General features: G+C 40.6%; 4 protein-coding genes across 5 annotated transcripts; 1 reads left to right on the top strand and 3 right to left on the bottom strand.

The window, feature by feature from the left end:
- Positions 1-22,764: 22,764 nt before the first annotated feature.
- Positions 22,765-26,712, bottom strand: PPP1R3C (protein phosphatase 1 regulatory subunit 3C). Its single transcript, XM_039554303.1, has 2 exons — positions 26,676-26,712; positions 22,765-25,294 (listed from the first exon to the last, which is right to left on the bottom strand). Exon 2 carries the CDS (start codon positions 25,291-25,293, stop codon positions 24,349-24,351), a length of 945 nt encoding a protein of 314 aa, XP_039410237.1. The 5' UTR covers position 25,294; positions 26,676-26,712; the 3' UTR covers positions 22,765-24,348.
- A 21,841-nt stretch (positions 26,713-48,553) lies between these two features.
- On the top strand, positions 48,554-77,906 carry TNKS2 (tankyrase 2). Its single transcript, XM_039553616.1, is given in 28 exon segments — positions 48,554-48,647; positions 48,650-48,757; positions 53,896-54,120; positions 55,087-55,182; positions 55,835-55,871; positions 56,178-56,253; positions 57,531-57,625; positions 58,158-58,224; positions 59,879-60,065; positions 60,972-61,093; positions 61,589-61,680; positions 61,765-61,843; positions 62,805-62,976; positions 63,629-63,708; positions 64,702-64,847; positions 65,287-65,452; positions 65,740-65,959; positions 66,357-66,466; positions 67,162-67,350; positions 68,115-68,367; positions 68,987-69,063; positions 69,641-69,761; positions 70,812-70,909; positions 71,553-71,627; positions 72,642-72,747; positions 73,307-73,493; positions 74,850-75,006; positions 75,674-77,906. Coding segments are annotated over 28 exon segments (3,498 nt in total). The 3' UTR covers positions 75,737-77,906.
- Positions 77,907-91,916: 14,010 nt separating this feature from the next.
- On the bottom strand, positions 91,917-93,058 carry FGFBP3 (fibroblast growth factor binding protein 3). 2 transcript variants are annotated; one of them, XM_039554111.1, is made up of 2 exons: positions 92,985-93,058; positions 91,917-92,650 (listed from the first exon to the last, which is right to left on the bottom strand). In XM_039554111.1, the coding sequence occupies exon 2, from the start codon at positions 92,581-92,583 to the stop codon at positions 92,074-92,076; it is 510 nt and encodes a 169-aa protein (XP_039410045.1). In that variant the 5' UTR covers positions 92,584-92,650; positions 92,985-93,058; the 3' UTR covers positions 91,917-92,073. The 2 variants fall into 2 exon arrangements, with proteins under 2 accessions (XP_039410045.1, XP_039410044.1); XM_039554110.1 differs by having other exon boundaries at positions 92,951-93,037.
- An 11,438-nt stretch (positions 93,059-104,496) lies between these two features.
- LOC104697921 (D(1) dopamine receptor-like) lies at positions 104,497-108,397 on the bottom strand. The gene is given in 2 exon segments (XM_010412984.4): positions 104,497-108,163; positions 108,165-108,397. Coding segments are annotated over 2 exon segments (1,524 nt in total). The 5' UTR covers positions 108,360-108,397; the 3' UTR covers positions 104,497-106,834.
- Between the last annotated feature and the right edge of the window lie 3,806 nt (positions 108,398-112,203).

Below are 112,203 nucleotides of genomic sequence, written 5' to 3'. Positions count from 1 at the left end.
GAAAGAGAGAGAGACATTGTGAACCAGAAGCAATGTGAACGTAGGTTGGCTCAGCCTCAAATCAGAGGGAGCTGCTGAAAATGAGGGTATTTTGATACCAAAGGTATGGCATAGGTACTCCTAGCTGGCTTTTCTTTGCCTGAAATGGCCGAACATTTGGTGCTTTCCTTTCTTTCAGCAATATATATTTACTTCACAATAAATATACAAAACAGTTTCTTTAGAGAACATAAACCTTATCAACGTTTTATCTTTTCGACACATTCAATTAATCCCAGTCAGAGCTACATTAATCCACTACTGGAACATTACTGTAATTTCTAGCCATACTGATTACGCAGAATGAGGATTTTGGCCACTGAAACAAAAACACTTCATACAACTTTCCTATTCCTAACACTTCAGGAAGAATTGAGTGAGGTGCCTGCTTTCAGATGGCAAACACTTAACCAGGAGCACTAACAGCTCCAATCTAATTCAGAGTCAACAGGGAGATTCTGACTGGAGCCCTTCAAACTTCAGGGCTGCATGGAAGGTCTGCACTTGGAAGAGCAGTATCACTCTTAGTGTCTGTGTTTTGTGTTTGTGATGCTGTGGACCCTCTCTGTGTCTGAGTGTGTATCACAGCTGTGTAGCTCTGGGATAGAAATGTTCATTGCTGAAACTTAATTGAAAATTTATTGTTTATTGTAACTACCCAGAGTTGGCTTTGGTTCCAGTGTCAGTGGACGAAACCTGTGTGGTTGGATCACATGAATGGGGCTGTCTGCAACACCAGGCATCACTTTGGCTTTTTGAAGGAGAGTTTGTGTTTTCTTATCCAGAAAGTGAACCTATTGGTCCACATACCAGCTTTCTGGAAAATTCTAGCACCTTACCTCATGGCTCATTGCAAAATAATTCTAATAGATCAGCTGGGAGGATTGTATCTTTTCCTACACTTGCTATGAATGTTTTAAGCAACATAAAAATATTTTTCCTAAACAAAATCTGTTCACTTTTTTTTTTTACTGTTGTTAGATTGAAAAAAAACTTAAAATATTCTTAGGGGGCTGAAATGACAATCGGACTGCCTGTCAGATAACGACTCCCAAGGTATTTCCATATTTAATAGTTAGTAGATATGAAGATAGAATGAAAGCTACTGTGATTCAATTTTTCAGCAATATTGCTTTTAAAGAAGTTTAAAAACTTGCTTAAAGGCCAGTTGAAAAGCTTGCTTGGGGAGGCAGGAGAAAAAGGGAAGGCCTCTAGTTCATGACATGGTTTTAGTTCATTAAACTGCGGAGTATTTACATTTTTGTTTGCTAAATGCAGAAATAACACATCTCTTTTAGCTGAGAGCCGAATCCAGGAAAGTGTGTTGAAATACAAAAAGCACAGAGCCAAGAAATGGCTTATTGTGCTGCAGCAGAGTTTTCCTGTGTGTTTATGGAAGATATTAGTGGGAGAACGTGTTCCAAAATAGATTAAGAAAAAGAAGGTTCTCACATTTGAGAGCCATTTCATGTAGTTCATATATGGCACAGGATTTTGTCAGGAGTTGCATTTCTCCTATAACCAGACAAGTTATCTCTGCTTTCTGCTGCAGAGGTCACAACAAAAGCTTACAGCTTCATTACCACCTCCTTACATGCCTACATTAGTTCTTTAAGTGTCATATCCTAAAATCCAAGTTTACACATGCTTCTGAACCAGGCAGATGGAATTGAAGCACTGTGTGTGTGCTAACACAGCTTGGTGGTGGCTGTTAGTTTTACTGAAAGCAGAGGTTCTTCATTCTGCTGGAAGTTTGCTCCATGGCATATCCAACACAGAGTCTGAAATTTGCTGCAGGGCTTCAGAGATCCCTGTAACATTTTGGTGATGCCTAGGGACCCTGTGCCTGAGCTAGATGAGTTCATCCTCTCAGTCCTAGGAATAAAGTCAGCACCTAATTATAAAAAATAAACAAACATAAAGTTGAACCAGTGGCACTTATCTCCAGCCTCTAAAACCTTGGAAGAGCTTTCACTGCTGACTTTCTTTTGAATTAGTGATAATTGGATTTAAATGTGATAATACTTTGCTAATAGGATAGCAGGAGTGATCCAGGTCATACATGAAGTTTATAGATGGGGTGAATACTGACATTCAAAGTCGCAACGAGTAACCTCTTAAAATACTGGCATTAAAGAGAAATTGTCAGGGGGGTTATTTTTTGAAAGGACAATCTGAGGTGGTGTTTTTGTAAAAACAAAGCCAAGGCAATGGTGACATGCCTCAGGGTCATCTAAAGTGGGTCAGAATGGGGGTGGGGAGGAACCACGCAGGGCACACAGGAAAACTGCCAAGTGCCAGGACCTTGTTCCCTTTCCTGAAGCAGGAGGATCAGGCTTCAGAAGTTTAGGAAATCCTGCTACAAATGAAGATAAATGGTTATACTGAGCTTCCAGACAAAACCTTCTCAAATCTGCATACTGGAAGAAACTACACTGAGAAAAATGGACCAAAAACTGTACCTAGTGTTTCCCTTCACCTTCCCAGATGCAAAGAAAGGTATGTACAGTGCACATTCAGGCTCCCATTTGTCGAAGTACTACCTAAACAAGACTTTTGAAGCTCAGTGTGGACTAAAATTCTCTATTGCACAGTTGTAGCTGTCCACATCTGGGCTCTGTGGTACTCTCAGCATAAGCTGCGTACTAAAAAATGGTACTACTATATTGGGGAAAGGAAGGCAAAGAGGGAATGAGAATACCAGTGCCTTTACATGCCAGCTCCAGCAAGCAAATCTAACTTTTTGCAAACAACCTTCATTGCTTTAAATTCATCTTAGGAGAGCTGAGGCAGAGATCTGATTTTGGCAGCACAAGCAAACTGAGAAAAGACTCCGCTGTTGATTGTTCAGTCCCATTATGAAATGTCCAAATCAGCCCATCAGATATTTATTAATTAGCTTCACTATAGAGTAAATATCTTTAGTAAAACATAAAAAGTGCTTGGGCAATCCCATTTTAGGTCTAATCTAGACTTATCACTAGAGTAAACTTCCACTGAAATTTCGTGGGGGTTTTGTTTGTGGTTTTTGTGGTTTTTTTTTTTTTAACTTGAAAGGTGCTCAGAGAGGACAGAATTGTTTAGTGAATTGGATCCAAGAGCCATTTCATCATGCTCAAGGCAGATGTTATCAGGAAGGATCATTTGTATTGGCAGTCCTTCAAAGGTTGCCCTCTAACCATGCTCAAATCAGGTGAGTCCCACAGAGAACTCCTACTTGATTCTGGCCATGGCTTCGGAGTCTGCAGCCACACAAGCTGGAAGATAACTGTTAAATTTTAACAGACATTACATTTTCTGTCTGATCTATTAAACTTGGGTAACCTCTGATTGGTAAATACATATTTTTAGACATCTGCACGTTACTGAACACTAACTGAGACTGATTAAAAAATTTCATCTCCCCTGGGGCTTAAATGCAACTTTTTTAGTAAAAAATTTGAATGGTTTAGTTTTTAATGGATTGTAAGATGCTGGAGCATTTTAAAATATCAGCAAATATTATAAGTTAGCAATTCTTTTTCTTTTTCATCTCCTCTCTGCTCTTCTCCTTGAAGGAAGGAAAATTTTTAAAAGAATACCAACAACAATTATTTTGTACAAGTTGTGAGGTACTCTTTTAACTCCGTGCTGGGCAGGTGACCCACTGTTCAGCAGCCCAGGAAACTGGTACAGACTCTGCCAGTCATCAGATTCAGATTAAAAAAGAAATGGCAGTGCTTATTTGCACTTCTTTTACAAAATGAACTCTGTGGGTGAATCACATAAACAAAGCACCAGTCCCAGAAAATAATGTTGCTATTTATTTTACTCACAGTGGGTATTTAGAAATTTGCTCATGTGAGAGAGCGAGTTGTGCCCTTCCTGCACTCTTGCACCAGGGCTGCTGCAGCCTCTCCAGTTACTTTTGCTTGGGGGCTGGGGAGTCTGGGGGTGCGGAGAAGGGGATCTGGGACTCAATGCAGTTGTAACCGCAGGAAATGTTCTTTACATTTCTCTTTGTGTGTATGTGGTATCTTTGTTTGGTTTTCTGTTAAGGAAAGTTGAGTTGAAAGTAGAGGGAAAGGCTGGTGAGATGCCTTGGGCATTTTTGAGCCCTGATTCTCATGGACTCAAAGCACTCCAGAGTGCTCCAAGGCATTGGCAATGCATAGCTTTGCTTCTGCGGGGGGTGGATCTGCTATGCAGTCCCATCTCATGGGCAGGTCTGTGGCCACGTTGATTGGGGTGAAATGCTGGAATCATGCAGATTACAAACAGCATCTTCCCCATCTCTAGAAAGGAATAACATACCAGAGGGAGCAAGATCTTTTTTATTCTTTTCTCATGAGGGAAGCCTCAGTTCAACTCTAAGATTCTGCTTATAGGAAAGAAAGGTCAAACATACTTGGTGGTTTTAGCCAACTTTTACTTCTTTTCTTTTTGAAAAGATTTAGCACATACTTAACGTGGCTCTGTAAAGCTGAGAATCTTCTTTCCCTGATGTCTCCAATCTTCCTTCCTGAGCATCAATTTTCTGAAACACATCACTTTGTCTATCTTGTCACTGACTGAACATTAGTTATTCTGAAAATGCCCTCTTTGTGTCTGAAAGGATTTGGTCTGGCTGCCCGACAGAAGGCTGTGAAAAACAGCCCCCAGCTCTCTCTTGGTCTGTCTCATGCCAGTATGGAGCCTGGGCTGTCACTACACAGCCATCCCACAGAAGATGCTGACAAGCTGTATCACCTTCACTTCTGAAAATTGACAGAGTCAGAGGGAGGGATGGGAAGGATATTCTGCTTTTCATAGAAGCTGGACATGCAACAAAGTGGGTGCTGTAACCTGAACCTTTGCACCACACTATAGCTGGACAAAGAGGCTGCACAGACCCAATCAGTGTGGTATCTGCAAGATAAATATTTGGACCGAAGCAGGCTCTTAAGGCACTCTGTTCATGTGCCACAGACTGCAGGCGCTGGCAGCTGTGCCAGTGACACACTGAGCTGGAAGTTGTGCTGCTCAGGTGCACGTGCTGCCCTGTTCTGAGCTAGCATGAAATACAAAAGATCTTTGTGAGCTCCAGTTCTGTGCCCATGACACCTGATCATCCTCTGTACTCAGAAGGAAGTAGGCACATTTTCCACAAATTTACAAGTATTACTGAAGTTGGGCATCATGGTTACAGTTGTGCTTTAGGAGATTCCTTCTTAAAAACTTTTTAAAACCACAGCCTAAGAGATGCACCAATGCTTTCTCCCTGTGAAGACCAATCCTAAAGGGCAACCCAGGGAGAAATATTGCTTGTACAGGCTCTCTTGTGCTGTATTTTCTCTTTCAAATGTATTTTTATTTATTTAAAAATACATTTGTCATGTTCAAAAAGCATGTCCACTGGTCTTCTCACTGTAGGATTTTCCTACATGGTGACAATGCTATGCAAAAAAATGTATTTTGCATTCTTTCCATTTTCTGAGGCCAAAAGAATGTAATGAAAATCATGAGCTGAAAGATGCACCAAGATACTTAAATTCACTGGAACATAGATCCCATTCAGGAATGTATTTTTATGAAGTATAAGAATATCCTTTATATAGAATAGACCATTAACTAAAAGACCCTCTTTCAGTTTAAAGTCATTGCCCCTTGTCCCATCACTATATTTAGAATAAAGTCTAATTTTATTTTAAAGTTGATATTGATGGAATGTCCACAATAGCAAATTGCTACAGCAAATCAATGGTCAAATCTTTGCAGATTACTGAAAGCATTTATTATCAGCTCCTAGTTCTTCAATCTTGTCCCATGGATAAGTTTCTGGTCCTTCTATTATCATATTTCTGATCTTCATGTAGGCACTGAAGAATCACAAGAGGTGGATGTTGGCAGGGACCTCTGGAAGTTGTCAAGTCCAAGTCCTCTGCTCAGAGCAGCTGCAGCCAGGGCTGGTGTCCAGGGCTCTGCCTGGTCCAGCTTTGAATATCTTTGAGGGTGGACACTTCAAAATCTCTCTGGGTAACCTGTCCCAGTGTTTCACTACCCCCCAGTGAAAAAGTGTTTTCTTATGTTTAAGGGGAATTTCCTGTATTTCAGGTTTTGCCCATTGCCTCTGGTCCTGTCACAGTCCTGTCACTGTAGAGAAGAGTCTGGCTCATTCTTCTTTACTTCTCACCACAACTATCAGATATTTATCAGCAATAGTACAATGCTCAGTTAATTATTCCCTGTGATCTCAAATTCTGTTTAGAATCCATTTCTTTCCCTTTCAGTGACCACTGCCTAGCTTCTTCCATTTTGGACAAGTTCATCCCCATTTGTAAAAGTACATTAATCATTCATCTTGTCAGCTCATGCAGACTGAATTGTAGCAGTGGGTTTTCCTCTTTACAGTTTGCCAGTTTTCCATCTTCCTGGTAAATTGTCATAAATGAATTAAAATTTTTTATGTGTTTGAGATTTGCTGAAGTGGTTCAAGTGGAGGACCACAGCAAACTTGCTTAACTCTTGCTCTGAAATCCATGTTCCTAGCTGTGTAACAAGGGAGAAGAGTGGGAATGGAAAAAGGCAGAGGAAGAAGGGACACTGTTTGGATGATTGAATTTGGTGAGGGACTTGGAAGTTCATAACAATTTTCAGTCATTTATTGTTCTTATTTGGTGATTTTATACTAGGAGCAGAATTTACTTGCAAGATCTGGCAATAAGATGGTTACAATTTATTAATACAGCTTTGTTATTTGAAAGAGAGATTAAGATAGAAATGAGTTGACAGTCTACCCACAGTTGCACTTTACAATTCATAATGCCGTACACGAATAGGAGCAGTCTATTCTGTAAACTTGCTCAGGTTCCACAGATCTATAGATCTATAATAGACAGGCCAGTGACTCAAGGAAATCCTGCTAAAAGATGCTGTAGTCATGGCTCAGAAAAACCCACTGAAGTCACGACCAATGAGTATGAGTCACGTCAGTGTGAGCACCATGCCCCTCATCATGCACCAGGCTTTTATCTGGTTGCTTTCCTCTTAGTGGGAACTTGCAAAATGCCTCACCTCCCAGGAAGACTGGTAACTGCTAATATGCAACCTTAGATTGTTGAACTCAGCCTGAACCCAGTTTATTTTTATATCTGCAGAGAGGACATGAATTATCTTTCTGACACCAGATCTGAGTAAGCAGATGCACTCCGTGTGATCACACGTGTTTTATTGCAGGAGGCAGCAGCTCCAGCACTTCCTCCCAGCACTCTGCTCCTATATATATTCCTGCGTGGCATGGATAGGTTTGCATGGGCACGTGGGAAAAGGATTGCGTGCCCTGGGGAAAAGTGTGTAGGAGGGAATCCTTCTCACACAGCAGAGTCCACAGCTCACAGCTGAGAACGACCCTCCATTGATTAGCCACCACTGCAGTACTATTTACATGGGGTTTTCTGTTGCCTCTGTTTCTCTCATAAGAAACAAAACTGCATATGTACCATAGAAACTGTCGGGAGCAATATTAAACAAAAGCACACTTTAGAAAAAACACTAATTTTAGAATGATCATAAATATTTCTACCAGACCGACCATAAACAGCACCTTAAGAGACCATGTTCTGTTTATATAAATCCCTTCTAATTTAGAAAATGTTGAATTGATAGACTGAGACAGCCATAGACAACAAATGCATATTTGAGAAAACTGCTCTACAGTCTCCTGTGACCAAAATTTCCTCATTCGTACAGTGTTCAGTTTTTGTTTCTGATTAAAACTACTTACATGAGTTGCATGCCGTATTTTTTATAACACTCTATTCATTGTGAGTTTTCACATTAGAAACTTTGCTCAGGCCCAGAGGTTACAGCTGGCAGCAAACAGGCTGCTCCTTCAGCCCTGCTCCCAATTGTGCAGAGGGATTCTGCCCAAGGCTGGGAGTCCCTCGGTGGGCGCAGAGCTCCAGGCTGCAAGCTCTGGGCACCAGGGACCACGCAGGGCTGGAGGGTGAGCGCACTGCAGCTCCCAGCAGTGAGCTGCTGCTGCTGCAGCACAAACCAGCTTATTCATTTACAGCAGTCAAGAAAGTACTGGGATTGCACATGGTTCAAAAGCACTGCTGTAACCAAACCCGTTGGTCTGCTGAAAACTGAACCCAGCTGAGAAAGAGCCTGGTTTGCTGCTCTGTTTTGCAGTGTCCTGCTCTTGTCACTGTCTGGTCCCACAGCTCCAGCAGAAGGCAGGAAACATAAAGGAGATGGAGGATGGCAGGGCAAAGGCACCTTACAGCTGGACTGATTTAGACTTGTTGAGAAATCATCATGCTAGAAATTATTTCTCTAAGTGTTGCTAAACTTTAATCTTGGTCTCAGGCCATGTAAATCTCATTATCTGCCCAGAACAGATGATTATCTCTGGAAATATGTTCTGCCATCCACAGGTTATAATTGCAGTTGGAGGCTGCTTTCAGATCTTCTTAGCACAAAAAGATATAATTTAATGTTAGTTCTGTACAGAGGCTGTGTATACAAGAAAACCATGCTCCTCATAATCTGTCCATTTGATTTTCAGGTTGCAATGGATTGTGCAGCAGGGTTGTCTGCTTAAAAATCATCTTTTATTATCACAGAATAAAGCCTGTGACTGTCTTTTTCTGATCAAAAGGAGAGGTTACCCATCTGTGAGCAGGTTCAAAGCTCTCAGATATGGGAAATAAGGGAGTTGCTGAGTTTCAGAATCTTCACCCAAGCCACTACTTGGAATGGCGCTGGATTCCCCAGTGATAATGAAACCACATTCCGCAATACAAAAGTGTTACTATATAAATTCTACAAAAGTATTATTAATCTAATATTTCCTATCCTGTTGCAGGAAACAAGAACCCAGTTGAGCCAAAACCTTGTTAATGAGAAGTTATTTGCCAGATTTACATGTCCCACTAAGATGGCTCAGTATTTTATACACTTGCATTATTGTACTTTTCTCCCTGAGTTTGAGCCCAGTTTCCTGAAATAAAAGAAATTTCATACAAAATGTGAAGGCATGATGTGAGGAACAGTAGCTGAGGGCTCTGAGGACACAAATACCACTGCTGCATCTCATTTTAGTGACATGGATTGTGGGAAAGGGCAGCTCTTCTAGAAGGATTTATAAGTTTGTGTGATGGGGGCAAAGTGCAACAGAGCTACAGTATGTTCTGCATTTTCTCTCTGATATCCTCATACTCTGATATCCAGATTATGTTCAACTGTCCTTGGCCGTGCTCTGTGCCTTAATATTATAATAGCATAACAACATTCTTAGCAAATTTACCTAGTTAACCCAAATAAAGCCAAACTCCCAAGAATCTGCTGGGTTTGGTGGTTTGCTGAATCTCTGTTTCTATCAGAATGTTTATTTTGGTGTTTTGCCCATCTGCTGGACCTCTCTTACTGCTTTTTAACTTTATTACTCATTGTTGTTGCTGTGCACATAATTCAGTGATGGTATCATATGGTCTTGACTGCAACTTTTCTAAATATAACTGCTTAATATGGAATACATTGAACTCACTGGGTGGAATAATGAATCCTTCAGAGAACTATCCAGAAAGATGTTTGTCAAGAAGTGACGAGGTGAGCACAGGGTTGTAAAAAGCACTTCTTGAATGCTACTGTCTCACTGGTCCTTTCCTGATTTTCTGTAGAGAGAATGAATGTTTCTTATAGCATAGAATGTTGCCTTCACATGAAGTCTCTCCCTTATTAAAAGATACACTGTTTTTGGAATTCTTTCTTTTTTTGGTTATCTGGCATCCAAAGGAGTGAAGGAAGAGTTTGGATTTGTGTGCGCTGAGCTGAGGTACATGCAGGGGAATTTTTTAGAAGGGGAGGGGAGCATAAGGAGCAATCAGGGCTCACTGTCTACAGTGGATTTCAAGAGTAATCATAGAATCATTTAGGTTGGAAACGACCATTAAGGTCATTGAGTCCAACCATAAACCTGACACTGCCTAGTCCAGAACTAAACCATGCCCCTTAGCAACACATCTACACATGTTTTTAATACTTCTGGGGACAGTGACAACCACCCCTCTCTGGAAGCTGATCTAGTATTTCACCACTCTCATAAAAATTTCTTCCTTTTATCTAGTCTAAATCTACCCTGTTTTAGTTTAAAACTGTCTGTGGTTTGGAGGTTGAAATAAAGTTGTTGTGTGGAGCATAAGAGTACCTTCTGACAGTAGGAATGTGAGCTTGGGGCCAAGCTCTGGCATGGGCATGTGGAATACTTCTCATGGAAATCAAGTCCAGGACAAAGTGTTTTTAATGCAGCTCCAGCAAAGAAAACCTCCCACTGAGCAGAGCTGGTGGGCTGGGGATAGGAAAGGATGCCTAGCACTGACACTTCTGGCATTTCTCCTCACCTCTTAAACTGCTCTTCTATTCTTTTTTTAAAGGTTCGTTTAGTTCCAGTTTAGTATCTGAGAGATATGATATGACTACTAGATCCCAAAAGCACACAGAGTCCAGAGGGCAGACTATAAGGCCTCATACACTTCATTTCTCAAAGATTAAAGGCTAGAAACACACCTGTTTTCTGACTCTGCAATAAGTTAAAATTATGGGTCTTTCTCATGTTCTTCATATCTATGCTTTTAAACCCACAACCTGACCCTGCATATTTTGGGGGTTTAGTAGTCTTTGTGCTATAGGCTGGCCTGGCAGAAGACACAGACCCCCTTTTCCCCCTCTGTTTGTGAAGACTTAGGTGGCTGTGGTGCCCAAGAGTCTGCCAGTCCCTAGGAAGCTACTGGGGGTACAATCTTTTCCTGAGACATTTCTTTTTCATTACCCAGTTCTGGGTAATACTCACTGCCCAATTATTCAGAAAAAGGGTGAGGTGGGATAGCCTAGATAAAGAATTGTGATATAAAATATGTAAATGAAGCTATGAAAACATTCTGAGTGTGTTCACCTTTGCTGTCAGCTCTCTAAAAAGAAGAGTTTTAACCAAAAGTAGGCGAAGCTCTGCTTGAGGTGGGCATAAAACAGTTTCTGTTATGAACTCCATAATAGAGGCATCAGCTGGAGGCAGGGGCTCATTAATCCACAGCTTGAGTAAGTGTATGTACATTTCAGATGATGTCTTATTTTTAAATTAAAAGGAAAATCCTGTTCATTGAAAATGAAGCTGAAATGTTGTTTAAATGTGATCTCTTGTGGGATCTCCTTGGAAATGTGGTAGTCATGTCCTTACGGTACTCTCTGATAAAGTGAATTTATGAATATGTATTTTGCTACATCAGCATCACTGCAATTAGAACAGATGACTGTGTTTTATTTCCTATTAGGGAAAACATTTTGTGGCATCTCAACTACATTTAAACAAGGTATTTATCAAGAGCTTAGACACATGCTTCAGTGTTGGCTGTTTCTAGCCATTGTTAAATACTCAATAAATCTATACATGCTTGGAAAAAATGTAACTTTTCACAGCTAAGAACTGTATAGAAACTCTGCAAAACCATATAAAGAAATTTGCTCTGGTTTTTTTTCTGGAAAAGGCAAATTGTGTATGCATTTGAGAGAGAGATTCTTCCATTTTTCTCCTGTTGCAGGTAAGTGGAGGAATACATTCCCCCTGGAAAGCTTCAGGAATTGCTTGTGTATTTTATCCAATGGCAATTTAAAAATACTTAAGTGTTCATAGGGCAGGGCAAGGCAAGCTAATACTTTAAACAGTAGACTGTTATGATATATTCCTTTTTTTTATTATTATATGCAAGGCAGGTTTTTGTCTATAATGCATGGTGAAATACCCTGAAAATGTTGTTTCCAAGCATTTTCACTTAACTCCAAAGGGAACATTAGCTCGTGGGTAGGAGGTGCTCCTGGAAAATATTTATTTATTTTCTTGGGTTTGAAAAGGAATCAAACTGGATGTCCTCTACTGGAGTTGAGGTAGTTAGGGACAATCTAACAATGAGGGTGTAAGACACCAGTGGCTGCAGGAGCTCCCTCAGTCTGTGCTCCACAAGGCAAATTTTCCGTCTGAATTATCCTCCATTCCGTGTGGTCTCAGTGAAGAGCCAGCACCAAGCTGGTGATGATGGCATTGACGGGCTCCATGCCTATGAATGCTCCTTACAGCATTGGATGCCTGCAGTGCTGTCAGAGTCCTGGAGGAAGGAAAAGTGCTGAGCAGAAACTCAGTAACTGTGCTTCCAGAAGGACCCATTCGTGGTTAAGTCCCTGAGAGGCAAAGAGGGAGGAAATGAGCCAAGCTACCAAAATCCCACTTCCATTTAATCTAAGTCTCTCTCTGGTATCTTTATATCCCTCTTTCTGTTTCTTTTATTTGAGAGAAATGGGAATCTTGAAAGGAGATGTGTAGGTTTTAATTCAGGCTTTTAGGAAAAAGACTGAAAACCAAAAGCATCAAAGCATTCAGCAGCAGTGACTTAAGAGAAAATTTTGAAGTACAATTTAGTAAAATGCAAAATAGGTTATTGAGAGGAGCAAGACTTGACACACTTTCATATCGGCTAACTTGAATGGTTTCCATAACCATGTAGCTTTTACAGAATTATTCCTGAAATGCCTTGTTTCCCCTTAGGAAGAGCACAGGTAGTCTCAGTTCTGAATTTAGGGAAAAGTTGTTGCATGTTTAAGATCCAGTAATAGCCTTAGCAACTTTCATATCTGCTCTCGAATGTGACCCAACCACCCCCCGCCCCTCCCCGCATGGCCACAGCACTCTCATTCCACTCACATCTTTCCCTACTTGGCCTTCAGACAGTCTCTTCTGTTTACATTGAAACCCCAGCACTTCAGTTCTGATGTGTTCAAAATAATATCAGTCTTAAAGAGAATATTTGGAGAGTATCTTTATACTAAATAAATAATGAAATGTGATTTTGTAAAATTAGAACATCCATAAAATATACTGTCTTTATTAACATCTGCAAACTCTGTTCAGGGTATTACACATATTTAGGAGATAAGGAAAGATTATCTTGCCTTGACCTTATAATGCACTGCGAGGACAGCATGTCATTGCTTCAAAATAGGTGAAATACGTTGTGTTGCATTCCTTAAGCCACAAACTAGGAGTTTCTTGTTCTTGTGTTGACCCTTTACTGATTCATCTTTTACAAAGAATCATGTAATTCCTAGGAAATTGTTTGGAAGGGGACACCAGAAGGGAAGATGCCACACCCCAGCTCCATGCAGACTAACATGTCTCACAGAACAGCCTATCTGTGCAGCCCAGTCTAGTGAGGGTTCACCCTCAGCCTCATAAAGAGCTATTTCCAGCCATACAGTGCTAAAAAGAAATTAGAAATAGCTACATTTTGGAAGAAATTACTTTGACTTTGGTTTACACTGCTAATTACTGTAATTTATAACAAGCACTAACTAAGCCAATCACACAGTTAACTGCTGGTTCCTTTTATGATACTGGTATGCAGTGCTGTTTTGCTCTTGTTTTAATGAATGTGGCACCATAACCCCATGGTGGATTCATTTTATAAATCAAATCATTTTTGATCAGACAGTAGATTTTAACTCTGCGGTTAGACTGACATCAGTATGGCACATCTGTGATACCTGATCAGCTGTCTGCTTCCAGTTCCTTCAAAGCAACCAATAAGCCAGAAACGCATGAGAACTGGCAGTGATTAAAAAGGCAGAACAACTGGAGAATAAGGTTTAATTGCTAGTGCCTCAGTTGTGCCAGAATAATACTATGTGCACTGACTCATCAGATTCAAATGATTTCTAACTACAGTGCTGTGTTTTGTGAGAACCAAGAGAACGTTTGACACGGAGAATAAATGTGAAATTTCTCACAGCACTTAGGTGCTATCCCTGCCCTGCCACAGTGATTCCATTTGTGGTCTAAGTATGATGGGATAGCAAATTTCAGACTGCTGCAGAAAGCCTTTATGATGGCTGTCTTTTACACAGTGGTCTGTGATTGTGAAGCCCTCAACCTGAGGACCCAGGTGTGGTGATTTCCAGAGTGACGTTTCCAATAAAGTGTTCTGCTGAATCACCTCCAACCCCTTCACCACTGTCTTTCCTACAGATGAAGTGTAATTACTGCTGACTCACACTAGCACATACAGCCTGTGAATTTCAGGCAGTGCAGGAGGTGAGAATAGCTCCACTGCAAGTTTGGGAATTGAGGGTGTATGACAGGAAAATTGCAGGAAGCCCAAGAACAGGGGCAAGCACAATAGCAGAATTATTGTGTCCCCTGGCCAACAGAACTGAGAGCTATCCAAGAAAAATCTTAACTGTTTACTGAATGTTCAGAATAGAGTTGGAAATTCAGCTGGAAATTGAAAAATAGCTCCTTCTGCTTCAGAAGCAGTCTTTGCACCAAGAATATGTTTGCTAATTGTCTTTGAAATATTCAGGCATGCAGAAACGTGAAAACAGGTGACATGGTTTCAATCAGCCACACCTCTATCTTCTACTCCACTTCTTGCTAAACAAAATCTAAGTTTGATTTGTAGCCCTGGCCTTGCTGAATGAAGGAGTAGAATGCCTGTGAAAGAAGTGAGGGATAAAAATGTATGTATTTCTCAGTTATATTTCCAAATCAGTGAAATTAGCTGGAGGCTCTCAGTACTCATCTCCCCATCACTGGTCCATCTGTCAAATGTAGGAGTAAAATAGATGTCTAAGAGGAAGCAGATGCTGGCAGTACAACTATTTCAGCATCTCCTTAGAGCAGAGGAATATTTCCTCTGGAAGCACTGAGCTGCAACCCAGCCCTCAGCTACTCAGCCTTCCCCTTATCCCTGTGTCTGGAGCTGACTGGGCTCTGCTTGGCAGCCGGCGTGGGAAGAGAGGAGCTGTGGCAAGCATCAAGGGCCGGATGGTGGAAAATATCCAGGGACTTCAGTCCACGATCTGTCCTTTTTCACTTTTGTGCTCCTTGCCGGTTTGAGAGGCAGTCACACATACCCCAATTTTATTGAAGGCCAGAGACACTTAATTTGCACCATTATGCAAAGGGAAATCCAAAGTGTCCAAGAAATCATGTGGGCTCATGGTGTTGAAAAGGAATGCCCTTTGGAGAACAAAAGATGCTTGAACATAAGGAGTGGAAGTCACTTTCAGCAGGACTGGTATGAGCTTAAGAGGAACTGCCCTACTGACACTTCTCCCTCACCAGTGTAGTCACAAACCCAGCAAATTCATCGTAACACCATAGGTTATTAGTGGGAGGCCAGAGCTTCAACTGGGAAAGAATGGATCCCAAACCTCTGCAGATTTGTCTCTAGAAAGGTGCACAAATAAACCCTTACATAAATTTCTTCAGGAGCTACTTTCTGTTCTCACAAACTTGTGACTCAGAGCAGGAAAGGCAAGAAATTGCTCTGACAAAAATTGAAACCATAGATGAAAAAAACCCACCACTGTCCCAAGATTATTTTAAACCTGTGGCAAATAAGCCTCTGGCACCTAAGCCTCAGGTTATGTACCTGTGAATGACACTGCTCTATTTACCAAAAGAACAGTATAAAATAAAGCTAAAATACTAGGAATTTATTCTGGTTTCTAGTCACACAAGAGTGGTGTGGTAACCCTGTTGTCTGAGAAAATCCTTAAAAAATGTCATGAGATACGTTTTTTGTAAGTACTGCTCTAATAGTTATGCCTTGAGGGTTTAAAAAATGCTCAGTAAACAAGACAAATTGGAAAATAGGTAGAAGAGTGTCTGGAAAATATCTGTAGGCCACTGCAAAAAGCAAGCACTAGAGCTGTTAATCATGTTCCAGTAAGAGTGGAAAAAATGCTCTTCTTATTCTCTTTATTGTTTTAATTAAAGATTTTTAGCTTTGTACATCAGAGACATCAAGTGAAAATCATGAGTTTTTTACTCTTTCCTCAAACCACTGCATCACTAACAACTGCAGATATCAGTAAAGCTGTGACCCAATCCTTTCCCTGGCCTATAGACAGAACCACTCTTTTCTTGTCTCCTGAAATAACACTTCAACAGGTCACCATGCCAGCAATGAGCATTTGACAAGGCTTTTATCCACAGCTTCCCTCTCCTCCAGTTGGTCCTGTAACTCCAGAGGGACTTAGGCCTCCACCCCTCTGGGCTGCCCTGCAATGGGCTTTCTTCTCCTCACTCTGCTCACACTGCAGCTGTGTCCCTTCGGCCCTTCTGGCTTTATGTGCAGGTCAAGGACTATTTTCTCTATTGCTAATCTAAAACCAGAAGGTAGTAAATACGCTTTACATTTTTAATTCTGCATGTCAGCAATGCCAGCATTAAATCTCAGAGCTGAGAAGTCTTTGAAAAGGCTCCCAAGAGGGATAAGCGAACACCAGAGGGGCTAAAATAATCTATATGGAAAGGGGGGGGGGGGGCAATATTTTGCATTTGGAACTCACTCTGCTCTTGCTGCCCTAACATGATAATTAACTATAAATGTATATCTCTGTCTAATTATTCCTTGTAAAGGCATTGCAATATGTTCACCAGTGGCTGAGGAAGTCTTACCTCTGAACCACAGGTCCTAAATGGTAAAATTTTCCTTCTCTAAGGAGCTTTTAGTCCAGGAAAGGTGACTGATTATATAAAATGACTACATGTGACTTCTCTTTGTGATTCTGTGATTCAGATCACCTCTCTTTGATTCTGTGATTCTTCATCACTGCCATGCTGACAGAAAGTAATTCCTTCCCATACTACCACAAGAGACAAGAAAGACAAGGGTGCACGACTTCATGGCCACCATGACCCTGCCCTGGGCATTATCCTGGAGCTGGCAGGAGTAAGATGGGAGTTCTAATAACCAGCTAGCAAGATGGCATCACAGAAACACTTTTCATCCCTCTTTTTTTCCCTCTTCTGAGTAATGACTGAAGCATGAGGGGGAGAAATCCAGCACAACCTTCTCTGTCAGTCAGCTGCTTGAGGCTGTAACTACATGACACCTTAACTTGCACATGCCCAGAATGTACACTTGTAGCATTTGTATGACATTTTATATTTGAGGTAGCGTATTTTTCACTGTATAGAATAAAATGCAATGTTATTTATGTAACTGGCCTTGAGAATAATAATACGATAATTGACATTTGCAGTTCACCAAAAATAAAAATACTGTTTTTTTCTAATTACTAGCTAAAATGAGCATCAGAGTTGAGTTCTTTAGTATTCAGCTGCTCACAGATTTTGCAATAGAGGAGCAGACTCTTTTGATGGAGAGTATTGCCTGATTGCTCTCTTCCAGATGATAGGGATGCTCTGTACCATAGCTGTTACTCCAGCAGGGTCTGCACTGCATTCAGCACAGCCCCAGCTTCTTCTCCATTGGTGATTGACTTCATGTTTTCACCATGGTCCAATGCACAAAGTTGGGCAACTGGTCCCAGTACACCTAGGATGCCTGTGAAACATGCCTTTTGTTTTTCTTCAGCATGATAAAGGTTTGATTTGGAGGAGAAGGAATGTAATTCTGTTATTTAGCAAATAACCACCATGTGTGCCATACAAGCAGCACCTGCTATGCCCATTTTTCTCAGGTGCTGCCAGTGCAGCACTTACCCACCACCCCAGGATGATACCAGGCTTGCAGGAGATTTGCTTCAGCAATAACACCTATCATGAAAGCATCATTTCCATCTCCTGCTACAGGAAGTGGCTTTTAGCTCTTGCCCTTTGGAGCTGTGACTGATCCTAACTCAAACTGTTTTGGTTTCTGGGGTCATCTCCACACCAGCAGATGGTTCCTTTGTGCTGGGATTGTACCCTGCCTGGTGTCCTTCCTGAAGGAAGATGGTGACAGACCTCTGAAAGTGATATTGTCTGGAAATTCAGACACCCATGGTCTTTCAGAACATTATGGCAGGTAAGAAAAAGAGGATTTTACAGCCTGATAGGAAAAAAAGGAAAAGAAACTCAAGGGCTGGGGAGGGTGGTTGGGAAGTTAACTTTTCCTGATTCCCAACGCAGAGCAAATTAAATGCTTTTGGTGGTGCAGCTGCTGAGGTGATAGTTACAGACACAAAGACCACGAGCTGGTTTGGACTATGGAAGAGTGTGACTCTTCCAAGAAAACAATAAAGCTGAGCAGAAAATATTAGGAGGTCTTCCATTACTTGCCTTTGCTAGATGGAGAGTTTGAAGGGTATCAATATTTGACATATGACTGTGTCACCTGAACACAAAAATCAGCTTTGACTCTCCCACTCCAACTCTGCAGCTCCTGTGTGTTTCTGTGCTGTATCAGTGTGTGGCCTGAGTTTCTGATGGGTAGAGGGGTGGCTGGTGATGGCTGTGGCTGAACTCTGAATTTATGGACAGATCTGTTTTCCTAGGGTCAGTAGATTTGCTATGGTGCTCAGAGCCAAGTCAAAGATGTCTGTGCTGTACCATAACATTCTTTACACCTCACCTGATAGACCTGCAGTGTGTAATTAGCTTTAAATTGAGAACAAGGACTGGGGGTTTTGCTTGTTTGGTTTTTTGCTTTGCTGGTATATTTTGGGTTTGTGTTTGAGACCTCGTGAGATTTCTTTGTATATCTCTATAAATTCTATTCACTTTTGGGCTAAAGTAAGCCAGCTGCATGCTTTGAGAATTTGTCTCCTGATTCAATATTGATTTAGCTCCAGGCAAGGAAAACTGGAGGGAGTTTGTGAGTGAGAAGGCAGGAGAAAAAGACAAAGCTTTGTGAAGAAAAGCACTTAAAAAACCACAGACAAACAAAATCAAAAGAACCCACACAAAAAAAAGCACCTCACCCTGACCTGCCCCTGATTTCAGTTAATGATACTTGCTGCATACTCTGAATTCCTCTGTTAAAATGTTGTTTTCTCAAAGAGATATCAGTAAGAGACATTTTTTGAAAAAAAGAATTGAAATACTTGCTTTTGGTATAACAATTTCACAGATGTGACTTTATGTTTAACTACAGTCACGTGTGTGATTCAGGGATGAGTGGACTATTTAGAGCGGGAGTTTTGCTGTGTGAAGGTTTTTGTTTTGTTTTCCCATTTCTGCAAGCGAGGGGAATTTGCCCTGACACTCTCACTGCCAGCAAGTCTGTAGCAACAGCTGCTTTTATGTTGTTCCTTAGAGTAAGGTTTGAGATGCTGCAAGTCCAAAAGCATATAAAATATTACAGTGACCTGAAATATGAAGAGATAGCAGAGGTTTTTCCCCAATAACACCTTTGAGGCAAATACTTTTTATTTTATTCTTCCTCATTTATTTCTTTTACAGTACAGTAAACTGTAGACCAATTTCTTTGTATTGCACCCTTACATAGTTTCTGCTATGCTATGTTTGATTGCTTTTTCAATAGTCCTTCCTTTCCCCTGAATCTGGTTGTTAGCTTATTGTAACCATAATCTTGCTGACAGTCCCTGCTGTCACAGAGCCAAGTCTTTAGCTGTTGAGCAGCCTTGTTTTTCCCCTGTGCTCAAAGAACGCCGGGGCTATAACACAGGTACACGACTGCTGTGTGTTCAGGCTGCAGTACCTAAGGGTATCTTGCAGTTACCAGGGACTGAGCAGCCCCACCTGCCATGTTCAGGCTTTGCCTTACCAGAATTAACCCTGGTGTTTTCTACCCCACTGTTTGAAAGGTGCACTTACCGAGATCAACACTAGGCCACCTGCAGTGAGCACTGCAAAAACAAATGTCAGTCGGCCTTCTCTGCACCAGTCCTACCAAGCTCACATGAATTTTGTCACTGGAGCAGAGAATGCTGCACTTCAGGGTAGAAGAAATGAAAGCTCACCAACTTAATGACTATTCCAGAAAAGAGGTAAAACAAAGGCTGGAGTGTTAGAAGCAGTTTGCAATATAGGGAGGAAGAACAGGAAAAAGACAAGTGTTTTTAATGGAGGAAATGCCATCGTTAGAGTAAATGGTTGGTGAAGTGCATCAGTGATTCAATCTGCCCAGCTGTCATAAGCTTCACAGACAGGCTCTTGAGCACTGAAATGAGCTGTACATTCCCCGGGCCTTTCTGGATGAGATGGATGAAGTCAGCTGAGCAACAAAAAATGAGTACTGAGCTGTGCTAAGTTTTTCAGTGGTGATATTGAGGACCACACAATGAGGCTTTTGCCAGAGCTAGTCAAGAGTGATATTTCTGCATTAAGGAAAATCCAAAGCTCTAACAGGTTATTTCCAAACAAGGATGGAAAGACAAAGTACTCATCTTAATGAAATGAAGTGTTACATAGCCTAGAGAAGGCATGTGGGGAGAGGAGAGAAACCTGTTCTTTACTCTTAAGCCATTACAGGCTATGGCAAAAAGAAATAGATGTTTCTTCTTTTGCCTATGCAGAATAAAACAAGAAGCTAGGAGCTTAATTTTAATCAGGCCAAGACCTGAGGAGACTCTTAAAATGAGGAAAGAATAACTGGAAGCCACCATCACTGAAGGGTTGTAAGAATAGGTTACATGAATGCCAGCCAGGAAAGGCTGAAGTACAGGTGGTTCTTGAAACAGGAGCAGAGACCTCTCAAGAGGATTTAGCACATTCTTGCTTTCTTTTATTTTGGCCTCACTGAAATATTTTATTCTTGATTACATTTCATTTTAAATCTCAGAAGTGTCTGAGAGAGATGGGAGTTGTTGCTTTATGCATATTTAATACTGTGACATCTACCACATTACCATTAATATACCAGATTTACCATATAAATTGTGGTAATTTGCTCAGCTATATTTAACTACAGAAAAAGACATTCACTAATTGCCCATGAAAATTCTAATTATGTTCTCAGGAAATGTTCAGACACTGATCTTCCAGGGTGATAGATCTCTGTTAATAAAAAACACCAGCAAATTTTAATTTAATTTTACATGGCAAAATTAGATCTAGCTTCTCAAAAGTGAGCACAGCTATTAGGAACCCAACTTGAAACACTCATGTTTGAAGAATAAAGTCTGTAAGTGCTGTGCCACCCATAGGCTATAACTGAAAGTCAGACACTGCAGAGGTGTAAGAGTGAATCCAGTTATTCACTGCTGTCACATTAGTGGTGGAATTACAGACCGACAGTGCAGCTGAAAAAGTGACTTCCTAAGAGAATGAGATGATGTCACAGGTTGAAAGCTTTTTTTCCAGGGACCACATCTGTTTCAGGTTTTGGGACAGATATGTCTGAAAGGTCAGCATCTAAGATGCCAAGACAATTTTCCAATGATGATGTTTTTCTCAGTGTTTGATAAAAGATTTGTAAGACTAGTCTTTTTCTCAATATACCTTAAGTGTTGCTAATACCTTTCTCCAGGAGCCTGTTACCTTTTTGATGGATGTGAACTTTAGCATTAAACAACATGAGCTGTTTTAAAAGAGCGAGGAGTGAAACTGTGTTGCTTTAGTAGGGAAAGGAGAAATCCTTTGCCCTTTCAGCTGAGGGAGGGCTTTGAAGCTGCTGAGCAACACTGCAGTGCCACATTGACTCTCTGCTGGGCAAGTAGGACCTTGCAAGGCATCTTTGCAAAGCAGCTGGCTTAAAGACAAGGCTTGCTCAAAGGAATCTGTCTTCTGTTATTTTTAAGTGATTTATGTCTCAGTCAAGAGCAGGGCAATTGGGCTGGCTGGTCACAAAGCCTGGCTGGAGGATAAGAAATGCTGCTTTTCCTCATGCTAGAAGGCTTCTGCTTTACCCAGTAGCCTTGCATCTGGTTTGTTGAAGCCAAATTTCACGAGGCAGAGCAGCCTTCAAGCCATTTGAGTTACAAATCTCTCTTTAGTTCACTTCTTTGTTCCAGAGCAGGGACCTGGTGGTGCAGTACATAAGAGTTCCTGCCCACTAGGACCCAGTGTACTTAGTAATTGAGTCTGAGATTGGTAGATGGGCTCTGTGTCCAGCCATGTGGAAGCACTAAATTAATTCCTCAGGTCGGCAACTTGCTGTCAGCTTCATGTCTTCTGCCTTTTGGGAATTGCTTTTTCACAATTAAAGCCAGATTTCTTGCTGGAAACCCTTGACTTTGTGTGCAGCAGACTGAATTAAACTGCATCTGGTCAGTAAGATAATGTCCTGAGAAATGCCCCTCTGTGCAGCTCTCCATGGCTGTGGAGGAGAAGCAGGGGTGCACCAAAGCCCTCTGCCCACTCCCCAGGGGACGGAGGGCCCTTGGAAACCACCCCCACCCTTATCTCCATTCTCAGTGCCTGTGAGGTTGGGGCCATGGTGCTGCATCAGAGGTGCATGGCTGGCTCAGAGCAGATGCTTTATTTTGCCAGGAATCCTCTGGTACTGATGGCAGTTCGTGGATTCCTGGGTACAACCTCCCACTGCCCTGAACAGCAGCATAGCTGCAGGAGGCACAATCACAATCAGCCAAGTTAAGGTGAAACCAAGCCAGAAAACATTTAGAGCTGCTGTCTAGATTCACCCATCCAGTCATCACATATGCTTTAGCTCAGCAGGTAAGTCTGGCCTTCAGATTAAGACGGACTCCTGCCAGACTTGCCCACAGCAGAGGAAGATCCTTGGCAGAATCTGTCAAACCAAAATATTCCAGGTAAATTTAGTGAGATAAAGTGTTTTTTAAAATTATACAACTTGCAAGGTGAATAGTTTTGAGGATCTCTCATTTAGTGAAGAGCTTGGATTTCATCTTCAGGGTAACGCTAGCTTCTGACCTGAGATGCCATACCACAGCCAGCTTTAGCAGATCCCATGGCACAGAACAAACTGCTTGTACCTTGTATCACAACTAAGTTTGTTTTACAGAAGTTGAGAAAATAGATAGATTGTGAAAACAGTGAGAACCAGATGTATCAAAATAAAATTTATTCTTAAAATGGCTAGTTTACACATAACAGCAAAGGTTACACAAGGAAAAGTGCAATTAGTGGAGAAGGCTTATTTCACCTTAGTACTTAACATCTCGCTGCACCGCAGGTAGCTTCACACTCAGGCTATTATACTGCTCAGCCATGGACAAAAATGTAATTTATATTTTGATGTTAACACCATTTCTGTATAGTTAAAAGGTGTGCCAGTATTCACACCTGCTGAGCATGTACTGGACAATTTCTCACATAAGTCTTGCATGAAACCCAGACAACATTTAGAGTTTGACAGTTCAGAAAGCTAAATTATAGGCATACAGATACAAAACATATATTAGTTTACTAAAGTCTAAAAAAAAATAAACTTCAAAAACTGAGGTAAAATAAACCACAACAGTTTTCTATGTGCAAGCCTATATTCAGTCTAGAAAAAACTAGTAACAACCCCGCTCTTTTAAAGAAATTAGCTCTCACAAAGTGCAGCTAATTCACTGTCTTCAATATGAAGGACCTTGCCTCTGCTACTTGTGAAAAGTCATGGCTAACATTGCAATTAGGAGCAAGATACTCAACCATCAGATGCTTAAGATTAGATCAGATGACGAGTGGAATCACCTAATGCTACTACAGACTAGGAAATTAACAGATTGCTTTGTTTTGTTGCCTAACCCTATTTTTGACATATTAGGGTGGCTTTAAAAAAATTTTAAAGGCACATTTTTATTTTAACATTGAAAGGCAACCATCTGCCTGCAAAGTAAGTAGGATGGTGAAGTCAAGGTTACATTTGTTATCAAATGCAAGGCTTCACAAAGACAGTAAAGACAGAGATGCCTTCTTAAAGCAGTGGTCACTTCTACTACTCACTTTCCATCATTTTCTTTAGCCTCCTTTTTATCCCATAGGTCTTTCTCTGAGATTTAGAAAAACAGCTTTGGAAAGAAGTAATTAGAACATTGCACATCTTCAAGTTATGTAGCACACTCTACCTCTTCCCCTTTTCCCACTTTTCCATTATCCTCTCCAAGTTTCTTAACATGTATTGAAGCTGCAAATCTTTGCCATGCATCCCTACCTGCCTTTGCTACAAGCATGTAGAGGGTCACAGCAAGCCTCCTGACAGCATCTACTGCACTCCTGATAGGTACAAAATGAGTTGTGACATTCTGTTACCATCCCTGTGCACACACACATACTCTCACACACAGTTACTACGGCTTGCTGAGATACCATTGCCTTCCATACTACTTTGCAAGTCTCTCTCCTAGTGACCCAGGAGAGCTGACAGTAGGAAGAAAGCAGCATATATTTGAGATACAGGCAAGCTATTCCTATAGTAGGTGGCATACACGAGTTGCACCTTGGTCTTCTTTCCTTCCAAGGATAAGGTTTGGCTAAGAACTTCAGGAGCATAATATGGTTTAACAAGTCCCACAGACTAACGAACTTGGGTTTGTTCAGACAGCAAACAAAACCTGCCAGGTGGTTTCACCATGCAGTGTGTGAACCAGAAAACTAGCACTGTTCTGTTGCCAAAGGGAAGGATGCTTCCTCGGTAGTGTGGATCACCAATATGGTGATGAATTTTCAATCTGACCCAAGCTGTGCCACTGGGGAAAGAGGCCACTGGACAGCCTTGGACTGCCTAGCAGATCAGGTTCTCTCTCTTGTGCTCTCCTTGTAGTCTGAAGATCTACACAGTCTTCTGTGGCAGATGGTATCTGAACACCATCAGGCTTCCACTCTGCGTGTACAATCTTGTAATTCTGGCCCTGGTTATTGTCCCAGAAGGTATGTTCTCCACTTTGGTAAGAAATGCAAAACTCTATCTTCTCTTCTGAGGGAATGGCAGGAGGAAAATCAATAGTAAATGAGAAGGTATCATTTTCAAAATCACTGTAAACATTGTTCATGTACACACACTCAACATCTTTGTAGGTCTTCCATGTATCGAAAGTAATACGAACCTGAACCTTTTTTTCGAAGCTGACATTTTTTACTTTCACAGTGCCTGACAGCACCTTCTCTTGCAGGGTGCAGCTCTCCAGGCAAACCAGGTTCTTCTGCAGAAGGTTCCTGAAGTCCAGGTAGTCAGCTGAGGGCTGAGTGAAACCCAGAATCAAGTTTTTCTCCTCATGCAGTTTTAAGTCGGATGTTATGTCCTCAATGCCTAAGAGGTCAAACTGCAGATCCCACTCAGGGTGCTCTTGGAACTCAGAGAAGGTGTGGATCACTGTCAGGGACAGCCCCTTGGAGTCTGCAAACACAACGTGCTTCTTGGCTCGGGCTGGCGAGTGGTTCCAGTCGCTCTTCTGAGCTTCAGAGTCACGTTTCACATGAAGGCACGGCCGGAGAGGTTTGAGTCTGTTCACAAAGTTGTTTCTTTGGCAGTCCTCGAGGGGGCTGAGAAAGCTCTTCAGCGGTGGAGAATGGGCTATGCAAATTCGCACGGCCATATCCGCAGGCATGATGGAGCTGGGTAAGGGTCTCGGGTCCAAGATCTGTATCATTCTGAACCAAGAAGAAACACAGGATGTTACCATTTATTACATCAGATAAGAAGCTTCTCAAGAATGCATATTTGCTTCATCCATTGTCTTAATTATTCATGGCCTCACCTCTGCACAGCTTTAAACAATACAGCCTAAATCAAAATTGACAGTTCTACCTAAGGAACCAGGGTGAGACTAGTCAGTCATTTCTTGCGAATCCTAAACTACTTCAAATCTACTCTTCTGTCTTTATCCAAACCTCTGAGAAAGAGATTTTAGTGACAGCTAATTGAACATATTTTCTTGAAAATACAAAAAAGAACATTCTAGTACCAAGTAAAACAGATCCAGTTAAAGTGGAAGTGCTCATCCACTTGAACTTCCCTCTTAGAGGCCCTGAGTCAGGTCTTAAAATTCCAACAAGCTGTATCAGCTGCTTCATCTCTCAGCACAGACAGCACTATATTAAGCAAGTTGCCTACCCCGTCAGAGCATCAAATGGGATTCTATGTATCTCAATGCAGAACCATCATTCTGTGGCTCTGAACAACCATTAGATGATCTTTTTAGGTGCTTGTTTGGTTGAATAAAAATACCAAAGCACCTTTAGAAGTATTTTTTACGAGCTATGAACCCAGATCTAAGTAATAGGGCTCTTTGTACTGTTAATGTTAACTGCTAAGTGAAGCAGGGGAAAAAAGTTGGAGGAGAGGGATATACTATCTTTTCACCTCATTAGGCTTCAAGAATTGGCTTAAAAACAACCTTTTATAATCCCCAAAGACCAGGCTGAAAGTCTACTGCAAGTATTCAGTAAGAATGCTACAGCTTTATTTGTGAAGTTACTCATAACCCTCCCTCTCAGATGATGGGTATCACAAATACTATGCAAGGACATAGCCCACTCAAGGCCAGATAGCTTGAATATTTGTAAAAAGGGGCTTCAACTGTAGCACATCCCTGCTGACACGGACGCAGTCCTTGCTGGAAATGCAGAGTTTTGTTGAGTCACTGAAAGGCATTTGCTTTGTCACTTAAATAAATGGCTTTCTGCTTCCCAGGGTTCTCACTGGTATTCCAGAGCCCTGCCAAAAATAAAGCAGAAGCTGTGCTGGCCTCATCTTGCTTTTTTTTATTGTGGAGATATTTACCATAATAAGCAGTAGGAGGGGAATACTCGAATCAAATTAATCAACTTTTCCTTTGCTTTATTAGGAAAAGAACTAAGGTCTCTCTGCAACTTTGGTGACCCGAGCTTTTGCAGTGAAAGAAAAAAAAAAAAAATAAAATAAAATAAACCCACCCAACACCGAAATGGCAAAGAACAGCCAAACATGCAAACCCCACGCCAGAGCCGGAGCAGCCGCGGGCAGGGCGCGGCGGGGCCGGCCGGCGCTTACCTGGTGCGGTGCGGTGCGGTGCAGGGGCCGCCGCCGCTCCCGGGCCGCGCCCGCCGCGCCGCCGCCTTTATGGGGCCGGGCCGCGGCCAAGGGGCGGCCCCGGCCGGGCGCTCGGGGGGCTGCGGCCGCCGACCGGGCGGACACGCCCCCGGGCGCCCTTTCCTTGCCCGGGCCCGGAGGTGTCCCTGCTCTCTCGTCCTTCGGGAAGGGCAGCAGCAGCTGGGGGCACGCACGGGTACGAGGGGGGCTCGCTGTAGCACGCGCCTCTTCCAGCAGCCAGGGAGCAAACGGGGATTCGCTCCACGGGCTTTCCGTGTGCGGTAGATGTTTCACATGCCGAAGTGGGGCTGCTTCAGGGCGCTGCTAAATGACCTTGCCCAGTGGAAAGAAAGTATGGAACAAAAGTGGAACAAAACCCATGTTAAATTATAGGCTTCTCAGCTTCGATGGAAAAGAGCTGGGACCCTAGGTTGTAAGGTAATGCTGCCAGGGCCAGAATTCCTGGAATATAACTGCCTTTGTCCTCAGTGAAAAAGTATTTTTGAACTTTTAATGTGAATAGCTTTTCACCTCCCACACCTGGTGATCTGTGCACTGTCTGAGGATGACAGGCCCTGCTATAGGTCCTACATTTTACCTACTGCCTTTTACTAGAAGAAAGGGACAAAAACTGGTGGAAGGCAGCCCCCGCAGCATCAGCCGCAGCAACACTGTGGCACTGCTGGTGTCCCACCTCCCAGAGGCCCTGTGCTAGACGAGCCCTTGCAGAGGCTGGGGACAGCCCACAGGTGCCAGTGTGCTGTCTTCTGCGGGCTGTGAGTAATCCTACTAGAGAAGGTCCATCCCTGAGTTACTGCTCTTCAAAGATCATGTCCTGGTTGCTAACTGACTCTCTGGGTCTTCTGTGGATCAACAGTTCCACTGTCACCTTCTTGATGCCTGGCTGCTCTTTCCCAAGAGCGGTAGATGACTTGCAGTCAGCCTGCAAGATGTGATAGGGGGTCTGTGAACTGTGATTTTCTGAGTTCACAGCTTTTACCAGTAGAAGCGACCACATACAAATGAACAGCAGGAAGTCCTGTGCTCTACATGTATCAACAGTGATGAACAGACAGTATAGGATTTTTCTGTTCCTGATTTGTGAGCAAAAGAAATTACAAGCTCTGCTGCTTATGTGTGAGAAGATAGGGTGTGAGCATAGCAGATGATGACAAGAACACTTCCATCTTGGATTCAAGCTACATACAAGCAGAGGGAACAAACAGTCATGAAAGGCTAGAGGCCCCTGCTGACAGATGCATGGCATAATGCATAATGAGAGTATTCACAGGACAGTAACACTTCAATTTCTTAGTTCTGCCCCTTGGTGACTGAAGTTCCTGCCTTTTGTGACAGTACATGACATTAAGTGTCACCCAGATGAAGCCTGAAGCAGTAACTGGCAATGCAGACAATGCTTTGGAAGGTCCTGCTCTGTTCCCTGGAGCCAGTTACTCAGGATGACCTTCCCTGGTCCTCCACTTCTCAAGTTGCACCCCTGCTGCTCACATTGCTCCTTTCCCTTCTCTTATCTTTTAGTGACTGCTGGCTCCCTCTCAAAGGTAGATGATATTTTCTCATTGTTTGTCTAAGGAAAATGATAGAAAACAGCATCTGTGTGCTGGAAGCTTTGCTACTAGCCTTACTAGTTGCAAGGGGTTTCTTTTTCTTTTGGAGAAGCTACAAATACTTTCAGCCCCAGCCATCTACCTGCAGTAAGCCAGGCCAAACATCCCCCATGGGTATAATGGAGGACTGGTCACATGGCTGGCACTTACCAAATGTCTTCTACTTACCCATCATAAAAAAATGAGTGAATAACTCTGCAGTTTTATGACCCTGTGCTACTTGAATCTTTGTCCACGCAGCTTCCCACACATACTGCTGTGTTATCAGGGGTCATGTGCAGCAGCTGGGGCTGCTCTATCACACTATCTGCAGGCACTAAATAAGAGCTGCTTGAAACCTGTAAAAAAGGAGTCATCTCAAGGCTTTGCTACACATATTTCTATGTTGCTATGTAGTAGCTCACTGCACTGTTGGTGCTATAAAATATTTTGCTCCTGCTGTGTAAAATACCTGTTTTGCCCAGCTTGGGAAACATCATGAAAGATTGTTTAAAGTGATACCTTTGGCAAAAAAACCAGTAGTGAGATCCAGAGAGGTCACAGGCAGATCATTGCCCAAGTCAGTAAATATAGACTGGATACAGTAACTTTGTGCCTAATTGGTAATCTGGAGCACATTCGTGGCCATGGACTGGTGTCCCAGTTCCTAGTTGCCAATACAAGCAGAGAGCATTGTGCAGAGCCAGAGTAACTCTTTCCTTATCCAAGGAGGCATCCCTGCATTGAGGCAAACTGACAGGGTTATCTGAGTTAGCACAGCAGTTTGTCCTGTCAGTGATGGTTCCCTAGCTGTGCTTTTTATAGAGGACTCAGGTTTCCAGATACTTTGGTTTGGCAGCTTAAAATGTAGATCTGTCAGTCTGTCTTACCTTTCAAATGGGGCTGCTAAAATGGGAACACCAGAGGAAAAAAATTACTGTCTTACTGTGCATTTGACAGCACTTGGTGGCATATCAGCTTTTCTGACACTTGCAGGTGCACAATGGCAGAAATATATTACTGGAAGAAGCACAGCTGATTATAAAATCAAGCCCCATCATAGGGGGCCGTACCTCCAACTGCTTCTGTAACAAGGAAACCCAAATCAATCACCCAGACTAGATCTTTGTCTTTTCCTGAAAAAGTGGCAAATTAAAGGTAGTAAGTTAATTGCAACAAATTATCTATAGAAAACACAGTTTTATTATATCTACCATAGTTTCACTAAACCTTAAATGTATGTTTTTAAACACAGTTTGCAGCCTAGATGGTCCAGATGTAATGTAAGGCACAAGCTCGCTTTGCAAGGTATTTACTGAGGTTGCTCGGTGACAAACAGGCAATTGGGTTCACACTGTTCCATTCAAAGACAAATATATAGTATTAGCTCCACAGTGAATGCTTTTATATGCAGATGGTCCTCTGGGTCTTGACATTCTTCATCTCACCTGAACTAACCAAGGCCTTTCAATCAGCAGTTCTGAGAACAGATAATGAGTGATTGTGCCTTCCTGTCACCTATCACACCGAAATGGGCTGCTCTGGTCATCTGTTTGCTGACCCTTGTCATTTTATGAGAATGAAAGAACTGCTTTTTTTCAGCCTCTGTTCTGAAACTGAGTAATTAAGCAAGGGTTTTGTGGTTTATTCTGACTTTATTACTTTCAGGTTGCTCTGCTTCTTTGCTATCCTCCCCCACAGCTTCAGAAGGGAAGAAAGGGGATATATTGCGTTGGAGGATATAGAAAGAGGAGCCTTTACCATTTAATTAAAACCTTTTGAAGCAAAGATAAGCAAATATTTCCTCAGAGCAAAGTTAAGTCATGACCACATTTATAGGTTAAAAAGCCCAGAGAGAAAAAAAAATATCTCAATTTCACTAGCATAGTAGTGCATCTCTTGAGAAATTCTTGCTGTTTGCTGGGTGGGAGAGCAATGCTAGCTCAATGCAGTAACAGTATGCAATTGAGCAAGGAAGCTTTTGATTTGGTTTTGGGCTTGAAACTAAAATGAATTACTAGATCAGAGGCACTACACTGGGGTTATTAGAAAACAGAAAATGTCCACCTTATTTTGGCTGGTACATATTTTGTTCCTGCAGCATCACACAACACCTGTGAATGAGACAGATCTTTAAATAATTAAATTTAAAGAACAACTGTGTAATAGATAGGGACAATTCTGTCACACAAGGTTTACAGCAGCCTTTTTTTTCCTTGCATCAAGCTGTTCTGTTCAGTATTTGCTCTCTGCTACTAAGACTAATCTTTGTAAATGTGAATTATCTATGAAGTTGGGTTGCTTTCTTGTGACCATGAGGCAAATAGTAATTTTTCAGGTACATAGAAAGTCAGTTGAGCCTGTAAGCCTTTGAAAATTAAAAATTACTTTTAATGATTTACCTGATGAAATACACTGAGCAGAAGTCTTACTAAGTCTTACTAGAAGGTTATATTCCTTACTTGCTTCTCAAAACCATTTGGTGAACTTTGAAAATTACTAATGGTTGGGAATATATACCAAGGAAACTAGTCCTGGGAAACTCTGTTATTGTTTTAGGGATTTCTTCAGCACCGGCACAGTCCATACAGGAAGAAATAAATTTTTGATATTTTTAGAATTTTTATTAGCCCATTTCTCATGACTGGGGGGGTGCTCAACCAGATCTAACATGCTACAGCCTTTGGGAACCCTTCACTGAGATACCTGTAAATTGTGGTCACTTGTTAATAGGCAAATCAGAGAAAGTCTGGGAAAAAATATTGCACTGCCCCCACTGCAATACTGCCACAACCATCCCCTAGAGAGGGGCAAGCAACATGCAGCCAAATGCACACACAAAGATGGATGGGGTTTATGTTTTCTTACAGCAACAGGACATGGGTCTAACTCTTTGGGCATTGGTAGAGGGTCTAGGTCTCACTCTATTTCAGTCAGTAGTTCAAGTTCCTGCCACTCTTGAAACTTTGTAAGGTTAAATTCAAAGACATTTAAATTTAAGGCATTTCAATTCCTTGAAACTGAAACCTTTGGACTGAATTAGAAGCTAGAAATTGATTTAAAATGTCTAATCTTGTTAAGGCTGATTAATGATAAATTAGTCAATTGTAGATGAGTCATCACTTTGAAAATGTATAGTGGAAGAGTAGTGCATTGCTTTCTGAAACAAGGGACATAGAAAAAGAAAGAAAATGTATCTCAGGCTGCTCAAATGTTTAATGTAATGTGATTATATTAGATTCAGGATATTTTGAGCAAAATTCCTTATACTGATTTTATGCAAAATGCAGCCTTTTAGAAGTATAATTGCTTAGCTAGTATGTAGTAAGATGAAATAAAGACAGTGCCACATTATTTATAAATTGCTGCAACACAGAGTAAAAAGGGAAAGAAAACTGAAAGAAGGAAGAGCATAAATGTAGGTATTCATTCTTGGAATAACCTGAACTTTCCATTGAGTTTTTTACAAGAGTGCAGAAAACAAAATACATACATATATTTTATACATGAGTGTAAATTTGGCTTATAAATACAGACCAGTTTCACTTTTGAGAATGCAAAGGCTCTCCTAGATGTCTGAAATAAATGCAGTATTTCAATATTACAACATTCTTTTTCTCCATTTTTTGTGAACTTTATTTTTAACCACACACCCAAGATCGTTGAACCTTGATAATCTGTGGCCAAACATTTTATAAATATAAATCATGTTGCTGTGTGTAGATTATCAGTGTTTATTCTCTTTTTTTTTTCCTTGGCCCAGGTGAAGGAATTACCTCTACTGAATAGTCTTTTCCAAAGAAAACAGTAAGTGAAATGCTGCTTTGTGCAATTTGCTTAATGCTGTGTGAACAGGCAAATGTTGGTTGAGCAGACACTTCCATCAGCTATGTGGGAAGTATTCTCGTTCTTTGCAATCTCTCAAGGAAAAGTGGGATTTTTTTATCCACATGTGCACAGTTCCCTACAGACATGCAGGAGCCACATGATTATTCAATATGATTTCCATTCCCATAACATTTATGTTGAATAAAACCTTCATTCTGAATAGGCATTGCTATATCTGACAGTGGCCCAACTAACAGCTGCAAGATGTTCACACAGTGTTTAGAAGCCCTCGAAGGGTCTGAGTAACACTGTTTTTCTTGTTCTGCCACCCAAGAGACATGATCCATTTCTTTATTTTAAGTTCTCTGACAAGGTCCTTTTTGTATTGTGTATCACAAGGGAAGAATGGGGCTTGGAAATCAGTAGACTGAAATTCTGTGCCAAGTTTTTCTTGGATTTTCTATGTGGGGAAATAGCTCCCCTATGTCATAGGTCTAAGAGATGAATGAATGAATCTTTTCTATTTCAGATTTAGTTTGATTTCTAACCACTTCAGACAAAAAATCTGAGTTTCCCAGGATCTGACCTAGTTATCCCTTTTTGGGTGCAGCATACATATGTATATGAATGTATATTTCCCCCCTTTCACAGAGGTCAGATTTCATGCAGACATTCACTTCATTTTTAGATTTGCTGGAAAGAATGAAGCTCTTCAATCCAAGTGCTGTAACATCATCAGTTGTCTTTCATCCTGCAGTGGAAGGGGGAATAGTTATGGTGCTGAGTGTAGAAAGATTTGTGGCCTAAATAACATATTTGCAATAAATTGGTTTCTTTGTGTTATTCTTAGATGCTGCTTCCCAGAACACAGATGGTTTACTGTCAAAATGTGCTTGCTCCATATATGCAATAATGCTTACAGTAAGTTTTGCAAGCTTTAAAATGGTTTTAATTGGTGAGAATAAGCTTGCATGCTTCTCTGGAGAATTGCAGTCACAGAATAATGGAGGTTGCAATGGGCCTTTTGAGGTCACATAATCCAGTCTCCTCCTCAAAGCAGGACTAGCTTCAAACTTAGATCTGGCTGCTCAGGTTGCTTGTCCAGCTGAGCTTTTAATACCTTCAAGGACAGAGAGACCACAGCTTCTCTAGAGAACCTGTGGCAGTGCTAACCACTCTTGTAATTTTTTTCTGTTTATCTGTCTAGAATTCCTTTTCTGCAACATGTGACCACTGCCTCTTTTCCTTTTGCTGTACATCTCAAGGAAAAGTCTGGCTCCATCTTCTTTCTGTTCCCTCTTAGGTAGTGGGAGGCTGCACTCTGACCCACTCTAACTTTTTTTCTTCAAGTTCAGCAAAGTCATCTCCCTCAGTCTCACTTTCTGCAGCACATTCCAGGCCACTAACCATCTTGGTGACCTTCCCCTGCACTTAAGGTGCTCAAATGCAAACCTAACCCCTACACATCCTTCCTGGCTAGTTCTTTTTAACCAAATTGTGTTAACTAGGCAACTGAATGGACTTTGTTCATTGAGAAAAACACAGCTCATGCACTAACTTCATCTACTCTTCACTCTGCTGCAAAGGCAGGGATCTCACCTTGGTGACAGACCTGCATTTCCTAGTCATAATGTACACTTTAAGGGTATGAGGAGTTGACGGCTTTCATCTGAAGAGAAATCACTGAATGTGTTGGGGAGGAAAAGGAAGTCTCTTTTTATTCCAACTAGGAGAAAGGAAAAAGCTTCTCTTAACCCAGAGGTAGTTAGAAATTTTTCTTTTTAACAAAGTTCTAATGTTTAAAGGAACAAATGTTCAACAGAATGTTTCTTGGAAACATAACATTTAAAAAACATGTTAAAAACAAAGCCAACCTTTCTCTTTGCCTTCATCAAGTAGTTCTATCAAGGATCCCTTTGCAGAGAGTGAGATGGGACACAAAATAACACATGGCATCAGTGGCATGGCATTCATGTCCTTCTCCAAGGTTAGGGAAAACCCATCCTGAAGTTCCTGATCTTTTTTTACACACCCTTATATTTCTCTGCAGTATATTTATGTATGCAAAGATGCATAGCTCTAACAGGAGAGGCTCAGAGAGACAGAGTCTAGTCAAGGCACTTTTCAGGCTATTCATAGGACAGGAGCTGGCTGTCACCAACCCACGGCCTGGCCATATCAAATGGCTATGATGGGAGAGGAAGTTGTGGTTCTGTCCTTTGGGAGCATGTGAGGGAATGGAGGGAAGTAAAATACACAATAAATCTTTTTCCATCCCATTTAAATTACTAACTTTTAAAATCTCTCTGTACCCCAAGGGAAAGAAAAGTTGCTCCATTGGTAGCTTTTTTTCTCAGGGCAGTGATCATGAAAGAAAATAAACTCTAGTTCTGTATAAAACAGGTAGCACAGAAATGATGCATTCATTTTATTACTGCCATCATATAGTACACATTTGGCTTCTCCAGATAATAGCCATATTCATAATTTATACAGTCTGCATTTGAATATCCCATGAAGAAGGTATTTAAGGAGAAACTTCTCTGCTACTCATAGCACAACAATGTTGAAAGCAGGATGGGGTGTTGGTCAATGGAATGTCTCTCTTTTAGAAATTACATCCTATTATCAGGGTTGCTAGCTTCAAAATCAGGTTATGCATGCCCTGCAGGTGTAATACCAGAAAATAAAATAGTATACCTGGCCCTTTTATGTAACACAGTGTAAGTGCAGATAGAGGAAGAGAAGTGATGATTCATTATCTGTTCATCCAAATACCAAGAATGCTGATTCACATACTACCTCCTAAAGCTTCACAAGTCTAAACATATTCTACAGTATTGTCAAATCATCTGTCTAGATGCTGTGCACAAGAGCTTGGCTATGCTTTCTGTAATTGATCTTGTTCTAAATCAAAAGATCTGGATCACCTTTAGAGTCATTATCATTTAATGTCTCTTCCAGTGTGTCCTACTTCTACCATCCCTTGTTATAAGTCTTGCAAGTGATATAGTATTTGTTTTGTCCTCTGTGTTTTCAAACAGCACATGTAACTTTAAAAATATGTGATGTAGTCGATAGCATACTACAGCTTTTTATTCCAGGCTTATGCTTGTGCCCTGGTTTTTATGATAGCCATATACAAAAATGAAGGCAAATTAATCCTTCTGTCAGGAAAAAGTCATTCTGTCCAAGACAGGAAGCTTCCCAGCCTCAGACATTTATGGTTTTTATTTTTACATCAGTTTACTGAAGTTAGCAAAATGTTCTTTCTACCATTTTCAGCAAAATAAGACATTAATCTCTATTTTGTTTAAACTGTATAAACCTATTAGAGTTGGATGAAAAGTTGATAAAAAACCAGCTGTTCCTAATGAAACTGCATGAGACCTACTCCAGTGTAAGCACATCAGACTGGTGTGAAGCATGAATAACATCTACCATGTAAATATAAAAAGTCCCTGCCATGATTCTCTGGCTGACATTTCTAGTGATACGTTCCCAGCTAAGTCAGTAGAGATATATTCTCTTGCTTTCGTGGTTCTTTGAGGTCCTCTGTTCTTAGGATCATTTCCTTTCTTTATCCATATGAATTTGAAAGAGTAATTATGCTTCTGAAGATCTTTCCCTGAACAATGTTACCACACTCAGTGAGTAACCCTTACAATGCTAACTAATAACAAAGGTGGGAACTCCCACTTGAAACTCCTACCAGTCTTTTCGTGATGGGGCAAGATGATGCTTAGAAACACATTCAGTGGGATGTGTTCCAAGTTTAGGGACAATTATACTTTCACTGTGCATCATCCCCAGAGCCACAATAGTTTGCAGAAATTTAACAGAGCATGGGGTTCCTTTGAATCTGTGGGTTTCTGTACTTCAGTACCAGCATAATTTAATCAGATCCAGTGGCAAAAACCAACTCAAATCTGTTGTAATGCTGAAAAGAAATGCCACAAAAAACTTACCGTTTCATGAAGTGTTGCCTAACATTTACTTCATCTGTCTGTATTGTTTATGGAAGAAGGAGTGGCTCAGCAGACCAGCTGAGCAAACCTACTTTCCCTGCAGATTCGTATCGGTGTAATTTTAACAGTGGAATGATGATATTTCCATGCCTTACCAAAAGAGTTAGGTGGTCAAAGATCTGAATTAGAGCAAGACTTTACAGCAGGAAGGAAACATGACTTACAGATAAACCAGACTCTATACACACCAACAACTTGGAGCCAAACTACCGTAGAACTCTTTGAGGTGCTGCTATGTCACACAGTATTTTAATTACTACCAAAATGTATTGTGTCTCCATTGTTGATATACAGTATCAAATCTAAACCCAGTTTTCTTCCTAATTCTTCTGAGTAGATAAATTCAATAACTCACTGAGACTTCACTCTTGCAGATAATTGCCTACTCAACCACCTTAAATTTGCCTTTGCTAGCCTGGCTCAGAGGGCCGATGATAGGATGGCTGATGAAAAAAGCATGTGCATGGATTTAGACAGGGTGAGAGAGATACAACCATACATCCTGAGAAAATGCTTAGTTTGCTTGCTCTTTTTTAATCTGAAAAACAGGGCACTGATATCCTGCCAGGCAACACTTTTGAATAGGAATGTCTGGAATTACCTACTAAATTTGGTTTAACTTGGAGTAGGAGGCAGAGAGCGGGAGGAAATCATGATGGAAAAAAATGGATGTCAAGCTAGGAAAAAGTTGGGCTAGAGGCTCTGTATCTCAGAAGCTTTCTTCTGTCTCTGGGCAGAGTCCTGGAATGGCTATGACAGAGCCTTATTTTTATGGGGTCATACACTTTCTTCAAAGGGGACCCAGAAAGCAGCACTGCCAGTCCATATTGGTCCTTTTCTCCCATCATATATGTCATAGTTTAAATGTAACATGTGCCAAGAAAGAACCAAGAAAAAATAATTTAGATACATTGTCTAAATATGAAGGGAAATTTTAAGTCTTCATAAATTCTGTATTTTCACTGCAGGCAAGTATTTTGTAGGCACATTTGAGTTTATCTAAACATCATTACTCTGATAGAAATTCAATCTTGGGTGTTATTAGAAAAAAAACCAAAAACTTTTAGTGTCCTTGAGAGTGCTAAGCACAAGGTCTCTAATTCAAAGGTGATGTTGGCCACTGCCCTTCCTTTACTGTTTCCTTCAACTTGTGCCTCAAGTGATGCAGCACAAAATTTAGGTAAAGGTGACAGCTAAAATGACACATGACATTTTAAGAGGCACATTTTCCTGACATCCTGTTCCTCCTTCCACCTCTTTTTTTTTGTCCCTGCAGTTAGAGGAGCTGTGCTAATCACGAGTGTCTAACAGCTCCGTGTGCTAGTCTTGGGGCTGGGCTCACATATCTACACAACAAACTCTCCACACTGGAAAACTCATCCCTGGACTGAGGCAAGGCAGGTCACTTGAGGGAATATAACAGGGGATTCAATGTGCCATCCTTGCCCAGAGGACACAAGGGGAAGAGATCAGATTCATCCTTGCCTCCTCTCACTTGTAGCTAACAGAGGACAGGCAAGAATTGATTCAGTAAGTCTTTGTAAGTAATTTAGGGTCATGTTAGGGGTTTGCTGAAGACAGAGCAGGACTTAAGATGAACTCCTTTGTCCTGCAAAATGACTAAGAGCACTCTTGTTCTCAGTTGCAGCTGAGAGGCAGCTTACAAGGTGAGCAGCCTGTGAGCTCCAAAGAGGTGCCTCACACAATCAGTGATTTAGTCTTACCATATGCTAACACACCAGGTGCAAAAACAAGGTTCCTATGTCACTTGGTCTGCTGCAAACACGTGCCAATTTGGCAGCACAAATGCACAACTATTAACATGCAATTTAAAGGAAAGTGTCTACACCATATTCAGAAGCAACTTAAAAATAGGAGTCTGTTAGTTTCATATAGATAAACTTGGAAGACTGACATAAGATCATAAAAAGCACATAGCAAATGAAAAGAACATTCAAATAAATCCCTGCAGGTCGCTGTGGCCCTGAATTCCTTCTGAATTTAGCCTGGAATGTCCATGCCCCCGTCAAGTTGTCGTTGGTACACAACACAACCAGTTCAAGCTAAGCTTCAAACAGAAAAACAAATTCCATTATGTCTTCCATATTTTTCCTTGTTAATCACTTGATAACTTAAAACCTTCCAATAGCTGACAGAAAATTTGCTAGTTAAGAAGTTGTTTAGAGATCCTTGAATTGAAAGATAGAATGTGAAATGAACACTAGTCAAGGTACCAAGAAATTATGGGAGGTCTTTCTCTGTGACCAGTCCCTGGAAAGGTTATTATTGTTTGGGGCTTTTTTTTTTTTGCAAACATACTTTTTCCTAAAAGAGAAGGAATATAATTTTTCTTATTAAGTAGCCACAAGGTGCAGATAATTGTCAGACACTGGTGAAAATATTTCCACATCACCTCCCAAAATTCAAAAAATTCTTAGACTTTTTTTATATGGAGTTTTTTATTGTTTGGGATTCTTGGTTAACATTTATGTAAATAGTTTCATTTAGTAATTTTAAGTGCTGTGGTGTTTTGCAAAAGAAAAGGGTACAAAAATAGCCTGTGTGCAGAATTATAATTTAATTTGCTAGCCATATTTCTATTGCAGTTTTTAGCATTAAAAAAGCACCATATTGGCCTGAAAAATCAAGGTCTTTCACTGATTTTAAATTTCTGGTTTTAAACTTCTTGACACATAATTCACATATGTTTATGGTGGTTTCTCTTCATTGAACTTCTTTTTCCCTAAACAACGGACAGAAGGCAGGGTTTCCAAATGGTACCATGTTCTAAGATTTATCAGGGTGCTTGGCATCAGAATTAAAAAGAACAGCAGACTTTGCCATTACTCGCAATAACCACATATCCAGCTGCTTTACACAATTCCTCCCAATATAGACACAGAGGGGCTCTATCAAGCTTTGTGACATTTTGAATTTGGAATGCCTGTCCAAAGAGTATAAAGTCACCTAAGCTTTCCCATTTGTGCTGGGAACAGCTAGAGCAGAAGCAGGGGTTTAAAAGCGGACACTGGCAGTTTGCCTGATAAAAAAAAAAAAACACAAAAAACCCCCTGCCAATAAATCTGTCTAAAGTATTTGGACAAAGTGTAACTTAGAAATTAAAAAGAATCAGTAACCAGGCAATTTCAAAATACAAACACACAATCTTGGATTCCTTGTTTCTTTGTCAAGATAAAGTATATTTCCAAAGTAAGTCAGTAACTAAAGGTTAAATCTGGTTCTTCAGGCTGCTGTCCTAAAGGAGGAGCTTCAGTGCTGTGCCAAGCTGACTTCTGTCCATACATACGGATCTCTATCTTGAGTAACAGTGTGAGCTTGGCCTGTGTGGGAACATAGCTTAGAGTTCACACATTTCTGATCAGACTAATATTAATAGCAAGGCTAGGACTACTCCATTCTGCCAATAGAACTATTCGTGGTTCTAATATCACTTTGCAGAACATCTGCTTCGACTTCACTCCTCTTTCATCCTTGAATCAGCTCTTACCACACCTACAGTGAACTCTTCTACCATCCCAACTGGGTAATTACCTCGATAAAAAAGACAAGATAGCTGTTTTGCAAGAGTCCACACAGCAGTGTCATACTCCCTGCCCATCTTCCATCCATCCTGCTGCCTCACAAGTTCCTTACAGCCTGCAGCATTAGTGGCCCTGTGCACTGTGAGACACCAGCTCACACCATGTCTTAACCCAAGCTTCCAAGTCAGCATGTGCTGGACAAGGATGTTGCTTTAGAGAGCGGTCTCAGGGTGGCCATTAATGCATAATTTAGATTTAACCAGTATGGTTTCCCATAGCTTTTTTGAGCAATGTAAGTTGCATGAATCATTTCTTACTATTCTGAAGCATAATGTCTTCTGATTTCTGGTTCTTCTCTTCAGGGACTTATTAAATATTCCTTTAAAGAATTTTATGAGCTCAGCATCAAAGTACATTATAAATCTGTCCAGAAATAAATAATACAGTGCCAAGGAATGTTAGATAAGGGAATCTATAGTAGATTTATTTCTTTCTCTCCCTCTCTTCTGCCAGCGCAGAAGCAAAGCCTCCATTTCTTCTCCTATCCTAAAGGGACTGGCAGCTGACTGGCTTAATTAGCAAAGCATTTAGGTATGTTACTGAACTTCCCATAAGCAGGTCTCTCTATGTAAGTCAACATGGCTACTCCAAATATTCCAATACATTGCTAGGCAGAACTAGGCCACATGGGGAAAAAATGACTACTTCAGCTCTTAGCCAAGGTGGGCTACATCTATAGGACTCTATGACATCTCTGCTAAAAGCAGACCAATTCTCCCCTAGAAGATGATGTTACTGTGCTGTTAGATGCAAGGGACAGTTTCTACTTCACACTCTTGATAAGGTAAATCCAACCTTCCACAGCTGCCCTCTCTGCATAACCTGAGTAGATGCCCAGTGAGAATTGCTTAGAAAAAGTACAATTTTATTTTATTCCAAGTTTGTTTTGCTAAAAGCTCTTTTGGCTAAATTGGAGGATTCCTAATACCTCCTGATTTTTTCTCACTTGTAATTGCTCTGTCTTGGATAAAATGAAGACAGGCATGTATCAGTTGTTCTGGTAAATTTGCACTGTGGCCTCTCAGATCTTTGCTGCAGCACAGACTGTTTTTGGATCACTCAATGTAGCTATAAAAATGGAAACTGATATTCCTAATAGCATTATTAACTATAAAGTTATAAAGTGCCTGAGCAGAGAAGAAAACCCCTGAGCCATTTGTGCATGTGCTGTCATCAGTTCTACAGTGCTCTGCACCCTTCTGAATGCATGGCTGACTTTGCTGGTTGTGTCAAACTGACTCAAATGATAATATGTTTGCCTACAATTTAAGATCCCTAGTAACTAGCATGCATTCCATATTTTTTTTTCCAAGGAATACCATTTATCTTGGATCAAATACAAATTAGGCCAAGTTGTGTCATGTTTATCTGTTGCAGAGGACTTTTGTTTACAAGCTAAGAGGGCCACAAGAACATCTGGGTCTTATGTCATCCAAATTGCAAGGGCTGTTCTGGTCCACACTGAATAGTTTCCATGCAAGGACAGTATTGAGGAAGACAGCAGTAGCTCTGCCCCATGAGCTGTCCAGACAGCAGAAAAAGGACCATCAGTGAAATTATTTCTGAAGAAAACCGGTTAGTAACCTAATGTGAGAAAGCCATTTCACTGTTAGATGCCTATGGGACCTTCATTTGTGTGCACACATATTGTGTGCAGTGATAGCATTTCAAATGTCTTCAGGGTTTTAAGATCTTAATCATGCCTGCTTCTCCACACCAGTCTAATCTTCCATTCATCTGTTCTGTTTCCAGTCTTGAAGTTGTTCAAGTCATGAGGTAGATCTGGAAGTAAAATAGGCTCCCACTGGGCATTTTCTGGAGAAGTGAGGTAGGAGACTCAGTTAAATATTTCTCATCTTGAAGACCAAAGGGCCTGGCCAGATGAGGCAAAGAATTGAAAAGGAAAGAGAGAAGGATGACCACTCACGCTCGTGGAACAATTCCAGAGAGACAGAAGCTGAGATATATTTAGTTCTAACCCCAAGTAACCTTGCTGTTGAAATGACATCTTGCATAACTTCACCTTAGCAGTAATAGCATTTATATAATTATGTAAAGTAAAAAGGACCTACTTTTTAATTATAAAGAAATGTATTCAGTAACCTCTAAAATACAAAAAGGAAAACTTTTAAATATATTTCCCAGATAGCTCCTAAAATCCTTATGACACAGAATTACCCTATACACTTTAAAAAGTTGCCATTTAATGAGGAATTTATCAGGTATTAGGCATTGGCTGTACTGGCCAAGTACACAGTGCCATGCTAAATAATCACAGTCCCAAGTGAAATACAAGCACCATTTATTATTTTTAGGCAGTCAGATTACATCACTGTGTACCCATGATCTTGAGAGTGACCATAAGACAACATTTCAACAATCAAGGCATCTTTGATACAAGAATAAAATCAGTAATTTTCTGGAATGAATGGGGAAAATTATCTTCCATGGACAAATAAAGATATAAATTATTGCTATAAGGCTTCCTATAAACTATATAGAAGAAACATCTCAGTTGCTTATAATAATTCCAGAAAAAAAAGTGGATCACAGAAATAATCCCAGAATAAACTACCTGAATAAAGTGCTTAAAATTTTCTTTCTCTTGCTAAAAAACACAAAATCCAGAGAAAGGCTGTGTATATACATAAATGAATGGTATGTTCCCATGCATTTATGTCACTCAGCTACGATGGAAACCAACAATACTTAATTCGCTAATATTTTCCCATCCTTTAAATGTATAATATTGACAATAAACAAAGCCAACCAATTTACTATTCTATTTAAAAATTGCTTTACTCATGGGTTCTGTGTGTGTGTGGCAATGATGCCCAAGACATTTTACTTTTAACATGTTTGAATAAACTCCAGTGTAAAATTCAATAAGCCTTTTGTAAAGCACCAGTGAAACTGGTGCAAGATTCTTCTTCTTGCACATATTTAGTCAGGTAATATATACAAAAATAGAGATCTATGTCACAGAGTCTCAAAATGTTGCCAGATTAAGGGCTTTTAATTTACTTTTGTAATTTAGTTTGCTTTCAAGACTGTTCAAGTGTACAATTGTTTCAGAACTTTCTGACTACTCGGTGTTTTTAAACTTTTTTTAGACCCAATTCTTCATTAAATTTAAGGTATAACCAGCAGCTCTGTTGCTTTTTTTTTTATCTCAGGTCTGATAAAGAGATTCTGTATTCAATTGACTCATGGAACAAATTAATGAAATAGATGTCCCTCAAGTGAGGATTAGCCACTTATATGCAGTGTGGCTGTCTACTCTGGATTCAGGTAGGAAGGCAAATATCTTTACCTGGTAAATATTTGAGTATTATGGGATTTTTCTGTTAGAAATATCTTTGGATGGAGATTTTAAACCTTGCTTGCAGGAACATAAGAATTGTCCTAATGGAGCACTTTTTTCATAAAAGAATATCCCTCACAAAATGTACTCTACTCTTTTTGAGACATTACTGGTTATAATGAATTTTAAGGTGTGGGAAAAATTCTCCCTAAGGAGAAATTTCTAGCTTTAATGTTGGTTTAGCTCCTGATAACTTATGCTTAGTAGGACATATACATAACTGTGTTCACTTCTCGTAATCCTCTTTTTTTTTTTTTATTTATTTTTATAGGTTTTTACTGAAAATTTGTGACCATTAGAGTCTGACTCCAACAACCATTTGAACATGTTTCCTACTTTCTGTAACTCAGTTAAAGATCTGCATAAATATATTCTTCTCAGGAAGTCTTAGGATTTTAATGGTTTTAGATCTGATTTTAATACCACTGTAATGACATTCCTTCTTCTCATCACAATTCCTCTTCTGAATCACTGCCATGGACTACTTTTCAGCAGGAGCCCTCCATCAGACATACTGAATATTAACTGGATTTGACAATTATTACTTCATGGTGAAACCATAAGAACTTCTTAAATGAAGTAACTGTTTTTCTTAGGCTTAAGTCAAGAATAGCCTGTTCATTTCCCTATTTTTTGCCTGGACTGTGGAACTAGCTGTTCCAAGAAGCCATCATTTGAATTGTTGAGAAATTGCCTCTCAAAGATCTGTCCTGAAATAACAACTTGACAATCTATGTGCAACTATTTGGAGTAGCACACTAATGCTTTCTTAAAAAAAATATTACATTTAGTTTCTTCTTTGCTTTCCTTCACACTGCCTGCTCTGTATGGTATTTACATACTACAGGCAACCAATTTAGGTATCCAAATTAAAAGTAGAGACTTCTTATGCTATCAGTGGAAAGAGGTACAGTGCTTCAAAGGGCAATTAGGAGTACAACACTGAGAAACCTGCCTGCTTTGTCAATTACTTGGAAGACCTGGACACTTCTGTTAAATGCCCAGGATAGATTGTGAAGATGTCTGAACCTCCACAAAACCTTTCTATTTTTTTGCTTTTAATTGGGACAGAAAAAAAAAGTGAAATTTGATAATAAAATGTCACTTGAACAGCAATTTAAATACACAGAGAGTCTCTTGCTAGTTGTTGGTTGCTCCTCTGAAATATTCTCCCTTAAGATGATTTTTCAAGAGAATTGCTCTTTCCTTATTACTATCTCAGTCAGTTCTACACAGATTATAACCTAATTAGCCCACGATTTTTTTTTTCTTTTGATTGGCTTCAGAAAAAATTAATTTCATGATTGGACAAATACTCTAGTTTGCCTTTAATTGCTTTTAGCGTTTTCATATTATTATACCTATTTGAGACACAGAGTAATCTGTTGTGCTGGCATCCCCAGTCAATCCTGATCTTTGGCCCTACTGCTCCTCTGCTGCTTGTGTTTTCCTCCTAATAAAAAATAGCAACTTCCCAGGCCTCTGCCACGTTCCCATGCTGGCACCCCATGTAATTCTGCTTTGCATGCAAAGAGTCCATGCTTTTAAAAAAGCTCTCTGTCATCCCAGAATGTTCCAGGCACTAGAGAAAAACAAACAAGAGCTCCCTTTAAGCCCTCTAGACATGTTTCTGCCTAGCAGTTTTTGACAGAAAACTGGAATAACTTTAAACAAACCACAGGCATCCTGGACCAAAGGCTTTTTTTTCTGCGTAATCTAGTTTCCATGAACTCTCATACACTTATCTGTGCTGCTGGTGTCTGGATCACAAGCTTCTCCCTATCGCTAAAAAGAATCTTCTCTAACTGCTGTTGCCACAGCTGGTCATGAAGCTGCTGAACAATTATCTTGGTTGCTGCATATGCAGATACAGTATTTTGATAACTAAATGGCCTACCATAACAGCTTGCTTACAACTCACACTGTATCCCCATCTCCTAGAGGGGGGCCGCTTGGCTTTGTGTTTGCTGTTCTCTGAAAAGCTCAGTCTCTCAACATTTCACCCTCTCCATGTCTCCTTTCCTTTTTTTGGTTTTTTAAAATCCCTTTCTTATTCCAGAATAACATTTTATAATTATTCCACTTTACCTCCATCTGCTGGTAAAACAAAGGTGGCACATATAAAACACCACTAACTACAAATGAGTGACAGGCAGAGAAAAAGAACTAGTTCCTGCTCGTTTAAGACACATAGCTAAAGTACTTGATGGATGAAATAAGAAGAGGAAGGGAGAAAGTTTTTTAAAGACCCAGTATTACAAATATTCGCTGATGTACAGCCTGTACTGCTTTGATTTTGCAGTGAGCTTGTATTTCTTAAATTGATCGGCCTCTCTTTTCAATTAGAAAAAGTAGCTTGCACTGAGAAAGTTTCTATTTATAGTTATAAAAATTTAGTAATAAACAACAGATAGCTTCTGTTTCTCTCCAAAACATACTCTTTTTTAAATAGGAATGTTTTATTGTTTCCTGATGTACACATTAATTATCCCTGGTTCGGGCTTTTTTTCCAAGTCTCATCTGGAAACACTTCAAGTGGAATAAATTTAAAATCATTCTCCTTTTGGAACAAGCTAAATTTCTGAACTCTTGATATGTTCTATTTATTCTAGCATTTTACTTTGCTTCCAAGAGCAAGGCAAAGCACTGCAGGGACCAATTAGAAAGAACTGGAAAATCCTCATAACATGAAGGGCTGACAGCCAAAAATCCTAAATCTGTTGGACTGCCTTGTAGAGTGGCATGAACGTCTCTCCCCATAAGTAAACCTTAATGTCCCAAGGAAAAGGATTTATTTTTAAGGCTGCCTTAGTGTTTCCATACCCAACAGTTCCTCTTTTACTTTCTTTTTCTATTTATTTTTATTTTTCTTCTTTTTACTTTTTTCCCCTCATTTTTTTCTTTTTTTTCTTTCCTTCTTATTTCCTTTCCTTTCCTGCCCTCTAGTGACCAATCAAGCATGTTTCTAAACAAACTGAGCACACTTCCAAAAATACTTCATGTTTCTGTTTTGCCAGGTTATGCCACCAGCATAAATGCACCGCAAAGGTAGAGGCCACTGGTAGACCATAAATTACTCTAAAAGGAATAACAGTGAAACGTTTCTGAGCTGTTAATGGATGAGCCTCTCAGGCTGGGTTAATAACAGGTGGGTTACAAACCCCCTGCTGCCTCTAGAAAAGTCCCTATAATTGGGTGGGATTTGGCATATATTTCAGCTATGGTTTTCTAACCATGCTATTGTACAGAAGACAGAAGAAAAATATGGGATTTAACAGATTATTTTCTCATAAAATAAATATATAAACAAGATAAAAAGTGGGAGGGGTTTCTGTGTGGTGAATCTCAAAATTCACTGTGAAAGCTATTAATACACCAGTCCTAAAATATGCTGAGACTCCTTTAATTCAAGGCTAATTGAATCCTGCTCTTACAGTATATTTTTTTAATTGTTCCATTCATAAAGACCTGCCATAGTTTCACACTCAATCTATCACGAAGACATGCTGGAAAAGGAAATCAGGCTATAGCTAATTTAGAATAATAGTATCTTTTGGGTATAGTGATGTGGAGAGAATTTAGAGTTTATTTCTCTAATGCTCTTTATAATTGTGCTCCAGCATGAGCAGTGAAATATTGTTCTGGATTTAAAACTACTTAGAAGCCCTGAGGAGCAGGATGTGTTTGTATTTACATTTCCACAGACTTCTAGATACACAGTCCCTTCTTCAATTTTGAAATGAGAGCAGTCAAGTTCATGCATTTGCTACTTCTGCTGTAGGCCTGGAGAAAGGTTTATGAACTCAAAAGCTTGTATAGTTTTTCCAGCTATGCTAGTGGTGATAATAAGAGATACAAATGGCAGCATTGCAAGTCTTTTTTTCAGTCTGTGGAGCCCGCAGGTAGGGAGGGAAGTTCTCATCATGCATACTTTGGAGAAGTCGGGAAGGTCTGAGAGAGCTGCAGGCCCATGAGCCACGTTTGGTGACAGCTTATGTGGGAACATTACAGCTCCATGCAAAGCAGTGGATGAATTATGTATGGGTGGGACTCTGGCCATAGCCTGGCTATTCCCTGCTGCTGAGCACAGCTTGAAATTTAAATGGAGACACAGAGAAAACAGTGGGATTACAGAAAACACACATGACCGAGGCATCACATGTTTGTCAAAGCATGTGGTTTCTGCCCCGGTGATGGCTGCATTCTTCTGTCACACTGCTGCTGTGGCCATGTGTAAATTACTAAACTGAACAGGACGCAGACACGAGCATCAGACATTGATCTGTCACTACTGCATGGTGACGGCTTGGCACAGCTTATATCTCCCACCAAAAAATCCTGGGCACAGTTTAGGCATTAGCATGGACCACGGAGAGAAAATTTGGATGTAACTGCCGTGTTTCAGGGACAGGGATGTTTGGCGGAATGGAAGTGACTAGTCTGTACAAATATGCTAGATCTCTTTCCTTGTACTTAAGTCATTTAATTTCCTAATGTAACAGTAGTCTGCAAATTCAATTGAATTTGGAGGTACTCATTTCTGCCTCTGCAACAGGAAGCTACTGACCCTATTCAATTACCTTTTCCAAAGTAAGTGTTTCAATATGGTGTGAGTGGAAAACAACACATTTCAGAATTATCAGCTGAATCCTCTTCTAGTCGGTCCTGTCTGGGCTCAGGCTTCCCCATCAAAGCCAATTAGGCTTACTAGAGGGAGGGGGACACTTTCCGTTCTCTTCCAAAACCCTGAATTGGCAAAGTCAACTAACAGCATTTTTTGATCTCTATTTTTCGAGATTAATAAAGACTATGTCATTTATGTTGTATAATTTCCATTCCATAGTTATTATGCAAGCACTCAGCTTCCTTGGAGTCACGTTATTTTGCTGTGTAAGTAACTGTTTAAGGATCATGAATCCATTTAACACCAAAATGCAGTCTTACACGTTTTGCAGGGGGAAAAAAAATCCCTGAACAGTCTTCACCTCCTAATCTACATTTAATTACTGAAAGCAGCAAAGGCACATTTGTTCTTCTGGGAGGAATCGCTAGTGCTGTATTTTTTGTGCTCCTCATCATCCCTTACAACGGAGCAGAGGGCAGATAAAGACAGGCTGTGTGATGTGAGCTATGTCGCTTCCCCCGCAACTCCGCAGGCGTCCATGCTGAGGGGCTGCTGGGAGCTAGCAGTGCCGGCCCCGGGCCGGGATGGCTCGGGATGGCTCCGGGATGGCTCCGGGATGGCGGCGCGCACCGAGGCCCGGCGCTGGGAGGCTCCCGCCGCGCGCGCCTGCGCACGAGGCCGGCGGTGCCCGGATCCCTCCGCCGGGCGCAGCGCCCGCCCGGCAGCGCGTGCGGAGCCCCGCGGGCCGTGAGGAGCGGCGGGGCTGCGCGGGGGCCCGGCCCGGGCATGGCGGGGCGAAGGTGCGCGGGCGGCGCGGCCGCTCTGGCTGAAGCGCCGGGCTGCGGCGCGGCGGCTGCCGAGCCGGCCCGGGAGCTGTTCGAGCCTGCAGGAACGGGGACGTGGAGCGGGTCAAGCGGCTGGTGCGGCCCGAGAACGTGAACAGCCGGGACACGGCGGGCAGGAAGTCCAGCCCGCTGCACTTCGCCGCAGGTACCGGGGCTGGGGGAGCCGGGGGGCAGCGCCGCCTCCCCGGCGCGCCGGGCCGGGCTGCGGGGAGTGCCGGGCCGCTCGGGCCTCGCCGCTCGGGTCGGGCGCAGCGCGGGGTCCGAGCGCTCCGCCGGCCCCTGAGCATCGCCCCCGCCCCGCGGCCCTGCCCGGCCCCGGGGCCGAGTCGGTGTCGCTCACGCGGTGGGGGTCGCCGAGCGGTACAGCTGCGTCTGCTCTCCTATTCCCTTTTTTTTTTTTTTTTTTTTTTTCCTTTTTTAAAAAAACAAATCTCAGCTGGCTTTGAGGACACATCTGGAGTGGGGTTTATACTGTTCGTGTTGTGACACGTGAGCTCTGACAGGGGCACGTGTCCCAGGTACAGTTCTCATGCATTTCAGCAGGCCTGTGCAATTTTAGAATTGAATTCATGAAGGTGCTTGTCAGATAACGCCGTTTCTAAGCTTTTTGCATTCTTACTTTTAACAAATGGACTTTGTTAATTCAGGACGTAAGTAAGCAAACAACTGACGTCACAGGACAACTGCTTTCATTGGCAAGAGGCCAGAAGATTGTATCCACCTTTTCAGACAAAGACCTGACTGTGACTGTTGTTTTCATGTTGGTTGTTTTGGTTTGGTTACAGCCTTAGATGCAGGACCCCAAGGCTGACAGGCTGCAGAAGGCAGAAGCTTCTTTTCAGCTAAACAATATGGACAGTAACAAAGATGTTTTTTTCTTTATTAGTCTTGGAAAAGGTTTCTGCTTAAGGTGTCCTTTCCTCATGTTAAGAGATCTTGACTCAGACTTAAGAGGTCTAAGTTCTTAAAGCTTCCTCAGGACAGCAGTATTTCATAAATTCAAGAAGCTTGACCGACAAGAGAGCCCAGGAGACAACTTAAAGTATCCTGTCAGAGGAAAAAATTTCTGTACCTGTTTTTTTATATGCAGTAATCCTGCCTGTCCACTAAAAAACTCTGAACTTCTAAACAACTGTATATGTTTTAGAGCATTTTGGAGAAGTGAGGGGCTGTTTTTATTTATTTGCTTTTTTGTTAGTTTGGGGGGTTTTTTTGCCTAAGATGTTTCTCATTCAATACAGTGAGCTAGTTTATCTCTCTGGAGTGATCTGTCTTGACTTTAAAGAACTCCTGATCTGTAGAAAGATTTTTCTTTTAAAAATGTATAGCCATAAATAAGATCATGTAGCTATGAGATTTCTAATGTTAAGCAGGTTGGTGTGTAAGTGGGAGACACTGTTGCCATGCCCGAGTCTTCTTGGGATACAGAGTAATTAATTGCTCCTCTCACCGGCTTGTAGGAGTTGCTGGGTTTCTGGTTAACATGTGATAGAAAACACTTGTGTGATTTCTCTTTACCACCTCAGGTCGAACTCTGCTGTTGTCAGACCACCTGCAGTAGACTCTGTGTGAAAGGTGGACATAAGGAGTCCTTGGACTTGGGGCTTACTGGTTTTGTTTGATTTTGCCTTTCCCCTATTATTCACAGTTGGACTAATACTAACTTCTTTTGTCTTCTGACTCTAAAGGAGTCCCATTCCAGGAAGTAAAACAAAAAATCTGTTGTATTCCTGCATTGTTTATCCTAGTTGTCTGGGTGGTGTTAGAAAATACATTACAAAACTTCTCTGACTAGTTTCATTCAGTTTTGAGACTTCTTTTATGGAGGACTTGGAGCTGAAATACATATGTTTTGTATTGTCCTTTTTTTCCTTTTTTAGTGGCATTCTGGGTCTGAACTTGGGTTCTATTTTTTTGAGTCTTTTCCCAGATCTTACCTAACAATTTTTTAGAAAACATAAACCAAATTCCTCTTTTTCCATGTATCTGTTTGTAAAGGTAGATTTTGAAGTAAAAGATACTAAAATTAAACTTCAAGCTCTCCCCTAGGAATGTGTCATTATCAGAAGTAATACATATTGGAGTTTTGCTGGAGGTTGCTCTTTGGATTTGCTAGTACACAACAACTGTGTGTGTGATAGTTAAGGTATCCTGAAGCTTCAGTCAAGAGCCCACCGCCCTTCACAATAAAAGAGACTCCATCCTCTCCCATCATAAGCTGCATATACTTCCTCAAATCAGTCTTTTCCATCACAGCGTGTGTCAAACTTCAAAGTATCACAAGGTTTTAAGGACTTGGCAGGTACCAAAATGCCCTTCCTGCAATTCCAAATTAATCAAAAATATGAACACCCAGGGTAGGGGAGAAGAACTTGAGCTCAATTTTTTCTGTTAGCTTTTTATCCCATCAAAAGTAGCTGAATAGCAATTGTGACACACAGTGACTGTAAATAAATACTTTTTTAAAATTATACACAGTTGCACATTTCTACTATAATTAATAATTGGGAAATGTCAGCTACAGATTGTAACTTTTCAGGGAACAAGTGCAGTGAGCTGCTCAGCTGTCCACAGATGGTAGAAGAGTATCAGCTCAAGGTTCTGAGTAGCCAGCCCTTCTTTGCAATAAAAAACAAAGTGTTCATGATGATAAGATCATTACCTTGCACAGCTTTAAGCTGTGATCCTGTTTAGGTGGTCTTTTGATAAAAACTCAAGAGCCAGAGAAAACCCCCACCCCTTAAAAATGACAACATTGGAGTTTTTTAAAGTGTTGAAATAGTTTTTACTGCAGCCAACTAATGGTAAAGAGGAACTGTTGGAGTAGGTAGTGGCTGCCTTCCCTGTGTCGGCAAAGGCTGTCCCCGCTTTCCACTCTCAGGGAAAACAGCAGAGGCAGAGACCATTGTGCCGTTTGGTCACTTCCTCTGTACTCATGCATCCTGTAGAAAGTAATGGGAAAATAATTCTCCTTCCATATATGGTGCCCTGTTGTACAGATGCTTCCCCAAGGAAGTAAGGAGTCCCTGCTGTGCACTCAGTGCTGGAGAGAAGTTACAAAAATTGGTGTGATACAAATGAGTTAATTTTATTAATATTAAATTAGCTACAGGTAGTTGAGGGCGTGTTGCTGTACTTCAGGGACTTCCGGAATGGATGCAGGCTTTGCTCAGAGACAGGCTGTGGATTGGTCATGAATTGTATCTGATTGAAGCTCTGTACTAAATAGAGGGATCTGAGGGAATTCTCTATGCCTATAACAAGGTTTACTACAGCTGATTTTCAGTTATGATGTTGATTCCTGTTAAGGAATTTTACCTGCAAAAATATGGCTATGCATCAATACTGTGAGGGATAGGAATGCCTTCTGTACAAGAATGAGTGGTTTAGCTACCAGATAAGTAACTTCTGGATGAAGAATTTGATCAGAGACTTTTCTAACATAATTGCAGGAGTCCTGGAAAACATTTTTTGGTACTCAAAGAAGAAAATACCAAGCAGACTGTCATCAAATCACAGTTTTGATTATGTGTTTGCAAGACTGGTACTTGTGAAAGTCTCTTCTGAATAGACTCTCAAAATAATTAAGTTTTGAGTATACATTCAAACCTGAAACAGAATTTTTTGAAAGCTTGAAGAAGCAAGACAAATGGCAGGAAACATTTAAGAAAATAACAGTACTTATAATATTTTGTTAGAATAGCTGAATGTATTTAAGAATGAGAAACATGATGTGTGTAATGTAATATAGACAATAAGGCTGCATGAATATAGCTACTGATATTTTTTTTTGGCAGCAGAAATATGCATGCATGGTCAGTGAATATGACTTACTGTGCCTGTGCAGGTAAGTTAGTTTTGCATGGACCATGTGTCTGATCCAGTTCTCATCCCAAGGTGTGCTGAGCTCCTGTTCTCTGTTAGGACAGGCAAGATGGGTAGGTGTCATGTTGAGACTCAAAAGTGAGTTTGCTGTAGGGTCTGTGGTTCTATCGTAGCCAAGGTGCTAGTAAGCTAAAATTTGTATTGTTAGTATTGGATTTTGAAGAAATACGTCACCAGTATTGTCTTGTGACTGTTACGGGAAAACACCGTGAAGTCCATTCTGTGATTCAAAAGTTTGATATAAAATGATTGTTACAATAATGACGAATCTGGGGTGAAGGTGGTTCCTTACCAGACTTTTGAGGGAAGAAGAGTAAAGTTAGAATTTAACCAAGGTTTTTCTGAATACTTGTCCTGGCCTCTCTCTCTGACATATAAAGCTTGTCTACAAGATTTTCTCTTAGCAAGTGGGATCCAGAAATTGCTTAATAATGGCAGTGGGGGTTTTTGGAGCTTCAGATGGAGAAAGTGAAAGTGCTTCTTGCTCTAGAAGAGGGATTTACTGAAGTCAGGTATAATGAAGAACATGCTATGAAAAGGTTCAGTCACAGCTAAGCTAAAACTGAAAATTCTGTTATAACCGAAATGCTGACACTTGTATGCTTTGGTGGCTTTGTCACTGAAATGCTGTGTGGTTATCAAGAATATACATAATTTCTAGGTTATGGACTTACGGCAAGGACTTAAACCTACCATGGGCATTTGTGGGTGATCTGTAGTAGAGTTTAAATTTGATGCAATGTAGATATCAGTGGTGTTGGCAACTGTATGGTTATTCCCTCTGAGGGGCAAGCTCAAACTTCATCCAGATCTTGATCTGTTCAGGGAAAGAGTTTGTAACTCAGATATTTAAAGCAAGGAAGAGCAAGTCCTGCACACATGAGTTATTTCCCAGAACGTACTTGGCAGAAGACTGATATGTACTAAAATATGGCTCTTACCTGTCCTAAGAATTGCTGAGACCCAGAGAGACATTCCTGGAACCTTTGAGGTGGCCTTTGGCACATAAGCAGATGGGTATAATGGCTACAAGCAGAAATCCTAAAGCGTTCTGGCCTCATGTGGAGATAGTAGAGCAAATATAGATACAGTTTGATGACCTAGTTCAGTTGCCGTTACATAAGTATGCAAGATACAACTGAAACTTGAGGGAGCCCTATCAAGATGTTAATTGTTTCAGTAATCTTGAATATAGTATTTTTCTACTGAGTTTAATCTAATTTTTAAGAGTTTCAAAAACATCCTTAGTGTGTAAATGCTTCTTTAGTAAAGCATGCCAGTTGTGATTGTCCTTAGGAGTGGTTACTGTTATTTAAGTTCATTGATTTAATCTGCATATGTGGGGCAGGGATTTCTCTTACCCCGCCCTGATGTCTTTTCTCCCTTTTCATCTTCCAGGTTTTGGTCGGAAGGACGTAGTTGAATATTTACTTCAAAGTGGTGCCAATGTCCACGCACGAGATGATGGAGGCCTTATTCCTCTTCACAACGCTTGCTCTTTTGGCCATGCTGAAGTTGTCAATCTGCTCTTGCGGCACGGTGCAGATCCTAATGCTCGAGATAATTGGAATTACACTCCCCTTCATGAAGCTGCCATTAAGGGGAAGACAGATGTCTGCATTGGTAATTTTCTCCCACTCTTCCTGTGACTGACTCATTCATTTTCACTGTGAAAAATCAAGAACCTTTTAAAAACCATTTTCACTCTATGGAGCTATGGCTGATACAAGGGTTAAAAGTAAACATCTTTCATAAACTTCAATTCATATGTCACTCTTACAAGTTTTTGGATCTATTTTTTTATAGTTGCCTACCTCTAAAGGTTCACATTGGCATCATGGGAAAAATGCTTTAGAGTGACATGATGGAGCTAAATTCTCTTCTATTTCAGCCTAGACTCTTATGCTGCCTTCTGCTGCTGATCACAGTGCAGTGGACAGAACAGACGTGATCTTAATGATGGATTCATTCTCTCTTATCTGTAGCAGCTGTGTTAAATTAGTTAACGATGGGAAAACTTCAATTATATTGACTACCTGCCTTACTTACACATTTCTTATGAGGAACTGTTGAAGGAAGAGTTAGAAAATTAGATACATGGTCAAGAAACATTTCTTGATGGTATGGTTTGCTGTTGTTTTCTTCAAGGAACACATCTAGAGAGCTGTACATATAACATTGCCTGTTTGGCCTGAATACGAGTTCAACATGCACAGCCTACCACTGCTTTCTACAGGTTAGGACTTAGTCACTTGAGGATTTGGGGCAGCATGCTCTGGAGCTGATGGAAAATAGCTGCAGAGTTTTTGTGGTGGGCAGTCACAAGATTTCAACTGAGGTTGCCTCTTGTCAGTTGGTGATTGTTCCCTTTCTGCTCTGCTTTTTTCTCTGAAATATGTCTAGACATGTTTCACCAGATACACTGGTCACATACTGACATTGCAGAACTCTGACATTAAAAACTTGAGAAAGGAAGTTAGGATGAGTAAACAGAGGGGTTTTTTGTTGGTTGCAGATTACAGTAATGATATGTCTCATAAGGCTTGTCTTGTAGAATTGCTTTCTCATGGAAAACTTTGGCATTTTTAGTACTGTTGCAGCATGGTGCTGAACCAACCATCCGGAACACAGATGGAAGAACAGCTTTGGATCTAGCAGACACATCTGCAAAAGCAGTGCTGACTGGTAATTGATAATCTTGAAATTACTTTGTGACTAGTAACAAGCTGAACTGATGTAATACAGTAGTTTAGCATTTGTCTTTTTGATACTAATTTAACTTGTCTCTGGTTTATAATTCTAAATAGAAATTCCCTTATGGCTTTCATCATCTCAGTCATGGCATGTGTTCTGGATAGTTTATTGTGCTAGTTCAGTAATGACCTATCAAATTTTTAGAATTGTAGAATGGCTTAGGTTGGAAGGGACCTTAAAGATCATGTAGTTACAACCCCCTGTCATGGGCAGGAGCATTCACTTGACCAGGTTGCCCAGACCCCATCTACACATAGCCTTAAACACATCCAGGGCCAGGGCATCCACAACTTCTCTGGGCAGCCTGTTCCAGTGCCTCACTACCCTCTGAGTAAAGAATTTCCTCCTAACATTTAATCTAAATCTCCTCTTTTAGTTTAAACATATTTCCCCTTGTCCTATCAATACCTGCCTGTGTAAAAACTCACTCTTCCTCTTTTTTAAAAGCTCCCTTTAACAACTGAAAAGAGTATAAGTACTTCTAGCACTTACATTCTCTAAAACTTGAGAAGAGGATGATAAGTGGTGAACTTCACATACAGACATTTATTTGACAGCTAAAGAAAGCCCTTTTGCCTTCTAGGTGAATACAAGAAGGATGAACTCTTAGAAAGTGCCAGGTATGTATGTTTGGAAAATAACTGGCATTAGTATGTTTGCAGAATTGTATGTCATTAATATATAGGTATATAGTCTTTGGAGCTTGCATTCCATCTAGATGCTACGCTTTGGCTGTTTTCTGTGAATGAAGCTATGAAAGTAGTTGCATAAATGCATTTTTGTTTTCCCTTTGATGCTGACAATACAGAGGGGAATGTGTTGCTTCAGGTCTGTTCAACATTATAGCAGTGAAAAATACAAAACCAGAATAAGGTACTAAAGATTGGGATAAGAATATTTCTGCTCTTTCATATCTTGTTTTTCAGGAGTGGAAATGAGGAAAAGATGATGTCTCTTCTGACACCATTAAATGTTAACTGTCATGCGAGTGATGGCAGAAAGGTATTTTTGTTTAAAACCTGATTTAAAATTAGTTATCTCTTACATGATCCACAGTTACTGTTTGACCAGATTTTAAAAATGTTAAACATAAAGTCTGTTTTCTTCACTGTATGCAGGAAAATAAGAGTCCACCTCTCTAGCAGCCAGCTGATTTTGTTTGTTTGTCTTTTAATCTTAAAAGGACTATGCGAGTAATTCTATATAGGAGCAATAAACAAACCCTTTTCAATTGAAACTTCTGCTTGACTATCATATCTGCAGTGCTAAAGAAGCGAGGCCTTTTCACGGATTTTTTCCCTATCAGGGAGAAACAGGCGCATTATTTGACATGCACCCTTAGGCGCGTTACTGCTCCTGTTTCAGGAGTAAGCTGTTCACTGCTGTAAGTAACGGTAAAGAAATACATAAAAAATGTTCCAAATCTCCATTTTGAAAAATTTTGAGTCTTCTGGGTTCAGCCCCCTAGCCTACAGAAGGTTCAGGTTACTGAGTATCACTTTTTGGCATCCTTTTTCTTGTTAAGCATTTGTACTAATTCACCCAAGTTTTGATCTAGTTACTTCCCTTTTTGAGGCTTTGTGGTAAGATACTGGGATCTCCAAAACACTGATGTATCTCTATTTTCTCATCTGGTTATGAGGCTCATCCTCTAGTAACTGTAGAAATCTGGTTCAGTGGATGGGTTTGTAAATGCAGAGGATAAGAATTCTCCTCACTAATTCGTAGCTCTGCCCTTAGTGCTGCTGGTGCTTGAATGCATTTGCTAGAAAAGATCATAGAGCAGTTATCTGTCTGCTCTGTGGAGGAGTGAGAGTTCAGAAGAGATGAAATTTTCCTCACATCCCACTCACTTACTCCACTCACAAATGTGGATAACAATCCCTCTTGATAATTTCTAAACTTACTTCACTGATTGGCAGAGAGACTTCTTCATAGTGTAACAGTCATTGTTGCTGATGGCCTTCTTACTTCCCCTTTCACAAGGACATAGTTTGTGCCTGGAAAGTATTTATAGCTATGGTAGGCTAAAAACCAAAAATGGCCTTTGTATTAGTGATGGAGTAAATTTGGATTTGTGTTTATATTGACTTCAAGAGTAGTTCGTGAACAATGAACATAGTCATCAAATGTCTGATTCAAGTATTCTGGGGGTTTTTTTAATCTTGTAAGTCTTGAAGGACTTCAGAATTTAGTACTGTTAACAAGTTGTGAAAAAATAAATATAAAATCAATCTTGATTTTGTGTTACTGATTTATTCTACATTCTATCGTTTCAGTCTACTCCATTGCATTTAGCAGCTGGGTATAACCGTGTAAAAATAGTACAGCTCTTACTGCAGCATGGAGCTGATGTACATGCTAAGGATAAAGGGTAGGTTCCTTTTTCCCTTTGTTCAGAATAAACAGAATTTGTTAAAAATTGAGATGAAGTAAAGAGCAGTAATACTGTTTTAACCATTAAGAATTTCCAACTTGAGACTGTCACCTTTAACCTTTGTGTTATGACAAAAATGCAACTTGATTAGTTTTCACAGGGGAAGATACTACAGCATTGTTCTTGTGAAAAAGGGTATCATTAGGGTCACTCGTGAACATCTTCTGCAGATAGTTCTTCTTGCTTAGGGTTCCAAGTCTGAGTGGAACCATTCCATCTGCAGCGAGACAATGCAATTCACTTCTCATCTTCTGATTATTTTAGATGTTTGCCGTTCTGATAAATGCTGATGGGATTTTCTGGTTTCTTCTTCAGCTTCTTATTTCTCCTTAGTTTCATTTGAACATTTGTCATGTTGTTTTTGTAAAATGTTCAAGGTACTAATTGCAATGTGTTAGACGCATTTCAAATCAATATATATAAAATTAATATATGCTGAAGTAATAATCCTCCTTTTTCTTCTGTGTAGAGATCTGGTGCCACTTCACAATGCCTGTTCCTATGGTCATTACGAAGTAACAGAGCTTCTAGTAAAGGTTGGTCTTTGAAGAGATGAAATTGCCTATTATTAAATAAGAACAGTTTATAATAGGCTAATACAAGTTGCATATTTTTTTATTTTGTACTTAGATTTACAAAACTCAGTGATAAATTGCTTTTGCTCTACACGTTAGTGATTATTAAGCTGGAGCTACAGAATCTTCTGCTTGCAAGGAAGCTTTTTCTTTATAAATGTGCTTTGTTTTTTAACTCTCTCTGCTCCAAAGTCCAATGTTTTCGTACCACCAAGTAAGTACAGTGTATGTCAGTCTTTCTACACTCACCCGAAAAAAAAGGCCCTGAAAAAACCCCTACAAGCTGAGTGATATTTTGAGTTTGGCAGAAGAATATTTTAGAAGACAAAGCAATAAGAGGTGTTTAAAAAGAATACTGGTAAAGATAGTAAATATTTTTAAATTAATGAGCAATCAGTCTTTTGAGGAAATGAACTTTACAACATCAGTTCTGGTCCTGAATTCTAGCCTTTACCCAAAAGAAAGAGAAACCTGTCAATTTTCCTAACATAAGTGAACTCTTGGAAAGCAGAGTGGTTTATCTGGTTTATGTTAATCTTGAAGGTAAGTATGATGCACATTAAACTAGTGGCTTGAAGATGTGGCCTGCAAAATAATATGTTTTCCACCAAAGGAGTTTTGAGCAGTGCCTGTTCTCAGCTGCCACAGCAAATCAAGATTATAACAACTGAGGGTGTTCTGTTATCTAACTCCAGACATTTGGCTGCTCAGGGAATAGCTCTTGTTCTATTCTGTATGTTTCAGCCCCCCACTAATTCCATGTATCTTTCTATTTGTTTAGCAAAAAATTAAGTAAAAAAAAAAACCTATTGAAATAAGCTTTTATTGTAGTAAGTATAAGTAGTCATGGATTTTTTTACTTCAGGGGCCAGTTGTAAAGTAAATTTTTACAATGGTGGTACTGGACACAACCCCACAAATGAACTTTTGCCTACACACTACTGTGTGTCTTAACTGTTAAGCTAGAGTTGTATTCCATATTGGGTTTTGGCTCCAGAGAACTCTGAATTACTTTTTGCAAAGCAATGCAGCTTTAAGAGGAGCAATGGGAAAGAGCATGTACTTGCTTACAGACTGAACTTGAAGTGCAATCAAAGTGTTACACATACATTACTCATCCAGGAGTGTTACTTGTAGAATCTTGTACTTAAATGTTTTGAGTTGAAGCTGAGTGGCCATCTCCTTTTAGATACTGTGGCACTCATATCTTGGGGGTTATGCACAGAACATGTATTTATCTTAGTACAGCTGTTCACTCTAGACATTTTCTAGAGCTGCAGAGAACCAGAGCTTGTTCGCAGGTGATTTGGAGAATGTGAATATTTCTCTTTCTCTGATTTGACCTGTAGCAGAGCTCCTTTCCTTTCTGAAAAAAGCCTGAAAAGACTGGCCAGCCAGCCTTTGGCTTCTTTGAATGTACCTGTGGGACACCAGAGGATTAAAAACCACAATGTGCTGAAATGTTGTGTTAGATTGAAAATGAATGTCTTGGAAACAGTTTGCATATAAGCATTGATTTTTATTTTAACAGTCTACTGTATTAAAACTAATAACATAGTCTTTTTCTAACGTTCCGGTTTTGATTGCATCTTTTTTTACCCCTTTCCCTTTCAAGCATGGAGCATGTGTGAATGCAATGGATCTGTGGCAATTCACCCCTCTGCATGAAGCAGCTTCTAAGAACAGGGTGGAAGTATGTTCTCTTTTGTTAAGTTATGGTGCTGACCCAACACTGTTGAACTGTCACAACAAAAGCACCATTGATTTGGCTCCAACACCCCAATTAAAAGAACGATTAGCATGTGAGTATAAAATGGGATCAGTTCTACAGTTACAGCTTGTAATGTGTAATTAGGTTCCCTAGACAGTGATCTGGCAAAAACCAGATTAGGAAAATGCTTACACTTTAAAAGTAATTGTGCAATATTGTGCAGTACATGTCACTGTTTATAATTTGAAATTGCTAGATTTTCTGAATGTAGGCATTTGAAATTATTTTACTGTCAGGTTTATAGTCAAGTGGTTGTGATGGGTTTTGTAGCTTTTCCCCAAATACATGTTTTCCCTCATGACCTTGCCAATACATTTTCATTTCCTATATTTGTTCCTGTCATTGCATCAAGATTTTTGAAATAATAATTTGTATTCCACAGTTGCTTGAAGAAAAAATAACTGTTTAGAATGCTGAATATATTTGAGTGTGCCACAATCACTGAGAGTTCAAAGAAATTGATGAAGGGCATTGATTTGTGTCCAGCAAACTTAGAGTTGAAGAGAGTGACCTCAGATTGTGTCCTTGAGTGGTCAAACAGTAACTTTCTGGGATATTTACAAAAATTGTCAGTAAATACTACACTAGGCTTCATGCTAGCATCTAGAAATGGTTTTCCAAAAATAGAGATTTATACTTGAGTTGGTACATATGTGAACAGTAGAACCTACAAAGTGGTGAGTGAAATAGATCTTGTGCAGTCAGTTTGGATGTCTCTGGCTTTGGTTTAGAAACAAAGCAAAACTTGTGTAGTGTTTTGACTTGACTTAACAAGTTCTGTCAAGTGATGTAAAAGTTTGAGTCAGACTTGGAAATGTGTGCTCCATGGTCTGCTGAATAAAATGGATATTTTTTTCTAACTGAAAGAAGCAATTCTCTTGATCCTTCTCAAGCCAAGGAGTGTAACCCTCTGCTATGTATTTCTTTGTTTTCAAAGATGAATTCAAAGGTCACTCACTGCTACAGGCTGCAAGAGAATCAGATGTAGCTCGTATAAAGAAACATCTTTCTTTGGAGACAGTGAACTTCAAGCATCCTCAGACACATGAGACAGCATTGGTAATATCTCAGGATTTATAATGATTTTGCATATATTGTGGCTAACCTAAGCATACTAGGTAATAGTTTAGCAATAAAAATTGTAGTGTCAAATGGTGTAATTCAGACCAACCTAGAATATCCAGTGTCTAGTTAAGCAAATAACACTGATTAATATTTTGTTCTTAATGTTAAGACTAACATAAATGGCCTGTTTAGGTTATCTAAATGACTAGGTTTTGTAGAATAGTCTCATTTTAAGCAACAGCGAGCTATGTATGTTAGCTTTGTTTTGATGGTTTCCAGTAGTTATTAGAAAGGGGAGTTCTTGAAAATACCAGAGTAAATCCAAAAGCCCATGTGGAGTCTTCCAAATGAATAAGCTTCTACATGTTTTGGCGTTTTTTTTCTGTTGTCTTTGTATGCCACCAGCTCTTAACTGCCAGCTGATCAGCATCTAGTAAAACCTGGATATTGCTAGCTAGTTGTTAATTGTAAACTTTTTAATGTTCACAGCACTGTGCTGCTGCATCTCCATATCCTAAGAGGAAACAAGTATGTGAATTGCTGCTGAGGAAAGGAGCCAATATCAATGAAAAAACAAAAGAGTGAGTGGTTACAAATGAATACTCCTAAGTGTTTGTTTAGAAGATTTTGCAAAATACATTTTGAATTACTCCTCTTTTTTTTAGCTTCTTGACTCCTCTGCATGTGGCATCAGAAAAGGCTCATAATGATGTTGTTGAAGTAGTTGTGAAACATGAAGCTAAGGTATGACTATCATACTTTTGTTAACATTCATGTACAGGTTTTCATACCATAAGAATGGACAGCTGAGTAGACAGGCTTTTCTAAAAGAATTAGTTTTGGAAGGTTCTAGATTTATAGACTCAGCTGTCGGCCATCAATCCATCAGTACAGCTCTATACATTATAGAATCATCATTGTTTTGGTCCTATTTTTAAGAAATGCAGATGTAGTTCTCTCTGTGAACAGAAGACTTTCAGAGTGTCTTGTTTAGTGCTTCATTGTCCAGCAGGAGTAATTAAATACATGAGGAAAAGAGCAGGGGGTATATATGAACAGCAAGAAGCTAAACTGAACTGTGTGACAGGTAGACTACATGATGTTGCAGTAAAAAATTACAGTGAAGACAAAATGTAAAGTCATAATACGGTGATTAGTTCTAACTTCCACAAAAAGAAAACGTGGAAAGGAGAGACTCTGTAGTGCTTGAATCCTCCAGGACTGGGAGTTGAATTTCTCTCGTGGAAATTTGATTATAGCCTGACTGCTGTGAAGTTTCCAAAACCCAGAGGAAGAGTAGAGAATAAAAGTAAGGTTTGCGTGCAGAGTTTTAAGTTGTTGAATACACTTTGACTGACCCAACACATAGGAAGTCCTCAGTCTGAAAAACCACAATAAGCCAATGCAGGTAAAAGCTGTTCTCCATGTTGGCACTGAAGATTTGTACTGCCAGGAGCAAAATAATAGATTACTCGTGTTTGTGGTAAAAATGCACTGGATTATATGCATGCCTCTAAAAGGGGGCTACTTTATGAACTGTTTTTGTTTTAATTTTACTGTTTGAAATGTCATCACCTTTGGAAATACACTAAATATGTTCTTTCTATTGAAGTAAGAATACTATTTGTGAAATATTCCCAGTCAGCAATGAAAACATCTTTAATACTAACTTGATGGTGATATTTCTTGTCTGTGTTATTTTCAGGTTAATGCATTAGATAATCTTGGCCAGACCTCTCTTCATAGAGCAGCACATTGTGGTCATCTTCAGACATGCAGGTTGCTGCTGAGTTCTGGATGTGATCCTTCCATCGTGTCTCTGCAGGGCTTTACAGCCTTACAAATGGGGACTGAAAGTGTGCAACAGCTACTACAAGGTATGCTGAGTTATTCAAGATCCACTGTGGTGCTTCATTTTACTTGCCGTTTCAAGTGCTGTCAATAGTGAAGACTAGTCAACCAAAAAAAATGTTCTACAAAAGACAGTAGTACTAGGTGGTGTTTTACTCCCTAGTTAATAATATCATTTACTGTCTAGATCATCAGCAATGAAGATTTTGGGCTATAGCCACTTGGAACAACTTTATAAAAATCCTGACATAGGGTGAGGGGAATATTGAAAGTAGAAAATGAGTTTCTAAAACAAAAAATGTCTGCTTTGCATTTATGAGTTAAAAGGCAATTGTACCATTGAAGGCAACAATATACATGGATTTTTCAAGAGTAAGTTTTGGATATTATATACATACATAAACTTGATATAGTCCAATTCTTAAACTGAAATAAGAAGGCTTAGTTGGTTCCACAATATTCCAAAACATACAGGAAGCACATTGCTGAAGTCAACTTCACAAACACTACTAGCTCTGGCAGCTATAGTTGTAGATAGTAAACAGAGACAAAACTTGTTGGTAATGGGTTAACTTTATTTCAGTGATTTCCCTTAAATAAATTCAAGTTATTTCCTGTCTTAACAAATTTCTTCAACTGCCTACACTTACCTGTCATGCAATCTCATTTATTTTGCAGAAGGTATCCCATTAGGTAATTCGGATGCAGATCGACAGTTGCTGGAGGCTGCAAAGGCTGGAGATGTGGATACTGTCAAAGTAAGGTTAAACCTCTCCTTAAAAATAAGAGGGAATTTGTCATGGTTTAATCCCAGCCAGCAACCAAGCCCCACACAACTGCTTGCTCACCCCCCTGCAGGATCGGGAGAGAATCAGAAGAGTAAAAGCTGGAAAACTCAGGGGTTGAGATAAAAGCTGTTTAATAGAGAAAGCAAAAGTCACACCCGCAAGCAAAGCAAACCAAGGAATTAATTCATGGCTTCCCATGGGCAGGCTGGTGTTCAGCCATCCCCAGGAGAGCAGAGCCCCATCTCAGATAACGGTGTCTTGGGAAGACAAAACTCCATCACTAGTAATGTTCCCCCCTTCCTCCTTGTTCCCCCACTTTATGTACTGAGCATGATGCCATCTGCTCTGGAATATCCCTTTGGTCAGTTGGGATCACCTGTCCTGGCTGTGTCTCCCCGCAGCCTCCCGTGCCCCCCCAGCCTCCCTCCTTTAGTGGCAGCACTAAAAGGCCTTGGCTCTGTGTAAGCCGTGCTCAGCAATGACAACACATCTCTCTATTATCAGCCCTGTGTACAGCACTAATCTAAAACACAGCCACATACCAGCCACTGTGAAGAAAATTAACTCCGCTGCAGCCAAACTAGCACAGAATTATATCTCAATGTATAATTTCTCAAAGCAAACAATTGAACAGCCCTTCACTGACTTCTTTAGAGTTGTGATCTGTCCTAAAACCTGTGTATTACACAATTATTACAGATTACAAAATACAATGTTCATCACCTCCAGATGTTTGCCTTATATAAAAAGCATAAATAAATTACAGGTGTGGATTTGGGAGCAGGTGGAATTACTTTCTTAGGACACAATCTGTGAAATCTGTAAAAATGAAATAATTTTTATTGAAAACAGTTATACAAAACTAAATGTGTTAATGTGGTGTTGTTAACAACATTCTATGACTAAATTAGAGGTGTCAACACTATGTGTAGTGACATATATTTTGTTTGGGGAAATTCACAGAAGCTGTGTACAGTTCAGAGTGTGAACTGCAGAGATATTGAAGGACGTCAGTCTACACCACTTCATTTTGCAGCTGGATATAACAGAGTATCTGTTGTGGAGTATCTTCTTCAGCATGGAGCTGATGTACATGCAAAAGATAAGGGGTAAACGCTCAAATTGTATTTTCTTGGCAATTGTGATTGGTCCTTTCTATCAGCTTTTGAATATTGTTAGCTGATAAGCATCCTGTTTTTCTTCAGATATTTTTTTATTTTCACGGGAACTTCTGTTAGTGTTTAGTTAGAGTGAAGATGTTAAGAATACCCAAAAGCATTTTGCAGTACTTAAGATTAGAGCATCAGGAATTTCTCTGGCCCTGTGCTTTTACTTCTCTTCAGTGCCTCACTGATTAAGTTTTTACTGCAATAGATATTGCAATATACAATAATATTCCTACTATATTAGACTGGGGGGGAGAGGGGGGAAGGAAGGTTTTGTTATGGTTTGATTGTCAAAGGTGCATTGTGTTTTAAGGTTATATTGCTTGGTGAAAAAATACCCTATTTTTAAAGAGAGTTTTTCTCTTCTTTTAATTGTTTCCAGAGGACTTGTCCCTTTGCATAACGCCTGCTCATACGGTCACTATGAAGTTGCAGAACTGTTGGTTAAACATGGTGCAGTTGTCAATGTAGCTGACTTGTGGAAATTCACTCCCTTGCATGAAGCTGCAGCAAAAGGAAAATACGAGATTTGCAAACTCCTTTTACAGGTATTACATATGCTGGAGGGAGGTTACCTTTTTTTTCTTGTTCACTCTGAAATGTAAATGGACTTCTTTGAGAAATTAGTGTGTGGTTTCTGAATTACTGTAGTTAAATATTTTCAGTAAAAGGGATACTCTTAGCACCTGTGTTGTCCTTTCTCACACAGTAAATGGAAGGCTCTCTGCAGGATTCCAATATGAGTCAGAATATTTGCTCAACAAGGCATTAGATGCCTAAGATGCGGCATGTTTATTTTGCTGACACACTTACCACCTGTCTTTGATGTGCACAGCATGGAGCTGACCCTACAAAGAAAAACAGGGATGGAAATACTCCTCTAGATCTTGTTAAAGATGGTGATACTGATATTCAAGACCTACTTAGAGGAGATGCAGCTCTCCTAGATGCTGCAAAGAAAGGTTGTTTGGCCCGAGTAAAAAAGCTCTGTTCACCCGACAATGTCAACTGTCGGGACACGCAAGGACGGCATTCAACACCACTACATTTAGCAGGTTAGTGTTCTAATTAACTAGTTTGATCAGTTACTAATTAATTACTGTGGCCGAACTTTCTATGTCTACACAAGTTTAGAGTGTAGCCTCAAGCTGGAGGATTCAGTACTTTCTCTTTTAAAAAATTAGTATCTTACACATGTTAATCTTATGTTGCTTTTCAAACTGTTTAATTATTTTCCTGTTCTCTCTAGCCAGAAAGGATCTTCTATTGTTTATTGACAGGTTTTAAAACCAAATACTCTTAAATAGGGTAACGCTGTCCTCCCTAATAGGTATTACACTGTGGATTGACATTTTAATTTACTTTCAAGTAATTTAAATGAATTACTACTTCTCTACAGCCTGTTGGGGGTGGTGTTTTAATTTTGTTTATTCTGTCCTTCTGCAACTCCAGCTGGTTACAATAATTTGGAGGTTGCAGAGTACCTGTTACAGCATGGAGCAGATGTGAATGCACAGGATAAAGGAGGCTTGATTCCTCTGCATAATGCAGCATCTTATGGGGTAAATATCTCAAACTTTCTGAGACTTTATTTATTAAAAAAAAAGTGGTACATTTCATTGACAGCATTTTGAGCCAATACTCTGTAGAATGCTTTTACTATTGAGTTATAATCTAATCTTATTTTTAAGACAGAATGAATAATTAGATCACAGTTTATGTTATAGGTAAAGACTGTTATGAATTTGTAAAATCACAAATGGAGTTTTCTGACCGTGAACACCTAGAAAGCCAGCAGGCTGAAAGGTGTTCTGTAAAATGCCTTTCCTTACCTGTGACAGTCAGATTTTATCGGGAAGATCTCACTTCCATTTATATGACTGCTGTTGAGACAGCAGTTGTTTTTGTGGTTTTCCTGAATCTTTGTCCTTGAATCAAGTCTTTAACCAAAACAGTTGGAGTACTTTCCAAACTGGAAGTTCAGAATCAGGCATTTTTTTCCTTCAGATCCCTCTGGATTTGGAATTATGTTTTACTCTGTCTTTTTTTCACAAGGGAACAAATCTTACTCAACTTTTTGCTGGTATGTTTTAGGTGAGGAAGAAAACACCTTGCTTTAATACATTTTAAAATCATAATTAAATGCATTCTAAGAAAATTTAGAATTACTCTGATTACACAGAAATAGCGGTAATAGTTCTTAATTATTTTAATACACTGTGGTATTGGAATTTAACAGGTGTTTTTATTTTTCCAGCATGTTGACGTAGCGGCTTTACTTATAAAGTATAATGCATGTGTGAATGCTACGGACAAATGGGCTTTCACACCTCTTCATGAAGCAGCCCAGAAAGGAAGGACTCAGCTTTGTGCCTTGTTACTGGCACATGGAGCTGATCCTACTCTGAAAAACCAAGAAGGACAAACACCATTGGACCTCGTCACTGTAAGTGATAGGGCTTCTCTTGGGAAATCTGTTCTTATCTATTTGTGACAGCTCATCTAAAAGCTGTTCTTTAAAAAGCCAGTAATACAACCACTTCTGCAAAATTTAAATTACTGTTGTTTCTGTGGTATTTTTATGTGCCTGGCAAGGAAAGTCAATAGATCTTTATAAACCTGCTTTAAATAATTTCTTGCTTCAGGCATCTTATTTCAGTATGGAGTTGGGGGGAAAAGACCTCAAAACACTAACAAAATGAATTAATGATTATAATTTGATGCTTTTAATTCAGTGCTTATAGTTTGACTGATAGAAAAATTGTGACAATAAAATGTAAGCAGACCTTGTAGCAGCATCATTTTAAGAAACTGTCTGTTAAGTTTTCAGCTGTGTTATTTCCAAGTATTATAATGTAATCCAAAACTACATTCAGAATAACAGTTTTGTTTCATAAATTCTGATTTCCAGTAGAAGCTTCTGTTCATTTTTTGCAGCAAATTAATTCTGTTTAACTGTCCCTAAATTTTTTTAGAAATACTGAAGTCTTTAATTTTTACCTTCTTAGAGCTTCTATGTATAAACATTTTACAATTTCACATACGCTGTTGCCAGAAAAGGCCATTTGTAAGATGCATTGTAAAATGCATGTTTTCCCAATATTGTTCTTGAGTGTACTCAAGAAATCTAATATCATGATAGTGCATTCTAGGAAAAAACATTGTGCAAAAGTGTTCCTCTGTTCTAATGAGTTGTTTTCTGCTCCTTAGGCAGACGATGTCAGTGCGTTACTGACAGCAGCAATGCCTCCTTCTGCCTTACCGACTTGCTACAAACCTCAGGTTATAAGTGTGTCTCAGGCTACAGGTTCTGCAGCTGATTCCCTGTCTTCTGTTCCATCCAGTCCATCCAGTCTGTCTGCTGCAAGTAGTCTTGACAACTTGTCTGGTAGTTTTTCTGAACTTCCATCTGTTGTTGGTACAAACTGTGCAGAGGGAGCTACTGTTCTGGAGAAAAAAGAAGGTGAGGCTTTCTCAGGAGTGAGTGACATTTCTTAACATACGGTAAAAAGAATACAAAAGTGTGAAGTTTCCCATACATTGATATAGTTATTCTGATATATGCAGTATTTCAGTTCCTTATGATGCCATTAATTAGGAACAAAAGTCTAAAAGTCTTATACTACAAGATTTTACTGTTTTCCCCTTACAGAACCTTTAAAATGTTTTTTGCTGAACAGAGCTAGTATGTGAATTGTGTTTTAAAACAGAAGTCAAATGAAATTTGGCTCCATACCAAGCAGTATTTTACTACAAACTTTAATTTCTAAGAGGTTGTTCTTAGATCAGGTATTTTAAAAGGGTTACTTCTGTGATATTTTAGTTGTCAATATATACTTCTGTTGGAACTTGCATTTCTGGTAGCTGGGTGGCTTGTTTTGTGGAAGCACAAAGACTTCTCTTAGGGAGGTAGAAGAGCAGGTTAAATTGCTACTGGGTAGTGATACAGATATTTAATCCACATCTGCAAAAGACCAGGAATTTTTCTCTCATTTTTGCCACAGACAGGGGGAGATGTGTATGCTTTATTTTGTAATACAGGTATGAATTCATTGTGAGTTTTTCTTCTTACCCATTTTCAGGTGTAGATTTTAGCATTAATCAGTTTGTGCGGAACCTTGGCCTTGAACATCTAATTGACATATTTGAGAGAGAACAGGTAAGTGGTTATATTTATTTCCAGATACTCAGGGCTAGAAAGCAATGGAATAAATAGTGCCTGGTTAGTATAATGTAGTAAGAGAGATTTTAAATGAGTGACTGTCAAAACAAGTAGAATAAAAGAAAGGACTGTAACTGGATTTTTTAATTGATATACAAAATAAATGTGTGTTAAAATATATGTATATATAAACAGATGGGGACAGTAATGTTCGTATCAGTTTAACAGTTGTAGCAGTGTTTCCTTTCAGCAGTATAAAAGGTAGAGTAAATAAGTAATCTGTGTTAATTAGTAATTTCAGTTCTTGTTTGTGTTCACTTGAATATATCTAGAAGAGTATTTCTCAATTAGAAACATGGTCTCTGCAAACAATGCAAGTTACAAATTGTAGTTTGTAGCATGTTAGTTTAGGACAAAAAGTTTGAAGAAAGCAGTTGAGTGAAAATAAAATATGAAACCTCTAATGTTCCTATTCTTTTCACACTTGCTTTTTCTCACAGCTGTTGTGAGGTATATTTTCACTGTCATTGGCAGTTGTTCTAGTACAAAAAACATGGTCTTGCTTTCATTATAGATAACATTGGATGTATTGGTTGAAATGGGACACAAAGAATTGAAGGAAATTGGCATTAATGCTTATGGCCATAGGCATAAAATCATCAAAGGAGTTGAAAGACTTATTTCTGGACAACAAGGTATATGCTCATTTTAAATTATCACATAATACTGCCGTTACATAATCAGTTTTTGTAAATTACTTATGTTATTCCAAATTGTATCTCATTAAAAAGAATTGGTAATAAAACCTGATCTAGAAAATGGCACTTCAAATGTTAAGAATGTCTTCTGACTTGAAACTTGAGTACTTTTATTTATGCTGTGAATTACTGTGAATCTTGCCTTTCAGTTCTCTGATTTATATTTTTTCTCTGTGGTCACTGTTTTGTGTTTGCTTAGGTGAAGTGTCAATCTAGTGCAAAATGCTCATAAGCTCCTTGAGATAGGGAGTGTTTATCTTCATCAAAGCACTCTGAAGAGCAGAGCACATTCTGTTGATGAGTTCAGGCCTGTTATGTACTATTGGGTTCTGCTACAGAATGCTGTCTTTGCTCACTCAGAAAGCCAGTTGAAATTCTTACACTTTCCTTTAAAAATAGAGTTGGCGTGCTTTCAGTGAACCAAAATTAATGTAACAGCTTTGTTCAACAGCTTTAGCTTACATTAAAATTACTGCTAAAGCCTCTTTATTTGTGTAGGACTGTTGATACCAGCACAGTCCTGGGAGTCCTGAATTCATCATAATTCAGTATGCTTCATTTAAGAAGTTTCCTTTAAACATTCAATATCTTTTAGGCTTTCAATACCAGGCTCAAGCCTTTTGGGTTGACAGACTTAGTTCTTTTGTCAGTTCTTTCTGCATGACCATGGAAAAAATACTCCTATTGAATTAGTGCTTCAAGTTGCTTTTCCTGTTTCATGATGCCCTTGCCATCAGTAGTTGTGGACTCTACAGGAACTGGTTGCTCGCTGTGTCACTGCCTAGAGTTGAAATGAACTCTGAAGTAAACAAGTGCTTACAAGTAGTTCCCCTGTTGTGTGCATTAGTGTACTGAGCTAAGTACAGACAAATGGGTTAGTGCATCTGAAATGATGATTCTTGATGGGAGAAGGATTGATCAGTGTCCACAGATCAGAGAAATTATTGCAGTTTCTGACACTGTTGCTGTGTTTTCTTACATTCACAGGACTTAACCCATACCTGACTCTAAATACTTCCGGTAGTGGAACTATTCTCATAGACCTTTCCACCGAAGACAAGGAATTTCAGTCAGTAGAAGAAGAGGTATATGCCATTCTCTGTAGTCTCTCAGTATTTTTGCTATTGCTACTAAAGAAGTAGGTAAAGAAGTATTGCTAGACAATTTAACAGTGCAGTAAACATCACTAAGCTTACAAAAGCTTGCATAAGGATACTTCAGATTCCCAACTTTGACTGCATTACTTATAATCTGTGTTCATGATGCCTGTAGCTGTTTTCTTACTTATATTATTATTGCTTGTACTATTTTTAAAACCTCTATTATATATCAAATCTCTTCAATGTAATATAAATTCTGTGCTACCAATGGATTGCCTGTCTGTCATACGCAGTTTGAAAGGAAGTGATTTAAAAGAGTCGTAATCACACTAGGCAAAATTCTGAAGAAACACAATTGTAAAGAGATTAGTGACAGTCTTCTCCAGTTTGAAAACTAGACCATGGACCAGTCAAAATACATTAAACAAAAAATCATTGAAAAAAAAACCATATGCATCCACAAAATCTGGCATTACTTAAGATACAGTCATTGCCTAAAAGTTCCTCTTACAATTTTTAATTGTTTTAATACATAATTAGTTCTTTTCCTTATTTGACTTGTCTAAAGGAGATATGTGTTGAATGTGTTCTGAAAGAATGTAATCCTCCTTAAATTCTTAATCTTCAGATGCAGAGTACTGTCCGAGAGCACAGAGATGGAGGACATGCTGGTGGAGTCTTCAATAGATACAACATCTTAAAGGTGGCTGTTGTTTTTTTATGGCTAGTGGTTTTACACCTTTGGAGTTTTGTCTAAAAGTAAAATATCCATAAAATGTTCTACACTTGTTTGAGTTCTATATTGTGACAAGATGTGCCATTCTGAGATGTTCATAGGATAAAGATCGTTTTCCAGGGAAATTCAAAGACTAATTTTTTATGGAAAAGCTACTTACGGGTTAATGGCAAGAAATTTTATGAGAAATTGGCATAGAGGGATCTCACAGAAAACTGCAGAATTTTTGAAGAAAAAGGCAGAAGGTTTTATAGGAAACAGAAGAGGATTTCTTTTGAGGGAGAATGGCAGGAAAAAACCACAAGAAGTGAAAGCAAAACTTTTGAACTCTTACTTTGGCTTGATTTAGCGACAGACAAGCGTAAAAAAACAGCCAGTAGACAAGTTTAAATAATCTAATGGAATTTTGGTTTGTATTTATGTATTTTTCCCTCTGAAGTAATGGTAATTTTTGTTAATATCATAAAGATTTTGATTTGCAAGTCAGTACTACTAAGTTTTATTCTGAAGTTACAGTTTTCCCAGTGGAATTGCTGTGCTATTCCTACATAACCTACATGCACAAGACTTTGCAATGCCCAGCATACCTCTGCAGGGGCTTTGTAATTTACTTTCTTTTAGAAGTGTAAGTCTTCATGGAAGGCATTTCTTAATTAACTGATTGATCTCTTTACTAGTGATTTGTCATCAAGAAGAATTCTGACTAAGCCTGCTAAATTTAAATTGGAGAGTATTTCATTTAAGGATTATTAACAAGGAGCTGTGTAAAATTGACTGATTCTTAAGCATATAGTTATTATTTACTTGTCCTACTACAACAATCAGCTTGTGCAGGATAAGCCAATTTGTGTCTCATTGAGTCCCAAGGAACGTATTCTTGTTTAAGTGGCAGTGTAAATGTACTATAGTATAGTGGCTATAGGATATACATCTATCTGGTAAAGTGAGCAGAATTTTTCAGTTTCTTTTTGACCATTTCAGATTCAGAAAGTATGCAACAAAAAACTATGGGAAAGATACACTCACAGGAGGAAAGAGGTCTCTGAAGAGAATCATAACCATGCTAATGAAAGGATGTTGTTTCATGGTGAGATGTTGAAATGCACTTTATGAACTTATTTCGTCAGCAGCACTCTTTATGGAAGGGTTTCTACTGTCTCAAACAAAGTAAATTTCCTCAGTGGAAGTAGGTTCTAGGTTTTACTTGAGTTTTGTATTTCACAAGGAATGATACAATGTACTGTATCATTCTTCTGAAATTTGCATCTCTTTGTCTCTCCCCGAAGGGAGACCAAGATGTAAGAGAAAAACATTTAAGAAATTATTCCTTGAGTCTGTTTTATCAGCTGTATGACCAAAGTGATTAAAGATCAAACTTCATTCTGTTATAGGTTGTTTTGGGGTGGGATTTTTTTTGTTGTTTTCTTGGGTTTATCCAGAAAAGATAACTTACCATTAGCAAGTTAAAGCCTGTTGGAGGCTCGTCCATGCACAAATACAGAGTTTATCCTGATGAGCAAAGTTCACAAAACATCTTCATAAGGAAGGCTACGTAGTTCTCAACACAGTGGGAACGAATTATTGGATTGTGACACATACAAAAATCTGTGTACTGTATTGTCAATATTTTACTTCCTTTCTCTTAGGCTCCCCATTTGTGAATGCAATCATTCACAAAGGCTTTGATGAGAGACATGCCTATATAGGTGGCATGTTTGGAGCTGGGATTTACTTTGCTGAAAATTCTTCCAAAAGCAATCAATATGTGTATGGAATTGGAGGTGGCACTGGATGTCCAATTCACAAAGATAGATCTTGTTATGTTTGCCACAGGTAAGTACCTCAAAAGAATCTGATTCTGCTTTTGATAGTCCTAGATTATCAATGCAGCAGTCTCTTTCTGAAGAAAGATTTGCTTGGACCTTCTCTGTATTCTGGGCCTAACAGAAACTTTCAGGAAACTTTGACATTTTAAGTCCTAAAGTATTTTCAACCATCTTCAGTGCATTGAACCACATATTTGCCCTTAATACAAAAATCAGACCTACGGAACCAGAGAGTGAAGAGGATCTGCTAGATGCTTATGTGAAAGATGAGCAATATGAGAGTTTAGTTCGTTGCCTGTTACAGAGAAAGGAGAAATTCAGAGATATTCAGATGCAGTATTTCTTTGAGACAGATGTATTTTGTAACAGTCAGCCCCACATCACTGCTTTTTCAAACACTGAAATAGATATGGATTTGGGGATTCTGCCACTAATTAAGTTCTTGAATCCACTTTTCAACATAAACACCTGTTACGTCTTACCAGCACCATCAGTTCAGAATAAACTCATAGGTCATGGAGTCAGTTTTGGTGGTGGCAGTCATTTCAACCAGAAGAATATCTTGTGTTTGTATGCATACTGTTTTGCATTGGTATACAAGTATGAGGTCATCCTTCCAGTATCCTTCTTTGAGTCTCTGCTGCTTTTCATGTTGCTTACTCTTTTCTGGAACTCTCAAATAATGAGAATCATCTTTGAGAGTTAACAGAGGATGTCAGAGCCTTTTCATGTTTTCTAAAGTTTTGAATAAGAAGGGGTTTTTAGTTTGTTTTCTGCAAAGAGAAAGAAAAGCAGAAGTTTTGGCAGAGTAAAATGGTACATAACATTAGTCTATAAAAATGTCAGGATTCTATTGTCATTGCAGTAGGTACATATGTACAGAAATAAGAGCCCTTGTTGAATCTTGTAATAGTGAAAACATAACAAACTGACAAATGCTGATCTGAGGTATTTTGCATTGACCTGGACTTTGCACTTGGCCTTGATGTTGACTTGGCTGTTAGATACAAATCAAGCATTAGAACACTTGTGAATTATGTTGTCAGGATGATTAATGGAAGGAGGGGATAGAAAACTTTTTCTAAAAAAACCAAACAAATGAAAATAAATAACAGATAAAGAAAAGGTGGTGGCAATCTCTGAGCCCATTGTTAAGTATGCTGTTTTCAGTAACTAAGATAAACATTTTTCCATGTTACTACCAACCCTTTCCTTGGGCTAAAGAGCTTTCCAAAGTGACTGTAACTTTTGTTCGGCAAAACAATTTGAGAATTTTATGAACCACAAAGATTGACTGAAGTGGCTTCAAGGTTCAAGGTCATAAGCATTGTGTGTTCATGGTCCTTTTTCCCTTTCAACACAGGCAGTTGCTCTTCTGTCGTGTAACATTGGGCAAGTCCTTCCTGCAGTTCAGTGCTATGAAAATGGCTCATTCTCCCCCAGGACATCACTCAGTGACTGGGCGGCCCAGTGTAAATGGATTGGCATTGGCAGAATATGTCATTTACAGAGGAGAGCAGGTAAAAGCTTTTGGGGTGGTTTTGCAGACTCTCTTTTGTCTTTTTCAAAGGCATGTAATGCACTGGGGGGTTTTTTTCCTAGGTTTGAGGTGCTAGGGCTTGCTTTTGTCTTAGAACAAACTCCTGCTGCGGTTGCAGGTGAAAGGATGCATGTTTCCTGATGGGTCCAAGATTTTCCCCTTTGATGTTTTGCCCTTTTTTCCTTTGGCATCAGTAATTATTACTGCAACCCCAGGGTATATCCCCGTGTCCCGCAGCCGTAGGGAGGAGGAGAGAAGATTCAGCAGGCAGGAATTGTGCAGCAAGATTGATTTATTTAATTATTTTACAAACTCTTTTATAGACTTTTTTCTTCATAGTCTAATTGGACAAAGGATCAGCCACCCCTTGGGGTGATTGGCTAAAATCCTAAAACATCCATTGTCAAAATATTTTTCTACTATACCATAAACAAGACTTTTCAAGGCTGCAGGTGTTTGGTTGTTTACATACTCTGCTACCTGTTCTGTGAGAGAGAAAAGTCTCCCATGGGCTTAGAAAATAGCAAGAAAATCCTTGCTAGCAGCATTTTTGTATCTACAAATAATTTATTCTCCTCTCTAACAAACATTCTGAACTTATCCAGAGAATGAAATCGTAATAAAAAATGTGTGTGTCACTCTTTCAGGCTTATCCAGAATACTTGATTACTTACCAGATTATGAAACCTGAAGCTACCACTGAAGCTTAAGACGAGTTACTTGTGGGAAACCATCAGGCTTTGGATGCGAAGATATCAGTGGCTGCCATCCCAATAATTTACAAGTTTTTGTTGAAAAATTTCCCATTCCCAGGTGGTGTGGTAGCAAATGTGAACAAAATACATCAGTTTTGACTTGATAAAGCTTTAATAATGTACAGTATGTTTTTCTAAAATTGCAGAAATGTCCTCTTTTTCAGCACTTTAACAGATACCATTCCAGGCATAAACTGGGGTTTGGCTGTACTAAATTATAAACAAAAATTAACTTGAAACAATGGTTTTATACAATACTGCATTCAAATCTAGCAGAAATTGTAATGGTCTATATAGGAACTCATTTTACTAATATTGTGTTCTTTAAAACACTGCATTTACACTGAAAACGTTTTCATTTGTAAAACTGTAAATAAGAGCTTTTGTACTAGCCTGGTATTTATTTACATTGCTTTGTAATATAAGTGTTTTAGAACTGCAATCTTGTACAAAATGTTCTTCCCAGATATTGGTTTGTTCATCTGTGTTTTCTCATGCAAGTTAGATTTGAAAAGTCAATTTTTTTCAGGTTTTATCACTTAATTGTGAGGGAAAAAGCAAATTTTATCTGAAGAAGTGTAGAAGTATCCAACTTTAGATTGAATACATGAATTTTTGTTCTGTATTTTTATTTATGAAATACACATTCCTGAGAATGATGGGCTATGAAAATAGAATGTTCCATACAAATACTAAAGTGGTTTTCCACCTACTTCCTAGAGTTGCATATTTTATTTCTGTAAAATGTCTTTTGAAGTTTTTTATTTAACTATAGGTATAGTTAAAACCTGTATCCTCACTTCAAGGCTAGTAGACCTTGCAAGTTACAGTTTTAGTAAATTATTTTCTTTGAATGTAGATGGAAAATTAACCTCAAGAAGTTCTTTCTTGAGTTTCTCTTGCTTACATTTAAGCCAGGAAGTTAAATAGTTTATTCCTAATAGGAGGGCAAACAGCTTGGCCTTTTTTGTATGCTTATTTTGGTAGATCAGTCTACCTGTTGGTGCCCTCAGAATATGAGCATTGCAAGGTGGAAATGTTAAAAGCCATCCTGTCATCTCCTGTGTCTCTTCCATGCTAACATGCAAGCTGTGGTTGAAGCAGGTGTGTAGGAGTGTGTTTTGTCTGCTTTCAGCTGAGTGGAACTGGTTGGGCTGCACGGTTCTGCTCCCAGCTCAGCCAGCTGGGAGGGGAGGAGCAGCTCTGCCACAGCAGCAGCTGCCTTTGGTAGCCCTGGTGAGGCGCCTTCGACAGAGGAAGAGTGCAAAAGGTACAGCCCCTGTCCAGGTCTCACTCAGGGTTCCTGACTGCACCCATCCTTTCAGCCAGTGTTGTCATAGCTCTCATGTGTATTCTGCTTTTCTTCCATCTGCAGTTTTTACCTACATATTTCAAAAATATGTAAATACAAATTATAATTTTCTTGGGGTTAAAGTGGGTAGGAGTATATTTTAGTTGTTTAATATTTCTACATACAGAACACTGTCCCAGAAGACAATTTGTTTGCAGGGCATGTTATCTTACCATGATTTTAAATGTAGTAACTGGTCAAGATAATGAAATCCTCTTGCTGATGTGGTGGTTATGTGATTATGCTCTATGTAAAAATGTATTGAACCTTACCCAGTTATGTGAGGAAACTGAATAATAAGATTGCAGAATTCTTGCAGAAAGTAATATTGGCTATGAATAAAAAAGGCTTTGATTTTTAGGTACTTTCTCCCAGCATGTTGCCTGTTCCTTAGGTATAGTAATGCTGGAATTTGTGTTCATGCAAAATCTGTTAATTATGTTTAAAACTTTTTTGTTACTGCTAAAATGCTTCATTCTATATGAATGATCACCTAATGTCTTGTAAAATATTGTGGTATGATAGCATTTTAAGTGGTACCACAATGTTGGTTTTGTCTGTTTGGGGATTTTTGGAGCTGTTTTTTTGCATGACATACCTTGCACTCTGAAGATGGAAGCTGTAATGATTTGATAATACTGACTGTTGAGGTGAACCTTTAATTCCTTGTGCAATTAGTTCTGCTTTACCCATCTTGAAGTGTCTTTACATGTACTGTATGACATTCCATATCCATTTAACACTAAATAAATTTAATTCACTGGTTTTCTGGTAGCATGGGAGTAATTACAGATGTAGTGTGTTAACCCATTGTTTTAAATGTAAGCATGCACAATGCTGTAACTGCATCACTGGAGGCAAAATTAATTGCATTACACAGAAGAGCTTTAAATGTGGGTGAAAACCTGTAAATGCTGTGGAAACCTGTAGTTTGGTATACAGCTAACTAAGAACTATAGGTAGGAGTGAAAATGTGTTAGTAATAAACCCAGAAGTAAGCTTCAATTTGTGCACTTAGAACTCCATTATATGGTCCAGAACTGAGACAGAAAACTTGCTTACATTGGTTCTGTAAAATGAAAAGTAACCTAAAGAGTCTGACCTTTCAGATAACTGCACTGGTGTGATACAGGAGCAACAACAGAAGGAACTGTTTAGATCACTGGTAGTGTTGCAATAAGTAAGTAATTTTATTTCACTAGGACCATTTATATGGTGGTAGGTTTCCAAAACCAGGTTTGTATAGAAGACTTAGACATAAGCACTAGAGGGCAGGAAAGCAAATGTTTGGTAAGATCAGTGGTAGTGAAAATCTTTAAAGGGTCTTGGGAACACAACTTCTGATAAAATTGCTCCTGAAAATTCCTCCTATCTAGGCTGTAAAAAATTAACATTAACTTTCCATTCTGCATTAGATTGGTTTTTGCTTAGTTAAGTAACTAGTATGAAAACAAGTGGTACAACTAAGCAAATTGAAAATATTAGGATCTTTGCTTAAAATATTTACTCATAAGTTAGACTTTAGTTCTTAGAAATCAAAAAACAATTCATCCACACTCTTCTATCATATATAATTGAAAAAGTTAGGATTATCCATACAGTGCATGTTCAAGAGGTATGTTGGCACTCCTTTTGAATGCAAATGACTGTGTATAAAGGAGTTGCCGCTGTCTTTTCTACCCTGGACTTGCTCATTAGCTGTGTGTGTGTATATCTATGAGTACACACACACTTGCTCACTCTCTGAAAAAAAAAGTTTTAAAAGTGTCTTTTCCAGCAGAGCATCATTGCCAGTGAGGGTGCTGCAGCCTAGGAGCCATTTCCCCTTCTTTGGCCCATCTCCTGAACTTAGTAAGTACAATGGATTTTCTCTTTCGCTGGAAACAGCTCCATGGGTGGCTTTCCTTCTGTATTCCAGTTTAAAAAAAATGGTACAGAGGCTCGATTGGTGTTGATTTGAAGCAGCCAAGGCTGCTTTCTTGCCTTTGGTGACCTGGCAGTGAGACTGACTGAGGTCTGCCCCTCTGTGGTTCTTGGAGCTGTGCTTAAGTTGCAGTAGGAGGTCGAGGTGCTGCCAGCAAGGGAAGTGCTACAGTCAAGTGCCTAAGGGGAGGTGTGTCCCTCTTGCCCCTGTGCAGCAAGCATAAGCAATCGTGCTTCTGAGAGTATTAAGGGGTTTCTTCCCTCTCCTGTGGCTCACTAGATCAGAAAAAGCTACAGGCAGCCAGAACAGTACACAAAATAAAAAGAAAAAGCATGTAGATGACTGGTTTGAAGGTAGTAAGTTCTGCTCTAAAAAGGACAAGGTTGGCAAGTGAGAGATTCTTCTTTATAGAAGAAATAATAACCTGCAAAAAAAGGCAAATTCTACAAGCAGTGAAAAGGCATGGTAGGAAGAACAAATGTAATTGTTAGGAAGAGCCAAGATAATCACGGTACATCAGCTTCCCAATTTATGTTTGACTTTAAAAAGCAAACACTTATGTGTAGACATTACAGGGATTTCAAAAGGGCTCATCTTGAGAAAAACACATGTTTTAGAAGGGGAAATCTGCAGCCAAGTCAAAACATTAATGTTAGACCTGGGAAAAAGTGTGTGCAAGAAAAGAAATAGGATTTAAATACCAAAGGCAAATGCCCTGCACAGTAGTTCTTCAGACCTTTCGTTTTGAAGCGTTGATTATCAGAGACGAGCTGAAAACCCCCAGTAGACAGTGTAAGAACAAAGTATGCCACATTAAATTATCCACCTGGATTCTGTATGGCGGTAGGATGTATATGGGAAGGTGGGGATTTTAATGCAGCCAGAACATTCAAAGGAAATGGAGGTCAGATCCATCTCTCCATCTGCAAACTTGATAAAACTGGTACATTTATGAGGGTTTCAGCTGGGGTCTTCCTGGGCGGTAGCAAAGGTGATTGGAGTGGCTCCTGACAAGTGCAGCCAGGGGAACGCATGCAGAATTTTTAAGTTAGAACCATTAAGAGTTTTCAAAAGATCATAGTGGTAGTATTTGCAAACCTTAACATTTAAAATAACTGTAAATTGTTTAAGGAGCAAAAGAAGATGCACCAGTGCCTAAGAATGTGCGATAGAGGCCTTTTGTAGCTGGAAAAGCAGCTTCATGTCAGCTGCTAATACTGTGTACAGATCTGGGGTGGTAAATGTGGGGAGGAGTAATATTGAATAGAGTAGCTGGTACCCTGGGAAATGGACTTGGAAGTTAGTTGCCCTTTTCAGGGCTAGAGGTGTCTGCCTTTGTGTTGTCCAGTTGCTTTTCAAAAAGGTAGCATTTGCCAGCAATGCGTTTGCAAGCTTATTTCACAACAAGAAATTTGTTCCGTTTTTTGGTTCTGTGGGCATCATAGATCAATAGATGTGTACAGAAGTTGAATTTCTTTCTAGGCTGATAAAGAAGCTGGTAAGTAAATTAAGCAGGTAAATAAATTAAGCAAGTAGGTTGGACTCAGTCTTGGAGGTCTTTTCCAATCTACTTGATTCTGTGATCCTGTGAAAGGAGGAAAGAGATTTTGTTGCAAAAAACAAGTAACAGTAAATCAATTTATGTATATAATATTTATGACCCAATGGTCTGATGAGGATATTGTGTCTAATAGCTTTTAATTATTGAATTAGTCAAAGTAGAAGCTGACAGCAGTTACATTAAGTATTGTTTTAATTAATAATAGTGAGCTATTAAGCAGTCCAAAAGTGCCATCTTTGAATAAATAAACCTGTATATGATGACCAATGTCTGATAGTGGTTCCCTGTTTGAAAGTATTTTACTGAAGCATTGCAAACGTGAAATTAACTAATTGGATTTGAAATTAAAGAGCTTTACTTTGAATAACAAGTATTCATTAAAGCACTTGTTTTCATAAAATAAAGTCTAATTTAGTATTAAGGGAAAAAACCTACTTAGCAGTTGGGTACTAAAAGATTTATAGATAATCAAAAAAATACATTAAAAAGTGCAACTTTACAGATAGTATAGTTCCAGTAATAATATGAAGCCATTGAAACACATTGTGTAGAAGGTGTTATTTGATGCAAAGATTCTAAAGCCAATAATCAAAAAGTGAAATAAATCTGACTTCAAACTAAATGGACTAATGGTAAAGCTTATTTCAAAAGATTAGGAATGTGAAAGCGCACTAGAAACTGCAAAAACACAGGTCATAAGAAAAGAAAATGTTCTGTTGGGAGTAAATCTCTGCATGGAGAACCGTTTAGCACACAAGGTGGATTTCTAAAGGTGCAGAACAGATCTTGAAAACAAAGGTTTAAAAAAAAGGAGGGAGCAGGGGTGTGGGTGTGTGTAATTGACTGAGCATCTCAGAATGGTGGCAACTGCATTAACAGAGAAAATCTGGCCAGCAGTACACCACAAGGTCTGAAAAATTCCAGGCTAAATTAGAGTGAAAGGCACCAAGAGTCTTGATAAGGAGGCAAAATTAGAGAAATGTGCTGCTCTTAAGTGTGTCAGATTGCTGAATTTCTGAAATAAACTTACAGTGAACCTTCTATCCAACATCCTACATATATATGCCATGTAAGCATTTTGAGTAACTTTAAAAGCCTCTTGCCATTTGTATAATCAGACTCAAAATGAGATGGAGAGGCAGAATGATGAGCTAGCTCATTTCAAGCAATCGTCAATGCTAGCACAGAACATATAAGTCCCGGGGGGAATTCTAATGGGAATAACCCATTATGGATAGGATTCAACAAATATGGAAACCTGCTTTTTTATGTAATTGTGTATTAGACCATATTCCAAAGCACTTCTGAAATACCAACTGCTATTAATAGTGTTCTTAGTCAATTATAAATTTGAGAACTCTAATAAAAAGAACAGATATTTATAAGATAAAGAAATAGTAGTAATTTCAGACTGGAGCAGTTAAGTGGAATATTTCAGTTAAAAGGAAAATTTCACACTTACTGTAAATAGTTTTATTCAGGGATATGCATTAAAGTTTTGGATAGTTTTATTTATTGTAAGTACCACATGTACTTAAAATTTCTGCTGTGGGGTCATAGTCCAGCAGAAATACTGAAATCACAACAATACTTGGCAAGAGATATGAGAACCTTGTACATGTGACAAATTTTAGGAGCCAAGGACTTCTACAAAATGATCCATAAATTCATGGCTTTAGGTATGCCTGCTCTCTGTCTTCTGAGACTTCCCTCCTCTCTCTCAGAAATACTAGCTTTTCAGTAAAGCAGTTGAACAAAATGTATGAGTTAAATATTTCATATATCAAGTTTCAGTTGTGTTTAGTTTTTTGTAAAGAAGAACAAATAATGGTGTGACTTTGTACAATTAATAGCTTAATTATTATTGCTTGTATAATAGGATGCATTGTTATGTACTACAGATGGTTTATTGCAATATCAATAAATAACATATTCTCCTTTTTTTAAAAAAAAACACTACAAAATAGTTCTTAATATGCCTCCTTCACTGGACTGAATTTACAGATTTTGTTACAGACTGAATACAGATTTTGTGGAGTTTGTGGTTCAGCATCTTTAACCTATTTAACATACTGTTAAAATAGTGGGTTTGGACTCACTGACCTACTAGTTTTAGTATAATGAATTATATCTGTAAACACACATTTGCCTCATAATTCTGTTAGTCTCAGAAAAATTACTTAGCACTATATTTATACCATAATTTAGCAATACTGGTGTTTTAAGATTATCAAGCAGAATAGTTATCTCATATTCACAATATATCATCCCCTGTCATATCTAATTCTAACAGTAAAATGCAACCAGGATTTCCCAAGCAAATTCCTTATGTCCTTTAGTTTTAAAACTGATTTTATTCAGGTTTCTTCTTTTTTGTAGCATTTTGTCTCTTTAGACCCATCAGAATTATTTATTTAACTGGCTGCCTTTTGCACCTTCTCCATTGTTGCAGAGAGCAGAGATTTGCCAGTACTAAGCACCTCAGCTTCTCGGTTCAGAGCCTCCCCCTCTCTACACCCTCTGTCTGATCTGAAGAAGCATGAGAAATCTGTTGTGTGGGGCTGCAGGTTCATGATCTAAAATGAAATTATGTGGGTGGCTTGTGACAGGAATGCACACATCTTAAATGAACAGCAGTTTCCATGGGGATGTCTGTACCTGTAATAGCAGACAGTCACATGTCATTTTTATTGCTGGAAATTCCTGTTTCTCTGCATCATTCTTTATAATTTTGTTTCATTTCTTTTTTTAGCCCAACTCTGTCATGAAGTGATTTGACATGGAGTTCTGTGATAGTCATGATATCCACTGAGAAGCTGAAAGGCATTTCAGTTCATAAAAATAAGGTTCACCCACCTTGCTCCCAGGTAACTTCACACAAAAATATCTGCTGTGGTGCTTTCAATATACACCTTTTAAAAGTAAATTATCATAGAATCCTGGAATGGTTTGGGTAGGAAGGGATCCTTAAAGCTCATCTAGTCCAAACCCCTGCAATGAGCAAGGACATCTTCAACTACATCAGGTTGCTTGAAGCCCTGTCCAACTTGAATGTTTCCAGGAATGGGGGATCTACCACCTCTCTGAGCAACCTGTGCCACTGTTTTACCACCCTCATTGTGAAAATTAGATTAATTCTGGCTGGCATTAAAGAAGCAAAATTGCAACTGGTAATTTTAAAGCTTGTATTTGAGAAGGATAAAATGAGTATATGGTTCTAGAGGTATTTTATTTACAGACCTTTGCTTGCTTTGAAATAGAATGTTTCTACTCTCGATGTTAAATCTTAGGAGTAAGATCACGTAATAATAAAGCTGCTTGTTCTTTTAAGTAGCTTGAAATAAATAAGGAGTATCTGCCTGAGAGAAAAGGAATGATGTCCAGCTTGTATTTATAGTTTAGGATTCAAAAAATTAAGTTGGGGAACATACACCACTAACTATTGAGAACAAGGTAGACTAATCTGCATGCTGATGAAAAATGCATGTGAAATCTACAGCTCCCTATGTGGAAGGCAGGGCAAACCAAGACCACCAGTTCTGCCAATCAGTCATTCACATTTCCCACTGTTTTCCTCTATTGTAGCAAAATGTGAGAAGCTGCTCTCAGGCCACATGAACAATGCTCTTTATTGGTCTTTACTGAAGCATGATTGGGCATCTATGCGGAGACTGCCAGCCTCAAAGAAGTGCTAGTGGATGACATCTGGCAGCCTTGCTTTGCTACAGATAGATTTATGAGCTGTGAAAGATGGTCAAATTAACATCTTCTGCATTCTTGATAGGATTAGGGTTTCTGGGACATGCAGCCATTTGCATATTGCCCTGACTTACCACATTAGTATTGTGTTGGTGGCTCATTTTAATAGATTGGGAGGCAGTGGGGGCTTTCTCCCTTTACATCGTACACGTTTCCAGTCTTGGCAGTGGCACAGCTGTGTTGGTTAAACAAACACAGCAGAAATCATACTTCTTGCTTTGACTTCTTCCAGCTACAACTTTAATGCAACTCAAGAGCAGCAGTAGTTGCAAAAGCCGTTTCACTCAAGAAAGGATGCTCTTCCCTGGGGTGAGCTCACACAGACACACACGAAGTTGAGTGATCACGCTTTTCTATGGGAGTCCACAAAAGTTGTCCCTAGGAGTTAAAGAGAGAAGATCTGACAGAAACTACCTTTCTACAGCCTCAAGCAATTATTGAAGGTCTTGGAAAGGTTAGTTTAATTAATAGAAACTTACCTGAAAACTCTGTTGGCCTTAAATCCCTGTCCCTTCATCCCCCTCCCCACACGAGACTTAGACAGCATGATTTTTTTTTTTTCCAATGGTGATCATCCAGTGTTGCTAAAATATTGTTTGTGCTTGTCACTGGACTGGAGATGGTTTCAGTTTGCTTTGTGTGCTGAGTGACAATGGCCACACACTCCTCACAAGCTCCCAGTGGTCCGCCTGAGTGGTGGCACAGGACAAAGCCTCTTCCTGGGGGGCAGGGAAGGGTCTTGGCTGGAGACATTGAGCCCCAGGCAGCACCAGGCCGAGGCTGACAACAGGGGAGGAAGAGAGGGCTGGTGGGGCCCTGTGGGATGGCAGAGCTGGTGGGGCGAGAGCATGGCCAGCACTGGAAGATTCCATACAAGAGCACCGGCCACCAAGAGTGACCATCATCCCTTCAAGCCCCCAGTCTGGCTCTTAGCCATTGGGGTGGGTAGAAGTGATAATGAAGGATGTAAAATGCATCTTAGGTGCACCATTATAGTCCTGTCACTGAAAGAGCCAGGCTTGGCTGTCTTTGGCTCCCACTTCAGCTCCCCTGCCATCCTTCCCTCGGGGTCATGTGAGCACCTGGGGGCTCTGACCCAGCTGAAACCACTCCTGCCCCAGAATGCTTCAAACCAGCCTGGCTCCCTGATCTCATTTCTGATGTGGCTGCATAAACACTTGCACTGATGTAGCAACATGTGCAGCAGCAAACAAGGAGAAGGACAAGGCTGCCTTTTCCAGCTGCAAGGACACCTTCTGCTGGCTGAAGGTGATGGCGTCAGCAATGTTCCCCAGCCTTGGGGTGCCTGTGTGGGATAACTGGGTTAGCGGCACAAGCATGTGCTGAACAGGATTCCCAAAGTGCCTAGAAAAGAGAGGGCATCCAACAAATCACTGTTTCAAATTTACAAAGAGTATTTATATATACTTATTCCTTACTTAGACTGTAACAATAAAAAATAAATGAGCTATCCTTTTACAGGAAATTGACTTTTCCAGCCTAATTTTCCAAGTTACGTATGCCAGTTTTTTACTCTCACTTCCACTGATTTAAAATTAACTGGTGCTTCCTCTCAAGTGCAAATGACTTCTGCAACTGATGTGTGATGGAAATATTTTCATTAACCTCATTCAGGGGTTAGCTCCAAATTTCCCTCAAGAAGCCTACTCCATACTGGCACCTTAGTTTGAATAATTTGAAGGGAATTAGCATCTCAGAGTCCCACCACTCCATCAGGTTGTGGGCAGAGGAACTAGAGAGGTGGAAACATACATGAGCATCAGAGTCTGATCTCCTGAGGCAGCAAAGAGCATGAAGAAGGCAGTGAAACGTCTGCACCACCATGGCAGGCGAGGAGGACCTATGTAACAAGCAGACCAAGATGTGACAGATTATATTGTGGTAGCATTAGGCATATACTCCTAATTTTGTGATGTTATTTCATTACTAAGCCATGTTTACCACATGGCCACATTAAAAGGAGGAAGGCAACCAATGCCAGGAGATTTGGGCTCTCCCCACCAGCCTAGTGCTGGCAGAAAGGGCCAGATGGAGCCGCTTGGTGTCCCAGTCATGTGTTTGTCCCCATAGGCGCCCCCTGCACATGGCCTCACCTCCCAGAAGTGAAAATAGAAGCTTTATCTCCCTTAGGTCTATAAAAACCTCCTTTTTAAACCAAACTACTTTTTGTTTTCTGCTGCTGTTGTCCTACATGACCACGGCACCACAAAGTTCCCAGCTCAGGAACGCGCAGTGGAAGAAGCCATCCCGTTGCACCTGCCATTTGCCATGGCCCGATAAAGCTCCAAAGGGCCCCGAGGCCATTGAGATGCTGTCGGTGTGTCCATGTGTGACAGGGCGGGGGCTGCAGGCGTTCATTGGCCCCGTGCTGGGTGGGATGACATCAGGCCCCGCTTGCCATAGGGCCTCCAGCTTGTCCCGACGTCTGCTGAGGGTTGCGAGAGAATAGAGCTGAGAGGAGAAAACCTTCACACTACACCCTCTCGGCTCCAATGAGAACACAGGCAGCTTCAGCCAGGGATAAAAGAACTCAAAAAAAAAAAAAAAAAAAAAAAAAAAAAAAAAAAAAAGACTAGTCTTGGAGCTGCTATTAACGGGAGATGAATTGCAAGAGACCATTTCATGCCGAGGGACTTCAGAGAGCAGCATCCCCAAGAGCCATTAGGTCTCAGCAAGAGTCGTGCTGAAGCCCTTTGCTGTCAGGACAGAAGCATGCATATAAATTTTATACCATTTGTCTTTGAGCAGAAACAAAAGATCAGCTCTAAATCCTCAACATCTTGTCTCGACTAACATGAAATAATACTCTCTTGTGTGGCTGTCTTGTTACTCTTTTCCCATCAAAAGAATACTAGTGATAAATTTATTCATAATTTTGGAAGGTTTTGCTCTTAAAAAAGAAGCAGCAAACACTTGGAGTTAAGGCTATATTTATTCCTGTTAGTGCAAATCATGCTGCTGCTAAGGATGGTGACTTTGGGAAGTGCACAGTACTTTTTTAATCTGAAAAGAAGCACAGCTTTAAAAGGTTACACTTTCCTCTCCTGCTTTTCATGCATGTATCATCTGAGGATGATACATCTCATGTATTTTCTTGTTACAACTGCAGTCTGAAAAAAAGAAATTACTGTGGGATTTTTTTGCTCTTTTTCAATCAATAATTCAAGCCCTATAGACATTTTGGGACCTAAGACTTTCGTTTACTCATGAGAGAATATCTGCTGAGTCCAGTAGTCAGACTAAATAGGGGTAAATAATCTGGAGAATAAGATGCTTTAAGACATTTTTTATTAGCTTAAGAATGTGTACTGAAGTAGATATTACATAGAACTTAACATTTTAGGATTTGGATCTCTATAATTGGTCCAGACTTTGTCCTACGGATTTCCTCTGTTAAATAGGTATTTTAGTACTTTGTGAACATGTAATAAGATATTAGTTAGTTCTGTGTTTTGCCATGACACTTCCATCAAACATTTTCTCATTTTATGCCAAACAAAACAGAAAATAATGCCATGTTAGAGTCTAAAATTAACTATAACTTAGTTCTAAAAAGTCTTACTTTATATGGAGCAATTATTCCTAGGTTTCCTCTAATAGATTAACACAAAAGCTTCTCAGGCTGATGCAACAGCTCTAGAGCGGGTGTAAAATGAGTGAGTGAACTGCACGCCCAGGTGCTGGTGTGGGATGGTGCTGTGTGTGCCCCAGCAGGCAGCAGAGCCCTTGTTAAATAAATGCATGTGCCTGTCCAGGGTGCAAGGGCCAGCAGCAAGGACAGAGCTCTGAAATACATCTATAAAGAGATATTTTGGGTTTTTTTTAATATATACACATTTATTTGTTTGTTTGTTTATTTATGTAAGTGAAGATGCTGTGTATTTCCCTGGGGTGCTGAGACCCTGGGGGCCAACCCTCAGTGTCTGTCCCTGCTGGCTGGGGCCGTGAGAGCCTGGGGGAGATGGGGCTGCCCAGGGAAGGCTGGAGCGGGTCCCATCAGAGCCCGGTGCTCGGGCTGTGCCGCTATTCAGCCATCAGGGATGTGGGCTGAGCTCGGGCTGCACCTGCCTCCCCTCTCATGCCCTCCCCCCTCCAAGAAATGTGCATCATTTATCTGCTGAGGGCTTGAAATAAATTGAGCAAAATATCTGCCTTCTGAGAGGCAGTGCAGACTGTCCACACTTCGCAAGGCACAGCCCAGACCGGATGAGGCTAAGCCCTGAAATTATTTCTAAAGCTGTAGATATTTTATACATACTTGTACTTAACAGATCCCTTCCACATAAGGAAGGAGTGTGAGGTCTGGGAGAGTTAATCTAAACTCTGTAACTGTATGGTTAAAAGCCTCTTTCATGTAACTGTGTTCATGAACTGAGCTTGGAATTCTTAAAAATCCAGATTATTACAAAGGAGGGGATTTGTTGTTCGGCAAATTGACAAAGCCTGCCATTCACTCACCTTGTGTGCTGCTTGGCTTTACAGTAAATCTTAGGGCTCACAGCACAAGGGAGGCCTGAAATATGTCAGAGGCAGTTAAAGAGAAATTCCCAAAGATTTCAGGTTCGGTTATCCAACCAGCTCCGACTTGAATAGTTGCTTTTTTTTTCCTTTTTCATTTTTTTTTTTTCTTTTTGTGCCTCCTCCTTATTCTTATTTGTTAATAGTCTGATGGCTTTTAAATTGCACCACAAATCTCCAAAAACATTGCATCCCTTTGCAGGCTGCCCCAGCACAGGTTGGTCATAAACTCAGGTAGGAAACATCAATGTCAAATGATAATATGTGGAAATATTAAATATGCAAATACAGGCAAGTACAGCTGGTAGAGCTGAGGGCTGAACTATGACTGCCTGAGCAGTTTTCACTTGTTGAACCTCTGAATTCAGAGGAATTGTGAAGACATGACTGAGAGGGAAAATCAGCATTTTCCAGAAGGAAGTGCCTAGTGCAGAACCCAGGAAAGAGTAATTCCTGTTGTGTGGACTGAGACTAAAGACTGAACCACTCAAAGTCTGGGGTCTGCAACTCCAGACCCATCCTGGGAAAAGCTCTGCTCAGACAGTGATGAAAGAGTTATTCCATTTATTAATTTTTGATGTCACTTTATAGAAAAGGATTGCTACACACAGCCAGACAGCTTACTGCCTTCCTTCACCTTGCAAATTAGAGTAACATCTTGTAATTCTTCCTTCAAAATCAGAACTTGATGAAAGAGATTAGTGCTATTTAACAGGATCAAGGGCTTTCTGTGTGTAAAGAGAGCCAGACACATTAATTGCATGCCCAGATTCAGAATCATTGATTTCTCTCCAAAGGAAAATCAATAAATGGAATTGCCAGCTTTTGAGATTCTGTTGGAACCTCTAGATACTGAGATGAGTTCAGCAGCCAGAGGAAAGAAAACAATGCTGTGTGCAACATGGCAAAAAAAATGCTTTTTTAAATTTTCTTTTTTTTTGCCTCTGAAAACTTCCTGAGTTAGAGCTCCCAGAATTCAATTTCCCAAAGCTAAAATGTCAATAATTTGTTTTTGTTTTAAGGTAGCTTATGCTTTTCCTTAAAAAACAGACCTAGTGTCCTGATATATCAGCTGGCAGCACCCTTGTGATGACAACCACAGAAGCAGCTGCATGTGGGAAAGGTTAATTATGCCCAGAACCACCTTCTTCAGGGAGGAAGGAGTTTATCAGGCCTACAGGATAAACAGTGAGGGTTTGGGTCTGGTAGGTTGGCCACACTGCCTCTTCTTTCTGAGGACAGTCAGGAGGCACCGAGGAGGGATGGATGGGATGACAGGAACCAGAAGAGTCCTGAAGGGCTGCTAGAGCTGCAGTGGGAGAGCAGAGGTAAAGGGTGGGTGCAGGCGCAGATTTGGGGGTCTGAAATAAATCTGGGGGTGGGTGTGGGCAGCATAACATGTACATCCTGTGGAGCTGCCACAGGACTAGAAAGGAACAGTTTCTGTTGGAAGTGAAGATCTTGACTGCAAAGCATTTCTGGCTTTGGGTGCCTTATCTTGTGGTGGCAGCTGTTATCCAGTCGTGGGAGAGGATGAAAATGCTGAAATAGGAAGCAAAAAGCTATGATCGTCCCTCTTAAAAACAGATTGGAGGGTCTCACAATGGTTTTCCAGCCTTTGGGATGTGCAGATCAGCTTTTCAGTAGAAAAACTGAGTATATGTTTGCTATTCAGCACTAGGCATTGGTGTTATTAGCCACAGTAAATGCAATTAATATAGTCTCTTGGGTTGTTGTATTTCATTAGTTAGTGGTGCTAAAAGGAAGACTTTGAGCTATTTTGGAGACTCAGGGGAATATTGTGGTTAAACATAGAGCAAGGGATCCTCTTCTTTCTTCTCCCTCTTGGGTAAACAATCCATTTGTTCAGAGCTCCTGGTTGGGTTTTTAAATGCAGAGTGATGTGGGTAATCAGCTTGGTTGCCATGGTGTTCCACCTTTGCATCTGATGGTGAGAAATGCAAGCTCTAGCAGCACTACACAAAGCTGCCATGCCAGGGCCATGGAAATAAAACAAAGCTGAGCATTATTGCAAGGTACTGTGCAATGCTCTGGCCAGCAGCCCACTTTGTGGCTGCTTGGGTGACAGACACATGAAGGAAAAGCAAGCAGTCGTTAAAAAAAAATATAGTCATCCAAATCACACTCAGTGATGATGGAGCTTTTTGCATAGTGCTGCTGAGGATTATCCAGCTATTTGCTGTAAATGAAACTGCCTTGGCACCAAGAGCTGCATGCAACAGTCCAGATCCTCGTGAGAGCCACTGGGCAGATCCTTATTACTTCTTGGTGGCTTTCTCACAGCCCTCTTTAAAACTGTACAGAAAGAGTCTGCAACTGTTCCTGGTCATGGGTAGGTGTCTGGGGCTGTGTAGGACCCCAGGCAGCTGAGGAAAACTTCAGCTTTCCTTACCAAAATGTACCCCGTTTTGTGTGGATAAAGTATTTAACATCTCAAACCCCTCTTTCTCCTTGGTAAAACAACTTGCCTACTTCAACACTACGCCATTGGCTGGGTGAAATATCATTCATCTCCTAAATCCAGTTTGTGTACCTAGATGCTTATTAGTTTCTTAATCTTCCTTTTCACAGCTGGCTTCTCACCCAGCTCTGTTCAAGCTCCTGTTTGGAGACAGTTGACCAACTGTTCTGTGGGAAATAGGACAGGGCTGGTTCATATAGCTTCTGAAAACTCTGTCAGCAAGAAAAAATTTTCTAGGACTTGTTGTTTAGTGAGGTCTCAGTTGTCTCTTATTCTGGTATAAATGTGTGGTTTTCTACTTGGGTGATTCCAGCGTAACTTTAAACTTTAAGCTCATAGAAACAGATTTGGGGGGGGCGGGGGGGGACGGACAACCGTCTTCGTATTTATGTCCTCTGAAAAACGACAATGTAGTTGAATGCACGAGCTGTGCCTAGGTGCTCTCACCCGGGTCAGTCACACACTGTTACAGAGCTGCAGGTGTTACCGGGCTTTGACGAGACAAAGAATTAGGCGAGGTTCTTGTCACAAAATAGTTACCGCTTTATTGGGGAGTAAAAGAAGAGAGCGGACAGAGTCCGGGGGTGTTGGCGGCGGTGGCTGAGGGCAGGCGAGGCCAGGAGCGTCCGGGTGCGGGGGCCGGACGGCCGCGCTCCTTCCCGCGGGCCGGGGCGGCTCAGCCCTCCCAGAAGCCGACGAAGAAGCTGCACAGCGAGTGCCACCGCTCGGCGCAGTAGGTCTGTCCCGGCTCCTCGGGGGGCTCCGGGGCGGGGGCCGGCGTGGCCGGGCCGGCGTCGGGCAGCAGGCGCAGCTGCGCCTCGGGCGGCGCCCGGCCCGGGCCGCAGAGGCGGGCGCTGAGCGGCGCTCCCGGGGCGCAGGGGTGGTGCCGCCGCCGCAGCCGGGACAGGATCTGCCGCCAGTACTGCCGGCTGCGGGCGCCGAAGGCCGGGCAGCGCCGCGGCTCCCCGCGGTAGGCGCAGCTCCGCAGAGCCCCGCCGCCCGCCGGCCGGCAGCTCAGCCGCAGCTCGCTGGCCCCCGCCGCCGAGCGCAGCTCCCAGCGGCACCGGTGCCGCTCCGGCGTGGAGAACCGCCCCGCCCGCGCCTCCTCCGCCGCCTCCTGATCCGCGGCGCCGCCGCCGGCGGCCCCCAGGGCGGCCAGGGCCAGCAGCGCCAGGGGCAGCCTCATCCTCGGCGTGCCTCAGCGACGGCGCGTCACGGTGCGGGGCCCGCCCTCCCGCCGCATCCTCCGCGCCCTGCGGACACACGGACCGTGGCGGGCGGTGCCCCGGCGGGAGCGCAGCCCCCGGGGTCGCGCCAGCCCGAGCCGGGCGCGGAGCGGGCTCGTCTCTCCAGGCTCGGAACCCCCGGGGCTTTTAGATCGTGTCCGTCCATCCCCAGCTCTGCCCCGGGACCACCCCGGCCGGGAAGCCGTAACTGGACAGCAGCAGCCGGAGCCCGCACCCGCCGGCTGCGGCGTCGCAGCTGCGAGCGGCATCAGACCCCGCTACGGGCAACCCCGTCCTTTCCCCCCGCACCCGGCTTCCCGCACGCACCGCGGTGTTTTCCGCCCTGTCCCGAGGCACTCACGGCGCGCTGTGCGGTGCGTGGCGGTGCGGGGACAGGCGTGCGGCGGCTTCGCGCTCCCCGGCTGCCGCGGCGGGCCCGGCACGGGGGTTATCAATGCTCGGGGGCTGCCCCCGCCGACGCCCCTCCCCGGCCGCCGCCCGCGGGGGGACAGCGCGGGGACACGCCGGGAACGCTGTGCCCCGACGGCACCGACTCGCGGGGACTTGCCCGAAACACTCGCGCTTTGTTCGAGGAAACCGCAAAGCCGGTACCACAAAGCCATCCCGCAACCCCGGCCCCCTTCCGAGGTAGCGAGGGAGTCTGGGAACCGAGCTGGGCTGCGGCAGCTCGGCTGTGCGGGGTCCCTGCGGAGGCGCGGGGACGATGGATGTGCGCCTTGTGGATGGGTATCAATTTGTTTATTTTCCTTTGCAATTGATGGAGTTAAAAGGGATTCTCCTTCCGGAAGTAGAATATCAGTGTGGATTATTTAGGATTTTTTTTTTTTTAATGTGGTCAGAGTTTTCTCTATAGGATGTGTTTAAAAAACTGCCAGACCTTTCAAGAGAACATAGACATAACCTTTATGTTACTGCACATTTGGAGATGGGACATTAGACATCAGTTTCAGAAGTCTCTTTTCAAAATTAGGCTCTCAAAAGCCACATGTGCTTCTGTTTCATGGGTGGTGAAGTACTTTGCACATCTGTTCCAAACTCCTTATTGTTCTGACCCTGTCCCTCAACAATGACATGCCCCCAAGTTACCAGCAGCTCCGTGCTGCCCTCGCCGTATTGGATGAACAGATCGAGAACAGCCCTGCCCAGAAGGACTTGGGGATGCTGATGGAGGAGAGGCTGGACGTGTCCCAGTAATGTGCACTGACAGCTCAGAAAGCCAAATGTGTCCTGGGATGCCTCCAAAACAGCGTGGCCAGCAGAATGAGGGAGGGGATTCTGCCCCTCTGCTCTGCGAGACCCCACCTGGAACACTGCACCCTGCTCTGGGGTCCCAGCACAGGACAGAAAGGGTCCTGTTGGAGTGGGTCCAGAGGAGGGCCATTAAAATAGTCAGAGGGCTGGAACACTTCTGTGAGAAAAGACAGAGTTAGGGTTGTTCAGCCTGAGATAAGAAGGCTCTGGGGAAACTTTATTGCAGCCTTTTTGGTACTTAAAGGAGTCCTGTAAGAAAGATGGTGACAAACTTTTAGCAGTGCCTGTTGTGATAGGACAAGGGGTAATTGATTGAAACTAAAAGACAGCAGATTTAGACTAGATATAATTATGGAAGGGTAATTTACAGTGAGCATGGTGAGGCACTGGAACAGGTTTCCTGAGGAGGCGATGTTTTCCTGGAAACATTTGAGCCAGTTTGGATGAGTCTCTGAGCAACCTGTTCTGGTTGAAGTTGTCCCTGCTCATTGAAGGAGGGTGAACTAGGACATCTCTAATGATCCCTCCCAACCCAAACTATTCTGTGATACGACTCAGCGGAGGAGAAAGAGAAATGAGTCTGTATCAGCCTTTCTGTGCAGCAAGTCCTAAAAACGAAAGACTTCTGCAGAGACTGAGAGAACAACTGCTGGAGAAGAGGTGGGATGCAGAGTCCTATCTCTGATTCTTCAGGGGAGAGGGAACATTTTCAGGTAGCTCTCCCACTTCCTAACTGCATTGCATACTTAGAGCTCTCCCTAGTTGGTTGCGGGGGGAAACAGCAGAGAGAGAGGACCATGCGAAGGAAATAAAATGCCTCAGGCAACAAACCATAGGAGAGGGTTTACAACCAAGAATCTCAAGAGGAAGCTGATGTCTCCTCCTGGCCTGGAGTTACACACACAACTACCTTTGACGGACAAGGCTGGTCTGTTAGCTGTGTGGCTCCTTTCTCAGGATGCCACGTTGTGTACATTGCTTTCATGGGTGCTGAGGACTCCCCCTGGGCTGTAGGAGGAATCTTGGCATCTGACTGAGGGCTGTTGGGTTCATGAGTCCTTCATGAGGCTGAGGCATCATTAAGGACTGCATTGTGGCTTTTAAAACCTATGGCTCCAGTGAGCACAAGGCACGTCATGTGCCTTAGATTATTAGTCCACCAAACCTTGGAGTTGCTTTCAAATTAAGTTCTGACCACCTGTAATTGTTATGTATTATTACACTGAGATCTTTTTCACATTCTTGCTGCCATTTATGCAGTGTGAAATGGAGTTGCCTACTATGTTTGAGATAATTTTTATAGTAGATAATCCTAAGTGTATCAGCTTTGGAGGAAAATGTTACTGTGTGTTTTAATGAGCATGTTGCTGTTATATTTTTTGGACAATTTACTTTGAATCTCATACAAGTCATTACACTTCAGGAACTAAGGAAAGAAAATAAACCAGAATGAGATTTCTCTAGCCTACCCATACAATAATTAATCTTCCTTAATATTCTTTGCCATGTTCTCCTGTTTTTGGTACCTATATTTACACACACATTTCTCTCCATGGTTGTGACTCCTCTTTTGCGGTAAAGCAGGTGTTAGTCTTTGATGCTCATTGCTTTTATATGAATTTTCCTGTGCAAGCTACTATTTTCTCTCTTGGATTCGATGGGGATACGGTGTGAGGGAAGATCTTTCTTACATTACTAAAATCACTGTAACCTTTTGTTCTGTTTTTGCAGTTTAAATCTAGTTAGTCTGTGTTACTGCTGTAGCTGGGTTTTGACTGCCCTTTCCCTCCTGTCCCCCTACCTTAGAATAACCTTTATAGTCCTAGAAGAAGCTGGTTATGGAGTTATCTTTGAAAACGTGATTAGTGTGCATTGTGGCAGAGATAATTCCCTTGCCTCTGCAGAGAGCCTGAAACAAATCCCTGGGGAGATAAGGGGCCTATCCGTCCGAGCAAATGAAATAGAGTGTGCTTTGCTATGTGAGTGCTGCAATGAGACTAAGCTGGAAGGAATTACAGATGTACCATGTTGGATGTAATATTGGCTTCAATCTAGATTCTAAACTGAATTCAAAGTTAATGTGAACACTCATAGGACCAGTCTAAAGCATGGCATTCAGTTCAGTGGAGACAAGTGCAAGATACTGGTCTGAAACACCTGCACAAAGCCAAGATGATGGATGCTGATGGAGTAATAACGTCTGCAGGAAAGCATGAAAGGCTACAGTGAACCACAAGCTGAATGTGAGACACCAGTTGTCATCCAATTGCAAAAAGGCAAACACATAAATAAGGATATCAGGTATAAGACACAGGAAGTAAGGCATGGCCTAAAGCCAGACTTTGAGTGGGGCATTGTATCCAGTTTAAGCATTACTCTTCAAAAAAAGATAAAGATCAACTGAACTGAGTCTGTAAAAGAGCAATGAGAGTATCACAGACCTTGAAAACTTGATTTATGATGAGGAAATTTAAACAAGCGGCTTGTTAACCTATCAGAGAAAAGAACTGAGAAGGCAAATGGTAAAAATTGAATCACTCATTAAAGCTATCTCCTTATGCATCTTTTTATTTCAGAAGTTCAGATCATTGCCTTAATCACACTTTTCCCTGGTCAATGAATAAATTATCCTGTTAAGTTTTAACTCTGAACTGAAAAACCTATATGCTGTTTATAGGCCACTTTGCTGACTTTGAAGATGTTTCACGGGAAACTGTGTTACGGTTTTGACTTCAGGATTTGGATCTTTAAAAATTCAGTTGAATTAACCATTTTTATTTTATAAAAACTCCATTCACTATGAAGAGTACTATTTATTTCTCTCATTCTAGCCTCTAGGATTGCAGCAACAACTGTAAATGGTTGCAAAACAGTTTTGCTTTACAAGTGGAAAGTAGTCACAGTTTCCAGCCCTGTCATTATAAATTCTTTTTCAGAGAAGTGGGTAGTGTAAACAATATTTTTGATTCATAAACTGAAATTGCTTTAAATACACAAGACCGTAGCTGTGTTTAACCTTCTTGTTTGAGCTATCAATCTTCCAGTTTCTTGGTACTGGCTCAAGAGAATAACATCATATTTAATGTGTCTACAGGGAGATAGACTGACCTTCTCAATTACCTTCTAGATCCTGTTTAAGTACTTCTCTACAGTCAGACTGATGCCCTTATCCAGGTTTTTGACATGTTTGTGTGTTGTTTCTTTCTTTCCCTGACAATTGAGAGTTACTGAAATTCAACCCAAACTTTTGTTGAAGACATAGTTTATTGCAAAATGACAGAAAAGTTAAAGAAACTGCGTAGTACTGATCAGGAGATTTATAAATAAATTTCTTATGCTGCAGAATTGGTTTGAAATTATCCATATGAAATTATCCATATCCCACCCTTCAGTCAACAGATCATGCTGCTGATGAATGCTCTTTTGGAAGCCAGGACATTGCAGTTCTTCAGAATCATCCCAGAATACATTTTCTCCTTAATCCATTTGCTCTAACAGAAAATATTCCACATATATTTCCACCATCTTTTCTGTCTTGCATTCCCCACAGGCTTTGTCACGAGCTGGTCTGAGTCATTTGCCTTGTGTTCTCCAAGGCTGTGTTTCCACCCAGGTCAGGAAATCTTAGGGAATTGAGTTTTGGTCGTGGTTCCTCCGCTCCACAGGAACCACTTTGTTCCTCGCACCATGTATGTATTCCTTTCTTTAATTGACTTCTATATTCCCAACTCACATTGCTGTGTTTCTGACTAGAGATGCATAACTACATGCTATTTTTTCTAAGCATGTAATTTTTCACATTTAAAATGCCACCTCTTAAATATTTACTTCTGTAATCTGCTTTTCACTGTGAGGATGCTGCTTTATCAGCCGTGTAAAGGTTGCCATGCTTATTCCTCATGTTCATAAACAAACTTAGGAAGCTTTTCCATTTCTGCTTCTCAAATGTTTGTCAAAGAGTCATTGTTGTCTCCATTAGCAGAGAACCCACATGACCACTATTTCCTACCTTCATTCTTCACTGTGTAATGAATGGACTGACCTCAGTGTTGATAATGCCCCTTGTTGAGCCGGGTATGGGAGCTGCAAGAACGCCCCTACAACTTCAGGCTTTTCTATCAGCTGATCAAAACACTAAGTCTCGTGAAAGGATGAACTTCAGCTTTGCCTTTTCCGTTCTTTAAGCTTTTTCAAAATAATAGTGAAGAAAATTGCAGAAGGAATTTATTTCAGCTAGCACTAAACAGAGGACTCCATTAGAATGTCAAAAAGACCCTTTCCTTTCATAGAACTTATTGCTGGTCATCCTATGGTCGGCTTAAAGAAGCAGGAAATACTTTCCTCATTGTAGCAACATGCACAGAGACCTACATGTAATTGAAACCCCATGCAAGTATTGGAGAAGGAAAATGAGTTCCCTTTTGAATTGCTCTTGTCCCCTTATTTTAGGTGCAGACAGAAGGATTGGAGGAACCCATTTAATCTGAACATTTCTAGAAATGTAAAGTGTTAAAATTAGCTCAACAAACGCATCTTGACACTATTTCTTGGCTGCAGTGTGGTGGAGGTGACCAACATGCCAGGAAAGGCTTATTTCATAATTTCAGTGACAAGAGTAGCTAAAGAGCAGAAGGGTGTGGGGAGCTAAAGTGATGCAGGAGATTATCTATTAAAATGTTATCAGAGAATGCTTGTATCAGATGGTGTGAGAGCACGTTTTTATTGAAGAAGCAGCGGGCCTGAGGAGAGCAGATGGCTGGGGATGTAAAACCTGGTACTAGGCATGAACTGAACCCCCATCCACCACATAGGGTATGGATGTACAGATCACTGAGTTAACTCACAGGGGTAAGATTGCTTCTTTCTTTTCTTCTTTTCATGAAATGCAAAGAAACTTCACATTCTGAAAATGTAAATTTTGAGGGTTTCATTAAGACAATGTACTTGTAGAGATTTTAATGAGGAAACAAATCACAATTATTTGACAACCAAGCTGTAAACAGAAGACTGAGTTCTTTTAAATGTCTTGTGAATTGAGTAAAAAGGCTGTATGTTGGAATACAAGTTAAAAAAAAAAAGATTTCTAGAACAAAAGGTCTGAACTACTAGATTCCAGTTAATTCCAGAAAACCTAAATGGCAAATTTATAAAACTTATAACAATAAACTCTCCTGGTATGTTTATTTCATAAAAAATAATTTAAATTGTCCATTTTTTTGTAATTGATAAAAATGTAATATGCATAGTGCTTTCTGTATGTCTCCACAGTAAAATACCTCCCCTGAAAGGGGAGGAAGATCAGACATTTAACTTCCCCAGACAGTCAGTTTATTCAGACTGAATTATTTTGCTGCCTGCTGAAGGCAGGAGATTGGTTTTCCATGGTGTGAACTGGTATGTAGGCTATTACAGCACAAAGTACACGTCAAAAGAGATAATTGTGAGAGATGTCATGTACCTAAAAGGTGGATATTTTTCTAAGGGAACACCATTTTTTTATGGATTCTGTTTATTTTTACCTTGTGGTTTTATCTAAAGTTCCGACATAGTGGGGAGAACGCTGGTATATTAGATACAAGCAAACAATGAAGTTGGCCCTGGCCTATAAATTCTAGTGATTTTTATGAGGCAGAAATACACAGGCTATACAAGCCCTTGTATACACTGACAATGTATGATTGGTGGCTCTTGTATTACAAAATTCAAATGAGTGTGATACTGTGTTTCTTAAGTAGAACTATACTTTGCATAAATATCAAATAAATAAAAAACCACACGCCATAACAAAGAAACATCAAAGAAAAAAAACCTGAAAAAAGAAGAACTAAGAATGTAATATTACTTTAGACTGTTGACTATCATATTCTTGCTTGTTTGCATTTGCCTTGTCACTACACAGGCCCACACTACTGAGTTTCCACATCCAACACGGTCAGGTTTGTGTCTTCTGTTAGCCAGTTAGTGCTGCTTGCTCCTTTCTGCATCCTGGTCTCTCTGGGCCTAAAAGGCTCAATTAGAAATGGGAAACAGTTTTTCTATATCCTGACTGATTAGAAGAGCATAGTGATGAGACCTGTAGAATTACTGGATCAGGCAGTAACAGAATCATGGCAAATACCACAGTATCTGGCAGGGAGGGAACTGCTTGCAGTGCTGGGAAGATGCATGGTAGCAGGCACTATAGAGCAGTGGGCTTGTGTGCAGGCAGACTGAAATGTAGGGAAAATCTGTTTTGTGATACAAGATTGCATGGTGTTAGATGCTCAGCCCAAGGGCTATCAAAAGCACAGTGACGCCTTCTGCTCAACACATCCAGTTCTCCCCAGATAACCCCTTGGGGGTGCTGAAATTCTTGTATTTACCATGGTAACCTGTATCACTAGACTGGTGTTATAGAGTCTTTGTTCCCGGAGCAATATGCTATGCAGGGCTTTTCTCCTTTCTTACCACGTGTGATACCCTTGCCAAGAGTGATGGGTCTTCTGCCTCTAAAATCCAGTAGTGTAAGTCAGGATATAATGCTAAAAACTGCCTGTTTCATTGAAAACGCTCTTCTAGCTGAGGCTCAGAGACAGGAATGAGCATTTCTTGAAAGGAAATTATGATTTTTCTAAGTAATGCAGAAATATTAGCATCAATAATCAATGGCCTTCAATTATGTGAAATTTTTCCCCTGTACTACTATTCTACCTCCAAGGTTTTGTTTTTTTTTTTTTTATTTGATATAGATTTCCTTCATCTCCTGTCAGTGTGTTTCCCAGGAATGACTCTCATGATTGGACTGCAGGGGAGCAGGAATATTGTAGCATCACTTAAAGAGAAAAGATATATTTGGAAGCATATGACTTCAGGCATTGTTTGAGCTCAGCTTGTGCCACCCCAAAATTACACATTTCAGCTTTATAAAGTAAGACATACTAAACAACAGTTGAAGCTCAACAAAGCATTTACAATTCAAATTTTGTGCCTGCCTAGCTTGCCTGTCACTAAAAGTTAGGCTTAAATTCACAAAGGGTGTTATTCAGAAGCAAAATAAAATGCTGTGTCTATTTTTAAAAAATTAAGATGTAGTGCATATTCAGATAAGCAACTGTTGTGCATTATCTGGACCCAAAAGTGATGGTAGTAGCTGGTGTTGTGACCTGTGCTGCAAATAAAATCAGTTAGAATTGTCGGAGATCAGCTCAGCACAAAAGGCATTATGTTTTATCTCTATTCCTCTGTCCCTGGACTAGCCCCAGCTGTGCTGAGGTGGTGCCTCTAAGGATCATCATAGCAACTTTTTACCACACTTCAAGGAAATGGCTTCCACAACAAACATCTTTCAAACCACGTTGCACTTCTTCAGTAGCATAAGCTGTCAGCAGCACAGTGAAAATCCAGCCCCTTTTTGAAAGAAGCCTGCAGTGAACTGCCAAATTCCCAAAATCCTATTGTTCCCACTAATAGCTGCTTTATATGCTACTTTTGATGGTAACAGGTGTTTGGGGTTTTTAAACTCTTGAAGAGCTTAAAAACTGTAGGCTGGCAGCACTCCAAGGAAGTATCAGTCTGGTGAAACTGTAATTCATGGCTTGGATGCACTGGTACTACAGGATAAACATTCTTAGAGTGGAAGTTATGGTTATTAATCACCACTATCCATTAATTTATTGTCACAATGTAGTTTGGCAGCAGTGATATTCTGCTATAATCCAAAACATGAGGCAATATCTAATTACCAGTTTGATCTCTTGAAACTCAGCTCTTTTATGTATTTATCTCCTTCTGCTAGCAAACATGTACCAAGAACATTTGTCCCGATGTTATCTTTGATGGTTATATTATTGACTTAGGCATTAGCAAATATTCTATATTCTGCATTATTTTATGCACTCATTTATTTAAAATCTCTAACTCATTCAGCTTTGTTACCAACAGCAAAAAATTGCAACTAGTTTGTTTGTACGCTGCATCTTGTTCTTCCCTTTATCTTACTATCCTGCATCACTGGCTTTTTTCCCTGTCAGCTAGTCAGTTTTTCCTCTCACCCTGAAGAAGGTATCTTAATTCAGTAAATTGCTCTAGACATGCTTGAGTCTTTGGCCTAGATTTCCCCTGATTGTAATAGAAGCTCAGAAAACTTGCTCATGTGTTTCATGCAAAAGTCATCACAAGATGTGAGCCCATTAAATAGTGTACATAGGCTCCATTTGGCCAGTTCAGATTTAAATATGAAAAGAGTAAAATGAAGTGATGTGTTCTCACTGAGGGTGGGAGCAAAGATGAATTTGATTAGTTAAAAACCTATTTAAATGTTGAACTGCAGAAAGCTCTATGAAAATTTTCTTTAAAGAAAAAACGGAACCTAGCAACAGTTTCTGCAAATTTCACAAATGTCTTCTCACTACCTAAACTAAACTGTCTCAAGATGAAATTCTCCTCTGGTTGATGAAGATAAACCTACATTTTCCCTAGCATCTTCATTCATTTCATACTATGCACATGTGAAAAATCTTGGGTACAGGTCCAAACCATTTATTGCTCTCAGTAGTTCCACTGATAGGCAGTTTTCCTATCATGTAGCTACTTAACTTAGAAAAATGTGAAATGCATTCATAAACCCTGGGTTTCCTAAAATATCTTCAATGATCAGACACAAGTAGGGACTCGGAAGGAATAACAATGCTAGATAAGGACTACAGTAACTTTTTCAAGCCAAATAGGCTAGAAGAAAAATTAGCCCTTTAGCATCTTTGTGCCTTTCTTTGGTGCAAATGCAAATTGGTTCTCAAGAGAGCTAGAAATCTGAGGAATAGCCTGTGCCCAGGGGGTGCATCCTACTGTGTGTCTCTTTACAGTAAAAAGGGCAAGAGGTGTCACAAAGTGAGTCAAACCATTTCAATGAGATGAAGTTATGTGGTGGAGTCTGTAACCACAGTGATGAAACCACTCAGGTCCATCAGAATCCAGGGGGACTGGACCAATAGTGGTTAATATCCAGAAAGCCACTTCAACCTCCCAAGTTCAGGGGAAAAAACAGTTTATAGAGAATAGAGAATTTTTCATAAAAGAATTGTTACTGATATTCAACTGATTGAAATATGCTTAATATGGAGTGTGTAGGTGCCTCATCTGAAATCCAACACAAGAGGCATGATTTTGGCAAAAGCAAAGCAGCAACAGACGCTTCTGACAACCAAGTTGTGTAACAGGTTTCTCTTTTTGCATCCTAGGTCAGCTGTTTCTCACAGAAAGTTTAACTGAAACGTTAAGGCATCTGATACTAATCAGAGGGATAAGAAAAAAAAATGGAGGTGCGATACAAACAATTGGAGTATGATCTTGTTTTCCTCATGTTGATATTTCCACTGGATTCTGCATTTGTTAAAGTTGCACATAACCATAACCTCAGCTAGCTGAGCTTTTGCATGACCACAAGAATTTTGTGTTTATCTCAATTGTATGATAAAAAAACAGGACCTGCAGCTGGTTGAGAACTTTGTAGACTGGCAGAAGGGAAAGGGAGTGGGAATTATTTGAACAGAAGAGGCATTTGGTATATATTGTAAAGCCCAGTACATGTACTTTGCTGAACAGAACTGTTTGATTCAGATGTTTAGGCACTGGCTAATAAGAGTGTTTCGATAAGGTATCTGTGAGGTTGCACTGTTTTGACACCAAGGCTATTTAGAAGCTATTTTTTAGGTCACTGTGACATTAATGGTACTGTAAACGTGATACTACTAGGCATGGAAATGAACTGCTTTTAGTCAGTGAAATTCCTTATGGATTCACCACAGTATATGTGAGGTCATATGTGGATTTGATGATCTGAGTTATAAAAAGTGTCTTTGAGGAATAGGCATAGATCTCCCTAAAAAAATAACTTTGTTGTTTGTGATTCATTTTGCTCTGCCAAGCCAAGAAAGTTGTGACCCAGAAATAGATAACAAAGTGCTGCCAAATTTTTGCTTTGAAAGATACTTCTTTTGGGTGGGTGCAATAGGGTAAATAGAAAATAATTTTGCCTCTTAACTTCTGCTGAAGTAAACCTTGGCTTATTGTAATAATTTTAATATCTCTTATCACACTTGAACCTAACAATATTAATTGAATCTTGTGTAATCTAACACAGCAGCTTGCCCTGTCATGAGAAAAATGTCAGTCAGAAATCACAGTTAATCATTACAAAAAATTATGGGGGAAATAAGTCTTGCTCATTTACTATTCACAGAAGTGGGTGGTCTGTAGAATGCTTCCCAGTCTAGTAAAATAAAATTACATAAAATATCAAAATTTATATATTATTAAATCAGCAACAGCATATGTAGTCTGAACAGCTGTGTGGTGTAGTTTCATATGAAGTACCTTCAGTAATATGCTACTGAAAATGAGAATAAAGAGTTTATAATATGCAATTTCTGTAATTTATTGCAGTCTTGAACATTACACTGCACTTACTGCAACAGACCTTACAGCTGTAATGTGTGTCATCTACACATCAGTAATAACCATTATCAGTTAGCTGCTAGAAACAAACAATTGTTTCCAACATCACTTACAAAAAGCAATTTCAAGTTGTCACTTTAAAAAGCTTCAGTAAAGACCAGGAGTTTTTCTTCAGGAAAATCCACATTTATTTTCAGGTACAATCTGACCTATAAATGAAGCATATTTAAACTATAGCCACAAGCACTGACACAAATAGCTTTTTCCATTCTTAATGCAAATATTGTTTCATAGATTGAAGCTACCATGCATTTTTGATTGTTCGTAAGAAAAAACATTATTCAAACATATCCGTTGCTTAATTTCTGCTACTCGCTCTGCCCTGCACTGTTTTCACCATCACTCTAAATAAGAAGTCCAGCCTAATTCTTGGGTGAGACAGCCTACACAGCAGGGCAAAACTTGTGAGAAGGGAAATCTTTCTCTTCCATTAATTAACATCTTTTATCACTAATAATGAGACTGTACACATTCTAAAAAAAGAAAAAAGTTCACCTGTGAATAATAATTTCATGTGTGGCCTCGACTGCTGGAAGAGTGCCTGCCCATGAGCTGGAAGATGTGTGTGGGCAGGGACAGTTCACTCTCTGGGGGATGGAGCCAGCTGAAGCTCATGCAACAGAAACAGAAGAGTGGCAGGCAGTGGGGGAGTCACACTTCAGGGCAGTATCTCCCCAGGACGAGTTTTAGTGTGGAGAGGGTGAGATAAGATGTCTCTAGACCTTGAGGATAAAATTTTAAGGGTTCTTTTTTGAAGGATTTAGATTCTGACATTTTTATGTGTTTCTGGTTTGTGTAAGAAGAAAGAAATGTATTGAGGAAAATACTCTCACAAATTGATTGAATCTTTGACATCTGAATCCATGTACAGTTTATATATGATCACATAGAAAGTAATCTACAGGAATCAAAACAAAAAACCACATATCTTGTATCTCTTGTAAGGAAACACCAGGTTTATTTCAGGGTTGCTCTCCAGAGGAGGCACTAAGCATGCTGAATGATAGTTGTTAAATGCTAAGAAAAATGGATAATCACTAGGAGAATGGAAGTATACCAATGGCATCTCGAAGTTCTTATCTGTATCTTTCTTGCCTTCAAGAAAACATCTAAGGATAATTGCATGCAAAAAAACCCACAACCAAACATCTTAAGTTTAATGCTTCTTAAGGAGACATGTTGTCATAGTGAAGCAGAACTAGAAATTATCTCAAGAGACCATTACTCTGGGTCTTTGCCCCAAGACAGGATCAACATTGTCACTGTCATATCTGACAGAAGATTGCAGTCATTTTACTAAGAGAGATGTCATAATTTACCTAGATGACCTACTCCAGTGCTTAATTATCATTATTCTTAGAAAGTTTTTCCAAATTCTTGCCTTGGTCTTTCTTAGAGTTAAACCCACTACCACTTGTCCTGCCAGGGAAGCCCATGAAGAACAGATTGCAGTCACACCCAAGTGCTCTCCAAGGACACATTCCTGAAAAGAGCAGGATAGCAAGAGTATATTTTCCCATTAGAATTAATGATGGGGACTTAAGAACTACACATGGTTTAAAAATCACAGGGAGCAGGTTCACTGGGAGGAGAGTCTGTCTTTCCTGCTGCTGTCCTTTCACTGTTATGAAGAATATCATCGTTATGAAAAATATCATCGTTATGAAAAATATCATCTGTGCAATCTGTGAGACTGAATGCCCAAGAAAACTCTTGCAGTGTACGCATTCTTCATGTCTTCTTCTGGACAGTTGCATCTTCATCATCTTCTGGAGATAAATCAACCATAGGCAAGGGACAGAAAAAAATGGGGCAAGGATGGTGGTTAGTGGAGCACAGTGTATTAAATGGTCAGATGAAGAACTTTTAAATAGTGGACAGAGAAGCAGAGGACAGTGAGATGCCACTGTATTCCCTTAATGTCTGCTGAACCCTTTTACACACGTGAAATGATCATAAAGTTTTCCTAGTATTCTCTCTTCTGCAAGCCATCCAACACCTGTTTGCTCTGCCTTTTGTTGGTCTTCATATCTATAAGTAGAGAAATGGGTTGACAGAGATGACCTCATCGCTTTTTTTGTGGATCACATTATATTTCTACTTTCTGGAGGGATTGGCTGCCTGAATTATGAGTTGTTTTTACTTTAATTATCTCACTATTCTTAATGCGTACCTCAAGTTTGACTGCAGGGTGGGGGGTGAACAAATGCATGGGAGATGTCTAATGACTGTGAGATAACGGGTGAATGTGGCTGTGGGAAGAGGTTAATGTCTGGCTGCTATGTGCCTTTGGAATGGACTTCATATGCCTATCACCCCTCTGTGGTAAGAGCAGTGTTTTCCTATCCCTCTGGCATGGGACTTTCGTTGCTGTGGGACAGGTGTAGCTTGCATGGAGACAGGGAGAACTCTCCCTGTGTGCTGGCTGAGTGTGTGAGAAGCATTTAATCACTTATCCCTCTGAAACAAGGCAATGGGGTCTCTCACACTGACCAACTCCTGTACAGGGGCAACAGTTTCCAGGGATAGCTCTGCCTTTCAATCCAATTGCAAAATAGCTGGCACCTGACAACTGTTGGGGCTGCTGCCAGGCACAGTCTGTGTCTGAGAAGTCACAACCCTCTTCTCCATAGACTTCTCCTCAGTGCTGTCCTCCCCCTGGAGGCTTATGGCATGGGGCATGGGCTGCACCCAGGCAGTGATGGCAGCGGGAGGTACTGATACCGGGACAGCTCCTTCCTTCTGGCAGGTGGTATCTTGGTGATAGGAAACCAGCTCATTGCTAAAGTTGACCCTCTCCACAGGGGACCTGGGTGTGCCACAACAGCAGCACCGGCAGCCCAAGAGGTTGCTGAAAGCCCTCCTGAAGTCTGCGTTGAAAGCATAGATCACTGGATTCACTGAAGAGTTGGCCCAGCCAAACCACACAAAGACATTGAAGGTGGTTTGGCGAACGCAAGGTGGCTGTCCTTCAGCGTCTTCGTCGAGGTTGGGCTGGCAGAAAGGCAGTAGACAATTGAGCAGGAAGAAGGGCAGCCAGCAGCAAACAAAGACTCCCATTATGATAGACAGGGTCTGCAGCACCTTGGTCTCCTTGTGCAAGGAACTCCGCAAAGAGGAGGTGGGCTCCTTGCCATGAGCTGGCCACTGCCCCCCTGCTCTCTCAAGGGTGGAGATACGGCGGATCTGGGCCTGGGCAATTCTGTAGATCCTGGTATAGGTGATGATCATTACGGCCACGGGGATGTAGAAGCTGATAAGGGAGGAGGTGATGGCATAAGTGCGGTTCAATCTGACATCACAGCGGGGTGTCCCAGGTAGCCAGGAGCCTAGATCTCTTCTGTCCATGGCTTTATGCCAGTGTAGCTGCACCGGGATGAAGGAGATGAGGATGGAGAGAGTCCAGGCCGTGGCTATCATGGCACAAGCAAGGTGCCGCGTCATCCTGCGCTCATAGCGAAAGGGGCTGGCGATGGCCCAGTACCGGTCCAGGCTGATGATGCAGAGGTGGAGGATGGAGGCGGTGGAGCACATGATGTCGAAGGCCACCCAGATGTCACAAAAGTGGCTTCCAAAGAGCCAGGAGCCTCCAGCCACCTCAGTGACTGCCTTCCAGGGCATCACCAGGAGGGCCACGCAGAGGTCCGAGATGGCCAGTGACAGCACGAACCAGTTAGTGACCTTGTTGCGCAGGTGGCGGAAGCGCAGGACGGCCAGGCACACCAGCGCATTGCCCAGCAGCGTGCTCAGCACCAGGGCGCCCAGCAGACACCCGGTGGAGTGCCCGCAGCACCCGCGGGCCGCCCCCCACCGCCGCGCTCCCCATCGGGGGCGCTGCCCCGGCGCAAGGGCCGGCTCCGCTGCCCCGGACCCCGCTGGCTGCTCTTACCGGCGGGACAGCGCCCGAGGCGGCGGCGGGACCCCCTCGGCCAGCGCCGTCCGCGGCCGTGGAAGCAGCCCCCAGCGGGGGCATCTCTGCCCGCCGCCCTCGGCGGCCCCCGCGGCGGCGACGGGCGGCGGCTCGGGCTGTCCCCGGTACTCACCCGCGGCTGCCGGGGCCTCGCCTCCCGGCCCCCGCCTCTCCCCTCCCGCCTCGCCGCCGCTCGCGGGGGCCGCAGGGAGGGCCCGTCCCGGCTCGGCGGCGGAGCGGGGCCGGGCTGGGGCAGCGGGGGAGCCGCGTTCCGCCCGCAGCGCCGGGACAGAGCAGGGGCAGCGCCGGGACAGAGCAGCGGCAGCTCCGGGCGGTGCCCTGTGCCCGCCACAGCGGCCCCCGCGCAGCCGGACCGAGCGGGGGCCCACCGGGAAGGGATCGAGCGCCCTTCCCAAGCGCGCGGACGGAGCTTTCCCACAGCATCCCCCTGGGAAGAGCCCTTTCCCAGTCCTCAGCCTGTACTTGTCGAAGTGTCACGGGCGAGGCAGGACCTGGCGCTTTCCAAGTGTCTCCTCTTGGAGACGGCGATCACATCTCAGCTTTGTTAGCGAGCAGGATGTCGCTTCGTGTCGGTTTACGTACACCGAGAACGCGCTCAGAGCTGGGTGTCTGAACCTGTTCTCACCAAAACAGTACTGTGCCGTTTATTTTTTGGTTTGAAATTTTATGTAATGAAACCGAAAGCACAGAAACCTAAGATCTCTAGTTTGGATCTGCTGCATTTTGGCAGAAAGTTGTTCACAGAACCCAAACCCTGCCTCTTTATTTTTCAGCCAAAGGTGTCTTCTGATGTATTTCAACAGTCTTTATTTGCTATTATAATAGTATGCATATTGTCATACAAATGTATATATTTACAGCACATATTCACAGCCTACACTCAATAAAGCACCCTAATGCAAATAGGGTATAATCCTTCATATCCAAAGAATTTATATGGTATTCCTGTCATGAGAAAAAAAGAGACTGGGATGTGAATAGAAAATATCAATTAATGTAATTAATTAACATGGGAAACAGGTATTTATATTTACATTAGATATTTTTTTATTTCTTTGCCTCCTAATTAAAACTACCCCAGCCACTAGTTCCAATCCAAATAATTTTCATGCCAGTAAGTATCTGATTTCCATTGTACTATTATGACATTTCTGGTAATTAATAGAGAGAGTGGAAATTTTTAAAATAAATTTCGAGCAGTATAGCTGGCAGCCTACCCTGTTAAAAAAATCAGGGTATTTAAGCTAAACTAGTTGGATTGTACCATTTCATAACAGATTGTTAACATTTGGTCCTCTTTTTAAGATCCTATTTTCTTTGTGCCTTGGACATCACAGTCTTCATTAAGCAGCCCGCTGTGTTATTCCTGCTATGATGCTGAAAATTGGAATACATTTCTTGTTAATGTGTTTATCTATAAGACTAACTCATAATTCAAACAACTGCTTTAGAATCTTCTCTAATTAAATATTTACTTTGTTAAAGCAGTAGGAGCTGTAAAAATAACATAGGCTGTGAGTTAAGAACTAACTCCACTCTTGTCTTATTTGGAACCATCTGTAGTTCCACTTACATGGATTTTGCCAACATCTGCAAACCACAGTAGATCTCTCATGTTCATTCTAATAGTGAAGGCTAAATCTTTGTAAGAATTATCTACACACTTGCTAATTTGACTTGATACATTTATTTAGCAATCAAGAAAATGACCCCAAAGGACAGAATATATTTGTGAAGGATTGTAAGTGGGACAGTAGAGGGACCTAAGGCAATACAGCACTGAAAAGGAAAGAGCAATGCCTTTGCATATTCAGCAGACAGTAGTGCTGCAGGGCTCTGTAGCCAGAATTCTCCATATTAAAACAGCTCTGTGTATCTTCTCTTCCCAGGATCACATTATGCTCTGTGAATATCTCTAGAGCTCCTTTTTAGCATGCATTATAATGGAGAGTGTATGTGATGATGCTATTTTGTGTGCATATCTGTGAATGCCCTACCTCAAAATTTTGTGGCTGTTGGCTGAAGTAAAATATGACCGATTAATCTAAAAAAAAATTAATTTCATATTGTTGTAATAAAAGTAGGCATGTAGATTGAAGTCAGAACCCCTACTAATACCTTCACTAATAGGAAGGTTGCAGTGTGGACTCAACTCTTACTAAACACAATAGAATCTGCACAGAGAAAGACATGATGAGTGCTCTTACCATAAAGAAACCATCAACAGACACATTCATCTTCTTAGATACCAGAGGATCCAAGTGGAAGATGTAAATGCTTAAGAAACTATACAATGAGTCAGTGGCAAAGACAGAAATAGAAGCATTGCCCTGCTTTTATTCCTATATTGGGCAGGAAGGAGTGAAGTGTAAGTGTATGGGAGAGGGAGGAAAGAAAAACACAGTGGAAAACACAAAACTGTGTGAAAATTAGTGTGTGAAGTGAGTTGCAAATGCTGTAAACTTTGATTTTAACTATTTATTGATTTTATCTTATTTGGGATAGAACAGGAAACTTCTGGGCAAAATAATGGAAAAAAATACTGATGGAATGGATAAATCGACTTCTCCTTACTCAAGAAATTTATAAGCTTGTTCCATCTGTGAAAAATATAAACTTATCCAGAGAATACACATAAGACATTGTGTATATAATGTCTCGATATTGTATGTTTTTTAAATGCAATCACTGCATTTAAAATCTGTCTCCCTCCAAGAAGAGATTTATATAAGAAACCAAAATCAATCTCCTCCTTCCCTTTTCTTTCTTCTTGTCTTACTTCCCCCTTGTAAAGTGATCTCATCCTAGACTGAGCGTTTACATGTTTCATAGCACAGATTATGATTAAGAGGAGAACTGATTCAGAAATTAAAATTGAGCCTTTAATGGATTACTATGAGTGCATTTGGAGCTCATGCCTCAGTCTAGGTCGCTGACATGCTGGCTGGACAACAGAGGCAGGTTAAAACCCAGTGCTCAAACAGGACATGATAATCCAAGCCAAGCCTCAAGGTGCACCCTGGAAGGGCACTGCAGTTGTCATGTCCTGTGCCATGGTGCTGCAGCTGGCTCGGGAGAATGAGCCTCCAGCAGGTGAATGGCAGGGTCTTCTCTGTGCCTGGGGGCTCCATGCAGGGTAGTGCCAAGTGCCACCCACGTTATGTGCTCTCACTCAGCAGCTGTCGGTTGCAGCGACATTGATCCAGTGCCATCATTACTGCTTTGTCAAATGAATATAATACCAACAGTGGTTAATTAAATAGTTAATTCAATTTTGAGATCTTGTCCAAGTGGGGGAGGATTATTATAATAAACTTCATGAAGTAGTGTCAGTTTTTAATATGCGGTCTCACTGTGTAAAATGTATTGAGGCACTGGTAAAATGATGCTGTGGCAAGGTTGTCTTCCTTGCAGTCTGAAAAGCCATTGATAGCATGTGAATCAGATTAAACTGGGGTTTGTGATTAGCTCTGTGGTGACTTCACAGTCCCTTTGGAGACTGATTTTAAACATCGTGGAAAAAAATGTCATTGAAGGCAATAATGTTACATCTGAAACCAGTATGATTATCTGTCTATCCATCTATTCATCTCTGCATAGCTAAAGATCTTTTTGTACATCTATGCGTGTCTGTACTCTTACAATCTTGGCTCTTTATATTCATGCTTTCAATGCCATGTGAGTTTTGTGAACTTGATAATATACTGACACTGCTAATCTATTTGTATAGTGGATGCAGCATTTACTGCTGAAAATAGTATTTTATTACAGAGATATGAGTGAACTGGAAGCTGATGAATAATTCATTGTTTCAGAAACTGTCTAGAGAAGTTAAGGGAAGAATAACTAAATTGGCAGCTAAGTATCAAAAGCATGTTTAGTCTGC

The sequence above is a fragment of the Corvus cornix genome, chromosome 6 (genome assembly GCF_000738735.6).
Source record: "Corvus cornix cornix isolate S_Up_H32 chromosome 6, ASM73873v5, whole genome shotgun sequence".
NCBI classification, from domain to species: domain Eukaryota; kingdom Metazoa; phylum Chordata; class Aves; order Passeriformes; family Corvidae; genus Corvus; species Corvus cornix.
This window is presented reverse-complemented; position numbering and strand designations above follow the sequence as displayed.

Excerpts from the sequence above, each read along its gene's own strand:
- FGFBP3 (XM_039554111.1), bottom strand. The coding sequence starts at position 92,583 with ATGAGGCTGCCCCTGGCGCTGCTGGCCCTGGCCGCCCTGGGGGCCGCC.
- PPP1R3C (XM_039554303.1), bottom strand. The coding sequence starts at position 25,293 with ATGATACAGATCTTGGACCCGAGACCCTTACCCAGCTCCATCATGCCT.